Source organism: Bombina bombina, chromosome 3 (assembly GCF_027579735.1).
Source record: "Bombina bombina isolate aBomBom1 chromosome 3, aBomBom1.pri, whole genome shotgun sequence".
NCBI lineage: Eukaryota > Metazoa > Chordata > Amphibia > Anura > Bombinatoridae > Bombina > Bombina bombina.
The window spans coordinates 252,674,267-252,818,445 of record NC_069501.1 but is presented as its reverse complement, the minus strand read 5'-3'; the positions used below and the strand labels follow the sequence as shown (position 1 = coordinate 252,818,445).

The following is a 144,179-nucleotide window of genomic DNA, read 5'->3' as shown; positions in this document are numbered from 1 at the left end:
GAATAGGGTAGGGAATTTTTTATTTTGGGGGGCTTTGTTATTTTATTAGGGGGCTTAGAGTAGGTGTAATTAGTTTAAAATTGTTGTAATATTTTTCTTATGTTTGTAAATATTTTTTTATTTTCTGTAACTTAGTTCTTTTTTATTTTTTGTACTTTAGCTAGTTTATTTAATTGTATTTATTTGTAGGAATTGTGTTTAATTAATTTATTGATAGTGTAGTGTTAGGTTAATTGTAGGTAATTGTAGGTAGTTTATTTAATTATTTTATTGATAGGGTAGTGTTAGGTTTAATTATAACTTAGGTTAGGATTTATTTTACAGGTAAATTTGTTATTATTTTAACTAGGTAACTATTAAATAGTTCTTAACTATTTAATAGCTATTGTACCTGGTTAAAATAATTACAAAGTTGCCTGTAAAATAAATATTAATCCTAAAATAGCTATAATATAATTATAATTTATATTGTAGCTATATTAGGATTAATATTTATTTTACAGGTAAGTATTTAGCTTTAAATAGGAATAAGTTATTTAATAAGAGTTAATTTATTTCGTTAGATAAATATTATATTTAACTTAGGGGGGTGTTAGTGTTAGGGTTAGACTTAGCTTTAGGGGTTAATCCATTTATTAGAATAGCGGTGAGCTCCGATCGGAAGATTAGGGGTTAATAATTGAAGTTAGGTGTCGGCGATGTTAGGGAGGGCAGATTAGGGGTTAATACTATTTATGATAGGGTTAGTGAGGCGGATTAGGGGTTAATAACTTTATTATAGTAGCGCTCAGGTCCGCTCGGCAGATTAGGGGTTAATAAGTGTAGGCAGGTGTCGGCGACGTTGTGGGGGGCAGGTTAGGGGTTAATAAATATAATATAGGGGTCGGCGGTGTTAGGGGTAGCAGATTAGGGGTACATAGGGATAACGTAGGTTGCGGCGGTTTACGGAGCGGCAGATTAGGGGTTAAAAAAAATATGCAGGGGTCAGCGATAGCGGGGGCGGCAGATTAGGGGTTTATAAGTGTAAGGTTAGGGGTGTTTAGACTCGGGGTACATGTTAGAGTGTTAGGTGCAGACGTAGGAAGTGTTTCCCCATAGGAAACAATGGGGCTGCGTTAGGAGCTGAACGCTGCTTTTTTGCAGGTGTTAGGTTTTTTTACAGCTCAAACAGCCCCATTGTTTCCTATGGGAGAATCGTGCACGAGCACGTTTTTGAGGCCGGCCGCGTCCGTAAGCAACTCTGGTATCGAGAGTTGCATTTGCGGTAAAAATGCTCTACGCTCCTTTTTTGGAGCCTAACGCAGCATTTGTTTGAACTCTCGATACCAGAGTTAATTTTATGGTGCGGCCAGAAAAAAGCCCGCGGAGCGTTAACAGACCTTTTACCGCCGAACTCCAAATCTAGGCCTAAGAATATTGTGCACGCAACATCCTAGTCCCCTATACACCCTACTCGCGTGCAAAGTCGATCAAATTTTCTCAAGTGTACAAACCTGACATGAAAATATTCCAATGTTCTGCACATTCAAGAATTTGTTTGATTTATTCATAAATACACATTTCTTCATATATCTGATGTTTTATTTTTGGTAAAATATATATTTATACTTATATATACATGATTATATATAGGTACATGCAGATATATATAGTAATATCTATTTAGAAATACATAGAACATATTCTGCTATGTGCAGAACAATGGAATGTGAAATATATACAGTAAATACACAATATAACACTTTCTTAAATATGAATATTGCATTAAAATGTTTTTATGCGTGTTTTCATCTACTTGAAATGCAAAGGGGTCAAATGAACTTATAGATATGTCTATATATGTGTACATAAGTAATTACGTGTTTATATGTGTACATATGTCTGCAAATACATATATATATATATATATATATATATATATATATATATATATATACAGTATATACACATATAAATGCATACATACATATGTACACACACACACATATATATATATATATATATATATATATATATATATACTGTACATGCATACATACATCTTTAGACATGTATATGTATGTACAGGTAGCCTTCAGTTTACGCCGGGGTTAGGTTCCAGAAGGAATGGTTGTAAATTGAAACCGTTGTAAATTGAAACCCAGTTTATAATGTAAGTCAATGGGAAGTGAGGGAGTTAGGTTCCAGGCCCCTCTCAAAATTGTCATAAGTAACACCTAATACATTATTTTTAAAGCTTTGAAATGAAGACTTTAAATGCTAAACAGCATTATAAACCTAATAAAATAACCACACAACACAGAATATATAATTAAACTAAGTTAAATGAACAAAAACATTTGCTAAACACCATTATAAACCTAATAAAATAATCACACAACACAACAACAACTTGCATTTTTCTGAAAACAGTTCTTTCTATGCATTCCAATCTGGACTGATTTATAGACAGGAAGATCTTGTTCCTTGGAAATCTGCTTGATAGCTCAGGTCTGGTTAAACTGATTAATTTCAGCTTGCTTGGCTTTGCTGCAACACAAGTGGAGAGCTCCACCTACTGGCTATTATAATAAATGCACTGCTTCTCAATGCTTTTCAATAGCAGTCACATGACTGGAAAAAAAGGTTGTTATTCTGAAACGGTGTAAATTGAACCATTGTAAAACGAGGGCCACCTGTATTTCAATTTTAAAGCCCTTTGCCTGCCTTTTTTTAACACCTGAGATCTCATATCTTTAAACCTTTTAACTTTTATTGGGCAATATTTTTTTTATTTTTTTATAATTCTTTTCATTGAGAAACACAGGTTACAATAAAGTACATAATGTGACAAAGAAAATAGTACATGGTGAATCCATCGTTCTCAGAATAAACCTTTATAGTCAAGATACAGCTACACTCATCACACATAATTAGACTAAAATAGCAGTCACAATCTAGACATTCAACAGTTTCTAATGTACCTGCGGTAGTAATAAATAAGCATGAATACACAAATATAAAATGAAAAGGTTGGCGATCCATAATCCGGTCCAGAAGAGGCTCCAAAGTCTTCCTCCTATCCGGCAAGAAGAGGACATCCGGACCGGCAAACATCTTCTCCAAGCGGCATCTTCGATCTTCTTCCATCCGGAGCGAAGCGGCAGGATCCTGAAGACCTCCAGCGCGGAACATCCATCCGGACCGACGACTGAACGACGAATGACTGTTCCTTTAAGGGACGTCATCCAAGATGGCGTCCCTCGAATTCCGATTGGCTGATAGGATTCTATCAGCCAATCGGAATTAAGGTAGGAATTTTCTGATTGGCTGATGGAATCAGCCAATCAGAATCTAGTTCAATCCGATTGGCCGATCCAATCAGCCAATCAGATTGAGCTCGCATTCTATTGGCTGATCGGAACAGCCAATAGAATGCGAGCTCAATCTGATTGGCTGATTGGATCAGCCAATCGGATTGAACTTGATTCTGATTGGCTGATTCCATCAGCCAATCAGAAAATTCCTACCTTAATTCCGATTGGCTGATAGAATCCTATCAGCCAATCGGAATTCGAGGGACGCCATCTTGGATGACGTCCCTTAAAGGAACAGTCATTCGTCGTTCAGTCGTCGGTCCGGATGGATGTTCCGCGCTGGAGGTCTTCAGGATCCTGCCGCTTCGCTCCGGATGGAAGAAGATCGAAGATGCCGCTTGGAGAAGATGTTTGCCGGTCCGGATGTCCTCTTCTTGCCGGATAGGAGGAAGACTTTGGAGCCTCTTCTGGACCGGATTATGGATCGCCAACCCCCGCTTGGGTTGGATGAAGATCTTGGAGCCAGGACGGATCGGTGATACCTGGATGGTGAAGACAAGGTAGGAAGATCTTCAGGGGATTAGTGTTAGGTTTATTTAAGGGGGGTTTGGGTTAGATTAGGGGTATGTGGGTGGTGGGTTGTAATGTTGGGGGGGGGGGGTATTGTATGTTTTTTTTTACAGGCAAAAGAGCTGAAATTCTTGGGGCATGCCCCGCAAAGGGCCCTGTTCAGGGCTGGTAAGGTAAAAGAGCTTGTAACTTTTTTAATTTAGAATAGGGTAGGGAATTTTTTATTTTGGGGGGCTTTGTTATTTTATTAGGGGGCTTAGAGTAGGTGTAATTAGTTTAAAATTGTTGTAATATTTTTCTTATGTTTGTAAATATTTTTTTATTTTCTGTAACTTAGTTCTTTTTTATTTTTTGTACTTTAGCTAGTTTATTTAATTGTATTTATTTGTAGGAATTGTGTTTAATTAATTTATTGATAGTGTAGTGTTAGGTTAATTGTAGGTAATTGTAGGTAGTTTATTTAATTATTTTATTGATAGGGTAGTGTTAGGTTTAATTATAACTTAGGTTAGGATTTATTTTACAGGTAAATTTGTTATTATTTTAACTAGGTAACTATTAAATAGTTCTTAACTATTTAATAGCTATTGTACCTGGTTAAAATAATTACAAAGTTGCCTGTAAAATAAATATTAATCCTAAAATAGCTATAATATAATTATAATTTATATTGTAGCTATTTTAGGATTAATATTTATTTTACAGGTAAGTATTTAGCTTTAAATAGGAATAAGTTATTTAATAAGAGTTAATTTATTTCGTTAGATAAATATTATATTTAACTTAGGGGGGTGTTAGTGTTAGGGTTAGACTTAGCTTTAGGGGTTAATCCATTTATTAGAATAGCGGTGAGCTCCGATCGGAAGATTAGGGGTTAATAATTGAAGTTAGGTGTCGGCGATGTTAGGGAGGGCAGATTAGGGGTTAATACTATTTATGATAGGGTTAGTGAGGCGGATTAGGGGTTAATAACTTTATTATAGTAGCGCTCAGGTCCGCTCGGCAGATTAGGGGTTAATAAGTGTAGGCAGGTGTCGGCGACGTTGTGGGGGGCAGGTTAGGGGTTAATAAATATAATATAGGGGTCGGCGGTGTTAGGGGTAGCAGATTAGGGGTACATAGGGATAACGTAGGTTGCGGCGGTTTACGGAGCGGCAGATTAGGGGTTAAAAAAAATATGCAGGGGTCAGCGATAGCGGGGGCGGCAGATTAGGGGTTTATAAGTGTAAGGTTAGGGGTGTTTAGACTCGGGGTACATGTTAGAGTGTTAGGTGCAGACGTAGGAAGTGTTTCCCCATAGGAAACAATGGGGCTGCGTTAGGAGCTGAACGCTGCTTTTTTGCAGGTGTTAGGTTTTTTTACAGCTCAAACAGCCCCATTGTTTCCTATGGGAGAATCGTGCACAAGCACGTTTTTGAGGCCGGCCGCGTCCGTAAGCAACTCTGGTATCGAGAGTTGCATTTGCGGTAAAAATGCTCTACGCTCCTTTTTTGGAGCCTAACGCAGCATTTGTTTGAACTCTCGATACCAGAGTTAATTTTATGGTGCGGCCAGAAAAAAGCCCGCGGAGCGTTAACAGACCTTTTACCGCCGAACTCCAAATCTAGGCCTAAGAATATTGTGCACGCAACATCCTAGTCCCCTATACACCCTACTCGCGTGCAAAGTCGATCAAATTTTCTCAAGTGTACAAACCTGACATGAAAATATTCCAATGTTCTGCACATTCAAGAATTTGTTTGATTTATTCATAAATACACATTTCTTCATATATCTGATGTTTTATTTTTGGTAAAATATATATTTATACTTATATATACATGATTATATATAGGTACATGCAGATATATATAGTAATATCTATTTAGAAATACATAGAACATATTCTGCTATGTGCAGAACAATGGAATGTGAAATATATACAGTAAATACACAATATAACACTTTCTTAAATATGAATATTGCATTAAAATGTTTTTATGCGTGTTTTCATCTACTTGAAATGCAAAGGGGTCAAATGAACTTATAGATATGTCTATATATGTGTACATAAGTAATTACGTGTTTATATGTGTACATATGTCTGCAAATACATATATATATATATATATATATATATATATATATATATATATATATATATATACAGTATATACACATATAAATGCATACATACATATGTACACACACACACATATATATATATATATATATATATATATATATATATATATATATATATACTGTACATGCATACATACATCTTTAGACATGTATATGTATGTACAGGTAGCCTTCAGTTTACGCCGGGTTTAGGTTCCAGAAGGAATGGTTGTAAATTGAAACCGTTGTAAATTGAAACCCAGTTTATAATGTAAGTCAATGGGAAGTGAGGGAGTTAGGTTCCAGGCCCCTCTCAAAATTGTCATAAGTAACACCTAATACATTATTTTTAAAGCTTTGAAATGAAGACTTTAAATGCTAAACAGCATTATAAACCTAATAAAATAACCACACAACACAGAATATATAATTAAACTAAGTTAAATGAACAAAAACATTTGCTAAACACCATTATAAACCTAATAAAATAATCACACAACACAACAACAACTTGCATTTTTCTGAAAACAGTTCTTTCTATGCATTCCAATCTGGACTGATTTATAGACAGGAAGATCTTGTTCCTTGGAAATCTGCTTGATAGCTCAGGTCTGGTTAAACTGATTAATTTCAGCTTGCTTGGCTTTGCTGCAACACAAGTGGAGAGCTCCACCTACTGGCTATTATAATAAATGCACTGCTTCTCAATGCTTTTCAATAGCAGTCACATGACTGGAAAAAAAGGTTGTTATTCTGAAACGGTGTAAATTGAACCATTGTAAAACGAGGGCCACCTGTATTTCAATTTTAAAGCCCTTTGCCTGCCTTTTTTTAACACCTGAGATCTCATATCTTTAAACCTTTTAACTTTTATTGGGCAATATTTTTTTTATTTTTTTATAATTCTTTTCATTGAGAAACACAGGTTACAATACAGTACATAATGTGACAAAGAAAATAGTACATGGTGAATCCATCGTTCTCAGAATAAACCTTTATAGTCTAGATACAGCTACACTCATCACACATAATTAGACTAAAATAGCAGTCACAATCTAGACATTCAACAGTTTCTAATGTACCTGCGGTAGTAATAAATAAGCATGAATACACAAATATAAAATGAAAAGGTATAGAATTCTACTGTATACTACCACGTTCGGTATAGAGAAAGCTGTAGTAAGAGAAGAGAAATCAGGAAGGATTCAAATATATATATATATATATATATATATATATATATATATATATACAGTATCCCACAAAAGTGAGTACACCCTCACATTTTTGTAAATATTTTATTATATCTTTTCATGTGACAACACTGAAGAAATGACACTTTGCTACAATGTAAAGTAGTGAGTGTACAGCCTGTATAACAGTGTAAATTGGCTGTCCCCTCAAAATAACTCAACACACAGCCATTAATGTCTAAACCATTGGCAACAAAAGTGAGTACACCCCTAATTAGAAATGTCCAAATTGGGCCCAAAGTGTCAATATTTTGTGTGGCCACCATTATTTACCAGCACTGCCTTAACCCTCTTGGACATGGAGTTCATCAAAGCTTCACAGTTTTCCAGTAGAGTCCTCTTCCACTCCTCCATGACGACATCATGGAGCTGGTGGATGTTAGAGACCTTGCGCTCCCCCACCATCCATTTGAGGATGCCTCACTGGTGCTCAATAGTGTTTAGGTATGGAGACATGCTTAGCCAGTCCATCACCTTTACCCTCAGCTTCTTTAGCAAGGCAGTAGTCATCTTGGAGGTGTGTTTGGGGTCGTTATCATGTTGGAATACTGCCCTGCAGCCCAGTCTCTGAAGGGAAGGGATCATGCTCTGCTTCAGTATGTCATAGTACATGTTGGCATTCATGGTTCCCTCAATGAACTGCAGCTCCCCAATGCCGGCAGCATTCATGCAGGCCCATACCATGACACTCCCACCACCACTATGCTTGACTGTAGGCAAGACACACTTGTCTTTGTACTCATCATCACCTGGTTGCTGCCACACACGCTTGACAACATCTGAACCAAATAAGTTTATCTTGGTCTCATCAGACCACAAGACATGGTTCCCGTAATCCATGTCTTTAGTCTGCTTGTATTAAGCAAACTATTTGCAGGCTTTCTTTTGCATCATCTTTAGAAGAGGCTTCCTTCTGGGACAACAGCTATGCAGACCAATTGCATGCAGTGTGCGGAGTATGGTCTGAGCACTGACAGACTGACCCCCCCACCCCTTCAACCTCTGCAACAATGCTGGCAGCACTCATACGTATATTTTCCAAAGACAACCTCTGGATATTATGCTGAGCATGTGCACTCAACTTCTTTGGTCGACCATGGCGAGGCCTGTTCTGAGTGGAACCTGTCCTGTAAAACCGTAGTATGGACTTGCCCACCGTGCTGCAGCTCAGTTTCAGGGTCTTGGCAATATTTTTATAGCCTATGCCATCTTTATGTAGAGCAACAATTCTTTTTATCAGATCCTCAGAGAGTTCTTTGCCATGAGGTGCCATGTTGAACTTCCAGTGACCAGAATGAGAGAGTGTGAGAGCGAAAACACCAAATTTAACACACCTGCTCCCCATTCACACCTGACTAATGAGTCACATGACACTGTGGAGGGAAAATAGCTAATTGGGCCCAATTTAGACATTTCCACTTAGGGGTGTACTCATTTTTGTTGCCAATGGTTTAGACATTAATGGCTGTGTGTTGAGTTATTTTGAGGGGACAGCAAATTTACAATGTTATACAGGCTGTACACTCACTAGTTTAAATTGTAGCAAAGTGTAATTTCTTCAGTGTTGTCACATAAAAAGATATAATAAAATATTTACAAAAATGTGAGGGGTGTACTCACTTTGTGGGATACTGTATATGGGAAATGCGTTATACGTTGCATTATAAGTTTTTGCTGGAGTAAATGTAAGGAAGACACCCCATTGCGGTATTGTTAGCACTAGTTTGCGCAATGGTAAATTAGCCATGTTTCTCATTCTTTCTTTTAAAACAAATGAACAAGTAAACTGCATCTCCATACGTATTATCACAGCCAGTAGCGCCTGAGACCTTGCTGCTAGTACCTTAGCAGAATACGTTAGACAGAGTACCTTCTTTGGTGGCTCCATGCCAAGATCCAAACTGCCTGGTGCTAGTGAAGCCTCATATGTGTTCTGCCGTGACAGTAAGTTCTCATGAGGCATTGACAGATCGATAGGGAGGATTCCAAAGTGCTCTGCTGTATGAAGCGCTTGTGTTTCTAGGAGAAGTTCCCCCATAGCTGCTGTTAGGGAATTGAAAAGGGGTGTGAAAACTTCAGTAAGGCAAGAAATAACAAGCTCCATCTTGTTTAGTTGAGTGTGTGATTCTGCTAAAAAAGCCAATGGCTTGACAATAGCTCAATGACTTCTCGGTAGCCAAGAGTTGGAGATTCTTGATCCTGGAGGTTTCCTGGGCACACCTATTTCCAAGGGAGATCTGGATGGCTTAAGATTCTACCACAATTTATCTTGCAATTAGTAAACAAACATGGAGCAGTGAAATTCAGTGGCCATCTTGGTGAGCCGCCCACCGGAAGTCCCTGGGCAATATTTTTTTAATATAATTTTTCTTAGATGGTTTTATTATCAGTGTAACTGTACTTTTGTAATGTATTTTTAATGTGTTTTGTGACACTTTTTTGTTAAACACAGCTCTACCCGACCCGCTTTAACTTGAATTGCGTTCATGTGATCGCGTTTACTTTCAACTTGTAATATGAGTGGAAAACCAGACGTGCGTACGATAAACCCCTTATCACTCGCGCATAACTGTTAATGCATCACTCGTAATCTGTGCAAACTGTTTTATGTGGTTTCCACACGCAAATGTCTAAATCATGGTTATTAACCTCTTAATGCCCCTGGTATTTGTAAGCTATTTGTATATTATTAATTGGTGTGGCACTGTGTTGTTTGTATAGTACAAGCTCTTGAGAAATCTTTGTGCTACCACCCTCCTTAAATACATTGTACTTAAAGGGATATGAAACCCAAACATTTTCTTTGGTGATTCAGACAGAGCATACCATTTAAAAAAAAGTTTACACTTGACTTTTATATTATCAAATTTTCTTTGTTCCCATGATATTCCTAGTCCTAGCAGGGAATAGTGCTGCCATCTATTGCTCTTGCAAATGGATAATATTCTTGCAAAACTGCTGCCATTTAGTGCTCCAGAAATGGGCCGTCTCCTAAGCATACATCCTTGTTTTTGAACAACAGATACCAAGAGAACGCAGAAAAATTGATAATAGAAGTAAATTAGAAAGTTGTTTACAATTGCATGCTCTAGCTGAATCATGAAAGAAAAATATTAGGTTTCATATCCCTTTAAGGCCAGAAAGAAAAAAAGAGGAAGGTTTAAAGTGAACTGCTCTTTTTGAACAAATAAAAATAAAAAGTAATTTTAATTTTAATTTTATCTATTAAAATGGCTATATCACTGTAAAAAATACACTGGTGCAGTGTTGGAGAGGTGCCCCCAACTGAGGCCGAGGTATCCGGTTATTGGCCAGGGGTACGGGGGCATTCATAATAGGGGTTCATCTCTCCAGCATTGGGATGGTGAATTATCTTTACAGTGATATAACCATTTAATTGATAAAATAAAGATAGCTTTAACATTTTTTATTTGTTCAAAAAGATCTGTAGTGCACTTTTTTTCTCTCTGGTCTTTATAAGTATATATAAGCTATTAATATGAATCTTAATAAATGAAAAATGGAAAAGAGCACCCTTGATTAAAAGTAGTAAAAACAACTTTAATTATATATACACGCTGGTTATAAATAACTGATGCCTCCTGAGATTTGACTTCTGATGCCTGACTTCCTGACGCTTGGTGCCTGACATCTGAAACCTGATGCCTGACTTCTGACATCTAATGCCTGACACCTGATGGCTAATGTCTGACTCCTGACATCTGTGTCTTGATGCCTGATTCCTGCTTCTAGATACCTGATGTATAACACAAGAGGTAGGGTGGAGAGAACATAGAGAAATGGATGACTGATGGAGTTTGAGAGGAGGGAAGATGAAAGTGTTTTGGAGGACAGAGGAAGGAGGTCCTGAATTGAAGACTGTACAAATGTAAAATAAAAAGAGCCACATGCAATATTGAAAACAAAAAGCCAACAGGTGCACCATAATATACCAAGTATGAAATAAAGCTAACTTGAATATAGCAACTGTATATTGTAGTGAAATAATTCCCAAAAAGTATACAACATTTAAAGGGACATTATACACCTCTTGCTTTCATGTCAAAATTGTGCTTAGTCCGATGCTCCCTAGCAAAGCCAAAAAGCTAAATCTAAGTTTTCAAAATGCTGCAAAATTACCTAAACCAGCTATCTGATTTTCAGCATTTGCCGCAGGTAAAGAATTTGGGGTAGATTTATTATGCTGCAGATGTAGCTGTTTCCGCGTGAGCCTTTAATGCTTGCCAGAAACAAAAGTTAAGAAGCATCGGTCGTAAGAGGTGGCGGAAAGCAATTACCCCGATCGGATACGATCAGGATGATTGACAACCCTTGCTAGCAACTGATTGGCCGTGAATGTGCAGAGGGCTGCATTGCACAAGCATTTCACCAGAAATGCTTGTGCAATGTTAAATGCTGATAGCGTATGCTGTCGGCATTTAGCGATATCGGATGGACATGATCAGCTATAGCGGATGATGTCCGCCCGACACTTGATAAATATACCCCTTTGACTTCAATAAGGATAATAGGACGAAGCACAATTTTTACTCAAAAGCAAAAGCGACAAGTCTTTGTAAAGATCCATTTTATTTGACCTGCTTTTCTTGATGAGCAAAGCATTTGAACTATAAAGACTGTATCATAGAACATTGAACTTAAATGTATACTGAAATTATGTTATAAACTCCAACATCATAAAACACTACTGTTAGATTGAGGTTAAAGTACAGACTACAATATAAATAGAACAAGGAAGCAAGAAAGCTCATTTCTCCTCCTTTTGCAAACATTTCCATTTGTTTCAAAAGTCTGGTAAGTCTTATTAATGTTCATTGTGATATGTTTTTATTAATCACACTGTTTCATTATATGTATTTTTGTAAAATTTCAACATATCTCTTTAGGAAAAACAATAAGAAGCAAAAGAAAAAAAAAACGGTTGGCCAGAAGATTTACTTTTTTATACTTAATTTCTGTTTTAAAGTTTATTTGTGCTTAAGTAAGAGAACATAAATAACAAAACTGTTTAATAGGAGTGCTTAAAAAAAACGGTGTAATTTCATTTTAAACAGCACATGCACGTTTATTGCTTTCATTTGCTAAATATTTACTTTTGCAGTCACAAGGTATAGAATTAAGTTCAAAACTATATAATTCTATATGGTCAGACAAAATTGTCAAAAATAGAACCTGAAGATTCCGCTGGACCGCTGTACTATGACCTACAAAATCTACACATAATTACATTTTCAGAAGAGTTTAGATATTATATTAAGTCCCACAATTTGCTGCTTTACAAAATAAAGTTGATCTGTTTTGCTTTATGGGTGCATTGGTAGGTCAAATGTTTTACCACATGCTGGAGAAAAAAATAGCTACTTGTGGTAAAGATAATTGTGTAATCTAAATATATTGCTGTTGCTTTAAAATGACCATGTTACTCAAACAAAAGCAAAATAATCTAATGTATTTTATTATTGCACTATTGTTTGCATATTACTGTGTGTTCTATAACATATGATAGTTGTGTACAGTCTTAAAACTTAAGCACAATCATTTGAATTGTAGACTTATAAATCTGAGATATTAAAGTTACATAAGATACCTTTTCAGATACATTAAAATATTGTTGTTGCAATTGTTTTTCAATGGCCAAATGTCCCCGCTACCACTTGCCTTGTTTCTACAGTGTGTACTTCTAATTCTTTGGTTTGGAAAACCCATACTTTTTACAGTTGACTTACAGAAAAGAGGGGTAGATGAATACTAAAAGCATAACACAGAGTTTTTTAGTACACATAATGAAACATTTTATATAACAATCTTTCAGTGTTTCGTGTCTCTTTAAGGGAACATTAATATGAAACCCTAAATTTCTTCTTTCATGATTCAGATAGAGCATGCAATTTTAAATAACTTTCTAATTTACTTTTATTATCAATTGTTCTTTGTTCTCTTGGAATCTTTTGTTGAAAAGCAGGGAAATATGCTTAGGAGCCGGCCCATTTCTAAAACACTATATGGCAGCAGTTTTGCAAGAATGTTATCCATTTGAAAGAGCACTAGATGGCAGTACTATGTCCTGCCATGCAGTGCTCCAGATGCCTACCTAAGTATCTCTTCAACACAGAATATCATGGGAATGAAGCAAATTTGATAAAAGAAGTAAATTGGAAAGTTTTTGAAAATAATATTCTCTGTCTGAATCACAAAAGAAAATGTTTGGGTTTCATATCCCTTTAACCCCTTCACCCATTTGGACGTACATATGTTGTGGGGTACACTGGCTATCATACCGCATGACGTATATATATGTCTGAGCTTCAGGAAGTTCCAGCAGTCTTGGCTGTTAAGTAATAGTGATGTCGCAAATTGTTCACCGGCGAATAGTTCCCGGCGAACATAGCATGTTCGCATTCGCCGCGACAGGCAAACATATGCGATGTTCGATCCGCCCCCTATTCGTCATCATTGAGTAAACTTTGACCCTGTATCTCACAGTCTGCAGACACATTCCAGCCAATCAGCAGCAGACACTCCCTCCCAGACCCTCCCAGCCCCTGGACAGCAGCCATTTTAGATTCATTCGGAAGCTGCATTGCTAGTGAGAGGAGGGACAGTGTAGCTGCTGGTGATTTTATAGGGAAATTGATAGCTAGGCTAGTGTATTCAGTGTCCACTACAGTCCTGAAGGACTCATCTGATCTCTGCTATAAGGACAGCATCCCAAAAAGCCCTTTTTAGGGCTAGAACATCATTTTTTTTTCCTGTGTAATCTAATTGCAGTTGCTTGCCTGCCAAGCCACTTGCCCAGTGCCACCACTCATATCTGGTGTAACAGTAGTGTAAATTTAAAAAAAAAAAACTTTTTTGACTGTGAAACATCAGTCTGCTAGTGTAATCTAATTGCAGTTGCCTGCCTGCCAGCGTGTGTGCCAGGCCCACTTGCCCAGTGCCACCACTCATATCTGGTGTAACAGTAGTGTAAATTTAAAAAAACAAAAGCTTTTTTGACTGTGAAATATCAGTCTGCTAGTGTAATCTAATTGCAGTTGTCTGCCTGCCAGCGTGTGTGCCAGGCTCACAGCGTATACTGTGCCCACTTGCCCAGTGCCACCACTCATATCTGTTGTAACAGTAGTGTAAATTTAAAAAAAAAAAAATTTGACTGTGAAACATCAGTCTGCTTGTGTAATCTAATTGCAGTTGCCTGCCTGCCAGCGTGTGTGCCAGGCCCACTTGCCCAGTGCCACCACTCATATCTGGTGTAACAGTAGTATAAATTTAAAAAAACAAAACTTTATTGACTGTGAAACATCAGTCTGCTAGTGTAATCTAATTGCAGTTGCCTGCCTGCCAGTGTGTGTGCCAGGCCCACTTGCCCAGTGCCACCACTCATATCTGGTGTAACAGTAGTGTAAATTTAAAAAAAAAAAATTTTTTGACTGTGAAACATCAGTCTGCTTGTGTAATCTAATTGCAGTTGCCTGCCTGCCTGCCAGCGTGTGTGCCAGGCCCACTTGCCAAGTGCCACCACTCACATCTGTTGTAACAGTAGTGTAAATTTAAAAAAAAAACTTTTTTGACTGTGAAACATCAGTCTGCTTGTGTAATCTAATTGCAGTTGCCTGCCTGCCAGCGTGTGTGCCAGGCTCACAGCATATACTGTGCCCACTTGCCCAGTGCCACCACTCATATCTATTGTAACAGTAGTGTAAATTTAAAAAAAAAAACTTTTTGGACTGTGAAACATCAGTCTGCTTGTGTAATCTAATTGCAGTTGCCTGTCTGCCAGCGTGTGTGCCAGGCCCACTTGCCCAGTGCCACCACTAATATCTGTTGTAACAGTAGTGTAAATTTAAAAAAAAAAACTTTTTTGACTGTGAAACATCAGTCTGCTAGTGTAATCTAATTGCAGTTGCCTGCCTGCCAGCATGTGTGCCAGGCCCACTTGCCCAGTGCCACCACTCATATCTGTTGTAACAGTAGTGTAAATTTAAAAATAAAAACTTTTTTGACTGTGAAACATCAGTCTGCTTGTGTAATCTAATTGCAGTTGCCTGCCTGCCAGCGTGTGTGCCAGTCCCACTTGCCTAGTGCCACCACTCATATCTGGTGTAACAGTAGTGTAAATTTAAAAAAACAAACTTTTTTGACTGTGAAACATCAGTCTGCTAGTGTAATCTAATTGCAGTTGCCTGCCTGCCAGCGTGTGTGCCAGGCCCACTTGCCCAGTGCCACCACTCATATCTGGTGTAACAGTAGTGTAAATTTAAAAAAAATAAACTTTTTTGACTGTGAAACATCAGTCTGCTAGTGTAATCTAATTGCAGTTGCCTGCCAGCGTGTGTGCCAGGCTCACATCGTATACTGTGCCCACTTGCCCAGTGCCACCACTCATATCTGGTGTAACAGTAGTGTACATTTAAAAAAAAAAAACTTTTTTGACTGTGAAACATTAGTCTGCTTTTTGTGTCAGGCTCACAGCTTATACTGGGCCCACTTGCCCAGTGGCACCACTTATATCTTGTTTAATAGAAGTGTAAGTGTACATTTAAAAAACTAAAAACTTTTTGGACTGTGAAACATCAGTCTGCTTTTTTGTGCCAGGCTCACAGCGTATACTGTGCCCACTTGCCCAGTGCCACCACTCATATCTTGTTTAATAGTAGTGTAAGTGTACATTTAAAAACAAAAAAAACTTTTTGGACTGTGAAACATCAGTCTGCTTTTTTGTGTCAGGCTCACAGCTTATACTGGGCTTACTTGCCCAGTGGCACCACTCATATCTTGTTTAATAGTAGTGTAAGTGTACATTTAAAAAAATAAAAACTTTTTGGACTGTGAAAAATCAGTCTGCTTTTTTGTGTCAGGCTCACAGCGTATACTGTGCCCACTTGCCCAGTGCCACCACTCATATCTTGTTTAATAGTAGTGTAAGTGTACATTTAAAAACCAAAACAACTTTTTGGACTGTGAAACATCAGTCTGCTTTTTTGTGTCAGGCTCACAGCTTATACTGGGCCCACTTGCCCAGTGGCACCACTCATATCTTGTTTAATAGTAGTGTAAGTGTACATTTAAAAAAATAAAAACTTTTTGGACTGTGAAACATCAGTCTGCTTTTTTGTGTCAGGCTCACAGCGTATACTGTGCCCACTTGCCCAGTGTCACCACTCATATCTTGTTTAATAGTAGTGTAAGTGTACATTTAAAAAACAAAAAAACTTTTTGGACTGTGAAACATCAGTCTGCTTTTTTGTGTCAGGCTCAAAGCTTATACTGGGCCCACTTGCCCAGTGGCACCACTCATATCTTGTTTAATAGTAGTGTAAGTGTACATTTAAAAAAAATGACAGGCAGAGGCAGGCCACCCCGCAGGTGCCGTCATGGTCATGGTGCTGTGATTCCCTTTGGCCATAGAATAATGCCCAGTGTACCATGAACTTGAAAAGTTCTGAGGAGGACATAGTTGACTTTTTTTTTTTTTTTTTTTTTTTTATATTTTTATTTGAGGTTCATTTAAAGGTATACAACATTGCATAAATAAATTCTTATGACACATGAGATAAGATATCAGTGTTACAAGGGGTTCTGACAATGAAAATTAGGTGATGGAAAAACATAGAGCTAATAATATATAAACCATGTGAACATTATATTACTGGAGTGTCTGTCACCTAGGGATCTTCTAAATAGTACAGTAGGGCCCTCTTGAACCCTCTAGCATACACAACATTCTGACCTAGGAGACCTCCTCTGAATCTCATATGATAAACCTCATTTTTATAGCACTTTATATCTTGCATATCAAATAAACTTAAACTTAAAATATTTTTCTTGTAACTTAATAGGCCGCTATTAGACCTAACTAAAATATCAACTCAGGGTGGGAGAGAAAACACGGTGATGGTTGCAGCATAGGCGAGAGAAGCCGCGTGTTTAGTTCTCCTTAACAAGGAGACACATTGTGGGTTAGGGGGGAGGAGGTAGATGTGTATGTATATAGTAGGTTATATGGTGTGAGAAGCATGGAACTGAAAAAACGTTTTATGTTATAATTCAAGATAAGCACGCTGTAATGAAACAAGGCATCACAGTACTGTGAAGAATCATCTAAGGACCTGGTTTGCTAATATGTGAATAAAGAGGGCTGCTTGCGCATTAGATTGATGCAGAACCTAACCCACCAGAATTTTTTTTTTTTTTTAAATCTTGGCGAAGAAAATTATCAAAGGTTTCGTGGTTCAGTTTTGGCACTAACAGGGTGTGGACTATAAAGAATGCAGGACCAGCCTGCATAAGTATACATGTAAAATGCATAGAGGAAAGGCTACATATGGCAGTGTATAGGTTCTAATGAGAGGCAAAAGTTTGGAGCTATCTGTAGGGGTTGGTGAGTATGTATAATGAAGAGTATTAGTATTTCCTATCTAACTATTCAGTCTTTTTTCCCCACATATGATGACTATGTCATCTATAGGGGTGCAGATGAGAAGGCTCAGGGGTCTCGGCCGCAGACACCTAAGCCTTAGGGGCAGTCAAAATGTCAGGGGACAGCATGACACATTTTAAGGGAGTATAAATGTGAACACCTTTAACCCATCAAGCTAGAATATTGTAAAATTGTACAGGACTGTAATCTTCCTATATTTATATATGAATACATATGTCCCTCTAGTGCAAAATCAGTTTGGAAGAGAAGAAACACATTTAATCAGCAGCATGCTGCTGTCAGCTATTATGCAAAGGGATAGGGTAGTTATAGCTATGGTAGTGCAATATAATCATATTTAGTATAGCGCAACTCATTTGGCAATAGCATAACACACAGAGTATCCACCCAAATAATATCATGCAGAGCTAGAGTTACATCGTTTACACGGGTGTACACAGTCAACCTTGCAATATTATAGAACATTTAACTAGATTGATATCTATCTATGATATAAACAGTTTTTGAACATGGTATAAAACCTAGATTAATAAACAGTCATATGAGCTATATTAAGCACCCAGAATAGGCAAAATGGGCAACACAAATACAAGAGACCACATTGCAGTAAGGGCATGGACAACCAACAATAAGAGGAAAAAATAATGGAGGGGGGTCTCGGTATAACATTTAGCTCAGTAAAGCAGTCAACAGAGTTGCTATTATATATCGTTAGACAATCAATATCTTTTGCATAACCTATAAGCTCAATTCCTTCTGAACTGAAAGGGGTCCTCCGAAATACAAACATTGTAATGATTAACTCTCATTATCTGCACAAGAAATGGCCCATGGTAGCTGAGCATAGAACACTGAAAACTTAAAAGTAATATAACATCTACAGTAGCTGTCAGCAAGAAAGTGTTTAATCAGCAGAGCTGTGGAGTGATATGTCTCTCATTCCAAATATTATGCGAGTGGGAAAGCAAGTCTAAGAACTCAGCACTCAGACCAGGAGTCCAGACATAGGAGCGTGGTATAGGCATAGGAAAAAGCTGGATACCTCAAAACAGTACGAGTCCGTATACAGAGTCTCAGACTCACAAGTGTGACTCCCATCATAGGCACATGAGCAATGTCTAAACTATCCGATCCCCTTTCTGAGGCCATAAGGGATCGCCACCTCCGTGTTATCAAGTAGAGTCACAGGGACCTGATCCTCCTCGCCTAAGGGTTGCATACAGCTATGACGGATGTAGAATAGCTCCGTTATCGATTTATGACATGACCTCCTCAAGGGCATTGCGGCCATTTGGTATCTCATTGCAGTAGCATGGGCCGCGGTATCTGATATCCCAGGCGCAGCGTCTGCGATACTGAAGGGGCCCGAGCGCTCAGCAGCAGTCTCGGCATCAGCGGTGTCCATCCTTGTTGTGCACGCTGGCTCTATCATAGGAGCAGCTGTAAGGGAAAACTTGAAGTCAGTGTGTTCCATCTGCCTTGCTGTCGGCACAGCTGAGTATACAAACACCTTGCGGCAGCTATCCAAAAAGTTGCGTATCTCTTCAATGATGTGCTCCGGTCCTTCCATGATTGAGCAATCACTCAGAGGGTATTACAATAAGCTTAGATCGATCCCACTTCGATCAACTCCAGCACAGATATTGCGCAGGCCGCAAGATGGCTGCTCCAGCTCTTAGTGTCTGTTATCGGCCATAGGCGTATATACCCGGGTCCTGAGATCCCTGTAACTCTTAATGGCTCTCTTTAAAATTGATCATGTAGGTCCCCTGGGCATTCTGATCTAGAATGATGTCCATATATTTGGGCTAAACGGTCATTTAATTGAATTTTAGTGCAGTATGTGCAGAGCTATGAGAATGTGCTGCCGTTCAGTTGCAGAGTTGGCTCCTCCCCCCCCATAGTTGACTTTTTAACACAGGACACTCAATCTTCTATAACTTCCTCTCCGAACCTTGACGCACCATCCTCCTCCAGCTTATCTTCGGGAACCTCTCAAGTTACCACTCGCCCGCCTGCCACCACCACCAACACTAGCACCACAGCCGCTTCACTTGATCTGTCAGAGGAGTTATTTACACAGCAGTTGGAAGAAATGAGTGATGCGCAACCATCATTGACAGAGGATGTAGATAACAGTGATATGTCTCAGTCAGGCAGCATTACAGACATGGACGTACGGTGTGATGATAATGATGTTGTACCCGCTGCTGCTTCCTTTGTTGATTTGTCAGATACAAGTGAAGCGGTTGATGATGACGATGCGTCCGTGGATGTCACGTGGGTGCCCGTTAGAAGAGAAGAAGAACAGGGGGAAAGTTCAGATGGGGAGACAGAGAGGAGGAGGAGGAGACGAGTTGGAAGCAGGGGGAGGTCGTCGCAAGGAGCTAGTGGCACAGTCAGACAGCATGCATCAGCACCCGGGGTCAGCCAGACAGCACGCCAATCAACGCATGCTGTTGCCACCACCAGAATGCCGTCATCGCATAGCTCAGCAGTGTGGCATTTTTTTTGTGTGTCTGCCTCTGACAACAGCGATGCCATTTGCAACCTGTGCCAAAAGAAACTGAGTCGTGGGAAGTCCAACACCCACCTAGGTACAACTGCTTTGCGAAGGCACATGATCGCACATCATAAACGCCTATGGGATCAACACATGAGTAGAAGCAGCACACAAACTCAAAGCCGTCATCCTCCTCCTGGTCCAGCATCTTCAGCCACGTCAACCACTGCTGTCCTCCTTGCCCCCTCTCAACCATCCGCCACTCCGTCTCTTCCGGAGCAGTTCCTGCTCATCTGCCCACAGTCAGGTGTCTGTCAAGGACATGTTTGAGCATAAGAAGCCAATGTCACAAAGTTACGCCCTTGCCCAGCGTCTGACAGCTGGCTTGTCTGAACTCTTAGCCCACCAGCTTTTACCATACAAGCTGGTGGAGTCTGAGGCTTTCAAAAAAATTGTAGCTATTGGGACACCGCAGTGGAAGGTACCTGGTCGAAATTTCTTTGCACAAAAGTCAATCCCCAACCTGTACTCGATTGTGCGAAAGGAAGTAATGGCATGTCTGGCACACAGTGTTGGGGCAAGGGTCCATATGACCACTGATAGCTGGTCTGCAAAGCTTGGTCAGGGCAGGTATATCACCTACACTGCGCATTGGGTAAACCTGCTGATGGCTGCCAAGCATGGAATGCATGACTCTGCAGAGGAGTTGGTGACACCGCCATGACTTGCAGGCAGGCCTGCTGTCACCTGCTCTACTCCTCCTACTCCATCCTCTTCCATAACCTCCTCGGCTGAGTCCTCTTCTGCTGCTGCATCTTGCTCCACATTAACAGCACCCCCCCAGCTCCCCAGGTACTATTCCACATCTCGGATACGGCAGTGTCACGCCGTCTTGGGGTTGACTTGCCTGAAAGCAGAGAGTCACACCGGATCAGCACTCCTGTCCGCCCTGAACGCACCGGTGGATCAGTGGCTGACTCCGCACCAACTGGAGATCGGCAAAGTGGTTTCTGACAATGGAAGTAATTTGGTGGCGGCATTGAAATTGGGCAAGTTGACACATGTGCCGTGCATGGCACATGTGTGTAATCTGATCGTACAATGCTTTGTGCATAAGTACCCAGGCTTACAGGACGTCCTGAAGCAGGCCAGGAAGGTGTGTGGCCATTTGAGGCGTTCCTACACGGCCATGGTGCACTTTTCAGATATCCAGAGGTGAAACAACATGTCAGTGAGGCGCTTGATTTGCGACAGCCTGACACGTTGGAATTCAACACTCCTAATGTTCGACCGCCTGCTCCAACAAGAAAAAGCCATTAACGAGTATTTGTATGACCGGGGTGCTAGGACAGCCTCTGTGGAGCTGGGAATTTTTTTGCCATGTTACTGGGCGCTCATGCGCAATGCTTGTAGGCTCATGCGTCCTTTTGAGGAGGTGACAAACCTAGTCAGTCGCACCGAAGGCACCATCAGCGACATCATACCATTTGTTTTCTTCCTGGAGCGTGCCCTGCGAAGAGTGCTGGATCAGGCCGTAGATGAGCGTGAAGAGGAAGAGTTGTGGTCACCATCACCACCAGAAACAGCCTTATCAGCATCGCTTGCTGGACCTGCGGCAACGCTGGAAGAGGATTGTGAGGAAGAGGAGTCAGAGGAGGAATGTGGCTTTGAGGAGGAGGAGGAAGACCAACCACAACAGGCATCCCAGGGTGCTCGTTGTCACCTATCTGGTACCCGTGGTGTTGTACGTGGCTGGGGGGAAGAAGATACCTTCAGTGACATCACTGAGGACGAGGAACGGGACATGAGTAGCTCGGCATCCAACCTTGTGCAAATGGGGTCTTTCATGCTGTCGTGCCTGTTGAGGGACCCTCGTATAAAAAAGCTGAAGGAAAACGATCTGTACTGGGTGTCCACGCTACTAGACCCCCGGTATAAGCATAAAGTGCCTGAAATGTTACCGAATTACCGCAAGTCGGAAAGGATGCAGCAGTTCCAAAATAAATTAAAAAGTATGCTTTACACAGCGTAAGGGTGATGTCACAGCACAATGGGAATCTAACAGGGGAAGAGGTGAAAGTAATCCTCCTCCTCCCACGACCACGCCGGCAAGGACAGGACGCTTTACAGACGTGTTGTTGATGGAGGACATGCAGAGCTTTTTAACTCCTATGCATCGACACAGCCTTTCGGGGTCCACCCTCAGAGAACGACTCGACCGACAGGTAGCAGACTACCTCGCCTTAACTGCAGATCTCGACACTCTGAGGAGCGATGAACCCCTTGACTACTGGGTGTGCAGGCTTGACCTGTGGCCTGAGCTATCCCAATTTGCGATAGAACTTCTGGCCTGCCCCGCTTCAAGTGTCCTGTCAGAAAGGACCTTCAGTGCAGCTGGAGGTATTGTCACTGAGAAGAGAAGTCGCCTAGGTCAAAAAAGTCTAGATTACCTCACCTTTATTAAGATAAATGAGGGATGGATCCCGAAGGGACTGACATTGGGCGATACATTCAAGTAAAAAAGGCCTGATGAGATGAGCTGCCTTGGCCTAAAAATAGTCCACACGCTGCTGTATTTTATCTTCGAATGCCAGATGACTTGCGTGACTTATCCGCCACCAACTAGGGTTCAAGCCGCAATGTTTTAGGGCACTTTCTGCCTGGGAAACAAACATCAATTTTTCTGGCCGCTGCTACAGCAGCGGCTGCAAAAATACCTAATTTTGTCAGGCATGTGTACATGCCAAATTTTTCTGGCCTCTGGTGCTGCACTGTGGCTTCAAAAACCAAACCAAAAAAAGGCACATAACAGGGATTAAACTGATAGGAATAGTACTACTTAACACACCACTCCTATCTGGTGGCACATTAGATTGCACGCGCAGTGCCCCAAATTCGAAGTAGGAGGACCGAGCATCTTTTTCCATCTCCCGGTTCCTAAAATCCATGCCATATACACGTCCCCTGGCACCGCAACTGCCTCTGGGAACCTTACCATGGGTCCCAGACCGCACGTCTTGTAATTCTCTGTCTGGGAAATTATCTATCTATCAAATCTATCTATTTATCTATCAAATCTATCTATTGTATCTATCAAATGTATATTGCATCTATTGATCTATCTATCTAATCTATGTATCTATCTATCAAATCTATCTATCTCGTGGCCGGACTGTTTTCTGACAGCCACTTGTGTTTCGGCCAAATGTCCATCGGCCAAATGTCCGCCTGCCAAATGTCCGTCGGCTAAAAGTCCAGCCACGATTGCACGCGCAGTGCCCAAAATTTGAAGTAGGAGGACCGACCAAGCATCTTTTTCCATCTCCCGGTTCCGAAAATCCATGCCATATACACGTCCCCTGGCGCCGCAACTGCCTCTGGGAACCTTACCATGGGTCTCAGACCGCACATCTTGTAATTCTCTGTCTGGGAAATTATCTATCTATCAAATCTATCTATCTATTTATCTATCAAATCTATCTATCGTATCTATCAAATGTATATTGCATCTATTGATCTATCTATCTAATCTATGTATCTATCTATCAAATCTATCTATCTCGTGGCCGGACTGTTTTGTGACAGCCACTTGTGTTTCAGCCAAATGTCCGTTGGACAAATGTCCATCTGCCAAATGTCCGTCGGCTAAAAGTCCGGCTACGATTGCACGCGCAGTGCCCTAAATTTGAAGTAGGAGGACCGACCAAGCATCTTTTTCCATCTCCCGGTTCCTAAAATCCATGCCATATACACGTCCCCTGATAGGGGGCGTAACAGGTATGAAAATGTTCAGAATAGTACTACTTAACACACCACTCATATCTGGTGGCACAGTAGATTGCACGCGCAGTGCCCCACATTTGAAGTAGGAGGACCGACCAAGCATCTTTTTCCATATCCCGGTTCCTAAAATCCATGCCATAAACACATCCCCTGGCGCCGCAACTGCCTCTGGGAACCTTACCATGGGTCCCAGACCGCACGTCTTGTAATTATCTGTCTGGGAAATCATCTATCTATCTATCAAATCTATCTATTTAACTATCAAATCTATCTATCTATCGTATCTATCAAATGTATATTGCATCTATTGATCTATCTATCTAATCTATGTATCTATCTATCTATCTATCTATCAAATCTATCTATCTCGTGGCCGGACTGTTTTGTGACAGCCACTTGTGTTTCGGCCAAATGTCCGTCGGCCAAATGTCTGTCGGCTAAAAGTCCGGCCACGATTGCACGCGCAGTGCCCCAAATTTGAAGTAGGAGGACCGACCAAGCATCTTTTTCCATCTCCCGGTTCCTAAAATCCATGCCATATACACGTCCCCTGATAGAGGGCGTAACAGGTATTAAACTGATCAGAATAGTACTACTTAACACACCACTCATATCTGGTGGCACAGTAGATTGCACACTCAGTGCCCCAAATTTGAAGTAGGAAGACCGACCAAGCATCTTTTTCCATCTCCCGGTTCCTAAAATCCATGCCATATACACATCCCCTGGCGCCACAACTGCCTCTGGGAACCTTACCATGGGTCCCAGACCGCACGTCTTGTAATTCTATGTCTGGGAAATTATCTATCTATCAAATCTATCTATTTATCTATCAAATCTATCTATCTATCGTATCTATCAAATGTATATTGCATCTATTGATCTATCTTTCTAATCTATGTATCTATCTATCAAATCTATCTATCTCGTGGTTGTGCAAATAGACTGTTTGCGGTTGTTTGCGGTGTGTTAAACGGGGAGTTTGGTCTGTCACTGTGAAGCGGGTGTAACCCTTACACTACCTGATTGATACAACATCATACCTGATGTTTTAAAGCACGTTATTCCAAACAATTTAGGAATGTTAGGTGATTTATGCCCTTTATGGATTAAAACCAGACTCTGCATCAACTATGTAATTTTCCGTGGGAGTTTTGCCATGGATCCCCCTCCGGCATGCCACAGTCCAGGTGTTAGTACCCTTGAAACAACTTTTCCATCACTATTGTGGCCAGAAAGAGTCCCTGTGGGTTTTAAAATTCGCCTGCCTTTTGAAGTCAATGGCGGTTTGCCCGGTTTGCCCGTTCGCGAACAGTTGCGGACGTTCGCGTTCGCCATTCGCAAACGGAAAATTTTAAGTTCGCGACATCACTATTAAGTAACAGCTGAGAGCTGTAGTTCCATATCTCTAGGCATCACCCTGCATATGGAACCGAAGTGCAATCCGTGCTCTAATTCCATATGAGAGCAGATGCCAGATCCAGGCCCGGACTGGCCATCGGGCATTGCGGGCAAATGCCCGGTAGACCACTGGTCCACTTGGCCCCACCCACCTCTTTATTATAATCCACACTCTACTTTGCTGCACACACTGACTGCTGTGAGCCTGTGGCTCATTCCCAAAAAAATAGCAGTCAGTGTCACATTGTGAGTTGCTCTTTCTTAGGTAGACCAGCCTGCCCCTCATATACCACCATGGTGTCTGACCTCAGGTCAGTGATTTCACACATGACAAACACAGCCTTGTTTAGTTACAGCTGCAGACAGTGGCGGGCGATTTAAATGAAACATGTGGAACTGTCAGGTGTGACTGAGGGCTAAGCCTATTCTCTGCCTCCTTCCTTTCCGGTACCGGCACAGATAAAACCTAGCTCATCACCACTGTTACAGCTTTCCTAGGGACATTGTAACTGCATATCCTGCAGAAGCTCTTCTTCTACATACAACAATGATCTCCTATTGATCTGGAGAGCAACAAGGCACATCAATAAGATGGGGCTCAGCTTCACCCAGCACATAACTATGCTAAAAGGGAACCAGCTACAGCCAGACTGTTGACTGCTGCATGTTACAAAACTGTGAAAACCCAGATTCCTGGAACTTGCCCTGGCAGAGAGAGTTTGATAGTTGAGTGAGCCAGGTAAGAACTGGTTTTGTGCATATGTCTCAGCTGCTCCCTCCCTCTTTTCCATGTATGGGCTTACTTGAATGACCTTTAACCTAGTTTTAACTGTTGATCACATCAGTAGGACTAAGGAAGCACATCTGTAGCAGTCTTGTTCTCCCAGAACCTTAGCACTCACTCTTACAGATCAGTGACACTGGGCTCAGATACCTTATATTCCCCATCTAAATTAAAACTGTGAGCTGCTATTTTGTTTTCCCTTGTGTGTTATATAAATGTGTATGCTATGCCTAGTACTTGAATGTGCATGTTTTGTGTGTATGTTGTGTGCCTGCATGTATGTGAATGCTGTGTAGTGTGTGTGTTGTGTACCTGCATGTATGTGAATGCTGTGTAGTGTGTGTGTGTGTTGTGTGCCTGCATGTATGTGAATGCTGTGTAGTGTGTGTGTGTTGTGTGCCTGCATGTATGTGAATGCTGTGTAGTGTGTGTGTGTTGTGTGTCTGCATGTATGTGAATGCTGTGTGTATTACCATCTCTAACAAGCATCTGCTGGTGCCGGTGGGAGGTGTGGGAGGGAATCCGGGAGGCGGGTAGGCAGTCCAGAAGCAGAGTGGGTAGGGAAGAAGACGGAGTGGGATGGTCCTACACTGCAAAAAATTAAAAATAAAGGGAGAGGGAGGGAAGGGGTGCTTATGCTAAAGAAAAAAAAAGTGGTGTAGGGGTGTGGGGGTCCCTAACTAATGAACGCGGGAAGGGGACCAATACACTACAGAATTTAATAATTTTTTATATATATATATATATATATATATATATATATATATATATATATAGTTGTTTATAGGTACTGGCAGACAGCTGCCTGTACCTAAGATAGTGGCACTAGTTAGAGGGGGATAGTTAAAGAGCTGTTTGGGAGGGATCAGGGAGGTTGGAGGGTAAGGGGGGATCCTACACTGCAGAAAACAGAAAAAATTAAATAAATAAAAAAAAGCCTTAAATTGTCACATTGGCAGACTGTCTGTCAGTACCTAAGATGGGAATGACCAGTTGGGGTGGGAGAGGGAAGAGAGCTGTTTGGGAGGGAAGCTAAAATTAACCTTACAAGCTAGCTAACTTACCCCTTCACTGCCAGGAATAATGTGTGGTGCACAGCTGCAATTAGCAGGCTTCTAATTACCAAAAAGCAATGGCAAATCCATATATGTCTGCTATTTCTGAATAAAGGGGATACCAGAAAAGCTTTTACAACCATTTGTGCCATTAATGCACAAGCGGTATGTAAATAATTTCAGTGAGAAACCCAAAGTTTGTAAAAAATGTAACAATTTTTTTTTCTATTTGATCGCATTTGACGGTGAAATGGTGGCATGAATTATACCAAAATGGGCATAGATCAATACCTTGGGTTGTCTAATTAAAAATATATATATAATTTTGAGAGGTAAATAAAAAAATTAAAAAAACAAGGCTCTATTTCTGTTTAAATGGAGTGATAGCAAAAATGGGCAATTTTTTCTCTCAAAGTCCTGGTAGTGAAGGGGTTAAAAAAAAATTCTGCTAGAGAACAAAATATAGCAGAAAAATGGTTTTGTTACAAAACCACTGCTGGCAGAGACAGTGACAGACTTTCTAAAATCATTACCCTTGGGCATTGTACCAAAATACTTTTTGTATAAATATGCAGTAGAAAAAAACAAAACACTGATCTACTGGAGCACATTGTGGTGATCATTATTAGCTGCTGACTGTTAATGAACTGACAACTGTTTCTGAACTTTCTTCCTCTACCTGATGATCAGTCAATGATGTCTTAGCAAATTCCTCTACTTCAGTTTAAAGCGGAGCTATGAATATTGAGAAATGAAGACATAGTTTTGCTCAATTTACCTCAGAGGTCTTAAAAAATATATTTACTACTTGAATGTGCAGATGATATATTTTTGTTCGTTTTTCATAGATTGGAGAGGATTGCATCAGTGTTTGCAATTATGGCTAAGGATATGGTGTACCTGGTCACAGGAGGATGCGGATACATAGGGGAACATATTGTGAAAATATTGGCCAAAGAGGATTATATTAAGGAGGTCAGAATTTTTGATGTTGTGGAAGTGGACAGCATCAAAAGCTTCAGTACAGGTAATTACCATTATATCAAAATAATAATATAGTGTGCAGCATAATATGAGAAAAGAAAGTTTCCCATATACTAGTGTAGAATACTAGTGTAGAATACACATTACCAATACACAGACTGTGTTATAAAATGTATTGTATCCAATCTTAAAACTAAGCAATATTAAAAACATTTTTAAGAAAGAGTCACATCACTCTCCATACGTTTTATGTTTGATTCATATTTGTGAAAGCTTAAATAAACTTACAACAGATGCTCAGTTATTTTAACCCCTTATTAGACTATGTAAAAATATTTACCAGTATAGAAATACATTTTCTTAAAGGAATGTTAAATGATATGAGATTATAATATATAGGGCTAGATTACAAGTGAAGCTCTAATTTATCTGGTCATCGGCAAACGGCAAATTCGCCTGTTTACGGGCGCACAATAAATAACCAGCCATTACAAGTGGCTGGTTAATGCTACCGTAGCAATTAGGGCTCCGAAATTTTTAAAAATGTCCCCCAATTGCCCCCAAAATAAACTGTAAGGTTCCTGTAATAAAAACAAACAAAAATGAGCATCTTTAATTTTTTTTAAAACTCAGTAAACATCTCCTTGTTTACTGAGTAGTATGCACTATATTGGTGTTCATGAAAAAGGCTGAGGGAACAGCCGAAACATCGACATGTAAACTTACTTGAACTGGAAGAATAAAGGAGTATTTGAACTTTTTTGACACTAAAATCCTGTGAGTGTGTTTCTATGGATTTGAAGATGGATATGAGTTAAATATATATCTTCCAATTCATGCACTCCTTCCTCTAGGAGTTTCCAATGTAGCCCGGGTGTCTCCTCAATAATTATTCATATGTAGCAATGTGGAATAGAAGGCACTCACAGGTCTTGATTAGATATCAACGATTAGTTTATTAGCAATAAAAATTCACATGAGTTGAGTCGACATTTCGGCTCTACAAGTGAGCCTTTTTCAAGACAATCTTATTTTTCTATTATGGCGCATTTAGGCCGCCATTCCCAAATATCGTGAGATATTTGGGAATGGCGGCCTAAACACACCATAACAGAAAAATAAGACATGAATTTTTATTGCTAATAAAATAATTGTTGATATCTAATCAAGACCCTGTGAGTGCCCTCTGTTCCACATTGCTATATATATATATATATATATATATATATATATATAGTACACCCTATGCTGAGGAGGGGGTAATGTACTCTGAAAATGGGGGTAAAGTATGTAATATTTATATATAATGTCTAAGAGATACAAACTTTATATTTTATCATCACATTATTTAAGGTACTTATGATGTTTATGATTGATTGATAATTATCCCACAACAGTGTTGGGAATAGTAAGCACATATGATGCGAGGTTGATATAAATAAGTAAGAGCTAGTTATGTATGTATCTAGGATAAAGGTGATATAGATAAGAAAGATTACATACTAATTGTGTTTTACTATATCGTATTATTACTATTAACAATATTATGGATGTATATAGCCTTAACACAACACGTCTAATGTGTGAAAACCATTCTTTGGCGTTTTATTTTTGCAGTGGGTGGGGTTACCTGCTTGTTACCTAAATGTTTAACTGTTATCACTACACAAGTTGGTCTGATGAAGGGTTGAATGCCCCGAAACATCACGAGAATGCAATAAACAAGAAGTTTCATCTTAATGCAAATCCAGAGAGTGCAGTTTTGTTTTTATTTATATAATTATATATGTTATTTGCAAAATCTATGACCCATATTGGTTTTATATATATATTTATACTGTATATATAGCTCTTAGAATTTTGACCCAGCTCCTACCCTATCTGAGTGCATATTGCCTTAATGCAACCTGATAATTTCTGTCGCCTACAAAAAAACTTAAAGGGACAGTCCTCATCAAAATTGTTTTTGTTTAAAAAGAGAGATAATGCCTTTACTAACCATTCCACAGCTTTGCACAACCAACATTGTTATATTAATATACTTTATAACATTTAAACTTCTAATATGTCTGCCTGTTTCTAAGCCACTACAGACAGCCTCTTATCACATGCTTTTTTATTTGCTTTTCACAACAAGGCACTACAGGTTCATGTATGCCATATAGATTTCATTGTGCTCTCTCCCATGGATTTGTGCATTACACTGCACTAACTGGCTAAAACGCAAGTCAATAGATAATAAATAAATAGCCATGTGATCAAGGGGCTCTCATAAAATGCTTAGATACAAGGTAATCACAGAGGTAAAAAGTGTATTAATCTAACGTGTTGGTTATGCAAAACTGGGGAATGGGTAATAACGGGATTATCTATCTAAGCCATTTCCCACCTGGGTGCTAAGCTGGATTTAAGCTTTTTTTTTTAACTATTTTTAAATATTATTTTTTTTTACTTTTTTATTTTTTAAAGGTTAGACGATTACCTTTCCAACGGTGGTTCTTGGGGGTCTGTAGCTGCTTAGATGCCCAAGATACAGGCTTCTAAGCAGCATGCCCCCTTTCCCTATATTGTGCATTGTAAAATTTAAATAAAAGTGACGTCATCACATCATTGCACGTGACGTTATCATGCAAAACGAGAAGGCCTGGCGATGCCTGTCACTATACAGGCCCGATCGCCGGGGTGGGAGTCGATGGGAGCCCCCAGATTGCCCTCAAAGTGGGTGAGTGCTAGCAACGGCTCGTTAGCACTCAAGGGGTTAAACAATAGCAATTTTGAAGTTCACTGTCCCTTTAAGTATGTTCTATTTCAAGAGGGAAAACTTTGGGTTGGGATTGATATTAGCGTGGCGCGGCCATGACTCTGTGAAGAAGAGGAGCGGGTTTGTGCGGCTCTCCAGCAAGCTAAAGGTAAGTATAAGCTACAGGTGAACTTTATCACCTGTAGCCTTGGAACATTTACATTCATTTAACAAAAATTTATGTAAATGTTCTATGAATATTCAGTAATTGTTTAGTTTAAAAAAAAAAATACAGAAAAGTGCAGCCATCAAATATTCAGGGAACTAAATTCCCTGAATATTTGATCCAAAAAAATTTGGCCATACAGGATTTTTAGCAGCTGAACATGTCTACTGTAAAGTAATGGGTGCTGTTTTCTGTTTGTCTCGCTCCTTCTGTGGACATTTGGGGATACATATAAAAAGACAACAAATGAACAAGGCTAGATTACAAGTGGAGCGCTATCATTAGCGCTAGGAGCTTAAATGCGATTGAGAAGTATCAGTTTTCTTTACGCTCAAATTTATATTACAAGTGGAGCACTATCAAAATGACTGAAAATTTGTTTGTGGAACTTGCCGTAATTTTCTATGGGGAGCGTAAAGCTCTAATTAGCACTTGTATTACAAGTTGAAAGTAAATGTGATCGTGCAAGCACAATTGCATTTACCAATCAAACTTTTTAGCGTTTGTCCAAATAAAAGTTACACTAAACTACACTAATCCCCACTAAACAGCCATCCCCCACATTGCAAACTACCTAAATATATTATTAACCCCTAAACAGTAATCCCCCCACATTGCAAAATAGTTAAATAAACTATTTAACCTTAAACCACCATCCCCCCACATCGCTAGGTAAGTAGATGTTTATTACTTAGCGATATGGTGGGATGGTGGTTTAGGGGTTAACAGTTTATTTAGGTACTTTGCGATGTGGGGGATGTCGGTTTAGGGGTTAATAGTTTATTTAGATACTTTGGGATGTGGGGGGATTGCGGTTTAGGGGTTAATAGTGTAGTGGGGACTTTGTGGTAGGCTATATGGCAGTTTAGGGGTGATTAGACTAGGGGCTTACATGCTTTGGGTTAGCGTGCAAGTAGGGTGTTTTTCACTTTTGTTGCTCCATTGACTTCCATGGAGCAGTAGGTGATTGCACAAGCTGTAAACCATTTTCACGAGTCAGGTTAGTGCTAGAGCAATAATTTTTAACTTTTAATATCAGTGCAACCCAACTAGCGCAAAAGGTTTACAGCTAGCGCAATTAAAACTCTATCGAAATAACTAGTTAGCGCTCCACTTGTAATCTAGCCGAAAATTGTTAAAGTAATTTTCTAACAGGGTTTCCACAAAGCCTTTAATGTCTTGCATTGCCTGTTTTATATCTGTCCCAAATTGTCCTCAGAAAAGAGAGAGAAATACATAGTACTCTCTCTACTACCAGTGGGTCAACTTCTTAGACTCATCCAGCAAGTTGAATCAGTGTGTTATTAATCAATAGGAGAAATAGACAAAATAGAAGTGCGCTGGGGATCATTATCTCTAGCCAATCCCCAAAACTATATTCTCCAATAAAAACTTAAACCAATGCATAGTACAACCCTAGGGGGGAGGTGCTAAAACAAGCCAAATTACTTCTTTAACATAAAACATAAAACATAAAAAGTGTAAATGCTTTATTGTATTTTAAAAAATACTAATAATACATCAGCTTAATAATATCTTATTATTTCTTACCATAACCAAGAACCAAAAATAAATAAATTGGTAAGTCTCCCTTACATAATTGAAAACACATCTGTGAAATAACCTTAAAGGTATATGAACCCAAATCTAAACAGTCTTTAAATACCACCTTGAAAATAGTCCGCAATATTAACTATCTCTAATCAGCCGCCTTAAAAAGTGAACCACAGTCATATATTATCACATCCATACCATTCACACTTCCCTTTTGTTGTCTCGGTCAAACTAAAAGTGATTTGTAGTTCGCACCTTAATTTACAAAAGTATTTTACTTGGTTATCCTGGTCCTGCTGCTACCGTACCTCCACAGAGTACCAATACGCTCAAATAAACCGATTTCACAGCCGATTGAGCATCGTTCCTCAAGTGGTATTCTTTGTGCCTACCGCACCTGGTGTTCCCAGGCAGTCTCCCATCCAGGTACCCACCAGGCCTGGCCCTGGTTATTTTCCGATATCAGATGCATTCAGTGCAGTGTGGAAATAGGCCTACAAAACCCAGGGTCCCCATGTGGTCTTCCATCCAGGTACTGATCAGGCCTGGCCCTGCTTAACTCGGCTGTGGAAACAGTAGAATTGAGCATATTGGGACTCTATGGAGGTAGGGTTGCAGCAGGACCGGATAGCCAAGTAAGGAAGGTACTTTTGTGAACTTTTGTGAATTAAGGTGCGGACTACACATCACTTTTACTTTGATTGAGACAACAAAAAGGAAGAGTGAATGGTACGGATGTCTAATTTGAAATAAGCACATACGGATAACACTTAAAAGGACAGCCTGTGATAATAACAACTGTCCCACTGCCGTTATCCATCCCCTCCCCATGTCCTGTCCATAATAATTTACCCTAAGTGCAATCCTCCTACTACAGATAACATTAATTGCATCCTGGTCTTCATCGCAGTTAACTCTACATAAAATTTCACCATCGAATGCATCCTGTAACACCCAAGCAACCGACAATTCAACCTGTGATCATAAGCATTCCCTCTTAATTGTAAATACAAATGCCCTCATCAGAAAATACCACCCACTATTGATAGGGTAATTTAAGGAGAGTTGTGAGTTAAAGGGACAGTGTACACCAATTTTCATATAACTGCGTGTAATAGAGTGTAATAAACACTAGAGAAGAATATGCACAGGCACTGATATAAAAATCCAGTATGAAACCTTTTAAAAACCTACTTATAAGCTCCCAGTTTAGAACTATTGATGAGGTTAGGCTGGGACACCCAGTGAAAGGGGCTGGGAAAGCAGGAAGAGCCCCCCCGTTTCGGGGCTTGGTTAGGAGTCTAAAAATCAGCACAATGTTATTAAAAAATAAGCAAGATTATACACTGTTACAAAAACACTCCCAGATGGACTATATAAATGGATGATCTACAAAACATTTATGCAAATAAAAATCTAGTGTAGAGGGTGTTTTTGGTGAGGGACCACACTTAAGATTTATTAAAGTGGGGTCTGGGTTGCACAGAGGTTTAATTGTGGTTAGACTTCAATTGCTTTTGGGCATTGCTACAAAAAAGGGTTTACAAAAGATTTTCAGGCTGCAACAGTCATATGATACTGTGTCTGATATATATATTGATTGAGCAACTGAAGTTTTGTGCAGCTTGAGTGTAATATATGACCCTCCTCCATTTATAGTGACATAGCTTATCTATGCTTCCACTGTCATTATCAATTGGCATCTAGGCCTATATGTGGTATAACAAAATTGATATAAAAACACACACACACATTTGTTTCTTAATTCTAGGTGGCACATTTTTACAAATTTGGTTATTTTGTTAAACCAATGCTTTTTTATGAATGTAGGATCTGATAAAAAAAAAAAAAAAAACAACGCATGGTTTATGTGGGTAAATCAGAAAATACAATACAACTAAAATTGACATTTAAATAGAAAGAGTTTAAAAAGTCTAAAAAGTGCTTTAACACTTGGTTGAGCACTGAAAAGATACTAAATATAATGTATTTGAAGATGTAAATTGGGTATCAATACTACCTAAGATTATAAATCAGAAAATTTAAAATAAAAATAAAAAGTTTCATTTTTATATCATCAATCAGCCATATTATATTATATTTTATAAATCTACACATTTTATCTCTAGATTCAACCACTGTGAGACTTATCAAAGGAGATATTACAGATTATAATCAGCTCCAGAAAGCTATGGAAGGAGTCGATGTTGTTATTCATACAGCTGCCCTGGTGGACTATTTAGACACATTGCCTTTTCACAAAATGGAAGCTATTAATGTTGGAGGTGAGTTTTTCCCATTAGTTGAACACATTCAGATAAAAAATAAAAAGCAATACAATAGCAAATGATATTAGATTTCATATGATTATATTAAAGTTCAAGTCAGTAAATATTCATGTAGCTATTAGGTTTCTAATTCATTGACCAAGTCATCTATTCATAGTTTTTTAAGCTGAAGGAATAAATGTACTAATAATGTGAGTTTAAAAACACCAATGATTATTTGATTATTTTTACAGGTACAAAGAATGTGCTGAAAGCTTGTATAAGCATGGATGTACGTTATATTGTGTACACTAGCTCTGTAGCTGCCGTAGGACCAAATTCAAACTATGAACCAATGTTGAGGTGAGCAAAATAGTTTTTTATACAACAAATTTTGCAAATTTGCTTATTTATTTATAAGCAACCTGTATCTTTTATTTTTGGAATCATGAAAATTACTGCTGCTCACTTCCGCAAATAATTTGGCAATCCTTAAGGGGAGCTTGATCTACATGGAAATACTAAGCTATATTTTCAAATAATGCAATAATTAATTTGAGTAACCTTTAACAATGTATCAGAGATTGTTATTTACTAAAAAATAGTCGTTTGAAGAAATTAACATGTTGCGGCATTCTTTAGTGGAAAAAAATATATAAATATGTTATACCTCATTTGGTGCTAACAGATTAAGTGATTACAAACAGTGATAACCTACTCCACTGGCCACCATTGTCTTTTTTCAATTATGGGTGCGAGGCTATTACTTACCCTTTTAATCTATCCTATCTACCCTATCTGATTTTATGGGGAATGAGAACCCTTATTTGAAAGAGGGTGGATGCCTGTTAAACACTTATCCCAGCTTGGCACCAAGGTGATATATAATAAGGTATGGCTCTTTAGGAAAAGGATATAAGACTTAAAGGGACAGTCAACACCAGAATTGTTGTTGTTTGAAAAGATAGATAATCCCTTTATTACCCATTCCCCAGTTTTACAAAACCAACACTGTTATATTAATACACTTTTTACTTCTGTGACTAACTTGTATCTAAGCATCTTCTGACCGCCCATAATCACATGACTTTTAGTTATTATCTATTGACTTGCATTTTAGTCAATTAGTGCAGTGTCTGCCACTAGCCACGGGCGTGATCACAATGCTATCTATATGGCCTACATAAGCTTGCTCTCCCCTGCTGTGAAAAGTAAATAAAATAGAGGCGGCTTTCAAGGGCTTAGAAATTATCATATGTGCCTTCCTAGGTTTGCTTTCAACTAGAATACCAAGAGAACAAAGCAAAATTGTTGATAAAAGTAAATTGGAAAGTTGTTTAAAATTGCATGCCCTATTTGACTTGAATGTCCCTTTAATGTTGCAAAGATGGTAGCCCCATTGCATGAGTGGTCTCAGACCCCTACCAATAAAATATCTGTAATTTCTATTTTAAAAAAAATGCTATCACCGGCTCACTAGGTGAATTTTTTTGTTCTATATTCTAAAACAGGGTTCTTCAAACTTTTTTCTCAAAGACTGCAATCATACCACATGCCTTTACAACCCTATTTTTATACTTGATCTGAAAATTTCTGAAATATTATACTACAAGTTGGCTGCAATTTTTGGTAAAGTGCGTTACTCCCTCCCCAAAGTCAAGGGCCTCTTGATTTACATCTGCGCTAGGATGATGACCAGCCTAAAGACATAGCAGAGTCCTGAAGCCCTATACGCATGTGCAGATTACTAACAAGAGAAATTGTCATGTGGGCCGCCAAGATCGTTGTACCAGGTAGAAAACCATTATAGGCCTTACATACTGAGGATACCAAGTGGTTTGGCAGCAATAAGATTTATATTCAGAAAATACAGGAAAACAAAAATTAATTAATAAATGTTATTTGCACATTGTAAATGTTTTGTGCAATATTTTTAAATGTAGAAAACATTTTTGGCGTTTCCTATCCCTTTAAACAACATAGATAGAGAGTCCTTAAATTTGGTGGTTTCGGGTTTCCTTAAAATGTTTTTATTTTTTTTGCATTTCATATGATGAGTTTTGCATTTTGGCTCCCAAAAGCAGCACAAAATTATTACCTGCCTCCTTAGTTTCATAATCCAAAAACCAAACTGTTGACATCACAGGTTGAAGGTCCTGTATGTTGATTGATCCCTTTTAATAGTGTGTAGTGATGCTAATAGGTGACGTGTGTGCAGTTAACCTGTTGTGCTCTAAAACTAAAAAATTTGTATGTCTTTTTAAGGGCTTCGAACATGGGCATTATCTGTGAAGTGGGCATGTTTGTTTGTTGTGTTATTGAGTTTGCTAACTTCTATATGTAAAAGTGTTGAGTATTCTTTTTTTAATATTCATTGATTGAGTGGGTTGCATTTGTATTGGTTTGACAGTGTGTTTTGCTTATGTGCCAAACCAAAGTTAAATTTAAAATCTGTATGGAGTAATTATTAATAAGTTAAAAGTTTTTACCTGGAGTTTATCAAGTCCACCTAGCTGTGGTATTCAATCAGTAAAAAATGGCCTTGTAAATGTATTGCTAAGTAGCAGAATATGGAATGTGATCAGAAAAACAGGACTGGCACTCGTTACAAGGACAAAGTACTCAAAAAACAATATGGACTATTAAAAAAAAGCTTTAGATGCAGATACATTTTGCAATATACATGTATTTGTTATTTTGATGCTAAAGCGGGTAAAAATGAGAAAAACCTTGCAGTGATTTCACTGCGTATGCATTTGAACATAATACACACTAATTTGAGAGCTAGGGTTTTTCCCTCACTCCCTAACTTGCCTTCTCTCAGCCAAGGAGATACTAGCTGACATCCCTGGCTCCTTCATGCTGGAGCTAACCGTGTAATGGGGCTGTGTTGTGTATAAATCAGAAGATCTGTAACAACACTGTGGTAAAAGTGAGAAGAGGAGGGCAGTAAGATCCCAGCACAGTGTTACCAGATCAGAGAAGGGAAGAACAGCTGAGATTTTATAGAGACATAAACCCATTACACAGTTAGCTCCCGCATGAAGGAGCAGGGATGTCAGCTAGTGACTCCCTGGCTGTAGTCACACTAGTTAGGGAGTGAGGGAAAACACTACAGCTCTAATTAGTGTGTATTATGTTCCTATAAATTGTTTTCTCATTTTAAGCAGCTTTAGCTTGAGAAAAACAAGCTATGATTTGTGTGGTTACCTGAAATAAAAATTGAAATGCAAATGCAATGAGTGTGAAGGACTAAAACATCTTTAGTGTAATGTGTAATGGCTTAGCAGTGTAATGGTGGTTAATATTGGGGTATGTTTGGTGGTTTTGTTAATCTGGATTCAGTCTTTTTTTTCCTTGTATTTTCATTTAATTTCATTACAATCACAAAATTATTACGGGTTTGCACTGATTTTCTGGGTTATATTACATGAGGAAACATTGGATGAATATAAAGGAGCATGTTTTAATGTTTAGTTTACGTTAGCTATTGCTATAAAAAATGTTTAAATATGTATAAACTAGAATATCCAGTGTTCTGGAAACAAATCCCAGTCTCACTGAACATTACTCAATGTTTCCCAGTTTGCTTTGCAGAGACGTTTCTAATGCTTTTATTGAATCCAATGTCAACCCAATCCATTTCCCATTTACAAGGTCATCATGACTCTTAATTTAGTAATCCTTGTTATTCATTAATGATTTCCTGATGTCAATATAATTACTCCAAACAGGCTGAATATCAGAGAATATATTGTTATGCTTTAATAACAACATGTATAAAATATTTGTAATAATTGAATTTGACGTGTCAGAATTAATCTGTCTAAAAATGATAGATTTGCTTTATTTTATGAGCAATAGTTTATTTATTTATCTATTTACTGTATTTATTTATTTATTATAAATATATGATAATATTTTGGAAGATTCCATTTTAGTTATACTGTTTAAAATGTCTAACTATGAAACAAAGTAAAGTCGAAAACTTAAAACTGAGCATGAGAAATTAAAAAAAAAACATCAGTATAACTGTTTTATATACAAATAAAATGTAACATTAATATTTATATATGAAATACAAGCATTTTATCACCTATCACCACCAATGGCTTTTTATGTTTTTATTTTTAATATCTTTATCCTATTACAAATGAAAGAAAAAAGCAAACATTTTAATAGATGCTATACAAGATATTTACTTTAAACTACAAATGACCTAGGGTTGCCAGATAGGGTTGCCAACTGTACAAAAATACAGGAAAATCTGTCATATGGTAAGTGAGGGTCACACAATGCCCATGCAAAAGTGCAACATATATTTTTCACAACCGAGCAATAATTGTACCCCTTGGCTGCCAGTAACATTCAAATAAGCCTCCTCAAGTAAACCATATTATAAAAAATATTCAACAATCTACATCTCTGTTCATACCATGCTGCACCACTAACACATTTTGTATTATTTCCAGTTCATCCCAAAAGTGTTCCAAGGATGTTGAGTTCATTGCTCTGTGCTGGCCACTTAACGTCCTCTACACCAAACTTGTCAAACCATGTCTTTATCTACCTTCCATTCTACACAGTGGCACAGTCATGCTGGAATAGGAAAGAGCCTACCCCAAACTGTTGCAACAAAGTTGTAAGCACCCAACTGTCTAAAATGTATTTGTATCCTGTAGCATTAAGATGACCCTTTACTGGAATTAAAGGGCCTAACCCAAACCCTGAAAAACAGCCCAGAACATTTTCCTTCCTCCACCAAACTTTAGAGTAGGCACTATGCATTCTGGTAGGTAGTGTTCTCCTAGTGTCCACAGCACCCAGATTCTTCCATTAGACTGCTATACAGGGAAGTGTGAATTATCACTCTAGAGAACAGAACATGTTTCCACTGCTCCAGAGTCCAGTGGCAGTGTGCTTTACACTACAGCTGACATACAGTTGATAAGGGCAGATCTAGTAGGGCAGATATTTCATGAACTGAATGGTGGCAAAGGTGGCAAAATATGATTGTGTCACGTTTAAAGAAACTGAGCTCTTCCGTGAAGCAAATTTTACTCTAAATCTTTGTCTATGGATATGTCATGGCTATGTGCTGGATTTTATGCATGTGTTAATAATGGATGTGTTTGAAAAACCTGAACTCAATAATTAGTAGGGATGTCCACATCATTTTGGCCATATTGTGTATTCTAATACCCAGCCACCCTTAAAATTCTAGTACAAGAATATTGCCCTTTACAATCTAAACCATCTAAATGACAGTTGAGTATCAGCATTGTGGTATTTAGGGACTGGGGTAACACCATGGATGGCAGAGTGGGCTACAAAGGAAAATAGTGTTGCTGCATTCTGTGGAAACATAGACATTTATGGGAGTTTGCACACCCGGCAGTAATGTTGACTATGATGCAAAAGTCACAATGCTGATATTTTTTAAATGTCTAACCCCTTTCATCAGAAATGTTCATTTTGATGTTCAGCTTCAACTTGTGTTTTATAGTTTAAAATATATTAGATATATTTCTGTAAAAACTGTGTTATGTACACAACAAAAATAAAAAATGTCACAAGAACAGACTAGATATGCTGCCAAAATGGCTTTATATGGTTAAGGCTGCTGAATTTAATAAATCCAAAACTCATATGAAAACGTAGAAGTTATCCATGCTGATGGAATAGAAAACTGTTAGCAAGGGGTCTCAGTGCAAATAATCTAATCTCTCTTTTGGTGACAACTCCATGCACAGCCAGGGCTGGGCTGTGAATAAAAAGCAGCCCTGGAAAAATAATAGACTTGCCCTATCTTCTGTAAATTCCTTAAAATATACAATGTAAACGTGTATCTATCATCTGTCTGTCTGTCTATATGTGTGTGTGAGTGTGAGTATGCAAAGAGTGGCCTAAAGCAACGGGGCAAACACTGTGACACCCCCCCCCTCTTGGATTAGTTCCCAGTTAATATCCCAGTGTCCTGGAAGGTCAGTCCAGCCCTGTGCATAGCTATTCTAAATGATTGGAATTTTTAATTTATTCCCAGAGGGGTCTATAAAAATAAAAATGAGGGCGGTAAATGTTTACTTAACTTGCACAATAATTTGACCAGGAGACAGGGACTGAGTTAGGGAGGTCTGTGGCTGAAGTTATGTTTTTGTGTGCAGTTTTAAGATGGATGTGGTAATGACATGCGTGCGAGTTCATGTTTTCCCCCATAGAAGTTAATGGATTAAAAAAAAAATTCAAAAATCCAAACACCCCACTCTTTTGCAAACCCAAATGCATATTCTCATTTGCGCTAACCTGACATGAAAATATGAATATTTCACATTCCAATGTTCTGCACATAGAAGAATATGTTGTATTTATTCATAAATACCTATTTCTAGCTATATCTGATGGTATTTTAGTACAATATATATCTATACCTATCTCTCTTTCTCTCTCTCACTCTCTCTCTCTATCTGTCTCTCTCTCTCTCTCTCTCTCTCTCTCTATATATATATATATATATATATATATATATATATATATATATATGTATAAATGTATACATATATATATAGGAATATCTATTTATAAATACGTAGAACATATTCTTCTTTGTGCAGAACATTGGAATGTAAGATATTTACAGTAAATACACACTAACACTTTATTAAAAATGAATATTACATAAATATGTTTCTTCATCTACCTAACTGTAAAGGGCTCCAATGCACTTCTACCTACATATGTCTATATGTGTACATATGTATTGATGCGTTTATTTGTGTATATATGTCTGTAATTACATATATACACATATAAATATATATGAATATGTACAGTATATATATATATATATATATATATATATATATATATATATATATATATATATATATATATGAGCACTATTTGAGGATCAGGTTCCGGTATACATCCTATGTAATCTTCAATGATAAGCAGACACCATAAGATACTTCAAACAACCTTTGATGTGTTACACAGATACCATAACTTTTCAGCCCCACACAGAGGCTTTGGTCACATGGAAGCACACAACACGTATTGAATCCAACTAGTGAGCCTTTTGTGATTGGATGCCATATGCAGACCAGATCATGATGTCATCAGTGGGCTTGGCAGCCATTTCAAGCTGGCCAGAAACAATATGTGTTGTGTGCTTCCATTTGACCAAGGCCTCTGTGTGGGGCCGAAACGTTATGGTATCTGTGTAACACATCAAAGGTGTTTGAAGTATCTTGTGGTGTCTGCTTATTATTTAAGATTACGTAGGATGTACACCGGATCCTGATCCTCATATAGTGCTCGTTTGAATGTCCATAGTAGTACACAGAGTGGTTGATAGTGTTGGTGAGTGATGATCTTTTTGTACATATATATATTTATCAAATCAATTTAATATTACTCCGGGTACCCTTGTTTCTTGGGTAATGAATGAATTGCATATGCTTATCAACTTTATGACCAATTAATGTGTGATTTTTTTCTTGTTGTACATAATCTTTTTTGCACATCAATTAAATAAATATATATTATTTACCAGTATCCTCAGTAGTGTCTATTTTTGGAAGTTGACGGTTCCAAAAATGTGGGCACAAGGTTTACTTGTGGATCTTGTTGTATTTTTATATTATTCTCTAAACCTCAGTGCACCTTGGAGCCCACATTTATATTAAAATATTGTGGGCCCTTGTCCATAGCCTTAATATCCATTATCAGCTGGTACAAACATTGTATAATGTTTTTCCTGGGCATTAACTCCCTTTCTAGTACCTTGCGGCTGTTTAGTGTTCATTTTAGGAATCTTCAATTTCCCTTAATATTCACTAAATCAGTGACTTAACTATGGCATCAGTTGATGAAACTGAATGGGAATATGATTTAGCTGAAACTTTTGCTTTAGAAGGTCCTAAGGATATTACTACTATAGCTCAGCATGCTAAGGCACTGTCGCTGAGCTCTGTAGCAGCCCAAGGGTTGCAGGGTCAATCCCTGGTGAGGTCCACTCAGCCTTTCATCCTTCCGAGGTCGATAAAATGAGCAGAGTCTTGAGACACTTACGGGTGATTAGCCGCGCTTTACAAGTACCCAATACAATAAAATACTGTGGTAGGGAAAAGCATTTTTCAGGATTATAAAACACATAAAAATAATCTCATTAAACAACTAAAAATTAAATGGGAGATTAGTAGTCTGAAAAGATATATTGATAATGATATGAAGCCTAGAGGATTTAGACTAAGAAAGAAACCAGGGATTAACCTTAATCAACCAACTATTACAGATTTTCAGGAGGAATGGAAAAAATGTCTTACTGAATGCTCATTAAAATTTATGCATTTAATTATTAAGGAAACTGAAAATAAAGAGGACATTATCAATAATGAAGTAGAAGTATCTAAGGAGAATTTTCATAAGTGGCAGGCCAATATAACAATATAAAAATGAAAAATAAAAAAATAAAGATGAAATTAAATCAAGAAAGAGAATTAATTTTTTGAGGGATTTGTTGGACTGTAAGGAAGGGGTAGTATATGACTATGCTGGTCAAAAACCAGGAACCATGGATTTAGAGAGATCTGGCTCAGAGACAGATATGAGTAGATCGCCAAGGAGAAATAGAGGTAGAAGAAGGGGAAATTTTTTAGGCAACAGGAGGATACAAGACAAAAAAAAGAGAAGAAGGGGAGGGAGAAAACATAGGAAAAATTGGTCAAAAACAAACAAGTTATGCTCTGAGAAGTCAACAGAGGAACAAAACACCCAAATAGATAAAGGTGAAAAACACGACTTGGAGGTGGTGAATTTGTCCAAAAGGGTGTTAAATAAACTACACATTGAAGTGTTAAGTAAAGGATTGACCTTCTGTCCATATAAGAATTTGGACAAATTCACTTCTTCCAAAGATCTTCATTTTTTTTTCAAGAAAGGTAGTTCTGAGAAAATTAAATATATGTAAAATCACTGAAACCAAGTTGGATATGCATGACAGAATTTCTTTAGAAAATTTGGAAATCTTATCTGAGGAGAAATCAGAAATTGAGAATACAGGTACAATTGGTTTCAGCGATCTTAAACCTAAATCTTCATATATACCATCATTATCGATGGTACCAAGTGTTATGACCTTTGTCAAACTGGTTGAAAAAGACCTGAAAGGTTTAGCAATAAAAACTAATAAAAAGGATAATTTAACTAAAGATCAATGAATGGCACTAAATGATTTAATCAATTATGAAACCATTGTGGTGAAACCCTCGGACAAGGGCGGAAATGTTGTGATCCTTGATGTTCAGGATTATAAAACAGAGTGCCTTAGACAACTCAACAACATTACACAACATGAAAAAATAAAATTCAATCCAACCCTACAATATAAGGAGGAATTGGATTGTATTTGGAATAAAGCTTTGTCTGATGGTTTGATCAATAAAAAAGAACTTTCCTTTATGCAAGTTAAATATCCAGTCATCCCAACGTTCTACACAACACCTAAGATACATAAACAAAAGATTTCCCCACCAGGACGACCAATAGTGTTGGGGATTGAGGGACTCACTGAGGGTGTTACCAAATATTTGGACTTGTGCTTAAGACCATACCTCACTTCTCTACCTTCCTACGTCAAGGACACTACTGAGGTTCTGAGAAAATTTGATGATATAGTATTGACTCCAGAGACAATACTAGTGTCCATTGACAGAGAAGCCTTATACTCATCCATCCCTCATAAAAAAGGCATTGATACTATTAAGACTATTCTGAATCAGAGAGGCCCTACATTTGATGATCATAATGATTTTGTTCTTGATCTACTACATGTTGTCCTTAATAGGAACTATTTCAAATTTGATTAGAAATATTATAGACAAATAATGGGCACAGCAATGGGTGCATGTTGTGCACCCACTTATGCATGTCTTTATCTTGGTAGATGGGAAAATGATAACATTTTGGATGCTGCATGTGAATTTGATAAAGCAATAACATTATGGATTTGTTATATCGATGATGTCCTCCTGTTATGGGAGGGCACATCAGATGACTTAATCAAATGTATGCAACAACTAAACTGTAATGATTGGAACCTGAAAATCACTTTTGATTGGAGCTACGAATCACTTTCTTTTCTGGATCTGAAAATATCAAGACAACAAGATAAGTTATTGACAGAGACAGCAGTGTCTGTATCAGCTGTTTGCCGACTTCCATGCTTTCTGGAATTATAGCTTTCTTACTTTAATCTGCACCCAGGAAACCTCTGTGAGTCTCCCTATGTAAGCCATGGACAGTTCTATCATGTACCTATGAAGGGTAAGCGGAGCTTTATGGCCTAGGGGGTGAATATAGTCATCTCAACAGAACAGGTAATACGAAGCAGACGCTGCATGGGATAAGGTCTCTGTAACTTCTCTCCTGTTGTTACGGATTTTTCTGTGTGTCTGTCCCTTTTTGGCATTGGTCAACTTACTCTATACTAACGAGTAAGGGTACGGGACGAAGATTTGGATGAGATATGAATGATCTTATAGCCCCCCATAATGTTTAATTGCTAGTCCACTGGGACATATTTTACCTGGCCGATAGGGAGTGAAGGAGCAAATTTGGGGATATCTAGTTGCTGTATACTTGTATGCAGTTACCATGTATTTGCAAGTGGCAGCCTAATTTACAAGGATGGTTTATGTAAAGATTTGCTTCTGTGAACTTATTATATGTGGAGATCTAATTGTCTACTTGTCTAATTAATGTAATATTACTTTGGGTACCCCTGTTTCTTGGGTAATGAATTAATTGCATTTGCTTAGCAACTTTATGACCAATTAATGTGTGTTTTTTTCTTGTTGTAGATAATCTTTTTTGCACATCAATTAAATAAATATATATTATTTACCAGTATCCTCAGTAGGGTCTATTTTTGGAAGTTGATGGTTCCTATATTCATTTAATTTATAGGCTTGATTTTGAGGCAAATCTTTAGAAATGTACATGTATGTATCTATTTTAAAGCCCTTTGGCTGCCTGAGACCTCATATCTTTGAGGCTTTATAACTTTTGTGTGCAATATTTTTTAATAAAACTTTTTTTAGATAGTGTTATTGAGAGTGTAAGTGTACTTTGTAATGTATTTTTCATGTGTTTTGTGCAACTTTTATGTTTCACAAAACAGTTACCAAAGCTCTGAATTTGCTGTAATCATTCTAACCTAAATCGCAAATGCACTTTACTTTCAACTCATAATACCAGCAGTAAGACCAACAAGCACAAACCCTCGCAATAAACCCCTTATTGCTTGGGTGAAAACGTTTGGGCACCACTCGTAATCTTGCCCAAAATGTTTTCATGATTCAGATAGAACATACAATTTTAAACAACATTCCAATTTACTTCTATTATCATTTTTTTCCCTTTTTATAAGAAGGTAGGTAAGCTCAGGAGGGTGCACGTGTCTTCAGCACTATATGGCAGCATTTTTGCAACAATGTTATACATTAGCAAGAGCACTAGATGGAAGCAAAATTTCCTGTCATGTAGTGGTCCAGACATGTGCATGATACATATCTGGATATCTCTTGAACAAAGAATAACATGAGAACCAAGCAAAGCTATTTTAAAATTGCATCCTCTGTCTGAATCATGGAAGAAATAAAATTGTGTTTGTTGTCCCTTTAAGGAGCTAAAAAGAATCTTTCAATCTTACTGTCAGTTCAGCTATACAGTACTTTGCATATTTACCCAAGGTTATTGAACTTTGTGTCACATTCTGACGCAGTTCACAGGGGTTGAGAAAACATACTATAATTCAATGTATTATTTATTATTAATCAAATTTTTTTAAATTTGCTGGAGTATTGCATGTTAGTTAGTGCAAATCAAAATGAAACAATTATATTTGTCTAAAATTGTCTAAATTATGTTTTTAACTGTTAGAAGTAATCTTTAAAAACAAAAAAAGCAACAGGAGAAAATCAACATATGGCATCAATTTGCATAATAAAGCTTTGAATACCCCCCCCCCCATGTAATGTTATGCTTATCCTGCATATTTCTGTTGCACAGATGTACTTGGTCTGTTTCAACATATAATGGGCAAAATGTAATTGTTTTGCTGTGTATATTCATTGTTAGCATTTATTTAATTAGTCTGTGCATTAGGAAAAAAATACATCCAATATTCTAATAAGTATATGGAATTTGGCAAAGGGTAAAATGTTTGATTTAGTTAGCAAAACAATATTTACATAATCAAATGGCAAATGTAGCACTAATAGAATCAGATGATTTTTATTCCACTTGAGGGAAAACAGACAGGTTATTTATTTTATTAAAAAGCTATTTTATTAAACAAATTAGCAGCAAAATAACGTAGTACAGTTAAATGTATTTTGCCATTTTCTTCATTAGCTGTAGACTGATGTTTATCCAGTCAGATCAGCCCCAGTTCTCAGGCTGTGTTCAGGCATAGGGGCCTATTTAGGATTCTGCGAGTGGACATGATCCAATATAGCGGATCATGTCCGCTGCACATCAATAAATGCCGACAGCATGCGCTCTCGGCATTTATCATTGCACCAGCAGTTCTTGTGAACTGGTGGTGCAATGCCACCCCCTGCAGATTTGTGGCCAATCGGCCGCTAGCAGGGTGTGTCAATCAATCCGATCGCATTCGATCAGGTTGATTTCTGGTGATTTCTGTCCTCCGCCTCAGAGCAGGTGGACAGGTTATGGAGCTTGATAAATATGCCCCTAAATCTAACCTTCCCAGTATCTATGCAGGTGCCCATCTCATAGCAGACTCAGAACAGAGGTCATTGCCCTTTTCCCTCTTCAATAAATGACACATGGATAGACATGAAAGATAAAGGGAAGAGTATTGTTAAAAAGAAAGAGGAAACAGAGTGAAAGAACAACCCTTTTTAACATTATGCTCATAGTCATTTGGCCTATAAGATATGAATGTTAAATTATGTCTCAGAGATCTTTCAAAAGTTGTCATGTTGTTGCTAGAAAGACACAGATCTTTACGACACCTCTGGAATGTTTTCTGTGCTTAACAAATCACCTTAAAGTGATACGAAAAGTCAAATTCAAATTGTCCTGGTTAAGATAGAGCACTAATTTTAAGAGTATTTTTTATTTACTTCTGTAATAAATGTATGTAATTGTCTTGGTATCCTTTGGTACTGGGGGGGGGGCGAATGTTTTGCAACATTCGAAAAATGAAACAAATTTTAACACATTTATTTGTTTAGAATTTTTAATGAATAGAAATATTCTAATTGATATATTTGTATCTATTATGTATCAATTTACTTAATTCCCTACAACATGAACAACTAAACTTCAGAATAGTATTTGTTCAATCGAATGTTGCATTCGAAATTTCATTAAAGAAAATGTAAACTTTAATGGATTTTCTTATCAACATTCGATTGTCCAAAACGAATGTCCACAGGACTATTTTTTCTACCAAATGAGTTACACTTTCAACACATTTGCCCATCCCTACTGAAACCTAGCTGGTTATTGGTGGTTTCCTACAAGTGCCTTTTGTCATTGGTTCACCAGATACGTTTAGCTAGGCCCCAAAAAAGCAATGCTATTCTAAAGCTGACTTTAAATATGTGTTTAACCCCTTTGCAAAGCTAAAAACAATTAGGGAGATGAAACTTGTAATATCTGTTAAACCTCTTAATAGTAATTAACTCTAAGGTGCACCAGATAAAGTACTAATAGGCATTTAATACCATCTATCATAAAATCATGGATCCACGTTGATCTTTGATAAAAAATATTGTGCATTAATAATACACAGTAATAATACACAATTATAATATACAGTTAAAAACAAACTGATGGATTTGACAACATATCGCAATATTGTATTGATAACAAGTATATAATAAGCACTGTCCCCTTATGTTATATCCTCGTTTTGTATTCCAAGTCTCTTCGGAGAATTACTTACGTCTTTGAGATGAAGGATTACTCTTTAAATATTAGTGAATTGGAGTTTTACTGTACTAAAAATGGCCCAAATGGAAGGATTTTTATCAATATACGTTTAAGTTCCAATGACCAATGGAATTCTACTCACCGAAATCCGAAAGCTTTTGTTATAGTGTGCTTTCTCTGACTTGACCCTTATACACGTACCTCTCTTGTTAGTCCCGGGGTCCGCACTGCCACTTCCCCTCGGTAGCCAAATTGTTTCACTCAGAGCGCTCATGAGACTTGTACTTTACCAGGCGTGGGTGAAGTATGAACAAAATGACCCATGCCTGGTAAAGTACAAGTCTCATGAGCTCTCTGAGTGAAACATTGTAAAGGTTTTGTCAAAGAAAGTATTGTAATTGGATACAGCTGCGCTGTCACACAGATAGCTAAATGTGTACAGTAACTAGGATAGTGTGTGAACTTCAATTGAGGATAGTCTAATTAAATAGAATAAAATAAAATGAATACAATAGAATCACCCAAATATAAAAACAATTTGATCATAAAAATAAAAACATCATAGATAAAAATATAACAATTATAACAAATAATCATAAATAGTAATTCATAACATTTCATAACATTACAATGAATAACAGCAAACCTACAATATATAGCTCAAAATAGGCTGAAAGTCTTTTTCAGACACAAACAAAAGCGTCTTAATGTCAGCAGGAAAGTCTTTTAAGCAGAAAAGTCTTTTAGGCAGATAAAAAGAGCGTGTTTGCTTTCAAAGCGTGTTTCTTCAAGCAAGCTGATGTCTTGTTTAGTTGTTAAGCTAGTTGCAGAGTTGCACAGAGCTGTACAGTTAGGACGAGAAGAAGGATAGAGAAATCCTTTTGAACAGTGTTAAAGTACAAATGGCAAGGTGTACACTTTTACTTACACCGAGTGCCAATAGTTGGTCTCCAGGGGTTTCTCTCCGAATGCCGCTTGTTTCTCGGGCACCTCCTAGTCAATCAGGGAGGAATAACAATGAATATAATCGAGCTCCAGGAACTCTCACGCCGTCAGACTTGTAGGACTATGGAAGCCCAAAGAGGTCACAATACAGAGCAACACGTTTCAGCTTAGCACAGCCTTTCTCAAGCTCAATACTGATGTGGTGTAGACTTAGCATATTTATACGCTTTTCTTAAAGGAATATTTCAAATTAATGCGATTCTATTGACTATAAAAAATCAGAAGACTGCAATTTGATATATGTATAAAAAGAATAAAACGAGAATATTACGGTTTGATACAAATGAGATGAACATAGAAATTAAGAATTAATGAATGTAAGCAATATGTATCAATATACCCTAAAGGATCAAACAGTTAATCTATAAAATAAGAAATAAATCTATACAATGACTAAACTAATTAATTTATTTATTTGTATTAGCGATCTACTTAGTGGAAATTAATAAATATGTTATGGTAATGGATATTGAGGTTAATGAAGGGCAAACCATTGCAAGTTGTGAATCAATATTTAATTCTAAAGATCAATCCTATAATTCTATCTAATTTTAAGATGGTTATCTAAGGATCTTTAACAATATGATAACTCTAATATGGATGATTTTTTATAGAGGACCTTAATTCATAATTTTAGGATGTTTTAAAATTCTGAAACTTAGGGCTGGGTAATGTAAATAGTCATAGATGGACTAAGACTCTTATGTGATTTTCATAGATGTGAATAGAGGACATTATAGTAAAATCATAAAGTTAGGGAAGATGGAGATTTACTCGTGACCTGTGATGTCACCTCCCTCTATACTTGCATAGAACATATAGATGGGATTGAAGCTATTAAATATTTTCTGAATCAAGATGATGGGATACCTGAAGAAAAATAGGGATTTATTCTAGATTGTATAGATTTTATTCTAAGACACAATTATTTTTCTTTTATGGATGTTTTCTATAATCAAGAGCAAGGTACCGCTATGGGGACCAGGTTTGCCCCCCAGTTATGCTAATTTATTTATGGGTCTGTGGGAAAAGTGTTTCCTAGACCTGGGGTCAAACCTGGTCACCTATAGACGGTACATAGATGACATAATTATGATCTGGCTTGGGAGTGAAAAATGTATTTCATCCATGAATGTGAATGAAAAAAATCTGTTCACATGGGAAAAAAGTAAAACCACTATACACTTTTTAGACCTAGAGATTTTTGTAAGGGATAACAAGTTACATTCAAAAACCCATTTTAAACAGGTAGATGCGAATAACTATATACATCAGTTAAGTTGTCATCACACTCAGTGGAAAAACAACATCCCAAAAGGGCAGTTTTTAAGAATAAGAGGAAACACTGCAGTACCCTACCTGAATATGACACTCAGTCGATAGTTCTAAAAGAAAAATTTATAGATAGGGGTTACCCCACAGATGTCTTAAAAAAAGCAATACAAAATCTGCAAAACCTAGATCGAGACAAAATTCTGAGTAACAATAGAAATGACAAAAAAAGAGAATAATGGATTCATAGTCCTACCATTTATTACCACATACAGTGGAAATAAAAATATAATAGAAAAAATATTAAAGAAACATTGGAACATCCTCAAATTAGATGAGAAGTTAGGCCCTCTTTTACCTAATCGACCCCACATTGTATACAGAAAGGCCAGAAATCTAAAAACGAAACTTGCCCCCTTGGATTTAAAAAGAAAACAAGATAAAAGGAATAAAGATTTATGGGGGAAAGATCTAAAAGGTTTTTTTCAATGTCATAAATGTAAATCCTGCCAACATGGAATGAAGAAAAAATAAATAAAATCAAATTCCACAGGGAAAACATTTAAAATTTCACAAATGATAAGATGTATAGATAGAGATGTCATTTATATGATAGAGTGTAAATGTGGAGCTCAATACGTGGGGGAATCAGAAAGACCCCCTACAAGATAAATAGAATAAGAGAGCATATCCTGTTGATTGAGCACCACAATAAAGAACGTTATAAACACCTTCCAGTTCCTAAACATTTTGCTGCATGTAACTAACAATGTGAGCCTTAAACACTTCAAATTTATGGGTATTGATAAAATCTCAAACCACTGGAGGGGAGGGGGCCTCCATAATGACATTTTTAAAAGGGAAGGAAAATGGATATTCCAATTGGGCTCCCTATCTCCTTGGGGTCTTAATCTAGAATTAGACCTAAACTGCCATCTAAAATAATCAAACAAATTAAAAATATCCCAAAATATGAAAATATCAATTATATATTCAGCTTTTTATATTTAATATAAAATTTAAAAAAATATATATGTATTTTTTAAACAAAAAAACAACATCTAATAACATCAAATCAAATTATAGAACTTCATTCCATGATCAATTAGAGTATAGAAATATGAACAACTTCCCTAACTTTATGATTTTACTATAATGTCCTCTATTCACATCTATGAAAATCACATAAGAGTCTTAGTCCATCTATGACCAATTACAATACCCAGCCCTAAGTTTCAGAATTTTAAAACATCCTAAAATTATGAATTCAGGTCCTCTATAAAAATTCATCCATATTAGAGTTATCATATTGTTAAAGATCCTTAGATAACCATCTTAAAATTAGATAGAATTATAGGATTTATCTTTAGAATTAAACATTGATTCACAACTTGCAATGGATCCGGTTTGCCCTTCATTAACCTCAATATCCATTACCACTAAGTAGATCGCTAATACAAATAAATTAATTAATAAAATCTAGTTTAGTCATTGTATAGATTTATTTCTTATTTTATAGATTAACTGTTTGATCCTTTAGGGTATATTGATACATATTGCTTACATTCATTAATTCTTAATTTCTATGTTCATCTCATTTGTATCAAACCGTAATATTCTCGTTTTATTCTTTTTATACATATATCAAATAGCAGTCTTCTGATTTTGTATAGTCAATAGAATCACATTCATTTGAAATATTCCTTTAAGAAAAGCGTATAAATATGCTAAGTCTACACCACATCAGTATTGAGCTTGAGAAAGGCTGTTCTAAGCCGAAACGCGTTGCTCTGTATTGTGACCTCTTTGGGCTTCAGTAGTCCTACAAGTCTGATGGCGTGAGCGCTCCTAGAGCTCGATTATATTCATTGCTATTCCTCCCTGATTGACTAGGAGGTGCCCGAGAGACAAGCGGCATTCGGAGAGAAACCGCTGGAGACCAACTATCGGCACTCGGTGTAAGTAAAAGTGTACACATTGCCATTTGTACTTTACCACTGTTCAAAAAGATTTCTCTATCCTTCTTCTCGTCCTAACTGTACAGCTCTGTGCAACTCTGCAACTAGCTTAACAACTAACCAAGACACCAGCTTGCTTGAAAAAACACGCTTTGAAAGCAAACACGCTCTTTTTATCTGCCTAAAAGACTTTTCTGCTTAAAAGACTTTTCTGCTTAAAAGACTTTCCTGCTGACATTAAGACGCTTTTGTTTGTGTCTGAAAAAGAATTTCAGCCTATTTTGAGCTATATATTGTAGGTTTGCTGTTATTCATTGTAATGTTATAAAATTTTATGAATTACTATTTATGATTATTTGTTATAATTGTTATATTTTTATCTATGATGTTTTTATTTTTATGACCAAGTTGTTTTTATATTTGGGTGATTCTATTGTATTTATTTTATTTTATTCTATTTAATTAGACTATCCTCAATTGAAGTTCACACACTATTCTAATTACTGCACACATTTAGCTATCTGTGTGACAGTGCAGCTGTATCCAATTACATGCCTGCAGTTGATACTGCAGTCAGTGTAGTTATTTTTTTCCTATATTTTTTTCTAATAAGGAGAAAGGGATTCCTTGTTTATATACAGCTGTTTTGTGTGTTTAATCTTAGCGCTGTGGTTTATACATTTTCTGTCCAAAGAAAGTATTGTACCAATTTGGCTACCGAGGATTCTGCTACATATGCCGTTAATCTGACCACCTAATTGGACTGGAACAAAACACGTGACCACTACGTCAGTGAAACCCGGAAGTGGTAGTGCGGACGCCGGGAATGATAAGACAGGTACGTGTATAAGGGTCAAGTCAGAGAGAGCACACTATAACAAAAGCTTTCGGATATAACATAAGGGGGCAGTGCTTATTAAATACTTGTTATCAATGCAATATTGCGATATGTTGTCAAATCCATCAGTTTGTTTTTAACTGTATATTACAATTGTGTATTATTACTGCACAATATTTTTATCAAAGATCAACGTGAATCCACAATTTTATGATAGATGGTATTAAATGCCTATTAGTATTTTATCTGGTGCACCTTAGAGTTACTATTAAGAGGTTTAAGAGGTATTACAAGTTTAATCTCTCTATGATGTTTATATGAAATCCCATTGTGAGATAAATAGATATTATTTTTATACACAATAAATTTACTTTTATTATTCACTATTTGTGAGGTTGTGTATATAATGATATAACACAATTACCCCCAGACCAACAAGTTATATACTATCACATTTTAGGTGTAGTTAGCTTTTTAGCGCACTCTTTCAACCCGATATTTGTATTTATTTTTGGGATAATTCTCATTTCAGAAGTTGCTATACTACTTTTATGTATAAAAACAATTAGGTATATGCAAGCAATAAAACAGAGCACTTTCTTTTTGCACTTTCATGCCCCTTTAAAGTTAACAATAAGGTTTGGTTTAAAGCCTGAAGTTAGAGTTAAGTATTAGGAGTTGGTGTTAGTTGTTAGCGTTAGGATTAATAGCAGGGATATAGATGCTGCTGACATTTCTAAGTTTCTGAGATGACATGTTCAAGAATTGACAATCACTTCCAAGGACATTAGACAAATGTTGCTTTTGTGTAAAAAATGTGCTTGTCCTACACTCCCTAAAGTGGCCAAAAAGCAGATTTTATAAACTGCAGATGTTGTAAATCAAATACACCTAGATTACGAGTTTTGTGTTATGGTTTTAACCCTGAAAAAATGGCCATTTCAGCATAAAAAACGTAACGCAGCCATTAGGAGTCTTGTCGGTATAGCTATACTGCAAGCATTTTAGCCTGTAACGCAACGTCAATCCCGCACTCAAAAAAATGAAGTTTTTGTGTGTGATTTCCATAGCGCCAGTATTACAGGTTGTGCAGTTAGGCTAAAATGCTTGCGTTCCAGCCTATACTGACATGATCCGTTCCACCATCTGAGAGCAGTAGTTATGAGTTTTGCGCAACAAAACTGTTACACAAAACTCATAACCAAAATGTTACAAAGTACACTAAGACCCATAAACTACCTATTAACCCCTTATTCAGTGGCTTCTTCCTCATCGCAAACACTATAATAAAGTTACGATCAAAAAGATGGTAGTCACAGCACAACTATAAAGATCAAATAATATAATTATAATTGAAAGTATATATCAGAGGGTGCAAGAGTCTAGTACCGCCACAAATACTAGAATAAATATATTAATATATGACTCAGCACACCTATTTAGAAAACAAGGCTCAATTTTATTTATTATGCCTAAATAAACAAGTATATCAAAACCCAAAATTCATGTCCACCCAAACATTCATCAGTCATACAAACATATAAAACAAATTGGATTCTACCCCAGGCGTCCCTAGAGGAATCAAACATATGCTGTCATCTTATTAGAAAGAATTTCTTTGTATGATGTAGAAAGGTTCAACTAGATGTAATAAAAATATTATATCCACATCCAATAATCACATCTATTAAATTTCATGTGTCAAGAACCACTTCAGATACACTTTTAAAGACTTGGCTGAAATGCTGTCAGTATAGTTTAACTGTAAACCACGCCCCTTCTCAGTTGATTTGTCACTTTGTATTCTGTTTGTTAATCGATAAAGTTATACTGTAACAAATTCTCAAAGACATACATATGGCTCCTTGGATATAAACAGCATTAAATTCTTTTGTTGTATGTGGCTGATAGTATAATTTATTAGTATGCCAATATGTTAGCAAGGTAAAGTGGTTAATTTCTCAGCAGCATGCACTTTGTGTCTTTTCCAAACTCTATGCATATATTGCTCCCACTTTTAATCCACTTTTGTGGCAGGGTAGAGTTTAACAGGAATATAGCAGTTTAGAAAAAGCAGCGTTCATGCAAAGCCAAGCATATGTATTAACATTTGTAGAAAGTTTCCAAAATAAACATACGGCAATGTACATTTAAACAGCAATAGGAGTGTCCTGCTGTATATAAAAGTGAGTGTTACTTGTTTAGGATGCCAGTATGTTGGTGCAATGTAGCCACTTGTTAACATACATGTTAATGTATAATGTAATACTTGCGATTCCGTTTCCCTTATCGGTCAAATACGTCACTCCCAGCTTTAATCCACTTTCGCGGAAGGGAGATTCCGTGCCCAGGATACCGTCCGTTGTTGAAGTGTGGTAACTGCAAGATTTCAGTTAGTGCAGTAACTCCAAGTGCCCATGTATCGAAAGTGTTATAAGTCAAAGGATGAACAGCATAGCAAACAAACTCCGACGCACGTTTCGGGACTCCGCCCTTTTTCAAGGAGTATATGTCATCAAGAAAACAACCTCTTCAAATAGGCTATAGTATAATTCTATTGGTTAAGTCAAACACACCTCTCATACACGTCACCCTCATTCATGCTCTCTATTAATTAAAGGTGTACTATGAATTAAATCTATTTAAAAAAATCTTGAAAGTGCATCTATGACTAACTTACACTAAAGCAATTGCAGCAGGATCTAGACTAAATCTAAACACTCATAAATCTAAAGTTTACTTATAATTTCATTTGATTCTCACAATTTACGAATTATGTATATGCTACATTGAGGGGGAAAAAATCTTTTTTTTTTTTTTTTCTAAAGAAAAGAAACAATTTTCTGTTCCTCTGGTGACACATTATGGTTTCCACAGTAGGAAATTTAAAACTGTAATTAACAAACATTGGTACCTGCTAAAAGAGGAACCACAATTGGCAGATATATTTAGAGATCTTCCTCTTCTATCATATAAAAGGAATAGGAACCTGAAGGATGAACTTGTTAGAGCGGATTTAGGAACTATTAATCCAGCTCTCCCTTTACAAAAGAAAAGTTGCTTTCCATGTTACAATTGTGCACAATGTAACTCCCTAATAAAGGGGGAAAACGTGACACACCCCCATACTGGATTTAAAATTGGGATTAGAAACACATATACATGTAATTCCAGTTATGTCATATATGTCTTCAAATGTCCCTGTGGACTGGCCTATGTAGGTGAGACGACACAGTGTGTCCGCGACAGAATTAGACAACATAAGGCAGCCATAGGTAAACTGGACTTAGATGCACCAGTAGCATATCATTTCACTGTGGCAGCACATAATAAGAGCCAGATAAGATTTCAAATAGTGGATGATGTTCCACCCTTAAGGAGAGGAGGAGATAGACAAAGGACCCTATTTAAAAAAGGAAGCCCAATGGATCAGAAAATTGGACACCTTATTCCCTAGAGGTCTCAATAGGGACATTCCATGGGGCCATTTTGTATAATTTAAATCAGAATGTACAAATATTGGATATAATCTTGAAGATTTGGTACTAGACAGTGATAAAATAGAATAAAATATGTAAATACCCATTTTTCAGAAAAATGAAAAAAAAAGAAAAAAAAAAAAGTTTTTTTCCCCCTCAATGTAGCATATACATAATTTGCAAATTGTGAGAATCAAATGAAATTATAAGTAAACTTTAGATTTATGAGTGTTTAGATTTAGTCTAGATCCTGCTGCAATTGCGTTAGTGTAAGTTAGTCATAGATGCACTTTAGAGATTTTAATTTTTTTAAATAGATTTAATTCATAGTACATCTTTAATTAATAGCGAGAGCATGAATGAGGGTGACGTGTCTGAGAGGTGTGTTTGACTTAACCAATAGAATTATACTATAGCCTATTTGAAGAGGTTGTTTTCTTGATGATGTATACTCCTTGAAAAAGGGCGGAGTCCCGAAACGCACGTCGGAGTTTGTTTGCTATGCTGTTCATCCTTTGACTTATAACACTTCTGATACATGGGCACTTGGAGTTACTGCACTAACTGAAAGCTTGCAGTTACCACACTTCAACAGCGGACGGTATCCTGGGCACGGAATCTCCCTTCCGTGAAAGTGGATTAAAGCTGGGAGTGACGTATTTGACCGGATAAGGGAAACGGAATCGCAAGTATTACATTATACATTAACATGCATACATGTTATATACAGCGGGACACTCCTATTGCTGTTTAAATGTACATTGCCGTATGTTTATTTTGGAAACTTTCTACAAATGTTAATACATATGCTTGGCTTTGCATGAATGCGGCTTTTTCTAAACTGCTATATTCCTGTTAAACTCTACCCTGCCGCAAAAGTGGATTAAAAGTGGGAGCAATATATGCATAGAGTTTGGAAAAGACACAAAGTGTTTTATTACTAACATGCATGCTGAGAAATTAACCGCTTTACCTTGCTAACATATTGGCATACTAATAAATGATAAATAAATTATACTGTCATGATTTCTCCGTTCATCGCCGTGTCACCGCGGCTCCCGGAGCTTCTCAGTGTGGATGACGTCACGTCGCTTAGCAACGTGACGCATCCTCTGACACACCCCTCTGTATTCGTCACCGCTCCTGCCTTTAAACTCCGGCGGGAGATCGTACTCGGGGCCTGTTTGTTTGATTCCCCGGCGTCTGTGAGTACTTGAATATATTGCTTCTCTTGTGTACCGACTTCTGCCTGCCTGACCTAGCTCTTGTCTAATCCCTTCTACTGTTGTTTGAATACCGACTCCTGCCTGCCTGACCAAGCTTTTGCCTTACCCTATTACTGTTATTTGGATATCGACTACTGCCTGCCTGACCTAGCTTTTGCCTGATCTCTGCTTCTGATTTTTGGATACCGACTTCTGCCTGCCTGACCTTGCTTATGCCTTATCTTTAAACCTTCTCTTGGATATATATCTTCTTGTTTGTTACAAGCCTGCTTAAAGGGACATTTACTTTTACAAGCTGCAAAAGAGAACTTTGTCTTTTTGTTTGTTACAAGCCTGCTTAAAGGGACATTTACTTTTACAAGCTGCAAAAGAGAACTTTGTCTTTTTGTTTGTTACAAGCCTGCTTAAAGGGACATTTACTTTTACAAGCTGCAAAAGAGAACTTTGTCTTTTTGTTTGTTACAAGCCTGCTTAAAGGGACATTTACTTTTACAAGCTGCAAAAGAGAACTTTGTCTTTTTGTTAGTTACAAGCCTGCTTAAAGGAACAATTATTATTTCTTGAAACCTATCTTGTCTGTTTCCTGAGTGGGTCACGTCCTGGTTATTTCTCAGTGTGCTAGCGTGTGTTTTTCTATTCACACTAGCAGTTGGGTTACACCCCGGACTGATTCCTATACGGCTGACATTACAAACAGGCCAAAATGGACCCCACTGAATTATCCATGGCCGTGGCCCACCAGGGACAGTTACTAGGATCTCATGCCACTCACTTACAATCCCTGGACACTAAACTTGATCAAATAACTGCTTTATTACAAAATTTGGTTGCTACTACACCTCCCAATCCTAATCCCAATCCTAATCCTAATGAGGCATTACCCCCTTCGATTTCAAACAACCAGTCTCAGGTACAACTGAGTCCCAGGATACCCCTTCCAGATAAATATGATGGGAATCCTGAAGAATGTAGGGGCTTTCTCAATCAGTGTCGTCTCCATTTCCGAAATAGCCCTACTCTGTTTGCTACTCCCTCTTCTAGAATAACATTTCTTATATCCTTAATGAAAGGAAAAGCTTTGGCTTGGGTATCACCTTTGCTTGAAAAGAATGACCCTATACTTCTGGATGTTGATACTTTTCTCTCTGTATTTTCAAATGTATTTGATAAACCTGGAAGGTCATCCGCTGCTGAAGCTACTCTCTTGGATTTACGTCAAGGTAGTCAACCAGTTTCTCAATATGCAATTGAGTTCCGCACCCTGGCCTCTGAAACTACCTGGAATCAGGGAGCTCTTAGAGCCGCTTTTCGTAAAGGACTTTCGGAGCGTCTCAAGGATGAATTGGTGTATCGGGAGCTTCCAGAATCCTTGGAAGCCTTAATAAATCTTTGTATCAGTCTCGACGCCAGATTTCGTGAACGCCAACAAGAAAAGGATAGAACACAGAGGTCATCATCTCGAACTCCTTTTCGTTTGGCTCCTCGTTTTTCTAATCCAGTCACTCCTGCCTCTCCTACTCCAGATCAGGCTGAACCCATGGAAGTGGGAAGTATAAAATTAACAGAGACTGAACGCTTGAGAAGACGTTCTCTTGGCTTGTGTTTGTACTGTGGCCTTAAAGGGCATTTATTAAGGGATTGTCCTACCAGGCCAGTAAAAGCCAGGGCTTAACTCTAGTCCAGGGAACTGGGTTAAGCCAAAACAGTAGTCATTCCCTATACAAGAAACTTTTTGTTCCAGTAACCCTTCAAACCGGACATAGTAAGATTCATACCCAAGATCTTATCGACTCTGGTGCTGGAGGAGTGTTCATTGATTCCACATTCGTCTCTACTCACTCTATACCTTTACTAAAGAAAGAGTATTCAATTTCAGTTTCTACGGTCAGTGGAGATCCATTGGGTTCCGGATACATTCAGTTTGCTACTCAACCTTTACTTCTCACTGTAGGAATACTTCATTCCGAGACAATCTGTTTCGATGTCATTCCCACTCCTCAATTTCCCATTATCTTGGGACTACCCTGGCTCCAAGTGCATAATCCTACTTTTTCTTGGACTTGTGGCGAACTCACCTCCTGGGGATCTACATGCCTGACTAAATGTCTTCAAAAGATCACCAAGTTACCACTCACTATTGCTCTCACAATCGAAACTCCCGATTCTCTACCTATGCCTTATCATGACTTTGTGGATGTTTTCTCCAAAAAGGAAGCTGAACGTCTTCCTCCTCACCGCCCTTTTGATTGCCCCATTGATCTCCTTCCTGGGGCTACCTATCCTCGAGGCAAGACATATCCACTTTCTAAACCTGAAAACGTGGCTTTGGAAGAATATATTAAGGACAATCTGGCTAGAGGATTTATTCGACCCTCCTCTTCCCCTGTAGGGGCTGGTTTCTTTTTTGTAGGAAAGAAGGATGGTGGATTACGACCCTGTATTGATTACAGAGGATTAAATCAGATTACCATCAAGAACAGTTATCCTCTACCCCTTATTCCTGAACTTTTTACTTATCTTCAGGGAGCTACTATATTTACTAAACTTGATCTACGTGGTGCATACAATCTTATCCGTATACGACAAGGAGATGAATGGAAGACTGCTTTTAACACTCGATTTGGGCATTACGAGTATTTGGTCATGCCTTTTGGGCTATGCAATGCTCCGGCGGTTTTTCAACATTTTGTGAACGAGATCTTTCGTGATTTTTTGAATATTTTTGTCATCATATACCTTGACGATATCTTGATTTTTTCTCAAAGTCACCAAGATCATGTGCACCACGTCAGGAAAGTACTTCAACGTTTAAGAGATTACCATCTGTTTGCTAAACTGGAGAAATGTTCTTTCCATCAAAAATCCATACCCTTTCTGGGTTATGTAATATCGGCATCTGGATTTGAAATGGATCCTACTAAACTTTCTGCCATCTTGGAGTGGCCTAGACCTGATTCTCTGAAGGCTTTGCAACGTTTTCTGGGCTTCGCCAACTATTACAGGAAGTTCATCAAGAATTTTGCTACTATTACTTCTCCCCTTACTTCTCTCACTAGAAAGGGGCAAAATTGCAAAAAGTGGCCTCCTGAGGCTATAGAGGCTTTTGAGTCTCTCAAAGAAGCTTTTTCTTCTGCACCTATTCTCCGTCACCCAAATCCAGATTTTCAGTTTATCCTGGAAGTTGATGCTTCTTCTGTTGCTGCTGGAGCTGTTCTCTCTCAACGAATACCAGAGACTGGAATGATTCATCCTGTTGGATTTTTCTCTAAAAAATTCACTCCTTCTGAATTTAACTATGACGTAGGCAATAAAGAGTTGCTTGCCATTAAAATGGCCTTGGACGAATGGAGGCATTGGCTGGAGGGTACTTCTTTGCCGTTTACCATACTCACTGATCATAAAAACCTTCTTTATCTCCAAACGGCCAAACGATTGAATTCCAGGCAAGCACGCTGGTCGTTATTTTTCTCCCGGTTTCACTATAATTTGTCTTACATACCTGGTTCAAAAAATATTAAGGCAGACGCCCTTTCCAGACAATTTCAAGATACCCCAATTCCTGAATCTGGTACCATTCTCCAACCTCATGAAGTCATAGCCCAGCTAACAACTTCTTGGTTACAAGAATTACAGTCCGCTCAAAGGAATCTTCCTTTGTCCTGTAAACCTCCTGATGGTTTACTCTTTGTTCCTGAACCCCTTCGTTCCAAGCTTCTATTTTGGGCTCATGATAGTCCCCTTTCTGGACATCCTGGTATCAGTATCACCATTCGAAATCTCAAACAGCATGTCTGGTGGCCTACTCTCTCTCAAGATGTTAAAGATTACGTCTCAGTATGCACACAATGTGCCATAAATAAGACTCCTCACCAACTTCCTTCTGGGTTGCTCCAACCGTTGCCCATACCTCATCAGCCTTGGACGCATATATCCATGGACTTCATTACCGACCTTCCTTTGTCATCTGGAAACAACACTATTTGGGTAGTGGTCAACAGGTTCACTAAGACTGCTCATTTTGTTCCCTTACCAGGATTACCGTCTGCTAAAAGACTTTCTGAACTTTTTATTTTGCATATTGTAAGAATCCATGGATTTCCTTTGGATATTGTTTCAGATAGAGGGGTACAGTTCGTTTCCCGATTTTGGAGGTCACTTTGTAAACATTTTGGAACTTCAATTTCCCTGTCTACTTCTCATCATCCACAATCTAACGGCCAGACTGAAAGGGTAAATCAGTGTCTTGAAACATATCTCAGACATTATGTGGATCATTTTCACTCTAACTGGACTTCTTACCTTCCTTTGGCTGAATTGGCTCATAACGCCCTGTATAATTCCTCCCTTCAGACATCTCCTTTTCAGGCGGCTTACGGATTTCAGCCCAGAACATTTCCTTTGCATACTTCTTCCACAGAAAATCCTGCTTCTGATCTTTCTGCCCGAAGATTAACCCGACATTGGCGAAGAATACATCGTATCCTCTCTGTAACTTCTAAACGTTACAAGTTCTTTTCAGATCTTCGACGGAAGAAGGCTCCCAAGTATCGTCCTGGCGATAAAGTTTGGATTTCCTCTCGTTTTCTTCGCCTGAAACAACCTTCTACCAAACTGGGACCACGATACGTGGGTCCTTTCCGAATACTGGGTCAAGTGTGTTCCACTGCTTACCGAGTGGCTTTACCTAAGACTCTCAAAGTCCATCCGGTATTCCACGTTTCTCTTCTAAAACCCATGATGTCCAACAGGTATTCTAAACCCCTTTCTAAACCTCCACCTCTGTTTGTCCATGGACATCCTGAGTTTGAGATCAGTCATATTCTGGATTCCAAACTCCGTGGCAAGAAATTGTATTATCTCATTCATTGGAAAGGTTATCCAGTCACGGAACATTCCTGGGAGCCAGCTCATCAAGTAAATGCTCCTGCTTTAATAAAGGCCTTCCACAAATCTCATCCTGCTAAACCTGGTCCTATTCCCCGGAGGGGTTCTTGAGGAGGGGGGTGCTGTCATGATTTCTCCGTTCATCGCCGTGTCACCGCGGCTCCCGGAGCTTCTCAGTGTGGATGACGTCACGTCGCTTAGCAACGTGACGCATCCTCTGACACACCCCTCTGTATTCGTCACCGCTCCTGCCTTTAAACTCCGGCGGGAGATCGTACTCGGGGCCTGTTTGTTTGATTCCCCGGCGTCTGTGAGTACTTGAATATATTGCTTCTCTTGTGTACCGACTTCTGCCTGCCTGACCTAGCTCTTGTCTAATCCCTTCTACTGTTGTTTGAATACCGACTCCTGCCTGCCTGACCAAGCTTTTGCCTTACCCTATTACTGTTATTTGGATATCGACTACTGCCTGCCTGACCTAGCTTTTGCCTGATCTCTGCTTCTGATTTTTGGATACCGACTTCTGCCTGCCTGACCTTGCTTATGCCTTATCCTTAAACCTTCTCTTGGATATATATCTTCTTGTTTGTTACAAGCCTGCTTAAAGGGACATTTACTTTTACAAGCTGCAAAAGAGAACTTTGTCTTTTTGTTTGTTACAAGCCTGCTTAAAGGGACATTTACTTTTACAAGCTGCAAAAGAGAACTTTGTCTTTTTGTTTGTTACAAGCCTGCTTAAAGGGACATTTACTTTAACAAGCTGCAAAAGAGAACTTTGTCTTTTTGTTTGTTACAAGCCTGCTTAAAGGGACATTTACTTTTACAAGCTGCAAAAGAGAACTTTGTCTTTTTGTTTGTTACAAGCCTGCTTAAAGGGACATTTACTTTTACAAGCTGCAAAAGAGAACTTTGTCTTTTTGTTAGTTACAAGCCTGCTTAAAGGAACAATTATTATTTCTTGAAACCTATCTTGTCTGTTTCCTGAGTGGGTCACGTCCTGGTTATTTCTCAGTGTGCTAGCGTGTGTTTTTCTATTCACACTAGCAGTTGGGTTACACCCCGGACTGATTCCTATACGGCTGACATATACTGTCAGCCGCATACAACAAAATAATTTAATGCTGTTTATATCCAATGAGCCATATGTATGTCTTTGAGAATTTGTTACAGTATAACTTCATCGATTAACAAACAGAATACAAAGTGACAAATCAACTGAGAAGGGGAGTGGTTTACAGTTAAACTATACTGACAGCATTTCAGCCAAGTCTTTAAAAGTGTATCTGAAGTGGTTCTTGACACGTTAAATTCAATAGATTTGATTATTGGACGTGGACTCTATCTGTTCATATCCCTTGTTGGGGGACTATTTTTATTACATCTAGTTGAACCTTTCTACGTCCTACAAAGAAATTCTTTCTAATAAGATGACAACATATGTTTGATTCCCCTAGGGACGCCTGTGGTAGAATTAAATTTGTTTTATATGTATGTATGACTGATGAATGTTTGTGTGGACATGAATTTTGGATTTTGATATACTTGTTTATTTAGGCATAGTAAATAAAATTGAGCCTTGTTTTCTAAATAGGTGTGATGCTGAGTCATAATTTAATACTATAATAAAGTTATTAACCCCCTAATCTGCCGCTCCTGACATCGCCACCACTAATAAAAGTTATTAACCCCTATTCCGCCGCTCCCCGACATCGCCACCACTAAGTAAAGTTATTGACCCCTAAACCTCTGGCCTCCCACATCACTGCTACTAAATAAACCTATTAACCCCTAAATCACCAGCCCCCTAAACTAATTGTTAGTTTATACTAACAATTAACCTAACAACTATTATACTAAAATTAAAAAACTACCAATTAAATAAACTAAATTACTCATTAAAAAAAACCTAACACTACTAAAAACATTTAAATCTAAAATGACAAAAAAAAAAAATACTAAATTACAAAAAATAACGATATTATCCAAAATAAAAAAACAATTACACCTAATCTAATAGCCATAAAAAAATAAAATTGCAATGTGGGGAGCTGGCGGTTTAGGGTTTAATAATTTTATTTAGTGGCGGTGATGTGGGAGGCCAGAGTTTTAGGGGTTAATAACTTTATTTAGTGTCGGCGGTGTCAAGGATCGGCAGAATAGGGGTTAATAACTATATTTGTATGTGGTGTGTTTGAAGCGCCTAAATAGCAAGGTGATGTGTTAACTAGTATTATAATTCAACTTCTCTTATGTAGCAACAATCTTCACAGTAAATGAGTTATATTTTATACAATAAATAAAAAAATACAATAAAATTGCTGTGGCAAAAAAGCTTAAAATATTTAAAAACGTTATAGAGTACAATTTCTGGAAAATGAACCTTCTCAATCAGCTTGCATATAATGAAATCTAAATGGCAGAAATATCACTGAGTGTTGTGAAATGCACGTGCAAAAAGGTGAAAAAGGGATATGTGTACCATAAAAAAGTGTCAATTGTGAAATTGGACAAAAATGGTAAAAAAAAGAAAAAGAAAAATCAAAAAAACTAAAAATCAAAAATAGGTGCCAAATTATGGTGCAAAATAGTGATAAATAGTAAGTAGATTAAGTCACAATCCAAGTGATACAATTGTAAAAAAGAAAGTCAAACTTGTTTCCTGATGGTGAGAATTCAGTGATGGGAATCCTATTGGATCATGGTGGTCTCTCTGTTGTCCATTCTAAATCCTGATAGAGTGTCTTGTAAAAAATAATGATATAGTGTAGAACGTCCAAACTTCAATTAGGGACTTGGAATTTAGCTTACCAGCTGATAGTCAACATGTTTCGGCCACTTTGTAGGCCTTTATCAAGACTCATAATAATAATTATAATATTAGTTAACACATCACCTTGCCTTTTAGGCGCTTCAAACACATCACATACATATACTCACCCACGGGCTTGCTAGGTAACCTTTGTTTGAAGCTATAGGTGATAAGGTATAGGCGCTATATCTACATCCCCATCTTTCACTTTAATAACTTTATTTAGTGGCGGCGATGTTGGGGTGCGAGGGAATAGGAGTTAATAAATTTATTATAGTGGCAAAGATATTGGGGAGCGGCAGAATAGGGGTTAAAAACTTTTATTAGTGGCGGCGATGTCAGGAGCGGCAGATTAGGAGGTTAATACCTTTATTATAGTGGCGGCGATGTCGGGGGCGGCAGATTAGGGGTGTTTAGACTAAGGGTTTATGTTAGGGTGTTAGGTTTAAACTTAACTTTTTTTTCCCCAATAGACATCAATGGGGTTGCATTACGGCGATCGCCATTCCACGCTTCAGGTGTTAGTTTCTTTTCATATCCATGGGGGAAGCGTGCATGAGCATATCAAAGCAGCCCTTGGATTTTGTGCGGTATGGAGCTCATCACCTCCATATCGCACGCACAAGGTTGCTTTTTAGAAACTTGTAATGGCAGCGCTATGGAGGGTCAAATAACGCAAATTTAGTGCAAAACTTTTAATCTAGATGATAGCTAATTAAAGAAACCTATTTTACAGATTTTGCTGTTTGGCCTATATAGGGAATGTGGGACAGGGTTCAATTTTTACACAAAAGCAAGAGGTGTTTAATGTCCCTTTAAAGGCCGCACTCCATTTTAGTGGTAGAATTCATAAAGTAAGGGGTTTCAGATTATGAAATCAGAATGTAACACTACAAACTATATTAATATAGGTAATTAATAGATGGAGATTAAGGAAAATATCTTGAAATCTAATTGTTTACTTTTTACCCATAAACAGAGATTATTAAGTTACTGTGCATTTGTTATGTTGTAAATGTGTTCAGTAGTTTGGAATTTGTAAAAATGTGTCTGTTTTAATACTTGTACATTTGTCTGAAAATGAAAAACAGTCATCATATAAAGCATGGTTATTATCTGTTATATTAATTTGACTTTAGTGCATCAATCCCCATTCTATTAAGGATTTTTTAGGATTTTATATTTTGCATGTGTGTTGAATCACATTTACCTCAACCAAAATATCAAATATAGCATGTACAACATCTAATTAAATACAAATTCAACCTCTCAACTTACCCTGTATGTCATTTTTAAACTAAAGGGTTAATTAGCATGGGTCTCGCCGCACTGCCAGCGGCAAGACTGCACAATAGCTGAATGTCTGTAATAGTGAGGCATGTTGTAATAGAGCTTTACGCCACTGGCGAGACGCACACTATTACTGGGATAAAAAAGCCAAAAAACCATAATAACATGCAATGTAGGGTAAGAGGTTAATGATTTATTGTTTAGCAGGTTAGACAAAAGCTCTTTCTACTAACAAGAGGCCTCATTTTACATAGTTTTATAACTAACTATCAACCTATCCCTTCTACCGGTTCATTCCCATCTTCCTTTAAACATGCAAAGGTCACCCCCATGCTCAAAAAACCCTCCCTAAACACTAAATCTCTTGCAAACTACCGCCTCATATCACTGCTTCCGCTAGCTTCAAAAGTCCTTGAAAAACTAGTTTTCAATCACCTAACTCACTTCCTGTCTTCCAACACTCAACTGAGACTGCCCTCACCAAGGCTACTAACAATCTCCTTTCTGCAAAAAACAATGGCTACTACTTGATCTCATCTTACTTGACCTCTCGGCTACCTTTGACACTGTTGACCATCCCCTCCTCCTACAGTCTCTCAGCTCTCTTGACTCTGTGACACTGCCTTCTCCTGGATTAAATATTATCTCTCTAACAGATCCTTATCTGTCTCTTTTGTTGGTGATTCCTCCTCTCCATTGCCTCTGTCTGTATGAGTACCTCAAGGCTCTGTTCTGGGTCCTCTACTTTTCTCTATTTACACTTCTTCACTTGGTAAGCTTATCAACAGCTATATCTTCAACTATCACCTCTATGCTGATGATACACAGATCTACCTATCCACTCCTGCACTCTCTCCTTCTGTCAATTCTCACATCAGCGACTGCTTATATGGCATTTCCTCCTGGATGTCCTCTCACCACTGAAAAATAAACATGTCCAAGACCGAACAACTTCTAATCCCCTTTATAATTCTACTCCAGTTTCTAATGTTTCTATCACTGTTGGCGGCACCACTATCTCCCCATCACCCCAAGTCCGCTGCCTTGGAGTCACACTTGACTCAAATCCATCCTTCATTCCCCACATCCAATTGCTCTTTTCATCCTGCCGCAAACCACCTATACAATATCTCCAAAATTTGTCCATTTCTGAGTGCTGAAACTACTAAACAGCTAATCCACTCCCTGGTAATTTTCCGACTTGACTACTGTAATAATTTACTAACTGGCCTCCCTCTCTCCTGCCTCTCCCCTCTTAAATCCATCCTAAATGCTTCTGCCAGGCTAATCCACCTCTCCTGACACTCTGTATCTGCTGCACCTCTCCCCATTCACAGCAGAATTAAATTAAAAATTTCACCCTGACCTACAAAGCCCTCAGCAATGCTGCCCCACTTTACCACCCTACCTGTCCTCCCTCATCAACAAATATACTTCAGCCCGCCCCCTAAGATCCAACAATGATCTGCTCCTTAACATCCCTATCATCACCTCCTCCCATGCTAAAGTACAGGACTTCTATAGTACGGCACCAACCCTCTGGAACACACTTCCTTGAGTTATCAGACTTCCCCTAACCTGTCCTCCTTTAAACGCTCCCTTAAGACCTTTTTGTTCAGGGAAGTTTATCACCCAACTCATTAACAAATTAATTTTACTTAACCAACAGTTGCCCTCATCTAACTCCTCACTAACACAATTCTCACCTTTGCAGTCCCCACCCCCTGTTTCCCATCCTCCTACCCATCTAGATTGTCCCCCTGTATTTGTCTGTAAAATTTTGTCTTGTATTGTTTCACTGTTGTACTTATATCTTCGTACCCATGAACAGCGCTGCAGAATCTGTTGGCACTTTATAAATATGGAATAATAATAATAATTATAATTTTATGGAGAGTTTTGGCTCAGATTTTATTTAAAGGGACAGTGAACACCTTGTAATTACAAAAATCTTAATAGGTGAAAATGAATATTTTTTCAATGCATTGGTTAAACTTCACCAAACACTTATCTTATCTGGAGGATCCAATTAAAATTGGAGTAGACACTACTTGTTAATGTCATTTTGTCAGTAAAGTTTCCATTGTTTTGCAGTTATTTATCTTATTATCTCTTCTGAGGCTTTTGAAGTCTGCAGCGTTCACGTCAAAATTTCAGAAGTATGAAACTCAAAATGTTAAGACACATTACAGGAAAAGAGGGCAAAATAAATAAAGTATATAATTCAATTACAACACATAGTTAAATATTTCATATTACAATTTCATCGGATTTCCTGTCACATTACATCTTGAGGCTCAGATTTCTAAAGATTTCTCCCCAGGACCTTTTAAATGGGCACCCGGCTACAATTTAAGCTAATATTAAGCTAAAATGAGATGATATTATTTATATTTTTAAAATTGTTTGTTGCATAAATTATCATTAAATCCTTAAATCAAATTGTGCAATTAGTTTGTGTTTTGGATAACTTAAGCAACACATATATAATAGAACATTTATAATACAAAGTATTACACTGCCTCCACCCGGCTACTTCATAATGCAACCTGTCTGGCAACATTTTCTGTAGAAAATACTGTAAAGAGCAGCATAGGAATCACAGATAGTGATCCAGGAAATTATCTATTGGATTAATTGTCAGACAAAGCTTAGGGACAATAAAATGATAGGCGTAATTATTACAAAGGACTAATATGAATTTGGTAGGTTAATAAAATGAGTGTTTGTTGAATGAAACAAATTAACTGACGAAACGACCATAGTGGAATCAGAATATTTCATACAACGAGACTTATGGAGAATTTCTAAAAATTCAATGAAAATTCTAATTATATGAAGGTGTATACATGATTGTATTATTATTATTATTATTATTATTAATAACTGTAATAATAATAACTTTTAAATATTCATAAAATGTCAGTTATATATTATACTACATTTAAGGCAAAACAATTATAGGTAATAAAACAGTTCCTAATAAGACGATATTTTTATAATTTAACTTGTGCCACAACCTTTAAAAAGTTAACATGAAATGCATTTTTTTTTTAAATAAAATATTTTAATATAATGTTTTTAATATCTATAATCAACTTACCAAATGCTATAATAAAAACTTTTTTTTAAGCAAAATACATAGCACCAGCCATCTTGTGAGATTGTCATGGTTTGTGAGGTTTGCCCACTGTCTCTTCCCCTTCAAAAGTCCTGGAATTTTACATTTGATTATGGGGGTTGCTTTTTCAAACATATATCATGTATACATAAAATAATTAAGGGGTTGAGTGCAATCTATTGACTATTTGCTCCCAAAACTGAATTTTTGCTTTTTTTTTTAGTGTCTCTAGCGATCATAATGCAAAATGGTTTGTTTTTTTTAAAAAGGCCTTTTAGTGTTTAATTACCTGTTCTTGAAATAGAAGTACAGTGCAATGCGATTGCAAGAAATCTTTGTGCTCTTCCATAGTCTCCAATGCAACGGCTAAGATCCCAGCGCAGCTACGGGCAGCAAAGGTTAAATATATTAACACATAAATATATATCTATATAAGCATATACATATATACTTCAAGTAACAGCACAGTCCAATTAGACCGCAAGGCACTTTCCAGTGGTGTTTTTTTCTAACACGCTACATCCGCACACTTTAACCCCTTAAAACTGCTTCTTGCGGTTATTTATTACAAAAATACAGAAGCTACATTTTTAATTTTTTATAATGGAACCTTAAACCTAATTTTGAGGGCAATTGGGGTAGATTCTGGTTAATGAACTTGAGTGCAAAGTGCTACCGCAAGCTTGCAGTAGCATTAACCAGTCACTTGTAATGGCTCATTATTTATTGCATGATAAATTAGCGCTTTAGTTGTAATCTAGCCCAATATGTGTGACATTATTGTAATACTCATCACAGATTAACCAATGAATGCCGTATGTATACTTAAATAGTCACATCACAACATCTACAAATGACATGATTTAATATTTTTATTAAATACTTGCACTGTTGTGTTTATCACTAACAATACAGATGTCTTCATAGCTGGGTTTACAATATGTTTTCACTTCTAAACCACCTGAATGCCAACTGTGTGTTGGCATGACGGACATACTGGCATTTTGTAATCGCTATATATTCACTTTTAAACATTCTCAAGTATTGTTTTTAAAACAAGAAGGCGACTATATGTAGCTATTGAATGGTTAATGTTGAAACAGAGCAGATTCATATTTTATAGTTTCAGTTCTTTTAAAATCCATTGTAAAGCGATATCATAAGTCCTTTCCATTAACAAACATTAAAGGGACACAAAACCCAGTATTTTGTTTTTCATGATTCAGATAGAACATACAAATTTACAAATACAACATACAAATTTACAAATACAACATACAAATTTACAAATACAACATACAAATTTTAACAATTTACTGCTATTATCAAATTTTCTTTTGTTTTCTTGTTATCCTTTGTTGAATAGCAGGAAGGTAAGTTCAGGAGCGTGTGCGGTTCTCCAGTACTATATGGCAGCAGTGTTGCAAAAATGATATACATAGCAAGAGCACTAGATGGCAGCACTATTTCCTGTCATGTAGTGCTCTAGACATGTGCACGCTACCTACCTAGGGCCTAGATTTGGAGTTCGGCGGTAAAAGGGCTGTTAACGCTCCGCTGGCTTTTTTCTGGCCGCACCATAAATTTAACTCTGGTATCGAGAGTTTAATCAAATGCTGCGTTAGGCTCCAAAAAAGGAGCGTAGAGCATTTTTACCGCAAATGCAACTCTCGATACCAGAGTTGCTTACGGACGCGGCCGGCCTCAAAAACGTGCTCGTGCACGATTCTCCCATAGGAAACAATGGGGCTGTTTGAGCTGAAAAAAAACCTAACACCTGCAAAAAAGCAGCGTTCAGCTCCTAACGCAGCCCCATTGTTTCCTATGGGGAAACACTTCCTACGTCTGCACCTAACACCCTAACATGTACCCCGAGTCTAAACACCCCTAACCTTACACTTATTAACCCCTAATCTGCCGCCCCCGCTATCGCTGACCCCTGCATATTTTTTTTAACCCCTAATCTGCCGCTCCGTAAACCGCCGCAACCTACGTTATCCCTATGTACCCCTAATCTGCTGCCCTAACATCGCCGACCCCTATATTATATTTATTAACCCCTAATCTGCCCCCCTCAACGTCGCCGACACCTGCCTACACTTATTAACTCCTAATCTGCCGAGCGGACCTCACCGCTACTATAATAAATGTATTAACCCCTAAAGCTAAGTCTAACCCTAATACTAACACCCCCCTAAGTTAAATATAATTTACATCTAACGAAATAAATTAACTCTTATTAAATAACTTATTCCTATTTAAAGCTAAATACTTACCTGTAAAATAAATCCTAATATAGCTACAATATAAATTATAATTATATTATAGCTATTTTAGGATTAATATTTATTTTACAGGCAACTTTGTAATTATTTTAACCAGGTACAATAGCTATTAAATAGTTAAGAACTATTTAATAGTTACCTAGTTAAAATAATAACAAATTTACCTGTAAAATAAATCCTAACCTAAGATATAATTAAACCTAACACTACCCTATCAATAAATTAATTAAATAAACTACCTACAATTACCTACAATTAACCTAACACTACACTATCAATAAATTAATTAAACACAATTGCTACAAATAAATACAATTAAATAAACTAGCTAAAGTACAAAAAATAAAAAAGAACTAAGTTACAAAAAATAATAAAATATTTACAAACATAAGAAAAATATTACAACAATTTTAAACTAATTACACCTACTCTAAGCCCCCTAATAAAATAACAAAGCCCCCCAAAATAAAAAATTCCCTACCCTATTCTAAATTAAAAAAGTTACAAGCTCTTTTACCTTACCAGCCCTGAACAGGGCCCTTTGCGGGGCATGCCCCAAGGATTTCAGCTCTTTTGCCTGTAAAAAAAAACATACCATACCCCCCCCCAACATTACAACCCACCACCCACATACCCCTAATCTAACCCAAACCCCCCTTAAATAAACCTAACACTAAGCCCCTGAAGATCTTCCTACCTTGTCTTCACCATACCAGGTTCACCGATCCGTCCTGGCTCCAACATCTTCATCCAACCCAAGCGGGGGTTGGCGATCCATCATCCGGTGCTGAAGAGGTCCAGAAGAGGCTCCAAAGTCTTCCTCCTATCCGGCAAGAAGAGGACATCCGGACCGGCAAACATCTTCTCCAAGCGGCATCTTCAATCTTCTTCCATCCGGTGCGGAGCGGGTCCATCTTGAAGCAGGCGACGCGGATCCATCCTCTTCTTCCGTTGTCTCCCGACGAATGACGGTTCCTTTAAGGGACGTTATCCAAGATGGCGTCCCTCGAATTCCGATTGGCTGATAGGATTCTATCAGCCAATCGGAATTAAGGTAGGAATTTTCTGATTGGCTGATGGAATCAGCCAATCAGAATCAAGTTCAATCCGATTGGCTGATCCAATCAGCCAATCAGATTGAGCTCGCATTCTATTGGCTGTTCCGATCAGCCAATAGAATGCGAGCTCAATCTGATTGGCTGATTGGATCAGCCAATCGGATTGAACTTGATTCTGATTGGCTGATTCCATCAGCCAATCAGAAAATTCCTACCTTAATTCCGATTGGCTGATAGAATCCTATCAGCCAATCGGAATTCGAGGGACGCCATCTTGGATGACGTCCCTTAAAGGAACCGTCATTCGTCGGGAGACAACGGAAGAAGAGGATGGATCCGCGTCGCCTGCTTCAAGATGGACCCGCTCCGCACCGGATGGAAGAAGATTGAAGATGCCGCTTGGAGAAGATGTTTGCCGGTCCGGATGTCCTCTTCTTGCCGGATAGGAGGAAGACTTTGGAGCCTCTTCTGGACCTCTTCAGCACCGGATGATGGATCGCCAACCCCCGCTTGGGTTGGATGAAGATGTTGGAGCCAGGACGGATCGGTGAACCTGGTATGGTGAAGACAAGGTAGGAAGATCTTCAGGGGCTTAGTGTTAGGTTTATTTAAGGGGGGTTTGGGTTAGATTAGGGGTATGTGGGTGGTGGGTTGTAATGTTGGGGGGGGGTATGGTATGTTTTTTTTTACAGGCAAAAGAGCTGAAATCCTTGGGGCATGCCCCGCAAAGGGCCCTGTTCAGGGCTGGTAAGGTAAAAGAGCTTGTAACTTTTTTAATTTAGAATAGGGTAGGGAATTTTTTATTTTGGGGGGCTTTGTTATTTTATTAGGGGGCTTAGAGTAGGTGTAATTAGTTTAAAATTGTTGTAATATTTTTCTTATGTTTGTAAATATTTTATTATTTTTTGTAACTTAGTTCTTTTTTATTTTTTGTACTTTAGCTAGTTTATTTCATTGTATTTATTTGTAGCAATTGTGTTTAATTAATTTATTGATAGTGTAGTGTTAGGTTAATTGTAGGTAATTGTAGGTAGTTTATTTAATTCATTTATTGATAGGGTAGTGTTAGGTTTAATTATATCTTAGGTTAGGATTTATTTTACAGGTAAATTTGTTATTATTTTAACTATTTTAGCTATTAAATAGTTCTTAACTATTTAATAGCTATTGTACCTGGTTAAAATAATTACAAAGTTGCCTGTAAAATAAATATTAATCCTAAAATAGCTATAATATAATTATAATTTATATTGTAGCTATATTAGGATTTATTTTACAGGTAAGTATTTAGCTTTAAATAGGAATAAGTTATTTAATAAGAGTTAATTTATTTCGTTAGATTTAAATTATATTTAACTTAGGGGGGTGTTAGTGTTAGGGTTAGACTTAGCTTTAGGGGTTAATCAATTTATTAGAATAGCGATGAGCTCCGGTCGTCAGATTAGGGGTTAATAATTGAAGTTAGGTGTTGGCGATGTTAGGGAGGGCAGATTAGGGGTTAATACTATTTATGATAGGGTTAGTGAGGCGGGTTAGGGGTTAATAACTTTATTATAGTAGCGCTCAGGTCCGCTCGGCAGATTAGGGGTTAATAAGTGTAGGCAGGTGTCGGCGACGTTGAGGGGGGCAGATTAGGGGTTAATAAATATAATATAGGGGTCGGCGGTGTTAGGGGTAGCAGATTAGGGGTACATAGGGATAACGTAGGTGGCGGCGCTTTGCGGTCGGAAGATTAGGGGTTAATTATTTTAAGTAGCTGGCGGCGACGTTGTGGGGGGCAGGTTAGGGGTTAATAAATGTAATACAGGGGTCGGCGGGGTTAGGGGCAGCAGATTAGGGGTACATAAGTATAACGTAGGTGGCGGTCGGCAGATTAGGGGTTAAAAATTTTAATCGAGTGGCGGCGGTGTGGGGGGACCTCGGTTTAGGGGTACATAGGTAGTTTATGGGTGTTAGTGTACTTTAGGGTACAGTAGTTAAGAGCTTTATGAACCGGCGTTAGCCAGAAAGCTCTTAACTCCTGCTATTTTCAGGCGGCTGGAATCTTGTCGTTAGAGCTCTAACGCTCACTTCAGAAACGACTCTAAATACCAGCGTTAGAAAGATCCCATTGAAAAGATAGGCTACGCAAATGGCGTAGGGGGATCTGCGGTATGGAAAAGTCGCGGCTGAAAAGTGAGCGTTAGACCCTTTAATCACTGACTCCAAATACCAGCGGGCGGCCAAAACCAGCGTTAGGAGCCTCTAACGCTGGTTTTGACGGCTACCGCCGAACTCCAAATCTAGGCCTAGGTATCCCTTCAACAAAGAATAACATAGAACAATGCAAATTTGATCATATAAATAATTTGGAATCATTTTTTAAATTCTATTCTCTATCTGAATCAGGAAAGAAAATGTTTGGGTTTCATTTCCATTTAACAATATAAATTGTAATATAGAACACATTTGTTACTGGGCGGCATAACACGTTCAGAACAGTAAGAACTTATATCGGTAATAAATAAAGCTAGAAAGTCACGGCTACTGACTTCTATGAAACACAAAATGTTCTTCCTAAAAAAAAAAAATTCAGGATCTTTATAAATTACAACAGAACTTAAAATACATATTATAGCATTATACAATAAAATACATATAAATAAAATATTGTGTATACGTGTATAATATGCCCACATCCCCATACCTCCTATAGGTTTAATGTTAAGGTGTTTTTTTTAGTAACAATGGAGATTGCAGACATAACAAATAGATAGGCATTTTGTTGGAATTTCATGGGCGCTCCATGGGAGAAACCATAAGTTTCTAATTTATAAAATAGTGTCCTCTAGGTTAGATGCACCTTTTCAGCCATATCAGGCTCGCCAACTTTTCAGTGGTGAGAATTGCTGTTGTGAGAAATCTACTGAATGTACAGTGACATTTAATTTACATGTGTATTATCTTAAGTGTTACCACACAGAAGTTTTAGCGAATGCACAGTCTATGTTGTGTAAACATAATTTAAATACAGCCCCCCCTCGGAGATGAATGACAATGTTGGCCAACTTTTGCAGAAAACTAAAGTCCCTATTATTTCCTATGGAAGGCACATCGCCACTTGTCGGAACAAAGACAATCAGCCCCGCTTTCTTTTAAAATATCACCAGACCCACGGATTGCGAGACTGGTGAGGCCAAAAAGGCAATTTCTCATAGATCTGATGATCCTTTTTATCATCAGGGCCTTGGAATCAAATAATTAATTAAAAATATTACACCGATTGTAAATGTTAGTGTCCGGATGTAACTTTTCCTGCTGATCCCCTTAGCTGTACAGAATATCACATACTCAACACACAAACATGTGTATGAATGTGAATTTGTGGCCTGTCCGCACCACTGCTAACCTATCTAAATGCATCATAAAGGGTGTCAAAATGGGCAGATTGTGCACTCTTTTTTTATTGCTATATGGTCACTTTTTTTTTAATCAAAAATGTATTTCTATTGCTTGTTAAACAACTATTTCCATTCAATATGAACTGAAAACAAAATGGTGACTCTGATGATATTTTTTTTTCAGTTTTTTTAACATTCTTTAAACATAAATTGTGACCCTGTTGCTTTGCTACTTTGTATCTTCCTAAGTGACCCTTAAACGAGATTGTGCCTTTGTAAATGTGTTTTTAAAATGGACGCACCATCCAATCCAATAAAGGGAACCAGAGTACCTTTCAAAGGACTTGCACCTATATAGCTGAACTTACTGTCATGAACCTTGTTGCAGATCACTATAATGTAATCGCATGCACTTTAAAATGCACTCTAGTAAACGAGTTTGGACTTAGATATGAACGTTGCGACTAACCAATCTAATTGAAAAACTTGATTTTAATAATTCTAGTACTGTTAGTGACAATCACAACAGTACGAGTGGGAATATTAAAAATAAAAACAGGTCATTTGTAGTTGCTGTTGTCCTGAAGTGACTATATACAGTAGGTATGTCCATCATGCCAGGATACGCATGGAATTCATATGGTTAATGAGAGTTGCAGATGTATTCTGATGTGAATAGGTTAATGTCACACATACAAATGAGCATTTTGCTTGCAGAGTGAACAAAGGGGTTCCATTAATAGAGCATTCCTGTAACCTTAAAGGGACAGTAAGCTTAAAATTAAACTTTCATGATTCAAATAGAGCAAGTAATTTCTTACTTCTTACTTCTATTTGCTTTTTTTAAATTTAAATCTTTTTTTAAAGCGTAAATCTATGTAGGCCCATATGTGCTCAGGAGCGTGCACAGGTCTTTTGCAACATTGTATGTAACAGTGTTATAATCACTGCTTCTATAGAGTACTAAAGACATATTCACACTCTTTAGCCCATATGATCCATCATAGATGTATTCTTTAAAAACGGACACCAAGAGTATAAAGCAAATTTCATAATGGAAGTAAATTGGAAAGTTGTTTAAAATCACATATTCTGTCTAAATGATAAAATGTTAACTTTGTCTTTACTACCCCATTTAAAGAGGTTTGCATGGGTTATTGTATGTGACAGTTCAGTAAACCTCCAGGTTTCTATTTCAAAAACAGGTACTTTACACACGAAAAGTCCCTCTCGGGAGCTTTCTGGTTAAAAAATATTTCGCTATATTAGCATTGTAATCACTCAAGAAACTCGACTCCCAGTTCGGTCGGAAAGCATAAATCATTTTTAGAAGCAAATAGCTGGTAGATTGTGATAAACCCTTTAATCACTTATTTTTTTTGTAGGGAAAAAAAGTTTGTTATCATTTTTAGAAGATTCCTCTTTTAAATATATGGTATACATTTACATGTGTATCTTTATGATTATTTATTTAATCTAATGTGTTCTGTTTTCCAGAGGTACTGAAGATACAATGTACAACGGAAAGACTGAACTATCCTATGGGAAAACCAAGGCCTGTGCTGAAAATATAATTCGTCAGGCTAAAGGCACACAGGTAATGATAAAACACATTTGGCGACACATTTTCAGCATACTTATTGGGTTTATTACGTTTGCTTTTTTTTTAATACTGAACATTCAGACCAACATGATAAATATATTTAATTTTGCTAGCCTTAGCTTTAACACAGTAATATCCCTGTATTTGTGCACACACCACAAATGCAAAACACATATGTAAAAAAAAGGAATTTCATAAAGGAAGCTCTAGTGTTGCCAGGTGACCAGTAATCAACAGAACAGTCCAGTATTTTTGCATACTGTCCAGTAAAATCTTCACAAAAATACTGGGCACTTAAATGTCTAATTTATTTAAAGTCCCCTGATTCTCAGTTAAATTTAAAAGCCCCCCCTATAAATCTATGCAATACAAATATAGTCCTAAAAGAAGACACACAGTGCATGCACTTCTATATATATTGCTGGCAGCTAACAATGGTAAATGCACCACTTTGTTTGTGTGTTACTGGTAGTCTTGTTAAATACCTGCTCTGTGTGTACTACTTGCAATCAAATCACTACCATGTAAGTTTGTTACTGTGCTTTGTCTCCTTGCACTCACATACATACACTACTCTACATCACAGGTATATCTCTAGCACCGTCACTGTGCACTTAAAGGGACAGTCTAGGCCAAAATAAACTTTCATGATTCAGATAGAGCATGTCATTTTAAACAATTTTCCAATTTACTTTTATCACCAATTTTGCTTTGTTCTCTTGGTATTCTTAGTTGAAAGCTTAAAGGGACATGAAACCCAATTTTTTTCTTTCGTGATTTAGAAAGAGCATGTCATTTTAAACAACTTTCTAATTTACTTCTATTATCTAATTTGCTTCATTCTCTTGATATCACTTGCTGAAAAGCATATCTAGATATGCTCAGTAGCTGCTGATTGGTTGCTGCACATAAAGGCCTTGTGTGATTGGCTCACACATGTGCATTGCTATTTCTTCAACAAAGGATATCTAAAGAATTGAGCAAATTAGATAATAGAAGTAAATTGGAAAGTTGTTTAAAATTGCATGCCCTATCTGAATCATGAAAGTTTAATTTTGACTAGACTGTCCCTTTAACCTAGGAGGTTCATATGCTAATTTCTTAGACCTTGAAGCCCACCTCTTTCAGATTGCATTTTAACAATTTTTCACCACTAGAGGGTGTTAGTTCATGTATTTCATATAGATAACACTGTGCTCGTGCACGAGAAGTTATCTGGGAGCAGGCACTGATTGGCTAGACTGCAAGGCTGTCAAAAGAACTGAAAAAAGGGGCAGTTTGCAGAGGCTTAGATACAAGATAATCACAGAGGTTAAAAGTATATTATTATAAATGTGTTAGTTATGCAAAACTGGGAAATGGGTAATAAAGGGATTATCTATCTTTTAAAACAATAAAAATTCTGGTGTAGACTGTCCCTTTAAAGTCACTTGGAATGAAAGCTCAGCAAGAGTTTGGTTGAAAGACTCTAACTATATTAACCCAAGACTTTGCAGCGTAGGGAAACTCAAAATGTTGCCACCGTGGACTCTGCAGAGGAATTAGCTGTTGGTTTATTCACAATAAGTACCATAACGCCAGAAACGGAACACAATAATGAAAATAGAGAAGAAGAGGTACGATCACTATTTGTCAGTGGCCTCTCAATAGACATCAAACCAAGAGAACGTTACTTGCTTTTCCTACCATTTAAGAGGTATAAAGGATCACTGATCAAGCTAACATCAAAACAGCCTGTTGGCTTTGTCAACTTTGACAATAGGGCTGGGGCTGAAGCTGCAAAGAATGCACTAAGTGGCATTAGTTTTGACCCAGAAAACCCAAAGACTTTACCGCTAGTGTTTGCAAAGACAATACAAAGATGGCAAAGAAGAAGCTAATGGCACTGGCTACACCCAACCCCACAAACCACCACCCTGCACTTGGAGCACACTTCATTGAACAAGATCCATAAGACGTGACTGGTGCTGCACTTATCCCAGCGTCACCAGAAGGCTGGGCTCCCTATCCACTATAAACCACAGGGCTGACATCAGCTATCACCCCCCCCCCCCGCCCCCCAAAAAAACAAAAGTGTTGCAGCCGGTCAAATAGGAAAATGCAATGATTTGTATGTTACTGGCAATCAAGGTGATACAATGGCTATTCAGTTGGGAATATATGCACGGTGGGGTCATGCATGCAGTTTAAAGAAGAACTTTGTAGGGGCTATCGTGGGCCCCAACTACAACCTGTGTCCAGTGACCCATAGGTTGTCTAGTATACATGTTGGAAGCAGCTCTCACTCAAATACTATATTGCATTGTTATATTATAATATTCAATTCTTTAGGGTGGGGTTTTCATGCTTTTTATTGTTTGATTGGGAAACTCTGTTATTAATGGAAATGTAATGTGTATTTCCTAGGTGTATATGGGTGTGCATGTAATATGTGTGTAGTTATGTGCAGTGTTTGTTGTATGCACTTTTTCAGTAGTAAACTACAAAAATACTCAATCAGTTTCTTAAAATGGTCACTGACAATAGACGCAAAGCTCCCAAGTTGCAAATATATTTATAGTGTGTGTGTGTAATATAATTTAACACATGTATATATATATATGTTCATTATACTGTTGTCACATATGCACTTTTTGCAGACAGTTATAGGCAATGCTACTTGAATATGAACAACGAGGGTTTGATGGCAAACTTCAAAATAAATGCAGCACTGACAAAATGGTCAGAATAATGTGCATTTTACATGTTGGAATGTATCAGTTTGACATTTCTAGCAGCTTAAGTAACGTAAGTTTATAAAAGAGTGGCAATCGAGGGTGGGGGGGGGGGGAGGCGGCCAAGATGGTCGCAACACATTGAGGTTCCTTTGGCAAGCTGACCTAAATGCACAAAACACCATCTTTATGAAGCTCCATATAAGATACAGAAGCACGGGCTAATATCTGAAGACAGCACCTTTCTGGAAGTGTGACTTTTATCGGCACCGCTATCCAGAGACAGGGAGAAGGGTCTAGGGCCTACACAATCTCTGGTGGTAAGCAGACATATCACACGGACACGCACTTCAGCATAAAGCAGTAGTAGCACTAAGCTACAACTGAAAGCAAATACCTTTTAATTCTACTATCCCACATATAGTGGATTGCCCCTAACTAAGGATCGCTACACATGCAGCATCGTCAGATTCAACCAAACCACGCGAGTAAGCCCACATAAAAAATAAGCTGCGCCATGCTAACCTTTCTATAGGGAACAGTTTATCACTCCAAGCAACATACATCGAGGTAATATACTCTTAACAATACAATATAAGAGTCATAGGACATTCTCCTATAAAGAACTGTATATTTGGATGAAGATCGCCATAAAACTGAATAAATGATGGCGCTTCATAAATAAAGTATAATAATAATAATAATAATAATAATAATAATAATAGTAAAGGACAGCTTACAAGAAGAGACTGGTAGCACGACTGATAACAGGGCTGGATTACACACTACTCTGTTTAAATAATACAGGCCATAAACAACTCCTAAGAGGTAACTCAGACTATTATATATAGTCAAAAAAAATTGAGATCCTACACAATGTCTCAGAGGAAACCCACTAAAGGAGGAAAATCCCAAAAGCAGACACAGAGTTGACAAAGACACAAAGCACAATAATTAAACAGTGCTAGCTGCCAGGGGTGATTCAAAATTGCTATGATATAACAAAATAAACACCAAAAGGATAAATAACAATAAGAATAAGAATAAAGATCAATACTTAATAAAAGCAATACATAAATATATAAAAAAAAATTAGTTTAACTTGTGTTGATTAGGAATCACTAATTATTATTAAACAAATTCCTAAAGATAAGACAAGGAGCAAAGAAACACACAAAAAAAGGTGCAAATAAGTACAATAATGTTCATTTGCAAAGATTTATGTTTTAATTGCCGTGGAGATCAGATGTTATTTTAACAAACCGCCTGAATAAATTACAATTTTGTAAGTACAATTCAGAGAGTGGGGTGTGTTTGTTGTAATCTACCTACACTTGAGTCTGTTTGCGCGTATCTGTTTCAGAGATTTGAGAGTTGACAAAGAGCAGTTAACAACTTTTTTAAACACTCTGACAAAGGCAAAAATAAAAAAGATCTAAATACTTCTTGCCAACCGACAGAATAATCTTTATATGATCAAAAAGATTCCTCTAGCAAATCATCAGCAGCCTCTCCAGACCACACAACAGATCCTCCTATTACATATAAGGCAATGGAAATGCTGATAGAACAGGTCAAGACATGTATAAAAGAGGAATGTGCAGAATTAAAAAAGACATCTCTGATCTGGGAAATAGAGTCAATTCCCTAGAGGAGCATGAAGTAGTTATGTCCCAAAATATTGCAGACCTCTCCATTAAAATGAAAATCCAGAACAAACATATCACTGATTTGGAGGACAAGATAGACAACCTTAAAAACATGTCTTGTCGTAGTAACTTGAGATTTAGAGGCATCCCGGAATCTATTCAACCTCCGGAACTGCAGAAATATCTACAGAACCTAATCAATGACTTCACTAAAGGCAATAGTACCACTATTCCAGAAATTTCTATGGACAGGGCGCACGGGGTACTTCACCCTAAGCCTTTAGATAACCAACCACCTAGAGATGTCATCATCCGATTTCAACAATTCCAATAAAAGGAACTAATATACAATCTTGCCAGACAAAAACATGTTCTTCTGTTTCGGGATGCCCAGATTCAGATCTTTCGGGACTTATCCATACGAACTCTCCAAAAGAGACGTGAATTTGCGGATCTGACCGGCCATTTAAAGAAACTGAAGGTACCATACAGATGGGGATTTCCAACTTCTATTATAGTAATGAAGAACATTAATCATGACACCCCAAACCATAAAGACGAGAATAGTCAGATACAAAAGGAAGCAATATTTTTCGACTGATCAGCCAAAAGATCCGGCATGAGGTTTGATTATAAAAATGTACTCACATTTCTTAATTGTTTTTATAGTTCTATACTGAACTAAACACAGCAGGAACCACCTTGAGTCAGTAGTTCCTTAATAGCCTCATACAGATTTGAACTCTGCTTGAAGTTGTTGATATTGATTTAAAGGTATTTAATCTTGCTTAGGTGTTAAACTGACTATATTCATAACTTGGTTAACGTATTAATTACTGTTTACGGTTACTTTTACATGTTTATATGTTAGCAGAGGCCTATTGTTGCAGAACTCAGACTACAAGTGAAACCTCGCCAGATTAATGTGTAACAAAATTTGTAGGCATATGTCTATACTTCTATTTTATTTTATTAGGCACTGTTGTTTAATCAAATTACAATGTTTAGCTTAAATATGTTTTACTGTATTAGAAATATCTTAATGTTTGTGCTGTTGATTGTATTCATACATATGGTATAGACGGTTATATTGTACTATTATAACATTTTCACCTAATTGTGCATTCGGAAACAGCTTATTAAATAGCTCCTCACAACACACTAACCGAAAAAGAGACAGCTGTAGTTGTTTTCTATATAGCGTCTCCATACATTATCTACCCTATTCCCCTATCCTTATATACCTCTGAATTCACCCCTTTCCTACTTATCTTCCCTATACGTGAAAATACCCTGCACTCAAGGTACTTACATTAGACCCAACTTTGATACATAAATATTCACAATGACAGCAACCTCCTATCCTATAGTGGGACAGATAAATATAACCACCCAAAATGTCAAAGGGTTTCTATCAGCTGAAAAAAGATCTATAGCCTTTTTTATGATTTCTACAAAAGAGAAATTTACATTGTTATGCTACAAGAAACCAACTTTAAGAAAACTAAGGAACCTAGACTTCCTACAAAACACTACGATCTACACTATTTTAGCTCAGGCCCTTATAGGAAAAATGGTGTATCCGTATCTTTCAAGCGGAATACCCCCTTTGAATTACTTCATAAATACTGTGATAAAGAAGGGAGAATACTAATATTAGCGGGGCTCTACTATGGACGACCCATAACACTAGCTAATTTTTATGCCCCAAACAAACCTACCTTCTCATTTTTCCAACTAGTTACAAATGCAATTTTAGATATATCCAAAGGCCCAATTGTTATGGAGGACGATTTTAATTTCCCAATGGATCCGGCACTAGACACTTCCACCGGAAAATCATACATATGGAACAATCAAATAAACAACAATAAACTATTTTTACAATCCCTAACTCTGACTGACACTTGGAGAATGGTCCATACCTTACAAAGAGACTATACCTTCTTCTCCCACCCACAATGCACGTATACCAGACTAGATTATATATTTGTGACTAAGCGACACTAACAAACCTTATATACTCTAAAATTTCCCATACATCATGGTCCGACCATAGTTTGGTCATAACTTCTTTTCAATGGTCATCCAAACCAAGAATTAAAATGAATTGGAGATTAAACGATTATATTCTCACGGACCAAGACACACTAGAAAAAATCACAAAGAGCACGGAAGAATATTTCCAAATGAACAATCCAATTGAACTATAACTAATAATTGGGAGGCATTCAAGTGCTATATAAGAGGTCTGTTGATACAACACATGGCCAAATTACGTAAACTCAGATCTTTCCAACTTTCTTTACTCACTAAAAATGTATCACTTTTAGACAACCTGCATAAAAAAGATCTAACCTCCTACAAAAAAATTAGATGATTGAATTCAAGCTAGGGATGACCTAAATAAATTTCTAACTCAAAATGCCCACATGTGAGCACTTACCACCAGAACCAAATACTATGTAGATAGCAATAAAGAGGGCCGACTCCTAGCGAGATCCCTTAAAAACAAAGATATTTCGCATACATTCAAAAAATCACCCATAAAACTGGCAATATTCTCACTAAATCAGAAGACATAGCAAATAACTTTGATTCCTTTTACTATTCACTATATAATTTATCACCTAATCATGATGATAATAAAGGTAAACTTATTGATGCCTATTTGGCATCATTGGATGTACCCACCCTCATGAAGAAGATATACGCATTCTTTACTCACCAATAACCCTACAAGAAATATTTTCAACTATTAAATCATTTCCAATAAGTAAATCCCCAGGTCCAGATGGACTTACAACTAAATTCTACCAAATACTTCAACCTCAACTAGGCCCACACTTACTTACCTTATTTCAATCAATTGACCAGGGAAATCAGTTCTCACAACCCCTGCTTGAATTCCTGATTAGTGTAATCCCAAAACCAGACAAAACTAAAGATCTAGTTGGAAATTATAGACCAATATCTCTCATTAATATAGATATTAAAATATGTGCCAAAATATTAGCTTTCTGCCTCAACATGGTTCTCCCAAAACTGATATACCAAGATCAAGTGGGATTTGTCAAGGGCCGAGAGGCTAAAGACAATACCATAAGAGTATTACACTCCCTCCATACAGCCACAAAACTAAACAGGCCATTGGTTCTTCTATCTACCGATGCTGAAAAGGCCTTCAACAGAGTCGACTGGCGATTTATGTGGTTGGTCTTGTCGAAATTCGGATTTTCCAATTCTTTCATAACTAGAACACAGGCCCTTTAAACAAACCCCAGCGCAAAAATCAAAATAAATGACACTATCTCCACATCTTTCCCAATATCAAACGGCACTTGCCAAGGATGTCCACTGTCCCCTTTACTCTTTGCTATTACTGTTGAAATTTTAGCTGTCCAGATAAGAAACAGTGTAGATGTTAAGGGTTTTGAATTTCATAACTTAACTCAAAAATGTCTGCTCTTTGCAGATTACATCATTTTAACTCTTCAATCCCCTACATCTTCCATACCCGCATTAATAAGAATTTTAGAAGAGTATAAACAGGTTTCCAACTTCTCAATAAACATGGGTACATCAGGGATAATACCTATCAATATAGAAACAAACGAGTTAGAATACATCACCCGGACCACGCCCTTTCCAATCGTCAAAATGACTAAATACTTAGGTGTAAATCAGGGCCGGCCCAACCATGGGACCAAGTGGGTCAAACGGACCCAGGCGGCACTTGGCAGGGGGCGGCATTTCAGTGCATGAGTTAGTTATTTTGGGAACTAGGCAGACCGCTCCTGTCCACTCCTGACTTCAACCATTATAAGAAGGAGCGGAGGCAGCAGCTCTGCAGAAAGCTTTATAAAGTTTTATTATAGCAGATACGGCACCACAATTGTTTAGCTCCACACTTAGCCCCTCCCCTCTCTGTGAAAGACTCAGACTTGTCCCTTGCAGCAGTAGCAAAAAGAAGGTAGGATGGCAGGCTCTCAAGCAAATATTTAGTGTGCAATATTCAATTTATGCCTAAATTCTGAAATTCGCAATCAGTGACACCTTTATATAAGATCATTTTTATCTGGCAAACAAATATAATTAAATATATAGACAGTGCAATTTTTTTTTTTTTATAAACATGGGATTAGTGGAAATTTCCACCATGACTATAACTTGAAAGTCCCTACTACACCCTATTCTTGTCAGCTGGATCAATTGAATGGCATAAAGTATGCAGTAGCCATGTCTTTTGATTAGGATTTCTGGTGTGGCAAGGTGCATGCAATGAGCATGTCTAGGGTGGCCATGGTTTTTGTTTGGAGTCTTTGGGCTAATAGGAAATGTAATTTTAGACTGCCCTGTCTTTTTATTTCCTATACATTTTGCTTTCTGTGTGTTTTTTCTTTCAAGGTGGGACATAACTCTAACTTGGTGTAAATATACCTGAAAGACTTATTTTAATATACCCACAAGACTTATTTTACTCTAACTAGATAAAACTCCAAACAGATTCATTCAAATTGTAAGAAATATGGCACAAACAAGGCCACCTATCTTAGATGGGCTGTATCAATACCATTAAAATGATGATTTTCCGAAATATCTATATTTGTTTGAAACTCTACTGATACCCCTTCCACGAAATGTTCTCCTACATCAACAAAAAAACATAGAATCATTTAGCTGGTCGTACAAAAGACCTAGGCCTATATTTAGTTAGGTCCACCAGACCTCGCTGAATATGGAGAGCAATACGCTCTCCGTATTCAGCATTGCACCAGCAGCTCACAAGAGCTGCTGGTGCAACGCCGCCCCCTGCAGGCTCGCGGCCAATGGGCCGCCAGCAGGGGGGTGTCAATCAACCCGATCGTACTCGATCGGGTTGAATTCCGGCGATGTCTGTCCGCCTGCTCAGAGCAGGTGGACAGGTTATGGAGCAGCAGTCTTTGTGACCGCTGCTTCATAACTGCTGTTTCTGGCGAGCCTGCAGGCTCGCCAGAAACACAGGGCATCAAGCTCCATTCGGAGCTTGATAGATAGGCCCCCTAGAATCAATAGACAGACACTATACTTAAGTAAAAAAGACGGTGGTCTTAATATGCCTAACTTACAAAATTATTATATAGCCAACCAACCGACTCGCATTATAGCATGGAATCACGCATCTCCCTCCAAACTCTGGGTGCAAGTTGAAACTAACATCTCCAATGTACACAGCTTACAAGATCTATGCTGGCTCCCCAAGACAACCAGACCAGACAATATCACTGATAACATGTATGTTATGGCCACGTTGGAAATTTTGGATAACATTCTTTCAAAGCCAAATGCGCTTTGGACACCTATCTCACCCCTTACCCCACTGTTAAACAATAAACTCTTCTTTAAACAAAGTCCTTACAAATGGGTTAGCACTAACCCTGCATATAAAAATCTCCCTATATTCTTATTAACAGATACGTCACAAATTAAGGAAAAAACTGTACTAAATGATATACTAGGCCCCCCTTTTCACAAGTGGTATGTATACCTCAAAATCCACCATGCCATTAATTCAAGCCCTTATAAGAAAGACATCATCAGATCCCTAACCCCATTCGAACATATCTGTCTAAACCCTAACATAAAGAAATCTCATCTCTCAATTACATATAAAATTATTAATGGCTCCTTCCTGAATGCAAGACCAAGACCAAAATATCTCTTAAACTGGGAATCTGAGCTTCAATGTCAAATCACTGATGAGGAATGGAAACGAAGCTTTAAGGTGACACACCACTCATCTATTTCACCAGCCATAACTGAAGATTACAGCTAGGTGGTATCTCACACCCCAGAGAATAAGATCCATCTTCCCAGGGGCCACCTCAAGCTGCTGGAGGAGATGTGGGGACATAGGCACTCATTCCCACATTTGGTGGCTCTGCCCAAAACTCTGTACATATTATATTCCCAGATAGAAAAATGTATTAATTTAACACTAATACTAATATCCATCTTAACCCTGCCATCATCCTGCTCAACCAAACTCCACAGCTACTAGCTAGGATGTATATATTGAAGAAAACGTACGCACATGATGTTAACTATAGCTAATAGACTGATCCCAAGGAAACAGCAACCCCCCCCCCACACACACACACACATATACACAGTGGATTTCAGAAATGAACCATACCCTGTCATTAGAGTAAATGCATTATTGCCTTTGAAGCTTGATTTGCTGTATGTACTTGCTCAACTTTAATAAAAATGACATAAATAAAAAAAAATTAAAAGAGAGTGGCAATCATATAATGTTTTGACAACTTAAGCCTTGACTGTAAACAATTTTAAAGCTACATGAAAACCTTTTGCTCAGTTTATTGAAATGCAGCTGCAGGGGGGGGTGGATAATAAGAAATATGATGTGAACACGTGCAATTGATATTGTATTATTATATGGGCCAAAGAAATATGAGGATTAGTATTCTATTATATACTCATTTTAATCTTCACATATATTGTTTATCTTTCATTACTTTTTTAGACACGCAATGGGAAACTATTAGTCACATGCGCCATTCGACCAAGTAACATTTATGGAGAAAAATCAGTGACTGTATTGGAAAGTTACCTGTCTGCAAAATCTAAAAACGGTTTAATAACCTGTATTGAACCTAAAAATGTTGACCATAACTACACATATGTTGGTAAGAATTGATAACATAAAGCAATATTACAAATTACACGGATGATCTACATTTAACGTGGCTGCTAAATTTACTAGGAAACATGGACATAGTTAGAAAGTGAGAAAGTGGTGAGCTCTCTGTCATTTATCATAAAAAGTCCATCAATATAAAATCACCTATTTATTAAAGGATAGGAAACCATGAAAAATGTATTTTGTAATTTAGACAGAGGGGCCTATCTATCAAGCTCTGAATGGAGCTTGATGCCCCGTGTTTCTGGCGAGCCGTCAGGCTCGCCAGAAACAGCAGTTATGAAGCAGCAGTCACAAAGACCGCTGCTCCATAACCTGTCCACCTGCTCTGAGCAGGCGGACAGACATCGCCAGAAATCAACCCGATCGAGTACGATCGGGTTGATTGACACCCCCCTGCTGGCGGCCCATTGGCCGCGAGTCTGCAGGGGGCGGTGTTGCACCAGCAGCTCTTGTGAGCTGCTGGTGCAATGCTGAATACGGAGAACGTATTGCTCTCCGTATTCAGCAAGGTCTGGCGGACCTGATCCGCACTGTCGGATCAGGTCCACCAGACTTTGTTTAATAGGGGCCATTGTATACAATTTATTTTAAAAATTTGCCAATTTACTTTTATTATCAAATTTGAAGAGATACATATGGCTAGATTACGAGTTTTGCGTTATGAGCTGTGCGGTGCTAACGTGCAGTTTTTTCTCACCACTCACTTACCTGCAGCGCTGGTATTACGTTTTTTTACAAACCCGGCGTTAACAGGCAAGAAGTGAGCGTAGAGCAAAATTGAGCTCCACACTACACTCCAATACCAGCGCTGCTTAAGTCAGCGGTGAGCTGGTCGTATGTGCTCGTGCACGATTTCCCCATAGACATTAATGGGGAGAGCCATCTGAGAAAAAGTCCAACACCTGCAATAAAGCAGCGTAAAGCTCAGTAACACAGCCCCATTGATTCCTATGGGGAAACTAAAGTTATGTTTACACCTAACACCCTAACATGAACCCGAGTCTAAACACCCATAATCTTACACTTATTAACCCCTAATCTGCCGCCCCGACATTGCCGCCACCTACAAAATACTTATTAACTCATAATCTGCAGCTCCGGACATCGCCGCCACCTACATTATATTTATTAACCCCTAATCTGCTGCACCAACATCACCTACATTATATTTATTAACACCTAATCTGCCGCCCACAATGTCGCCGCAACCTACCTACACTTATTAACCCCTAATCTGCCGCCCCCAACGTTGCAGCCACTATTCTAAATGTATTAACCCCTAAACCTAAGTCTAACCCTAACACCCCCTAACTTAAATATTATTAAAATAAATCTAAATAAAACCTACAATTATTACCTAAATAATTCCTATTTAAAACTAAATACTTACCTATAACATAAACCCTAAACTAGCTACAATATAACTAATAGTTACATTGTATCTAGCTTAGGGTTTATTTTTTATTTTACAGGAAAGTTTGTATTTATTTTAACTAGGTAGATTAGTTATTAAATAGTTATTACCTATTTAATATCTACCTAGCTAAAATAAATACAAATTTACCTGTAAAATAAAACCTAAGTTACACTAACACCTAACACTACACTACAATTAAATAAATTCCCTACATTAAATACAATTAAATAAATAAAATAAAATTAGCTAAATCCCAAAACCCCCCACTAAATTACAGAAAATAAAAAACAAATTACAAGACATTTAAACTAATTACACCTAATCTAATAGCCCTATTAAATAAAAAAAAGCCCCCCAAAAATAAAAAAAAGCCTAACCTAAACTAAACTATCAAAAGCTCTTAAAATGGCCTTTTGAGGGGCATTGCCCCAAAGAAATCAGCTCTTTTACCTCTAAAACAAAATACAAACAACCCCCCCAACAGTAAAACCCACCACCCACACAACCAACCCCCCAAATAAAAGCCTAACTAAAAAAAACTAAGCTCCCTATTGCCCTGAAAAGGGCATTTGGATTGGCATTGCCCTTAAAAGGGCATTTAGATCTATTGCTGCCCAAAGCCTTAACCTAAAAATAAAACCCACCCAATACACCATTAAAAAAATCCTAACACTAACCCCCGAAGATTCACTTACCGGGAGAAGTCTTCATCCAAGCGGCAAGATGTCCTCAACAAAGCCGGCAGAAGTGGTCCTCCAGATGGGCAGAAGTGGTCCTCCAGATGGGCAGAAGTCTTCATCCAAACGGCATCTTCTATCTTCATCCTTCCGGCGCGGAGCGGGTCCATCTTCAAGACATCCGACGCGGAGCATCCTCTTCTTCCAACGGACTAACGACGAATGAAGGTACCTTTAAATGACGTCATCCAAGATGGCATCCCTTAGATTCCGATTGGTGATAGAATTCTATCAGCCAATTGGAATTAAGGTAGAAAAATCTTATTGGCTGATTGGATCAGCCAATAGGATGTTGGGGGAATCAGATTAGGGGGTTAATATATATAATGTAGATGGCGGCAACGTTACGGGCGGCAGATTAGGGGTTAATAAGTATAATGTAGGTGGCATTTAGATCTATTGCTGCCCAAAGCCTTAACCTAAAAATAAAACCCACCCAATACACCCTTAAAAAAATCCTAACACTAACCCCCGAAGATTCACTTACCGGGAGAAGTCTTCATCCAAGCGGCAAGATGTCCTCAACAAAGCCGGCAGAAGTGGTCCTCCAGAGGGGCAGAAGTGGTCCTCCAGATGGGCAGAAGTCTTCATCCAAACGGCATCTTCTAGCTTCATCCTTCCGGCGCGGAGCGGGTCCATCTTCAAGACATCCGACGCGGAGCATCCTCTTCTTCCAACGGACTAACGACGAATGAAGGTACCTTTAAATGACGTCATCCAAGATGGCGTCCCTTAGATTCCGATTGGCTGATAGAATTCTATCAGCAAATTGGAACTAAGGTAGAAAAAATCCTATTGGCTGATTGGATTAGCCAATAGGATGTTGGGGGCATCAGATTAGGGGTTAATAAATATAATGTAGGTTGCGACAATGTTACGGGCGGCAGATTAGGGGTTAATAAGTATAATGTAGGTGGTGGCGATGTTAGGGGCGGCAGATTAGGGGTTAATAATATTTAACTAGTGTTTGCGAGGCAGGAGTGCAGCGGTTTAGGGGTTAATATGTTTATTTTAGTGGCGGCGATGTCCAGAGCGGCAGATTAGGGGTTAAAATTTTTATAATAGTGTTTGCGATGCGGGAGGACCTCGGTTTAGGGGTTATAGGTAGTTTATGGGTGTTGGAGTATTTTTTAGCACTTTAGTTATGAGTTTTATGCTACGGCGTTGTAGTGTAAAACTGATAACTACTGACTTTAGAATGCGTTAGGAGTCTTGGCGGTAGAGGGTGTACCGCTCACTTTTTGGCCTCCCAGGACAAACTCGTAATACCAGCGCTATGGAAGTCCCATAGAAAAAAGGGTTTACGAACTTTACATAAGTCAGTTTGCGGTAAGGCCAAAAAAGTGTGCGGTGCCCCTAAACCTGCAAGACTCGTAATACCAGCGGTAGTGAAAAAGCAGCGTTAGGACCTGTTAACGCTGCTTTTTCAGCTTACCGAAAAACTCATAATCTAGCCGATAGGTAGGTGTAAGGAACACTAAATGTCAGGATATAGTGCTGCCATCTAGTACTCTTGCAAATGGATAACATTCTTGCAAAACTGCTGGCATAGAGGGGGGTAGTTATCATCGTGTCAACTTTCCTGCCTTCGCCGGCCCAATACGCCTGCCTAAGCTCGCCTACCTTCGCCACCGCGGACCTGAAAAAATACGCCTAAGTTATCAATAAATCTGTCAAAAAGCCACGCACCAAGTACGGGGTGATGAGCAGCGGACTGTGATAGTTATCACTCATCCGATCTCGCTGCTCTTCGGCTTTTTGACAGCTTTATTGCTAGCCTGTCACTAAGCACTCACAGTAAACTACACTGTTCTACCCCCTATACCGGCGCCCCCGGAGCCCCCCGCAACTAAATAAAGTTACTAACCCGTAACCCGCTGCTCCTAGACCCCGCCGCAACTATTATAAATGTATTAACCCCTAAACCGCCGCTCCTAGACCCCGCCGCAACACTTATAAATTTATTAACCCCTAAACCGCCGCTCCCGGACACTGCCGCAACCTACATTATACCTAGTAACCCCTATCCTGCCCCCCCTATACCGTCGCCCTCTATAATAAAGTTATTAACCCCTATCCTGCTGATCCCGCACCTCGTCGCAACTAAATAAATAGTTTAACCCCTAAACCGCTGCTCCCGGACCCTGCCGCATCCTATATTAAATTTATTAACCCCTAATCTGCCCCCCCTACACCGTCGCCACCTATAATATATTTATTAACCCCTATCCTGCCCCCCACTACACCGCCGCCACTGTAATAAATTTATTAACCCCTAAACCTAAGTCTAACACTAACCCTAACACCCCCCCTAACTTAAATATTAATTAAATAAATCTAAATAATATTTCTATTATTAACTAAATGAATCCTATTTAAAACTAAATACTTACCTATAAAATAAACCCTAATATAGCTACAATATAAATAATAATTATATTGTAGCTTTCTTAGGATTTATTTTTATTTTATAGGTAACTTTCAATTTATTTTAACTAGGTACAATAGCTATTAAATAGTTATTAACTTAGCTTTTTTTATTTACTTTAGTTAGTTTATGTAATTGTATTTAATTGTAGTTATTTGTAGTTAATTTATTTAATTAATTAATTTAATGATAGTGTAGTGTTAGGTTTAATTGTAACTTAGGTTAGGATTTATTTTACAGGTAATTTTGTATTTCTTTTAGCTAGGTAGTTATTAAATAGTTAATAACTATTTAATAACTATTCTAACTAGCTAAAATAAATACAAAGTTACCTGTAAAATAAATATAAATCCTAAAATAGCTACAATGTAATTATTAATTACATTGTAGCTATCTTAGGGTTTATTTTACAGGTAAGTATTTAGTTTTAAATAGGAAAAATGTATTAAACTATAGTGTAGTGTTAGGTGTAATTGTAACTTAGGTTAGTTTTTATTTTACAGGTAAATTTCTCTTTATTTTAGCTAGGTAAGCTATTAAATAGTTAATAACTATTTAATTGCTATTGTACCTAGTTAAAATAAATTGAAATTTGCCTGTAAAATAAAAATAAATCCTAAGATAGCTACAATATAATTATTATTTATATTGTAGCTATATTAGGGTTTATTTTAAAGGTAAGTATTTAGTTTTAAATAGGATTAATTTAGTTAATAATAGAAATATTATTTATATTTATTTAATTAATATTTAAGTTAGGGGGGTGTTAGGGTTAGTGTTACACTTAGGTTTAGGGGTTAATAATTTTATTACAGTGGCGGCGGTGTAGGGGGACACAGGATAGGGGTTAATAAATGTATTATAGGTGGCGACGGTGTAGGGGGCAGATTAGGGGTTAATAACTTTATTATAGAGGGCGGTGGTATAGGGGGGTCAGGATAGGGGTTACTAGGTATAATGTAGGTTGCGGCGGTGTCCGGGAGTGGCGGTTTAGGGGTTAATATGTATAGAGTAGCTTGCGGTGGGCTCCAGGAGCGGCGGTTTAGGGGTTAATATGTATAGAGTAGCTTGCGGTGGGCTCCGGGAGCGGCGGTTTAAGGGTTAATATGCATAAAGCTTGCGGTGGGCTCCGGGAGCGGCGGTTTAGGGTTAACATATTTATTAGAGTGGCGGTGGGCTCCGGGAGCGGCAGTTTAGGGGATAATATATTTATTTAGTTGCGGCGGTGTAGGGGGGGGCAGATTATGGGTGTTTAGACTCGGGGTACATGTTAGGGTGTTAGGTGCAGACATTTCCCATAGGAATCAATGGGATGTCTGGCAGCAGCGAACTTGTACTTTCGCTATGGTCAGACTCCCATTGATTCCTATGGGATCCGCCGCCTCCAGGGCGGCGGATTGAAAACCAGGTATGCTGGGCCGGAAAAGTGACGAGCGTACCTGCTAGTTTTTTGATAACTAGCAAAAGTAGTCAGATTGTGCCGCACTTGTGTGGGGAACATCTGGAGTGACGTAAGAATCGATCTGTGTCGGACTGAGTCCGGTGGATCGAAGTTTACGTCACAAAATTCTACTTTTGCCGGTCTCTAGCCTTTGATAACTAAGGCGAATCAGCCTCTCCACAAATACGCTGCGGAATTCCAGCGTATTTGAGGTTGACGGCTTGATAATTACCCCCCAGAGTGTTCCAGACACATGCATGCTCCTGAGCTTATGTCCCTGCTTTTCAAAAAAAGATACCAAGATAACAAAGAAAATTTGATAATAGTAGAAAATTAAGATGTTTTTTAAAATGACATGCTCTATTTGAATCAAGAAAAAAAGGTTACTTGCAGTTTCTTAATGTTTTTGAGTTATTTTCAGGGTCTCATAATGTTAAATGGACACTAAACCCAATTTTTTTCTTTTGTGATTCAGATAGAACATGCAATTTTAAGCAAACTTTCTTCGTTCTCTTGTTATCTCTATTTGAAAAAGCAGGAATGTAAACTTAAGAGCCATCCCATTTTTGGTTCAGCACCTGGGTAGTGCTTGCTGATTGGTTTGCTACATTTATACAACAATCAGCAAGAGCTACCCAGGTGCTGAACCAAAAATTGGCTGACTCTTAAGTGTACATTCCTGCCTTTTCCAATAAAGATAGCAAGAGAACAAAGACAAATTGATAATAGGAGTAAATTAGAAAGTTGCTTAAAATAGCATGCTCTATCTGAATCATGAAAGAAAACATTTGGGTTTAGTATCCCTTTAACAACAAATGTGTTTGGCTCTTTTATCGCTTATTTGTTGGGAACATTAACACATAGGGGTCAATTTATCAAAGCGTCAATCTAAGTGCATTTGCCGGCGTTAATACACTAACCAGACATCGCTGACGTGGATCAAAAACACACGCATCAAGTACGTTGTGAAGAGCATCAGACTGTTGTTAACTAAGTCATCGATGTCACGGTTATTCGGGTTTTCCCCAACATTATTTTTACCATTTCATTACTGTCCATGAACAAGGACATTTCTCTAAAGCTAATCTTTTATTTAGAAAAAAAGAAAACACAGAGGCGCCAAACATGGCCTAGTATAGCCAGATACCAGATATAACAGTTCACAGGGTAGCAATTGGATACTCACAAAGGAGACGCACCCAATGGTGCTATTGAAGCAGACTGGAGCCTCTCAGTGGTCCAGCTCACTGATGTATCTCACGTATCAGTTGTGGTCCTTGGTGATGGTGATTAACAGGTTCCTAAGTGAACACAAAATATGCAAACCATAGCCCAGTAACGTTTGTACAAGTGAATGGCAATCTGAGCAATCCTACTTACAAGATCCAAAGCACCTGAAGGTGCATACACTGCAAACTGGAACCAAACAGTCGCCCAGTAGACTGATCCCTCCAGGTGAAAGCAGATTAACTCTCAGGTGCCAATCGAAGTTTGAGCAGCATGTAAATAATATAAAGGATGTCCAAAAAGCAAGTGTATTTCTGTAAAAATCTTTATTAAAATGCGACGCGTTTCTCAGCTATAACAAGCTGTTTCATCAGGCTAAAAAAATATAAAAACACATTCAGAATACACTTGCTTTATACAAAACTAAACCTACTAATTAGCCAGTCAAATTTCTCCAACCTTGATGGTCATTAAGTGTTAGCACCTGTCTGCTAGAAGGTTGGTATGGCAACCAACAGCCCAAACATAATTTAGTACAGATACCAAACTTCAGCAGACCATACTAGTGACCAAATCATCGTTTGTGTGCATCAAAATAAATCATCATTGTGTATTGATGATAATAAAAAACATAAACATAACACTGTTAAGAACAGGAACACATTTCCTATAAAATTGTACTTCATGAAATATAAATAAACAAACTAATACATAATGATATGTTTCCCATACCTATTCAGTCTACATAAATCGTGCTTTTGTAATTTCAGCCTTAACTTCCTCTTAAAAAATGTTAAATTAAATATGCGACTTAATAACAAGTTAAGGGCAGGCAAAGCAATGCTGTCAAACTTATTGTCAAACTAATGTTGCAAACCCAAGTGTTCGTTAATACGACTCCTGCTTTCTGATGTCAAATAGCACAATAGCTGATACAAGGATCACACATATAATAGCCTTATACCCAGTGGCTGTTAATATACACCTGTCATCAAGGTCTCACAAGATTTTCGTCAAACAAATTCCACCCATTTATTTTTGAAGAATCAGCTATTGTGCTATTTGACATCAGGAAGCAGGAGTCGTATTAACGAACACTTGGGTTTGCAACATTAGTTTGACAATAAGTTTGACAGCATTGCTTTGCCTGCCCTTAACTTGTTATTAAGTCGCATATTTAATTTAACATTTTTTAAGAGGAAGTTAAGGCTGAAATTACAAAAGCACGATTTATGTAGACTGAATAGGTATGGGAAACATATCATTATGTATTAGTTTGTTTATTTATATTTCATGAAGTACAATTTTATAGGAAATGTGTTCCTGTTCTTAACAGTGTTATGTTTATGTTTTTTATTATCATCAATACACAATGATGATTTATTTTGATGCACACAAACGATGATTTGGTCACTAGTATGGTCTGCTGAAGTTTGGTATCTGTACTAAATTATGTTTGGGCTGTTGGTTGCCATACCAACCTTCTAGCAGACAGGTGCTAACACTTAATGACCATCAAGGTTGGAGCAATTTGACTGGCTAATTAGTAGGTTTAGTTTTGTATAAAGCAAGTGTATTCTGAATGTGTTTTTATAATTTTTTAGCCTGATGAAACAGCTTGTTATAGCTGAGAAACGCGTCGCATTTTAATAAAGATTTTTACAGAAATACACTTGCTTTTTGGACATCCTTTATATTATTTACATGCTGCTCAAACTTCGATTGGCACCTGAGAGTTAATCTGCTTTCACCTGGAGGGATCAGTCTACTGGGCGACTGTTTGGTTCCAGTTTGCAGTGTATGCACCTTCAGGTGCTTTGGATCTTGTAAGTAGGATTGCTCAGATTGCCATTCACTTGTACAAACGTTACTGGGCTATGGTTTGCATATTTTGTGTTCACTTAGGAACCTGTTAATCACCATCACCAAGGACCACAACTGATACGTGAGATACATCAGTGAGCTGGACCACTGAGAGGCTCCAGTCTGCTTCAATAGCACCATTGGGTGCGTCTCCTTTGTGAGTATCCAATTGCTACCCTGTGAACTGTTATATCTGGTATCTGGCTATACTAGGCCATGTTTGGCGCCTCTGTGTTTTCTTTTTTTCTAGTTACCCATCTTTCAGGAAGACCATCCTAAGACCGAGAGCTGCCTACTACTGTTTTTTTGGACTTACCACTGATTGGGACTATATTTATATCACTTACTGGACTTTATGTTGGTACACTTTTATATATATGTATGTTTCTGTATATATATATATCTTATAAGTATTAATTTAGTTAACTAAGTTTGAACATATGTTTAGTTGTTAGGCTATAGGAGGCGCCCCCTAAGGGCAGTAATACACATTGGTGTGTATTACACCCTCATTTCATCCTCTAATCTTTTATTTGTCAACTGTTAATGTACAAGAAATAGCTACATTTATACCTCAACAAACAATATCTCATAGGAAGTTAGTTTTATTTTTTTTGTTATATGATACTTTCACATAAATTAATGAGTATTTGTATTTCTAGAACTCATGATTAGTGATGTCGCGAATAGTTCGCCGGCGAATAGTTCCCAGCGAACATAGCATGTTCGCGTTCGCCACGGCGGGCGAACATATGCGATGTTCGATCCGCCCCGTATTCTTTATCATTGAGTAAACTTTGACCTTCTACCTCACAGTCAGAAAACACATTACAGCCAATCAGCAGCAGACCCTCCCTCCCAGACCCTCCCACCTCCTGGACAGCATCCATTTTAGATTCATTCGGAAGCTGCATTCTTAGTGAGAGGAGGGACAGTGTAGCTGTTGCTGATTTAATAGGGAAATCGATACCTAGGCTAGTGTATTCAGTGTCCACTACAGTCCTGAAGGACTCATCTGATCTCTGCTGTAAGGACAGCACCCCAAAAAGCCCTTTTTAGGGCTAGAACATCAGTCTGCTTTTTTTTTTTTTCCTGTGTAATCTAATTGCAGTTGCCTGCCTGCCTGCCAGCGTGTGTGTCAGGCTCACAGCGTATACTGTGCCCCCTTGCCCAGTGCCACCAGTCATATCTGGTGTAACAGTAGTGTACATTTAAAAAAAACAACACTTTTTTGACTGTGAAATAATAGCAGACAGCTGCCAGTACCCAAGATGGCCGCCAATAAGGCAGATGGGGAGGGTTAGAAAGCTGTTTTGGGGGGGATCAGGGAGTTTGGGGGCTAAGGGGGATGCTACACCACAGCATATGTAAATATGCTAAAAAAATAAAAAAAAAAATTAAAAAACCTTTTATTTTAGTACTGGCAGACTTTCTGCCAGTACTTAAGATGGCGGGGACAATTGTGGGGTGGGGGAGGGAAGGGAGCTGTTTGGTAGGGATCAGGGGGTCTGATGTGTCAGGTGGGAGGCTGATCTCTACACTAAAGCTAAAATTAACCCTGCAAGCTCCCTACAAACTACCTAATTAACTCCTTCACTGCTAGCCATAATACACGTGTGATGCACAGCAGCATTTAGCAGCCTTCTAATTACCAGAAAGCAACGCCAAAGTCATATATGTCTGCTATTTCTGAACAAAGGGGATCTCAGAGAAGCATTTACAACCATTTGTGCCATAATTACACAAGCTGTTTGTAAATAATTTCAGTGAGAAACCTAAAATTGCGAAAAAAAAAATTTTTTTTAAATTTGATCGCATTTGGCGGTGAAATGGTGGCATGAAATATACCAAAATGGTTCTAGATCAATACTTTGGGTTGTCTACTACACTACACTTAAGCTAAAATTAACTCTACAAGCTGCCTACATGCTCCCTAATTAACCCATTTAGCAGCCTTCTAATTACCAAAAGGCAACGCCAAAGCCATATAAGTCTGCTATAATGGCATGTTTGGCACACAGTGTTGGGGCAAGGGTCCATCTGACCACTGATACCTGGTCTGCAAAGCATGGTCAGGGCAGGTATATCACCTACACTGCGCACTGTGAAGCGGGCGTAACCCTTACACTACCTGATCGATACAACATCATACCTGATGTTTTAAAGCACGTTATTCCAAACAATTTAGGAATGTTAGGTGATTTATGCCCTTTATGGATTAAAACCAGACTCTGCATCAACTATGTAATTTTCCATGGGAGTTTTGCCATGGATCCCCCTCCGGCATGCCACAGTCCAGGTGTTAGTCCCCTTGAAACAACTTTTCCATCACTATTGTGGCCAGAAAGAGTCCCTGTGGGTTTTAAAATTCGCCTGCCTATTGAAGTCTATGGCAGTTCGCCCGGTTCGCCGGTTCGCGAACAGTTGTGGAAGTTCGAGTTCGAAGTTCGCGAACCCAAATTTTTAGGTTCGCTACATCACTACTCATGATATACTTTTATCTCATTTTTTTTTATAAATGATTATTAATGCTAGAATTTGTACATATATCTTTGCACACACACATATATATATATATATATATATATATATATATATATATATATATATATATATATATATATATATTTGTGTGTGTGTGTGTTATGTCAGAAATATTTTGCAAACATATTTACATGTCCCTAAATTCCTTTTTTTGTTCTAAACAATGTTGTCTTTCATATCTTTGTGTTTAGTTATACCACTATATGTATATAGTGTAAATTTTTTATTAATCTGAGGACGAATAATTGCAAATATAACATGTAATCAGAGTATCATATGTTTTTATTTGCAATATTTTAAGAGCTGGGACAGTTTTCTCTCTGTACCTGTGTAACCCCTCCTGATTGCAATCTAGTTTTAAAAACAACCCCTTCACAAGTGTTATAAAATGGGCTGGCATATAAGATGACTTTAATTTCTGCTGTGTCTGAATCATGACAGTTTAATGTTAGGTGGGCTATCCCTTTGAGCTATCAGTTTAAGATTATATTGAATCAAACATCAATTCAAATTTTAAAATCCTTGTCTAAAATATTACACTGTGTGTCCTAATGTCAGCATCAATGTTTATCTTTAATTCTAAATTCACATATACATATTTTCAAAGTATAAAACACAATGTAACAAATGGCACTTACAAGTTCTGACGAGTGATCAATGACACAAGTATGGAGCATTTTCATTTGTTAGTGATAGTTTAAAATGTATATTTGAAACAGATTGGCTCATGTCATAAATCATGTGATTATGCATATTTCAACAAAAGTACTAGTGTGTGGGTTGTTTAGGGGTTTGCGTCATAATTGGTGCGAAAAGTGTTGAGTCAAAATTGGTGCGAAGTGGAGAGTGGGACTTATATTACATGGCTTAAACATGGTGCACATAGATTTTTCACAAAAAATAAAAATGAAGTTAGCTATAATATGTTGTGTATTTCATTTTTATCTCTATATCTATTAGTGCGACAATTTTGGGGCAAAATTTTTCAACAAATTTGTAGAAATAATATTGTCCCCTTTGAAATGAGAGACAAATTTGTAGCATAATCCGTAAGTAGTAATGTATTTTTCATTTTTATCCCTATATCTACTAGTGCACCAAATGTGGAGCAATAATATTGTTTGATTTAGAAAGGGTATACAATTTTAATAGAGTTTCTAATTTACTTTTATTATGTAATATACTTCATTCTCTTGCATCATCGAATATAAGCCTTCTGTGTTTTCAGACTCCCATTCAGTTCTATGGCATCCGCGACCTCAAGGGGGGCGGATTGAAAACTAGGTACGCTGCGTCGTAAATTGACGCGAGCGTACCTGTTAAATGTTTGATACATTTTGAAAAGGTTCAAATAGAGTCGAATCTGAATTTGAAACATCTGTAATGACGCAAGCATCAATCTTCATCGGATTGAGATCGCGGGATCGTATATTACATCACAAATTTCAACATTTGCCGATCTTGACACTTTGATAATTCCGGTGGATCAATCTCGTGACAAATACGACGCAGAATTCAAGCATATTTTCAGTTGACGGTTTGATAAGTATGCCCCATATAATTAATCAGGGATCAGCAAACTTCAGAACTAGTGGCTTTTGGTGTTATACTTGTCATATTTTAACCTGGCTACTAGGAACTGTGGCAGCCATGCTCACCAGTATTCTCCTTTTCAGGTGTGACCTATGGGTTATTAAAAGGACATTGAACTCTAAAATAATCTACCTTTTAAAGTAATGGTAAATTTCAGACTATAAGAATGTTGCAATGAAAAATATATTTGTTTGCAAGTAGAACCAAGTAATATATTTTTTTAAGTGTATATACTGCATATTTAATAATAAAAGGTTTATAATCCTAATTGGTATTGTCTGTTCCTCCCTCCCCCTTCATTTCGTCTTTTTGCTGGGTTGTGATGTATAGAGCAGTCCCACCCAATCTCTACATAGGCTTTCTAAGGGCTTTAAAGGGTCAGGACTTCAAGATTATCATATGATACACATGTTAATTGGATGTTAACTGTAATTGTCATGAAAAAAAAGAGTTAATCCAAATGGGCCGGCATAACATTGCAACAGAAGCATTACTATATGAACTAATTTAACCCTTTCACAGATGGATTAAAAAGAAAAAAGGTACACATATACTTGTTTAATGGCCAATATTACATATATGGCATTTGATTTGCTAAAGTTTACCATCACCTTAAAGGGACATGAAACCCACATTTTTTCTTTCATGGTTCAGAAAGAGCATGTGATATTAAACAACTTTCCAATTTACTTCTATTATTTAATTTGCTTCCTTCTCTTGTTATCCTTTGCTGAAAGGTAAGCTCAGGAGCAGCATAGAACCTAGGTTCTTGCTGTTAATTGGTGGCTGCATATATATACCGATTGTCATTGGCTCACCCATGTGTTCAGTTAGAAACCAGTAGTGCATTGCTGCTCCTTCAACAAATGATACCAAGAGAATAAAGCAAATTTGATAATAGAAGTAAACTGGAAAGTTGTTTAAAATTGTATGTTCTACCTAAATCATGAAATAATTTTCTTGGGTTTCATGTCCCTTTAAGGTGTTCCCAATGAACTATTTTACCTGCTGGAGTAAACTAAAGGAACATTAAATACAGTAGAATTGTATAATCAACAAAGACATAATAAAAAGACAATGCAATAGCACTTACGGCCGCGATCAAAAACTCACCGACATGGAGAGAAATCTCAAAAACTATGCAATTTTTTTTATATTGTAATGTAGGAGTCTCTCCTTTACACCTAGAATTCTGCATAGAGAGAAACAATTTTCAAGCTAGAATTTACATTTAAAAAATGATTGAATGGATGTTGCCATAATGATGAGACTTGTTAGATCATATTGCTGGAGCGGAAGACTTTAGATCATCGGGACCTTAGACTGAATTTAAAATGAGCAGGAAATTATTTTTTTGGACAAATTTCAAAGTTAGTTTAATTTTTCTTCCACCCTGCATCATGTGACAGCTATCAGCCAATCACAAAATGCATATATGTATATTCTGTAAATTCCTGCACATGCTCAGTAGGGGGTGGTGCCTCAGAAAGTGTCAATATAACAAGATTGTGCATTTTTTGATAATGGAAGTGATTTGGAAAGTTGTTTCCATTTGTTTTCTCTATCTAAATCATGAAAGTTTAATTTTGACTTTAGTGTCCCTTTAAAGGGCATTAGACTGCTGGTACAACTGCAGCAGCATGGTTATTACTCATCATGCTAATGTTTTTCCACCTGTACCCGCAGCTTTCTTCAAAGCCATTCTCTTATTTTAACCCTTTACAATTTCTGGTTAGAGAAATTCTTGCATCTTGGTACAGGAGCTGTGCACATTCACAGATGAGTGCAATGGCTGCATTTCTCTATTTCTTAGTGTTTTATTATTCATTATTGGTTATGTACCTTTTAAATTGTGCAAAAAAACTGCAAAAATATAGCTATTCTTTCTTAGTGCAGTTGGCAAATAAATCAGCAATATCACTGATCTGTGAAAGTGCACTGCTTCTGTCCCAGGATGCAACAATATGTGTGTACCAAGATGGCAGCATCCAGTGTAAATATGTAGAGCTTTACAAACTGGCTTCTGTAATAGGTTAAAATAAGATTACGACTTTAAAGAGAACTGCCGGTGTTTGAGGACAAACAATATCATGATGAGTAGTAACCTATTGCAGTTGTTTACCAGAATACAAGAATCCTGGCAGATAGAAAGACCAGGTTTTATTTTTAGAAGATGGTAATCATGTGATGAGCAAATTCTAAATGATAGATTTTGTTATGAGGACTGGCATTTCTTTTTCAGTTTAGAATACAAAGTCCAGACTCTGTGACCTCTTTTATGTGTACCAAAGTAAATGATCTGTTTAAGGCCCAATATATCTTTTTACAGAGAAAAGTAATTAGTGTTTCAAGATTAAACCTGACTAAATGTGTAGTTATTTGTAAGATTGTCTTTCTGTCTCCAGGTGGTATAGTAACCAGCAACAATGTACTCCATAGACTGGGGGAGGCCAAAAGAGAGTTGTCAAAAGTTTATGGTTATTTTAATGAAAATAGCGACACCTAATCTCCAGACCCAGACTGGTCATAGGGCAGACAGGGAAAATGCCTAGTGGGCCGGGATCTTTTGTGGGCCTTGTTGCTGTATAGAAGCCCAACCCTCTGTTAATATCGGTAACAATAGAAACCTGTCTGCTTATTTTCTAAAGCAGAAAGTACATTTTTCTCAGTATTTCTCCACCCTTGCAGCCTCTGGAAATGCTGTAGAAAATTCTAAGGGCTAGTTAACCTACCAGTTACAAACTTTATAAACTGGTAGTAACAATGCATACATATATCTCCATTAATGTCTCTCAAAAGTCTTGATATTACAACCAGATCCCAATATTTACAACTGGAATGTAAAATATTCCCAAGTATTTTAAAGAGGGATACTTCATGAGAGCATGAAATGAGTGCAGGAAACACAATACATTTATATAGCAGGGAAAGAGTTAAATACTTTTAATGTTGTGAAGGAGGTCTGAGATTCAGTGTCTTGAAGATTATTTAACTTTGAGGGCAAGAGACAGATTGCAGTGGGTCTTATAGCAATGTGAATCTCTAACTTGAGGTGTAACCGTTCACATTTACATATAAGAGGCAACATGTCTTGCTGGTTTCTCCCTCTCAAAAAAGTGATATTTATTATCTGATTTCAATTAAATTTTGTATAAACCTATAATATAAATGAAAAACTTTGCAAGTGATTACATATGGTTAAGGGAACATCTGGGTGTTGTTCAGACAGTTGTTTGAGCAGAAATCCTAACTTTTTTTATGTTCTCCGCATAACTACTACTTCAGTAGTTTTTTACTGACTATGATGTATATTCTGTGAGGATAAAATGGTAATGTTTTTGCCAAATGTCCAGTTTTTCCCGGGACAGCCCCATTTTTGCTTCCTCTTCCTGCCTTTTAGTCTGTCCCTTGTTTTATTTAGTCTATATTTAGTTTAATATTACTGTGTGTGCAGTGCAGTACTCCAACCACAGAGGTCACTGTGGCTTATGATTTTTTTTCTCTAGCCTCTAGTTATTGTAGTGTGTAGACAAGTGTCAGGTAAGAGGAGGTGATAGGGTGGGTAAGAGGCAAGAGATGAGAAAACAAGGCATCTCATTAACTTTGAACAATTTGGATCGTGTTTCATTACCCCATTTATATACTGAGACTTTGCTTAAAGACATCATGTTCTTGATATGCAGGGACTGGAATTCACAGAACACAAAAAAATACAGTTTTACTGGGGCATTTCTGGGTCTATTAACCTACTTCCCACAAGCTCTGCAGCAGCACCACATTTGAAACTTTCAATAGTGGTTTAGCAAACATAAAACAAAAAACAAATCTAAAATATATGTGCATATAATTTTCTCCATTCAAGCACTCCAAGATAGGTTAAACATATTAAGGCAATATAAAGATGCTTTGTGGTGTCTTGCTATACAGATACTGAAGGGTTAATAGTTTAATAGTTTAACCTTTGCTTGCTTATTTTGATATTTGCTGTAAAGGTATTCATCCTGTGCCAGTTATATGATTGAGAGTAAGGGACGTGATGAGGAGCTTGATGATTTAAAGGGAAAGTCAAGTAAAAAATAAACTTGCATGATCAGATAGGGGATGCAATGGTAAACAACTTTCCAATTTACTTTTATCATGTAATTTGCTTTGTTCTTTTTGTATTTTTCATTGAATGCTAAACCTAGGTAGGTTCATATGCTAATTTCTAAGCACTTGAAGGCCGCCTATTATCCCAGTGCATTTTGATAGTTTTTAACTATTAGACACTACTACTTCATATGTGCCATATAGGTAAAATTGTTCTCACTCCCGTGGAGTTATTTGAGGCATCACTAATTGGCAAAAAAGTTTGTCAAAATAACTGAGATAAAGGGGCAGTCTGCAGAGACTTAGATTCAAGGTAAAAAGTGTATTAATATAATAGTTTTGGTTATGCAAACCTGGGAAATGGGCAATAAAGGTATTTTTCTTTTTAAAATTTTGGAGTAGACTGTCCCTTTAACCTGCATTAAATGATTTAACAGTGCAAAATGTAAATGCTCTAATATATTATATTAGAGAAAACATTTTTTAATAACTTTCGGCCAGATTATGAGTTTTGCGTTATGAGCGGCTCGGTAATAATTTGCAAGTTATTTCCACCGCTCACCTTTAATAGCGCTGCTATTACAGGTTTGCAAAAACCTGGCGTTAGCAGGCAATAGGGCAGCATTGAGCTCCATACCACACACAAATACCAGCGCTGCTTTGAGCTGGTTTTATGTGCTTGTGCACGATTTCCCCATAGGCATCAATGGGGAGAGCCGGCTAAAAAAAGCCTAACTCCTGCTACAAAGGAGCGTAAAGCTCCGTAACGCAGCCCCATTGATTCCTATGGGGAAAGAAAAGTTATGTTAACACCTAACACCCTAACATAAACCCTGAGTCTAAACACCCCTAATCTGCTGCCCCCGACATCGCCAACACCTACATTACACTTATTAACCCCTAATCTGCCGCCCTGACATTGCTGCCACTTACCTACACTTATGAACCCCTAATCTGCTGCCTCCAATGTCATTGCTACCTACATTATACTTATAAACCCATAATCTGCCGCCCCCAATGTCGTCGCTACCTACCTGCACTTATTAACCCCTAATCTGCCGCCCCCAATGTCGCCACAACTATACTAAAGTTATTAACCCCTAAATCTAACCCTAAGTCTAACCCTAACATAACCCTAACCCTAACACCTGCTAACTTTAACATAATTAAAATAAATCTAAATAAAAATTACAATTATTACCTAAATAATTCCTATTTAAAACTAAATACTTACCTATAAAATAAAACCTAAGCTAGCTACAATATAACTAATAGTTATATTGTAGCTATCTTAGGTTTTATTTTAATTTCACAGCTAAGTTTGTATTTATTTTAACTAGGTAGACTAGTTAGTACATAGTTATTAACTATTTACTAACTACCTAGTTATAATAAATACAAATTTACCTGTAAAATAAAACCTAACCTGTCTTACACTAACACCTAACATTACACTACAATTAAATCAATTACATTAATTAAATACAATTAACTAAATTACAAAAAAAATAAACACTAAATTACACAAAATAAAAAAGAAATTATCAAATATTTAAACTAATTACACCTAATCTAATAGCCCTATCAAAATAAAAAAGCCACCCAAAATAAAAAACCCTAGCCTAAACAAAACTGCCAATAGCCCTTAAAACAGCCTTTTGCGGGGCATTGCCCCAAAGAAATCATCTCTTTTACCTGTAAAAAAAATACAAACAACCCCCAACAATAAAAAACCCACCACCCACACAACCAAACCCCCCAAATAAAATCCTATCTAAAAAACCTAAGCTCCCCATTCCCCTGAAAAGGGCAATTGGATTAGCATTGCCCTTAAAAGGGCATTTAACTCTTTTCCATTGCCCAAACCCTAAGCTAATAATAAAACCCACCCAATAAACCCTTAAGAAAACCTAACACTAACCCCTGAAGATCCACTTACAGTTTTTGAAGACCGGACATCCATCCTCATCAAGCCGGGAGAAGTCTTCATCCAAGCGGCAAGAAGTGGTCCTCCAGACGGGCAGAAGTCTTCATCCAGACGGCATCTTCTATCTTCATCCTTCCGACGCGAAGCGGCTCCATCTTCAAGACATCCGGCGCGGAGCATCCTCTTCTGTGGATGGCTACTGAAGAATGAACGTTCCTTTAAGGGACGTCATCCAAGATGGCGTCCCTTGAATTCCGATTGGCTGATAGAATTCTATCAGCCAATCGGAATTAAAGTTGAAATTTTTTTATTGGCTGATGCAATCAGCCAATAGGATTGAGCTCACATTCTATTGGCTGTTCCAATCAGCCAATAGAATGCAAGCTCAATGCCTCTGTAGTGTATCCCGGTAGGAATTGTAAGTTGCCTTGAATTGTATTTTTAGTTGCTGATTTCCGCCCATAATCTACACAACTTGGCCCAAGCCCTCAAAGGGTCTTTATATAGTATATTATTTTGTATGTATGTTGGTAGAGAGGTAATATCTGCATGGGGAAGGAAAGCTAAGTGTATATGTGCAATAAGGCTAGCCTCTACCTTTGGAACAGTGAAGCGGTCACCTCCAATTAGCCAGCCCAGTGTAAGTTTTGTTAGAGTAGCCCAATTGTACCACAAGATGTTTGGGAGGCGAAGATCTCCTTTATTTAATGGCATTGCTAAATAGGTTCTCCCTATCCTGTGTTTTTTTCCCTCTCCATATGAATTGACCTAGAAATGATTGTAAGAAATTAGTGTCTTGTTGAGTGAGAAGAAGTGGCAACATCTGCAGAGGGTAAGGAAGCTTAGGCAGCGCAACCATCTTAAAAAGATGAACCCTGCCCGAAAGAGAAAGAGGAAGCTTAACCAAACCCAAAAGTAAGAGTTTTATGTTTTGAAAAGTACCTCTAAAATTAAGATGGTAAAGTTTGTTGGGGTTTACGTGTATGTGAATACCTAAGTACTTGAATGAGCCATCAGAAATTTTAAGTCCCATATCCGTCAGTGTAGTGTTTTGTAGATTTTGTAGCCAAGTAATTTCAGATTTGTCGATATTGATTTTATAACCCGAAAAGGTGCCAAAACTATTAATTACGTTGAGCAGTTTATTTAAATTGGTATTGGGATCGCCTATGAATAATATCAGATCGTCTGCATACAATGACAGATGCTGTGAATTGTCGAACCAATCTAATCCCTCACAATTCTGTCTAATGTAACATGCCAAAGGCTCTATAACCAGGTAGAACAGTAAAGGGGAAAGGGGGCAGCCCTGTCTCGTATATTAGAGAATTGTAATGCTTTACTAATGCTTGCATATAATTATATTTTTAACCTCTGCAAAGGGATTAAAAACATAATTGACGTCAGTTTCAGAGCAGCAATGCCCTATTGAAAGCTAGCTAATCACATCTGGTGAGACAATGACAAGAGACACTGTGTGTAGCTGCCAATCAATAGCTAGCTCCTAGTAGTGCATTAATACTGCTGAGCATATGTACATATTCTTTTCAAGATACATAAGAGAACAAATTAAATTTGATAATACAAGTGAATTTAAAAATGACATGCCCTATCGAATCATTAAAGTATTTTGTCCTTAAAACTCATTTAAAAAATCAGTATAGCTAAATTATATTATTAGTATTTTAAGTGATTATTTTAAGGTGGATTGGAGGGGGTTGAGCTATGCAATCCATAAATGGGCGTGGCCAAAGTGTCCCTGGAGTTTGTTTGTTTTTCAAATTTTGGCAACTATAAGCAATCCATTGATTTTGGAATTAAATTTCCTGTAATATTTTTATGTTCATAGAAGTCTATAGGATGAAATTAGAATGTTTATGTATTAGGAAGTTCAGAATCAAACGAAAGTTATGGCCCCAATCGTGGGTTTGCTCAAAGTTTAAAGGGACAGTCTACACGAAAAAATGTATTGTTTAAAAGATAGATAATGCCTTTATTACCCATTCCCCAGCCTTGCACAACCAACATTGTTATATTAATATACTTTATAACATTTAAACCTCTAAATGTCTGCCTGTTTCAAATGCTTTTTTGACATTCTCTTAATCACATGCTTTTGTATTTGCTTTTCACAACAGGAGATTGTTAGTTCATATGGGCCATATAGATAACAATGTGTTCACGCCCAAGAAGTAATTTAAGAGTTAGCACAACACAGTACTAAATGCAAGTCAATAGATAATAAATACAAAGTCATGTGATCAGGGGGCTGTCAGAAGAGGCTTAGATACAAGGTAATCACAGAGGTAAAAAGTATATTAATATAACTGTGTGTGTTATGCAAAACTAGGGAATGGCTAATAAAGGGATTATCTATCTTTTAAAACAATAAAAATTATATTGTAGACTGACCCTTTAAGTTTTACATTTAACAATTGCTTTATTAAGGAATTTCCCTTCTTTTTTGGCTTTAGTAAGAAATTAAATGCTCATAAGAGCATAATTATTTTGTCCTTGATTTCCCATAAACTAAGTGACAATAAAACATTTATTTTTCAGTTTTATAATGTTGTAAATGAGAAGATTAAATTATGCACACAGATTATCTATCTATCTTTCTATCTATCTATCTATCTATCTATCTATCTTTCTGTCTGTCTAAATATAAATGTATGACTGTGTGTATATTTGTATATCTATTAGAGATGTGCATTCATTTAATCCGATATGGATGAGAAGATTAAATTATGTACACAGATGATCTATCATCTATCTATTATCTATATGTCTGTTTATCTATCTGTCTGTCTAATTATAAATGTATGCATGTGTGTATATTTGTATATCTATTAGAGATGTGCATTCGTTTAATCGGATATGGATGAGAATATTAAATTATGTACACAGATTATCTATCTATCTATCTATCTATCTATCTATCTATCATCGATTTAACTATCTATCTATCTATCTATCTATCTGTCTGTCTGTCTGTCTGTCTGTCTGTCATCTATATATTATCTATCTATCTATTATCTATGTGTCTATCTATCTATCTATCTATCTATCTATCTATCTATCTATTATCTGTCTGTCTGTCTATCATCTATCAATCTGTCTTTCTATCTATCTAAATATAAATGTATGCATGTGTGTATATTTGTATATCTATACAGATGTGCATTTGTTTCATCGGATATGGATGCACCAAAGAAAATGAAAGAAAAGAAAAAAAAACGAATGAAAATCGTCCGTATTCGTTCGTTTTCCTTTAAAAAAAAAAAATGTAAGGGGTTAAGGTAAGTATTGTAGATGCAGGTGAACTTTTCACCTGTAGCTTTGAAGATTTACATTCGTTTTAATGAAAACGAATGTAAATGGTTAACTAAAATACAGTATTTGTTTTGTTAAATTGAAACAAATACTGAATAGTGAAGCCACCAAATATTCAGTACAGAAATTTCAGACGCAACAAAAATTTCATGGCTACACAAGTCTAATGTATCTCCAAGTTTATAGCAAAACTTTTGTGACCCTGAGGTGTAAGAAACAATTCCCTTTAAGGGGTCTATTTATATACAAATATTAAAGGGACAGTGAGCAATAATTTAATAATCTGCAAAATTTGAAATATTTCAGTACATAGCAGCTGCCAGTCTTGGCCTTTCTTTGCAGTTTAATGATATGTTTAGTAGTTTTTTATGAGGCAACTCATGGAGTTATTTTTTTAATCTTTAGTATTGTTGGGCAGTGCAGCAAGTCAAATGGTAAACAGCCATTCCCATTTATTTTTGTTCTGTTTTTAAGATAAACATAATTGTAGGAGTAAGGTTACCCAAGGTCCACTTATTTATTTATTTTTACATTTTTTACTGGCTTTTTAAATAGTAGGCATTGGCTTCTGAGAAGAGCAAATCATTGTATAAAATACAAGGAACTATCCAGGTTAAAACTAGATTACCTTTTACATTTTCTGGAATAAATAAATAAGATTTCTGAGTAAACAGAACACAATAAAAAGAAATGCTGTACCCAACATATGAATAAGCATTTTCCATACATATTCTGCCATCTACTGGTCACATTAGAAACTGTTCACTGCAGATTTGTAGTTAAAGTGATAGGAAAGTCAAAATTAAACTTGCATGATTCAGATAAAGCATATAAAGAGACTTTTGAATTCAGTTCTATTTCCAAATGTGCTTTGTTCTCTTTGTATCACTTGTTGAAAAAGAATATGCACATATCCTACACTAGTGGGAGCTAGCTGCTGATTGGTGCCTGCACACAGTTTTCTCTTGTGATTGGTTAACTAGATGCGTTCAGCTAGCTGCCAGTAATGCAATGTTGTTACTTCAGCAAATGATTACAAGATAATGGGGCCGATTTATGAAAGTGCGAGCAGACATCGATAAATGCTGACAAGTGTTCATTAAAATTATTCATTAATAAAGAAACATTTGTAACTAAAGGGAACCCTCAAATTTTATTTTAGTATTTGGAAAGAACAATTTTAAACAACTTTCCAATTTACTTCTATTATCAAATTTGCTTCATTGGGGCCGAATTATCAAGCTCCGAATCTAAAGACCGCTGCTCTATAACTTGTCTGCCTGCTCTGAGGCTGCGGACATCAATCCTGCTCTGAGGCTGCGGACATCAATCTGCCCTATACTATACGATTGGCTGATTGACACCCGCTGCTAGTGGCCAATTGGCCGCAAATCTGCAGGGGGTGGCATTGCACAAGCAGTTCACAAGCCAAAAGAATTTCAGAAGCTCTCATCCTATTAGCTGTTTTGAACAGCCAATAGGATTTCAGGAGCTCTCATCCTATTGGCTGATTTGAATCGCGTCCCTTGCATTGAAGATTCAGTATACGGCAGCGACCATATGAAGAGAATGCTCCGTGCCGGATGTCTTCATCGCTCCCCGCCACCCGGATGAATATAGAAGACGCTGGCGGGATGAAGATAGAAGATGCCGTCTGGATGAAGATGGAGTCGTCTGGATTAAGATTGAGCCGCTGGGATGAAGTTGGAGCCGAAGGGATGAAGATAGTTCAAGCGGGACTGCAGCGACTGTGAGTACCTAAAGAGTGGTTAGTGGGTGTGTATTTTTTAGATTAGGGGTTGGGCATTTCTTAAAATAGCTAAATGCCCTTTTCAGGGCAATGCAAAAGAGCTAAATGCCCTTTTAAGGGCAATTCCGATACAAATGCCCTTTTCAGAGCAATGGGTAGATTAGGTTTTTTAGATAGTTTTTTTATTTTGTGGGTTTGGGGGTGTGGGGGTTTGTACTGTTAGGGGGGGTCTTTGTATTTTTTTCAGGTAAAAGAGCTGTTTAACTTAGGGCAATGCCCTACAAAAGGCCCTTTTAAGGGCTATTGGTAGTTTATTCTAGATTAGGTTTTTTATTTTGAGGTGGGGTTTTTTTTTTACTGGGTATTAGAATAGGAATAATTGTTAATATTTTGGTAATTTGTTTGTTATTTTGTGTAATGTTTTTTTTTTTTTGTTTTGGGATGGGTTTTTATTTTTAGTTTAGGGGTTGGGCATTTCTTAAAAAGAGCTGAATGCCCTTTTAAGGGCAGGAAAAAGAGCTGAATGCCATTTAAGGGCAATGCCCATACAAATGCCCTTTTCAGGGCAATATGTAGATTAGGTTATACTTTATTTTTTATTTTGTGGGTTTGGGTGGTGGGGGTTTGCATACTTTTAGGGGGTGTTTGTTTTTCTTTTGTAGCAAAAGAGCTGTTAGGGCAATAGTTTATAATAGATTAGGGTTTTTATTTTGGGGGTTTTTTTTGTTTTTTTAAAGGATATTATAATAGAAATATTTTTTATTGTTTTGGATAATTTCGTTTGTTATTTTTTGTAATGGTAGGTTTTTTATTTTTGTAATGTTAGGTTTTAGTTTATGGTAGCTTAGGTTTTGTTTTACAGGTAAGTTTGTATTTATTTTAACTAGGCAGTTATTAAATAGTTAATAACTATTTACTAACTAGTCTACCTAGTTAAAATAAATACAAATGTGCCTGTGAAATAAAAATAAAACCTAAGCTAGCTACAATATAACTATTAGTTATATTGTAGCTAGCTTAGGTTTTATTTCACAGGTAAGTATGTATTTAGTTTAAAACAGGTATTATTTAGTTAATAATTGTAACTTTAATTTAGCTCTATTTTAATTATGTTAAAGGTAAGGGGTGTTAGGGTTAGGTTTAGAGGTTAATAGTTTAATTTAGGTTGTTGCGATGTGGAGACCTGACGGTTTAGGGGTTAATAGGTTTATTTAGTGGTAGTGATGTGGGAGACCAGAGGTTTAAGGGTTAATAACTTTATTTAGTGGCGGTGATGTCGGGGAGTGGCGGAATAGGGGTTAATAGATTTATTATAGTGTGGGCGATGTTGGGGTGCGAGGGAATAGGTGTTATTAACTTAAGTATAGTGGTGGCGATATCGGGAGCAGAAGATTAGGGGTTAATAGAATTATTTAAGTGGCAGCGATATCGGGAGCGGCAGATTAGGGGTCAATAACCTTATGAAGGTGCTGGCGATGTCGGGGCATTAGATTAGGGGTGTTTAAACGTGGGGTTTATGTTAGGGTGTTAGGTTTAAACGTAACTTTTTTTTTCCCCATAGACATCAATGGTGCTGGGTTACGGAGCTTTTCTTTCGCGATCGCAGGTGTTTTTTCTAACCCGCTCTCCCCATTGATGTCTATGGGGGAAGCAAGCAAGAGCACGTCAAAACAGCGCTTGTATTTTGTGCGGTATGGAGCTCAATGCAACCATATCGCACGCACAAGCCGGCTGTTTCAAAACTTGTAATGGCTGCACTATAGAGGGTGAATAAATTCCCTATAGCATGCATAACTCATAATCTAGGTGATAGTAAAGAAAGTAATTTGTTTACACGTAAGTAAAAACATTTATTTTTACTCTAGACCACCTTTTACCTTGTTGATACTTGTGAGCACTGTTCATGGGAAATTCCCCTAGGTGGTGCTGTTCTACTCTGTATATGTGTTAAGAGTCCATGTTTCTTCATGTATTTTATTTGTGGAAATATTTAAATTCAGAGAATATATTTGCAAGTAAGTGTATGTTTATTACAGGCTATTATAAGTTTTGACAAACCGACGTGAGATTTTTGTGAGTGGATAAACACCTTCTAGTCTTCTTTATACTCTTATTCAGAGGATATAAAGTGTTGTGAGGTTCCAAAGGCTGTAATCAGCTTAGGTTAGGAAGATCACTCTTGCGGATCAATTGAGAGCTATTTTAGTGGAACATAACCTACAAATAGTGCTCTTTAATACAGATAATGGGCTGCTTATAAAAATGCAAACAATACAGGCATACTTGTCATGTTGGTCTTTTTGTTGTTCTTTATTTTATGACTACAGTGAAATTAAACTTTAAAGTTCATTAAGAATGTAAGTGTGTTTTAGAGAGCTAATGATGTAGAGCAGGAGGTCATTTATAATTGAAGCATTGCTTTCTGGTTTAATATTAACCTAAGGAGTTAATGCAGGAAGGAGCATATTGCCGCTCTATATTACACTTATATGCTTAAACACACAGACAGGATTATTATAGACTATAAATAAGGAATAATAATTTGTAGAAACATTCATTTTGAAGGCAGGTAAGAACTAAATAGCCCATAGAGCCATAGAGGGCTAGATTACAAGTAAAGTGCTAATTTAACGTGCGCCCGTTTATGGGGCAAAATAAATAACCAGCCATTACGAGTGGCTGGTTAATGCTACCGCAAGCTCGCAGTAGCACTTTGCGATAAGTGGAATTAACCAGACCTCTAGTTAATTTAAAAAATGTCCCCCTATTGCCCCCAAAATAAAGAGTTTAGTTTCTTTGTATAAATAAAATATATGAGCATCTTTTTTTTTTAATATAAAACTTGCATGATTCAGATAAAGCATGCCATTTTAAGACACTTTTAAATTCACTTCTATTTTCAAATATGCTTCGTTCAAAAAGAACATTTTGGGGTAATCAAAAAGTTACTGTTTTATGTATAAACAAAAAGAAAAAAGAAAAATGCCTTCCTAGGCAGAAGGAATCTTATACAGTATGTAGTGATGATAATAAAATAATAAAACCTAAAATACACAATTCACAAGATGTGATAGTATCACAGACAAGGATACATTATATAGATCAGTTCTGAAACTTATGTTTTATCTAAATCCATAAATCAAATGTTTTGTCCCAAACAAACTGTCTATTTGAATTTCGCTTACAAATTCCTTTATATATCACTGTTGCTGGTGATCGTGTAAAACAAATGCAGATCTACAAAAGAACACAGAGGGTATCTCAGATTCGAGACAGTAAATAATTTATTATTTAAGGGATAGTCTACACTAAAATTGATATTGTTTAAAAAGATAGATAAAGCGTTTACTACCCATTCCCCAGCTTTGTATATTAATATACTTTATAACATTTAAACCTCAAAATTTCTGCCTGTTTCTAAGCCACTATAGACAGCCTCTTATTACATGTTTTTTTATTTGCTTTTCACAACAAGAGACAGCTAATTCATGTGGGCCATATAGATAACATTGTGTTCACGCCCAAAGAGTTATTTAAGATTTAGCACAACACAGTACTAAACGCAAGTCAATAGATAATAAACAGTCACAGTCATGTGATCAGGGGCTGTCAGAAGATGCTTAGATACAAGATAATCACAGAGGTAAAAAGTGTATTAATATAACTGTGTTGGTTGTGCAAAACTGGGGAATGGGTAATACAGGAATTATCTATCTTTTAAAACAACGACAATTCTATTGTAGACTGTCCATTTAAATAGGGCAAGGGTGAAAACACACTTACTAGATGAAAGATAAAGCACGCTCCTCACTGTCTGTAGCCGATGACACATGCACAGTAGTCTGGGAGTACATATAGCTGTAGATGTGACACACTGCCATGTTAGATATCCTCCACCATTCACCCCTGGTCTCCGGCTAACAGTTAGCGAATCTACCCTTGGCCTTCTACCCCTTCCTTGTCTATGTGTTTAGTCTTTTATGTTCAGTGAAAAATAAAATAAAAAATAAAAAAAAGAAAAAAAAATATATGCAGCATTAGGTGTAGTAATGAGTGTAATCACAATGCTAAATAATATATATTTGATTTATTAATACTATTGCATACATTAATTACAAGAACATCCACTAGCAATGGACTATAGATGAGTGATAAAGAGAGCTTCAATGAATCTAGGCCCTGGGTTAATAAGCTCAGACAATATGGTGTCAACTAGACATATGCATCTAAATCTTTCCGAATAAGTATTATATTCATCTGCTGCACTATTCGGTATTCGTTTTGTTTTAAACTAAATGAATATTGAATATTCTTCAAACATTTACATTCTTTTTTATTAAACAAATGTTAATATTCCTTTGCTTTACCTCTAGTGCGCTGGAGAGTCACGTTAATCCCGATCCTTCTTCGCAAAGTCCTGGCCCGCACTAATAGGAGGACCTTCTCATTTAACGCAGGCTCTAGAATCCGCCACGCTAAGCCTCCTATTAGCAGGGACCCAGGGCTCTGAGAAGGAGATAATTTAAAGAAAATTATTAAAAACTGACAAATTTTGTGAGTATTTTTTTGTTTTCTTTAAATTTGGTTGGTGCATTCATTCAGATATTCGTCTCCTGAAAACAAAACAAATATCTGTTTTTCGTTACGAATTTAAATCTGTAACAAAACAAATGCACATCTCTAGTGTCAACGGCTAAGTTCCATTTGAAATTGTCTTGGGATACTCAGTAAAAAGTGGAAAAAAACTGTCAGTTTATCAAATCCTTTTAGCTGTTGAATTCGATAAGCGAAAAATTGCAAAATAAACGTGAAAATGTCCTCATTTTGGATTGTGACTGCTTTAAACAGACTATCCAATTTTAAGTATGGTGCCATTTTTTTCACTAAGATAATTATCAAGCAATAGAATGTTAACAACCCCATAGTTAGACTTGGCGCTTGTAAAATGTGATAATCGCATATACTTATATTTATTTCAGGTAACGTAGCCTGGATGCATGTACTTGCAGCACGAAACCTGCAGCTGAAACCTGCGATCCTCGGAGGACAAGTGTATTATGCCTACGATGACACTCCTATGAGACACAGAAGCGATTTGTATACGGCTTTATATAGTGAAATAGATCCTCGCATGACAGAGACAAAACACGTCCCTTACTGGAAGATGTGGTTAATTGTTCACATTTACAGTATAATCAAATTTCTTGTAAGTCCCTTTTGTAGTTTAAAGCCTTTTGTGACGCCTCCAGTTTTAAAACTGATTTTTACTACATTTTCTTATGAGACTGACAAGGCATTCAGACACTTTGAATACAGGCCTCTCTTCAGCTGGCTAGAAAGTAAACGTAAAACCTGTGAGTGGTTAAAACAAGCAACTGAGAATTTGCAAAACAACCACAAAAACCACAAGCAAAAATAAATTGTTTAGCCATGTTATTCAGAAAACGGAACTACAAAAACTATTTTTTCCCTGCATAATTTGTTTATGAGAGCATGGCTTGTTTTTCAACTTTGATCTTAAAAGCGCATCAAGGGTTTTTGCAAGCGTATGGGTGTGCACATTGGCAGGCAGTAGTCAATTAGCATTTGGATTTGAAAAAAAAACCAGCTAAAGTTTTGTTATTCATTGCACTCCTCTGAAAACTATAAACAAGAGGTCCCTTTAATAAAACAAATGAGTGCAACTAAACAAATTAGCTGACTCAATCATACATTTAAAACTTAATCTAATTTACCCAATTCTTTAGCAATCACTATCAAAAAATCAATGTCCTTGCCAGTTGGCTGATTCCATTGTCAGACAATAAGTATATAAACTTTGCTTTTGCTTTTGGACATTCTTGACTCCATTAAAAAAGGGGAAATAAAAGTGTTAGACATAAAATGATCTAAACGGTTTATGATTGCTGTGATGTACTACTGGCAGCTAGCTAAACACATCTGGAAAGCCAATGACAAAAGCCATATGTGAGTAGCCACCAATCACCAGCATTGCTGCTTTTGGGTCTACCTAGGTATGCTGTTAACAAAGAATACCACAGGAACAAAGTCAATATGACAGTAGAAGTAGAAAAGTCTATTCAAATTGCAAGCTTCTGAAGGTTTAACTTTGCCATTCATGTATCTTTAAGTTATCCTGAAGATGTTCCCAATTTGAAATAGCAGGTGAACATTTTTTGCTAACAAGTAAATTCTGACAATATCAGACACAGCAAAAATAAAGTATGGCTACACTTGTAATCTAGCGTTTAATAAATTAATTTAATAATATATTTTTTTCATTATCAGTGATTTTTCCGAAACAATGTTTTTGCCTGTGCCCATGTCTAGCAAGTAGTACTGCATGAACCGAGAATACCTGATCCATATTATTTATCATTCCTATATGTATGACACATGTAACATATCAAAGGGTCTGTTTAGTGATGTTGTAGGATCCTGGCCTAGATTCACTAACAATGAGAACCATCACAAGTGAGGCAAATTCCTTCATTTCATTTATTACCCTTCTTTATCATATTTACTGTGATGTGAAGAGTTCTCTAGTCATTTAGTGAATTAACTAAACAACATATGGTTTGCCTTAAGACAGCATATGGCTTGCGATGCATTTACTTTCTTAATGAATCTAGAAATGAGAGCTGTAAAATGTTGATTAATAATCTTTTACCATCTACAAAATAATCTATTTCATGCTACTACTAAATCATATCAATGCAATGAATTCCATATTTAAAATTGTGCTACTCACACGCATACCTATCTATCTTTCTATCTATCTATCTTTCTATCTATCATATACAGTATCTATCTATCTATCATATATCTATCTAACTATCTTTCTTATTATCTATCTATCTATCTATCTATATATCATCTATCTATCTATCTATCTATCTATCTATATCATCTATCTATCTATCTATCTATCTATCATATACAGTATCTATCTATCATATATCTATCTATCTTTCTTATTATCTATCTATCATCTATCTATCTATCTATCTATCTATCTATCTATCTATCAATCATCCGATCGAAGCAGGATATTTAAAACGCATGGCTTTATTTACCCAACTTCCTGATAAAGAGATGTGTTCTCATAAAGCATATAGGATTTTTTGCACCCTATTCACAGATTTTCAGTGCACTTATTTTGTTTTCTTTACATGTATTTTTTTTTTCTTGTTTGGTTTTTAGCAAATTAAGTTTATTTGTAAATTATATGTCATAGAATTATCCTGTATGTAAACAATGTGTTAAAATGGATTAATATAGAACACTGTGTTTTTTCATACTGACACATAAAGCCAGTTATTTACAGAGATGTTTTCTTAATATAGACTGTGTTTTTGTTAATTTTCTCTATTTTAGATATCAATGATTAACCAACCAGTAGAAGAGAAAATAATGATTAACTCATTCATATAAGTTAAAGTGGTGGTAAATCATACAGGCTTAAAAATTAAAACTGGATGTTTTAACAAATAAAAATGAATATCATTATATTACATTTTGTAATTGTGACATTATACATTTTAAAAGTATATTTTTTAAGTTAATTGAGTGTTGTTCTTTCTTCCGCTCCTTCATTGTTTTTCCCTGTAGTGCAGGTCCCCCCCCCCACTCTCTATGTTATAGAAAATGCGCATTCCTCATCAACATCATTAATGCGCATGAGCAGACCTTCTATGTAGCTACTGCAATGTAAACAATAAATCACAAGGTTCATTGTTTACTTGGAGAACTGCAAGGAGGTCTGCTGTGTCTACAGAGATGGCGGCTGGTGAATTTTTAGGATGGGGGTGCACAAGACCCCGTCCCTATTAGAAAGCCATGCCCCTTTGAAAAAACACGCCCCTTCGAAAAAACTACGCCCCTTTTAAAAAACCACACCCATTTTAAAAAGCCACACCCCTTTGTGAAAGTCACGCCTCTCAAATGGCCACACACATTTGAACCAGCAGTGTTTTTGGTCATCGTCTTCTTGAAATATCCAGCCCCTGGGGTAACTTCAACTGAAGTTTGTGACTGATTCCTCAACATTATTCTCAAGTATCTGCTGATATTGAGTGGAATCCATGAGACCCTCAACAAGATTCATAGTACAGGTCTTTGGAGGTGGTCTGTGGGCTGTTTTTGACCGTTCTCACCATCCTTTGCCTTTACCTCTGGGACCTAGTTAGTCCTATCAGCCAATCGGAATTCGAGGGACGCCATCTTGGATGACGTCCCTTAAAGGAACCTTCATTCTGTGTTAGGACGTCGGAAGAAGAGGATGGATCCGCGCCGGAGGTCTTGAAGATGGAGCCGCTCGTCGTCGGATGGAAGAAGATAGAAGATGCCGCTTGGATGAAGATGTCTACCGGTCCGGATCTCCTCTTCTGCCCGGATAGGATGAAGACTTCTGCCCGATGATGGACCTCTTCAGCCGCCGCTTGGGCCAAGACTTCAGCCGGATCATGGACATCTTCAGCCCCCGCTTGGGCTTGGATGAAGACTTCGGAGCCTGGACCGATCGGTGATACCCGGCGGGGTGAAGATAAGGTAGGAAGATCTACAGGTCTTAGTGTTAGGTTTATTTAAGGGGGATTTGGGTTAGATTAGGGGTATGTGGGTGGTGGGTTGTAATGTTGTGGGGGGGGTATTGTATGTTTTTTTTACAGGCAAAAGAGCTGTTTTCTTTGGGACATGCCCCGCAAAAGGCCCTTTTAAGGGCTGGTAAGGTAAAAGAGATTTTCTATTTGTATTTTAGAATAGGGTAGGGTATTTTTATATTTTTGGGGGCTTTGTTATTTTATTAGGGGGCTTAGAGTAGGTGTAATTAGCTTAAAATTGTTGAAATATTTTTATAATGTTTGTAAATATTTTTTTATTTTTTGTAACTTAGTTCTTTTTTTATTTTTTGTACTTTAGTTAGTTTATGTAATTGTATTTATTTGTAGGTATTTGTATGTAATTAATTTATTGATAGTGTAGTGTTAGGTTTAATTGTAACTTAGGTTAGGATTTATTTTACAGGTAATTTTGTAATTATTTTAACTAGGTAACTATTAAATAGTTATTAACTATTTAATAGCTATTGTACCTGGTTAAAATAAATACAAAGTTACCTGTAAAATAAATATTAATCCTAAAATAGCTACAATATAATTATAATTTATATTGTAGCTATATTAGGGTATATTTTACAGGTAAGTATTTAGCTTTAAATAGGAATAATTTATTTAATAAGAGTTAATTTATTTCGTTAGATTTAAATTATATTTAACTTAGGGGGGTGTTAGTGTTAGGGTTAGACTTAGCTTTAGGGGTTAATACATTTATTATAGTGTTGGCGAGGTCCGGTCGGCAGATTAGGGGTTAATAATTGAAGTTAGGTGTCGGTGATGTTAGGGTGGGCAGATTAGGGGTTAATACTATTTATTATAGGGTTTTTGAGGCGGGAGTGAGGCAGATTAGGAGTTAATAACTTTATTATAGTAGCGGTGAGGTCCAGTCGGCAGATTAGGGGTTAATAATTGTAGGTAGGTAGCGGCGACGTTGGGGGGGGCAGATTAGGGGTTAATAAATATTATGTAGGTGTCGGCGGTGTTAGGGGCAGCAGATTAGGGGTACATAGGGATAATGTAGGTGGCGGCGGTGTGCGGTCGGCAGATTAGGGGTTAAAAAATTTTAATAGAGTGGCGGCGATTTGGGGGGACCTCGGTTTAGGGGTACATAGGTAGTTTATGGGTGTTAGTGTACTTTAGAGCACAGTAGATAAGAGCTTCATAAACCGGCGTTAGCCCAGAAAGCTCTTAACTACTGACTTTTTTCTGCGGCTGGAGTTTTGTCGTTAGATTTCTAACGCCCACTTCAGCCACGACTCTAAATACCGGTGTTAGAATGTTCCCATTGAAAAGATAGGATACGCAATTGACGTAAGGGGATCTGTGGTATGGAAAAGTCGCGGCTGCAAAGTGAGCGTTAGACCCATTTTTTGATTGACTCTAAATACCAGCGGTAGCCAAAAACTAGCGTTAGGAGCACCTAACGCTGGTTTTGACGGCTAACGCCAAACTCTAAATCTAGCCGTAAGTATTAAATTACAATCCCTTGAAGTCTCCCAATATTTAATGAATCATCACATTCATCAGGTCCTCGAAGTGGAAGCTCAAATGCGCCGGAAAATAGAATACAATTCATAATTTTGGAAAGAACATAACGATTTGTGGTTACTTGATCATTGTGTTTTTTAACATATATATATATATATATATATATATATATATATATATATATATTTATAATATTTAATATTATGACCAGGTCTAATATTTAAATTAATATACAAGAATCCATACTCTTCAGTATACCCATGTTCACGTGCGACAGTGCACCAATGGAGGAGCCTACACTGCCCATGTCTAGTCTTAAAATATACATGCTCAGTTAAATTATATAATAACATATATATTAACCAAATGATTAATTAAAGCTGCGAAATAATAAGTATATTGAATGTACATTTATGAAAATATATATATTCCTGGATTTAAAGAACCTTCCACTTTATAGAGAAATAAAACCACATTTCAATTACTGTTGCCCCAGCCCCCAGTGTTAGATATTAGGCAATGCAGCCAAAGGCCAGCGCAACATGAAGATAAATACACCAACATTTTACTTTCTAGTACAAAGAAGATTATTTCTATTACACTAGTGCTTAATAATTTACTTCAAAGGTAAACATTAAAACAATGTTGATAACTCAAGTACAAGTTTTGTAAATCAAGTCAATCCGCCTGTCTTTTTTTGAGGCAAATAAATCAATAACATTTTCGTTGAATTTAGGAATGTCATTTATCAATAGTTTTTCAATTGTGAGCATGGCTAGAGGGTCAGTCTTTCCTCAGTCATGGTGCTCCTTAGAAATGTCTTAACTCGTTTTAAAGTTGAGAAACATCTCTCAGCCTCAGCAGTTGTCACGGGAATAGTTGAAATAATTTGCAACAGTTTGTAGGTCTCCGAGAAAGTACTGTCCAAGTTATTTTCTATTGCAAACTGTAGAAGACTAATGGCACCATTCATATTTCTGAAATCTGGTCTTCTGTAAATTACTCCTAGTTCAGTTTTCAGGCGATCTTTCTGTAATGTGTGATAAACAGCTGATGTTTGGTCAAGAAGCTGATTTGGAAAAAGTTTCTCGTAATCCGCAAATTTTTCCGCTTGGAGGAGAGAAACAGCCGAGTAGTGAGTTATAAAAGAAAATCTTTCTTTTACTTGATTCGTGATAACGTCGCATATCTCTTTAGCTGCCACAGTCTGAGTAATGTGAATATTTTCTCTCTTCCTTTTCCTAGATGTTTCCTTTGTTTCTGATATCGTCATGATCACTGTGTCCATTCTATTCTTTTCGTTTTCCATAGTCTGCTGGAAAGTGTTAATATGTTTTCGAATAAGTGCCGCATCTGTTAGTGTTTTCTGAAGTTGGTTGTATAACACATCTACATGTGGCATAATATTGTGAAAAACTGTAAGCCAAAACACGAATACTGAGTCTTGTAACATACGCCGAATAGCCCCTGCTTTATTTATAGCTATTTCTTTTTTCGATGTTGACTCGATGTTGATTTTTTCCATGCATTCAAATAACTGTTCCCTGTTTTCAAAAACTGTATTGATGGTTCGATTCTTGAAATTCCACCTGGTGGCTGAACCATGAGGTATCCTTCTTCTAATAGTTTCATCTAGAATAGATATCCTTTGTGGCGAGTTACTAAAAAAGTTAGTAATGTCACTTGGGTTTGAAAAAAATACTCGAACTTGTTGATTCTGACTGCTTGCTTGGCTGACAATTAAATTGAGCTGATGTGCGTAGCAATGCACAAAATGTGCATTCTTGTAGGTACGTTTAATTATAGCCTGAACACCTGCATGCTGACCACTCATCACGCTTGCACCGTCGTAACTCTGGGATATCAGTTTCTCTGGGTTGTCTAGAACTTTTTACAAAGTAGCTTGAATACACGTAGCTATAGATTCTGCATCATGTCCAGCTGGATTAGTGAATTCCCAGTATCTCTCAACCGGTTGTCCGTTACCTATAATGTATCTAAAAACAACAACCAATTGGAAGGCAGATGAAACATCAGTAGTTTCATCTGCTATCACTGCTACAAAACTTGCATTTGAGATTTCCTTCTTTATTTGGTTCTGGCAAACAGTAAGCATACAGTCTAATAAATTGTTTTGAATTTCTTTTGAAGTTCCTTTAAAAACAGTGGCACTAGCGAGATAATCTTTTAGAGATGCATCAAGCTCTGCTGAGAAGTTTAAAAAGACCTCTGAAAATGCCTGGATTTAATGAATCATCGCGTTCGTCATGTCCTCGAAGTGCAAGCTCAAATGCACCGCAAAATAAAATACAATTAATTATTTTGGAAAGAACATAACGATTTTTCGCTACTTGCTTATTATCGCCTAGATTTAGAGTTTTGCGTTATCTGGCAAAACCAGCGTTAAGGGGTCCTAACGCTACTTTTTACTGCCCGCTGGTATTTAGAGTCAGTCAGGAAAGGGTCTAATGCTCACTTTCCATCCGCGACTTTTCCATACCGCAGATCCCCTTACGCCAATTGTGTATCCTATCTTTTCAATGGGATCTTCCTAACGCCAGTATTTAGAGTCTTGGCTGAAGTGAGCATTAGAACTCTAACGACAAAACTCCAGCCGCAGAAAAAAGTCAGGAGTTAAGAGCTTTATGGGCTAACGCCGGTTTATAAAGCTCTTAACTACTGTGCTCTAACGTACACTAACACCCATAAACTACCTATGTACTCTAAACCAAGGCCCCCCCACATCGCCGCCACTCTAATAAAAAAATGTAACCCCTAATCCGCCGACCGCACACCGCCGCCACATACGTTATCCCTATGTACCCCTAATATGCTGCCCCTAATGTCGCCGACACCTACATAATATTTATTAACCCCTAATCTGACCCCCCCCAACATCGCTGCTACCTTACCTATACTTATTAACCCCTAATCTGCCGACCGGACCTCACCGCCACTATAATAAATGTATTAACCCCTAAACCGCCTCACTCCCGCCTCAAAAACCCTATAATAAATAGTATTAACCCCTAATCTGCCCTCCCTGACATCACTGACAACTAACTTCAAGTATTAACCCCTAATCTGGCGACCGGACCTCGCCGCTACTCTAATAAATGTATTAACCCCTAAAGCTAAGTCTAACCCTAACACTAACACCCCCCTAAATTAAATATAATTTTAATCTAACGAAATAAATTATTTCTTATTAAATAAATTAATCCTATTTAAAGCTAAATACTTACCTTTAAAATAAACCCTAATATAGCTAAAATATAAATAATAATTATATTGTAGCTATTTTAGGATTAATATTTATTTTACAGGCAACTTTGTATTTATTTTAACTAGGTACAATAGCTATTAAATAGTTATTAACAATTTAATAGCTACCTAGTTAAAATAATTACAAAATAACCTGTAAAATAAATCCTAACATAAGTTACAATTAAACCTAACACTACACTAGCAATAAATAAATTAAATAAATTAACTACAATTACCTACAATTAAATCAAATAAACTAAATTACAAAAAACAAACACTAAATTAAAAAAAAACCAAGATTAAAAGAATTTTAAACTAATTACACCTACTCTAATCCCCCTTAAAAAATAACAAAGTTCTAAAATAAAAAGTTAACAGCTCTATTACCTTACTAGCCCTTAAAAGGGCCTTTTGCGGGGCATGCCCCAAAGAAATCAGCTCTTTTGCCTGAAAAAAAAACATACAATACCCCCCCCAACATTACAACCCACCACCCACATACCCCTAATCTAACCCAAACCCCCCTTTAAAAAACCTAACACTAAGCCCCTGAAGATCTCCCTACCTTGTATTCACCCAGCCAGGTATCACCGATCCATCCAGAAGAGGTCCTCCAGAGGGTCCGAAGTCTTCATCCGATCTGTCCAGAAGCGGTCCTCCAGAGGCTCTGAAGTCTTCATCCAGGCAGCATCTTCTATCTTCTTCCATCCGGAGTGGAGGGGGTCCATCTTGAAGCAGCTGGCACGGATCCATCCTCTTCTAACGACGTCCTAAGTCCGAATGAAGGTTCCTTTAAATGACGTCATCCAAGATGGCATCCCTCGAATTTTGATTGGCTGATAGGATTCTATCAGCCAATCGGAATTAAGGTAGGAAAAATCTGATTGGCTGATTGAATCAGCCAATCAGATTCAAGTTCAATCGGATTGGCTGATCCAATCAGCCAATCAGATTGAGCTCGCATTCTATTGGCTGATCGGTACAGCCAATAGAATGCAAGCTCAATCTGATTGGCTGATTGGATCAGTCAATCCGATTGAACTTGAATCATATTTTTCCAACCTTAATTCCGATTGGCTGATAGAATCCTATCAGCAAATCAAAATTCGAGGGACGCCATCTTGGATGACGTCATTTAAAGGAACCTTCATTCGGACTTAGGACGTCGTTAGAAGAGGATGGATCCGTGCCAGCTGCTTCAAGATGGACCCGCTCCACTCCGGATGGAAGAAGATAGAAGATGCTGCCTGGATGAAGACTTCAGAGCCTCTGGAGGACCGCTTCTGGACAGATCGGTGATACCCGGCTGACTGAATACAAGGTAGGGAGATCTTCAGGGGCTTAGTGTTAGGTTTTTTAAAGGGGGTTTGGGTTAGATTAGGGGTATGTGGGTGGTGGGTTGTAATGTTGGGGGGGTATTGTATATTTTTTTAGGCAAAAGAGCTGATTTCTTTGGGGCATGCCCCGCAAAAGGCCCTTTTAAGGACTGGTAAGGTAATAGAGCTGTTAACTTTTTATTTTAGAATAGGGTAGGGCATTTTTTTATTTTGGGGGGCTTTGTTATTTTTTTAGGGGGCTTAGAGTAGGTGTAATTAGTTTAAAATTCTTGTAATCTTTTTTTTTTTTTAATTTAGTGTTTGTTTGTTTTTTGTAATTTAGTTTATTTGATTTAATTGTAGGTAATTGTAGTTAATTTATTTAATTTATTTATTGCTAGTGTAGTGTTAGGTTTAATTGTAACTTATGTTAGGATTTATTTTACAGGTAATTTTGTAATTATTTTAACTAGGTAGCTATTAAATTGTTAATAACTATTTAATAGCTATTGTACCTAGTTAAAATAAATACAAAGTTGCCTGTAAAATAAATATAAATCCTAAAATAGCTACAATATAATTATTATTTGTATTGTAGCTATATTAGGGTTTATTTTACAGGTAAGTATTTAGCATTAAATAGGATTAATTTATTTAATAAGAAATAATTTATTTCGTTAGATTAACCCCTTAATGACAACTGACGTACCAGGTACGTCATGCATTAACTAACAGTTAATGACAATGGACGTACCTGGTACGTCAGTTGTCTAAGAGAGTGCTGGAAGCGATCGCAATCGCTTCCAGCAGCTCTCAGGGTATTGCAGTGATGCCTCCATATGGAGGCATCCTGCAATACCATTTAGAAGACTCCGATGCAGAGAGAGCCACTCTGTGGCCCTCTCTGCACCGGTAGCGATGGTGCCGGTTCGTTGGTGGGTGGGAGCGTAACAGGGAGGCGGGTGGGCGGCCCATCGCTACCCGGCATCCGGTTCCTAGAAGTGCAATGTGCACGCCGGGTGCCGGGAGCGTGCGGGGGGGCGCGCGTGCGCGTGCATGTGCGCGCGTGCGCGCGTGCGCGATCGCGCATTAGCTGGCACTGACACAGACACCAATGAGGAGGGAAGAGGGGGGGGGAAATATTTTTTTTTTAAATAATATAAAAGGATCTGGGAGGGGGATAGGGGTATTGTGGGGGGCTGCTACACTACAGAAAATATAAAAAAAAAGCAAAAGAACAAAAAACACTTGTTTTGGGGGCAAATTGGGTACTGGCAGACAGCTGCCAGTACCCAAGATGGCCGCAATTAGATAGGGGAGAGGGTTAGAGAGCTGGGGGGGGGATCATGGAGGTTGGGGCTAAGGCAGGAGTCCATCACAGCTAAAATATTTTATTTTTTTTTATAAAAAAAAAAAAAAACTCCTTTTATTTAGTACTGGCAGACTTTCTGCCAGTACTTAAGATGGCGGGGACATTTGTGGGGTGGGGGAGGGAAGAGAGCTGTTTGGGAGGGATCAGGGGGTGGGATGTGTCAGGTGGGAGGCTGATCTCTACCCTAAAGCTAAAATTAACCCTGCAAGCTCCCTACAACCTACCTAATTAACCCCTTCACTGCTGGGCATAATTTACGTGTGGTGCGCAGCAGCATTTAGCGGCCTTCTAATTACCAAAAATCAGTGCCAAAGCCATATAAGTCTGCTATTTCTGAACAAAGGGGATCCCAAAGAAGCTTTTACAACAATTTGTGCCATAATAGCACAAGCTGTTTGTAAATAATTTCAGTGAGAAACCTAAAATTGTGAAAAATGTAAAGTTTTTTTTTTATTTGCTCGCATTTGGCGGTGAAATGGTGGCATAAAATATACCAAAATGTGCCTAGATCAATACTTTGGGTTGTCTTCTAACAAAAAATATATACATGTCAAGGGATATTCAGGTATTCCTGACAGATATCAGGGTTCCAATGTAACTAGCGCTAATTTTGAAAAAAAGTGGTTTGGAAATAGCGAAGTGCTACTTGTATTTATGGCCCTATAACTTGCAAAAAAAGCTAAGAACATGTAAACATTGGGTATTTCTAAACTCAGGACAAAATTTAGAAACTATTTAGCATGGGTGTTTTTTGGTGATTGTAGATGTGTAACAGATTTTGGGGGTCAAAGTTAGAAAAAGTGTGTTTTTTCCATTTTTTCCTCATATTTTATTATTTTTTTTGTAGTAAATTATAAGACATGATGAAAATAATGGTATCTTTAGAAAGTCCATTTAATGGCGAGAAAAACGGTATATAATATGTGTGGGTACAGTAAATGAGTAAGAAGAAAATTACAGCTAAACACAAACACAGCAGAAATGTAAAAATAGCCATTGTCATTAAGGGTAAGAAAATTGAAAAATGGTCCGGTCATTAAGGGGTTAAAATTATATTTAATTTAGGGGGGTGTTAGTGTTAGGGTGAGACTTAGCTTTAGGGGTTAATACATTTATTAGAGTAGCGGTGAGGTCCGGTCGGCAGATTAGGGGTTAATACTTGAAGTTAGGTGTCGGCAATGTTAGGGAGGGCAGATTAGGGGTTAATACTATTTATTATAGGGTTTTTGAGGCGGGAGTGAGGCGGTTTAGAGTTTAATACATTTATTATAGTGGCGGCGAGGTCCAGTTGGCAGATTAGGGGTTAATAGGTGTAGGTAAGGTAGCGGCGACGTTGGGGGGGCAGATTAGGGGTTAATAAATATAATATAGGGGTCGGCGATGTTAGGGGCAGCAGATTAGGGGTACATAGGGATAATGTAGGTTGCGGCGGTGTCCGGAGCAGCAGATTAGGAGTTAATAATAATATGCAGGTGTCAGCGATAGCTGGGGCGGCAGATTCGGGGTTAATAAGTGTAAGTTTAGGGGTGTTTAGACTCGGGGTTCATGTTAGGGTGTTAGGTGTAGACTTAGAAAGTGTTTCCCCATAGGAAACAATGGGGCTGCGTTAGGAGCTGAACGCTGATTTTTTGCAGGTGTTAGGTTTTGTTGCAGCTCAAAATGCCCCATTGTTTTCTATGAGGGAATCGTGAACGAGCACGTTTTTCAAGCTGGCTGCTACCGTAAGCAATGCTGGTATTTAGAGTTGAAGTGGCGATAAATTATGCTCTACGCTCCCTTTTTGGAGCCTAACGTAGCCCTTTAGAGAACTCTAAATACCAGCGTTATTTAAAAGGTGCGGGGGGGGAAAAACACGAGTAGCTAACGCACCCCTTTGGCCGCAAAACTCTAAATCTAGCCGTATGTTTTTTAATATTCAAACGATATGCACTGTCAAGTTGTTGCCGAATATCAACCCTTCCTAGCAAATTAAACTCTAATGTGGAGTTTAAATGTGATTGGGAGCAATTATGTTTATTTGTTTTTTGACTTAAATGTGATAAATCGGCGACACCATAACTCACCCAGCTTGAATCCCCACTTTGTTTTGCAAACAGGAGAAAATAAAAACAAAAGAGCCTGTTAGATAATTCACAGCCACAAATCCATGGATATTTATCATATACCTCGGGTTTGAATTCTCTTTTGTAATCTCTAGTTTTACATTTTGTCACCTGGGTAAGGTTAAGCATAGGTGTTGGCCTGAGCATTTTAATTTCAATTTTTCTTTCAATGGCAACGTTGAAAAATTTAATTGCTTTAGCTCAGACACACTAATTTTACTAAGTGCCATCTTAACTGTTAGTTTACACACAAAGAACAGCCCTTTGCTCTTATAAAATATATAACTTGTAGGCAATTAGCTCTGCAGCTGTTATAAAATATACAACTACTAATAGGTAAGTAGCTGTGCGGTTGTTATTTAATATATAACTTGTATGTAAGTAGCTCTACAGCTGTTAGAAAATATACAACTAGAAGTAATAGTTAAATAGTGTTGCGCCGCGGTTGTTATCTAATATATAACTTGTAGGTAGGTAGCTCTGCAGCTGTTAGAAAATATACAACTTAATAGTTTAATAGTTTAGCGGTTGTTATCTAATATATAACTTGTAGGTAGGTAGCTCTGCTGCTCTGTAGCTGTTAGAAAATATACAACTCAACTTGAAGTAATAGTTTAATAGTTTGGCGGTTGTTATCTAATATATAAATTGTAGGTAGGTACCTCTGCAGCTGTTAGAAAATATACAACTTGAAGTAATAGTTTAATAGTTTTGCGGTTGTTATCTAATATATAACTTGTAGGTAGGTAGCTCTGCTGCTCTGCAGCTGTTAGAAAATATACAACTAAACTTGAAGTAATAGTTTAATAGTTTGGCGGTTGTTATCTAATATATAACTTGCAGGTAGGTAGCTCTGCAACTGTTAGAAAATATACAACTTAATAGTTTAATAGTTTAGCGGTTGTTAGGTAGCTCTGCAGCTGTTAGAAAATATACAACTTAATAGTTCAATAGTTTTGCGGTTGTTATCTAATATATAACTTGTAGGTAGGTAGCTCTGCTGCTCTGCAGCTGTTAGAAAATATACAACTCAACTTGAAGTAATAGTTTAATAGTTTGGCGGTTGTTATCTAATATATAACGTGTAGGTAGGTAGCTCTGCAGCTGTTAGAAAATATACAACTTAATAGTTTAATAGTTTTGCGGTGTTATCTAATATATAACTTGTAGGTAGGTAGCTCTGCAGCTGTTAGAAAATATACAACTTAATAGTTTAATAGTTTTGCGGTTGTTATGTAATATATAACTTGTAGGTAGGTAGCTCTGCTGCTCTGCAGCTGTTAGAAAATATACAACTCAACTTGAAGTAATAGTTTAATAGTTTTGCGGTTGTTATCTAATATGTAACTTGTAGGTAGGTAGCTCTGCAGCTGTTAGAAAATATACAACTGAACTTGAAGTAATAGGTTAATAGTTTTGTGGTTGTTGTCTAATATATAACTTGTAGGTAGGTAGCTCTGCAGCTGTTAGAAAATATACAACTGAACTAGTAGGCAATTCGTTTTGCGGTGCCGGTTGTTATAAAATAGATTGCAGCTATTAGAAAATATCAACTAGAACTAATAATATCTTACTTAACTGCTTTTTGAAAAAGAAAAAAAAATTACCTTTCTTTGCAAAACTTCTAATTGCAATGAATCTGCTAATTAATTTATCTGCTAAAATACTTACATTTTTTAATATTAAGCAGCCGTGACAGCCGTCAACGGTCAAGGTTAACTACTACTAGTATCAGCAGCAGCACTGCCGTTATCTGCTTTTTTTTTTTTTTAAAAAAACTTGTAACTTTTTTTGCAAAACTTGTAATTGCAATCTGCAAATTAATTAATCTGCTAAAATACTTAAATTTTTAAATAGTACGCAAGCAGGCGTGACAGCCTTCAACGGTCAACTTCGTATTCACTGCTTTTTTAAAAAAAATTAATAAACTTTTTTTGCAAAACGTCTAATTGCAATCTGCAAAAAATTGATTAATCTGCTAAAATACTTAAATGTTTAAATAGTATGCAGCCGTGACAGGCGTCAACGGACTACTGGCCCAGGCCTGCTGTTCAGGCAGCCTCTCTCAGTCAGAAAGAATCAGAAATTAATAAAGCAAATTGTTTTAAAATAAAAAAATATTTTTTTATTATTCCCAAATTACTCCACTACTAACTTAAAAAGCAAATTGTTAAAGAACTCCCTAAATGTCCAGTATACTCCTAAGATAATCTCAGACTCAGGCTGTATCTGTTGTTTAAATTACAAGTAGAAAAATAAAAATGATTTTTTTTTTAAACACTAGTAGTTCAAGTTCAAGACTCAACTCAAGTTACTCTATATAAAAAGCAATCTCAGACTCAGACTGTATCTGTTGTTTAAATTACAAGTAGAAAAATAAAAAAGATTTTTTTTTAAACACTAGTAGTTCAAGTTCAAGACTCAAGTTACTCTACATAAAAAGCTGCAGGCCTGCAGCAAAAATAATTAAAATATCTGCCCAAAAACTGTCAAACAACTGAACTAATATAATATACTATCTTCTATAGATAAGATAATAGAATATTACTAGTACTAATCTAAAGTTCTAAACTATATTGCTAATAATGCAATTTGCACACTGCAGTCTGCAGCAGCAAATATTGAGACTGTTGATGTTGTCTCTCTCTGATATATTCGATTTCGAATAAAGCAGGCAAACAAAGTAGTTTAAGATGTTATAAACAATTTTTTCACAGAGCTCTCTGCAAAAGGCTCCTCTCAGCTCAATGGCTATCTCCACAAAGATTTTTGCACCGTTGAGCCGGGAGGAGCCTCGTGGGGGCCATCACGTCACACGTGTGCAGCAGGGAGCGTATCACTGAAAGGATCAAGAGGCTGGGGGAGGAGACAGAGCACAGGCTGAAATGACTTGTAAAGTTCAGCCTGTGCGATTATGCCTCTATAGGGATGAGGCTGGGGAGGAGCTACGCCTGCACAGTGAATACATTGAGATCACTGTGCAGGCATATATGGCTCTTTACCGCACGTGCGAGTGGGGGGTGGACACTGGAGTCACTAGACAGACTCAGCCTCAGGCAGCAGCAGGCAGTGTGATGAGCACCATGGTGGTGGTGTGGTGTGATGTCACGTCAGCACACTGAGTCGTCCACCTGGTTCTAGCTCCTGCCTCCTGCCTGTTATTAATGTAACACAGTAAGTAATTGTAAATACATACACAGCTCAGGCTCACCATGCCAGCAGCAGCTAGCTATAGTGACAGGGCAGGGAGGGTACAGTCCACACACACACACACACACTTGGGGGAAATATAAATACAATTATAATAAAATATAAATACAATTTTTAATAATTTCTTTTTTTTTTCTTTTTTTTTTTTTGGGCTCATTTTTTTTCTTCCTCTGCCCCCTGGGGGTTCACGTGCGAAAGTGCACAAATGGAGGAGCCTCCACTGAAATAATACATCTTTCACATATCATTCTACACCAATGTGAATTGCACCACCTGCCAGACATATAGATATTATTTATAAGCACTTTCCTGCCAGGCTTGGAGAACATGATTTTTAGGGAGCAGTCATTAGTTCCTTGTTAGACAAGAGAACAATCTTTAACACCTTTCTGTCAAACACATACAATAGTCCCATCCAGCTAGATGCTAGGAGGGGGAAACTGTTCCTGCTAGGAATGGAAATCAATGATTAAGCCCTTTCTGCCAAAACATGATTATAAGGATTAACCCATGGCTTTGATGCCTTAATTATTTTTGTGGATCCTATGCTACTCTCCCCACAAGTTTACTGAAATCCTCATTGCCTTTTTATTGCTTGCAATATCTAGAAAAACAGGATGGCCTACTTGGTAACTTTCTGATAGACATAGAACATAAGGATGATGAGGCAAAGATTAATAATAAAACCCTGGCAAGTAACCAATCATGATCCTCATTTATGCACCATGTGTAAATCAATGCACATGACAACTACAAATGCCTTTATATATTTTATTTTGAAATATTTGTAACAAAAATTGCAAAACAATGGTATCATGTTATTGTGCTATAATCATCTTTATAAACAAAATAAATATGCTGTATTATGTTGCTTAAATTATAGCCATACAGTAGTTATCTTAAATAATGATTTATGAAGTTACTCATGATTAAGGGCCAGATAACGAGTGGAGCACAAACGTTTATGTGCGAGTGCTATTAGGTTTTCACGTTAGTTTGCGTATAAGTTAAATAGCGCTCATATTACAAGTTGAAATTAATTGAGCTGAATTGAAGTATCAAGGTAGCGCATCCTCAGAGCTCTGGTTAACGGTTTAGTGAAACATCAAAAATACATTACTGTACTGTCTAAATATGTCTATGTATGTGTGTATATATATATATATATATATATATATATATATATATATATAGTTTTGGGATCCAAGCACTCACTGTAAGTGTGTATGGTAGATAGGTAGAAACTTCAAGGAAAGAAGAGGCACTCACAGGACTTAGTTAGCACAAATTTTATTAATTGTTCATCAATTCAGTCAGTCAACGTTTCGGTCTTCACAGGGACCTTTGTCAAGACAAGGTACATAATTTAAAGGGACACTGAACCCCAATTTTTTATTTCGTGATTCAGATAGAGCATGCAATTTTAAGCAACTTTCTAAGTTACTCCTACTATCAAATTTTCTTCATTCTCTTGGTATCTTCATTTGAAAAGCAAGAATGTAAGTTTAGATGCCAGCCCATTTTTGGTGAACAACCTGGGTTGTCCTTGCTGATTGGACAGCACCAATAAACATGTGCTCTCCAGGGTTCTGAAACAGCAATTGGCTGGCTCCTTAGCTTAGATGCCTTCTTTTTAAAATAAAGATAGCAAGAGAACGAAGAAAAATTGATAATAGGAGTAAATTAGAAAGTTGCTTAAAATTGCATGCTCTATATGAATCAAGAAAGAAAAAAATTGGGTTCAGTGTCCCTTTAATGCTAGAAATATGATTGTGAAATATGAATTTTAAATTATAAATTACCCCTTTAAATACAGCTTCAATTAAACTATGGCTATAAAGAATATCTTTACTATAAACTTTTAAAAGTATTAGATCGCGGTACTATACCAGATACCAATAAGAGAGCTTCAGCTTTTCCAATCAGAGATTTTCCAAAGTCATACATGAAGGTATTTTTGCAAACAGGGTATCACAAACACAGAGGTATTTCTCTATTTTCAACAGAGAGTTATTCCAAGTCAGGCCCCAAATCAAAGTGTGTTTTGTGTTTTTTCTTCGCTTCTTTGCATAGTCTTTTTGTCTGAGACCAATCTTACCTTCGTTTCTAAATCACCCAATGGAATTCTCTGGGTACACACTTTTACTCTGAGCTTATCTCTCAATGGCTCTTGGAAATGCTTATGGTAATATTAAATTTAAAATACCCTTTGGTTGCAATTCTTGTATTGAACCCCCGGGGGCAACGGAATGTAGTTTCATTAGCAAATACTACTACAGAAAAGTATATTTTCTTAAATGTATATTCAATATATTTATTATTTCCTAGTATTAATAAACTATCTGTTCAGTATATGGCCCATCTAAAATAACAGCGCATATTTTTGAGGCTAAACATGGGTACACTTCGTATATATATACAGTCTCTGGTGAACTCTGCACTCACTTTATGTTTCAGCCGCCCAGGGTGCATCCAAACAACATTCAGTATTTTCAGCAAAAAAGAGCACTCACTGGGACTACCACTAATACAGCATTATAAACTTTTTATTTATACAGGTGACGTTTCGGGGATTCCAACCCCGTCCTCAGACCTTACATAACATACAATAAGTCTTACCTTAAATACCCTCCACCGACTGAACATGTCGCTGTACCGGAAGTCGACCGGCGTTCTGCCCGCACCACTGCGCATGCCCAGAGCGTCGGCATGACAACTGGACCCAGCGTCATGCTAAAAAAAATTACATATATCACCGTGGTTAAAAACATAAACATGGAGTAAGTGGATAACAATACAGCCTCACATTTAATCTACAATAAGAACAAAAATGACCTGCTAACCTTTTGCATTCACATCGATACCAAAACACATATTAACCTATGATGTCTGTACCTGTGGCAACCATGAGCTGAATAGTTGTATCATTTATTACATTTACTTGCCTATAAACTGATACTAACTATCAACTTAAACACATTTCAATTAATGGCTACACATACTAATAGATCCTAGATCCTAGGAAGCATTGTGTATTTTTTAGAAAGGCAATACGGTGATATATCAACCTATAGTATCTGAATATCTGAAAACACTACTTGTCTAATGTCTAATCTGCAATAACCTTGCTAATAAACTCAGGGACCAAATCAATTGATCAAATTATAGGGTACTACAGAAAGCAGTGCCAGTCTAGGTGGGTATTAAGCCCACCAGGTACAATAGTACCTAAATTAAAAATCCATCTGGATTCGCACTGGAGCAAAATCCTATCTCTATCTCCACCCCTCGTAAGTGGTGGTATGTGATCTATGATCACGTATCTCAAGTCCGCCACCGTATGGCCCTTCAGTGCAAAATGTCGTGCAACAGGTTGTTCCGAATCCTGATTTTTAATTGCCAATCGAATTGCCGTGCGATGATTAGCCATACGGGTGCAGAGATCATCAATTGTTTTTCTGACATAGAATAACCCGCACGGACAATGTAGCAAATACACAATATGTGTGGTCGTGCAGGTTACTCTATGTCGGATGGTATATCTCTGGTTGGTTGTAGGATGGGTTAAAAATTTGGCATTAGATATACCATTGCACGTAGTGCAACCCATGCACTTGTAACAACCAGGCTTGGAAGTCTGTAGCCAGTTCTTTTTTGTGTAATTGTGGACTGGGTCCACTTTTACCAGGATATCACATAATGATCTTGCTCTTCTGTATCCTACTTGTGGGTGTGAAGTCCCTTTGAAAGGTAACCTTTTGTCGCTCTCTATAATGTTCCAATTCTTTTTCACCAGTTGATGCATGTTGTATTTGTCAGCAGTGTACACAGTAGATAGCGTCATTCTTTGGTTTTGCTTCCAAATACTACTCATCTGTAGAGCCTCATCTTGAGACATAGAAGTGAATCGTCCCAGATGCGTGTCAATCTTCTTTTCTGGATAGCCTCTGTTCAGGAATCTTGATTTCATCTCCTGAAGTTGTTGTTGTGCACATTCTTGATTACTGTTATTTCGAATTACCCTCTTAAATTGTGAGATGGGCAGTGCATTCTTTAGAGATGGTGGGTGGCAACTTGTAGCTTCCAATAAGGAATTTCTGTCAGTGGTCTTCTTGAAGAGTGTGGTACATAAAACCCTTGCTTCCAGATAAATTGTGAATAAGAATTTATCTGGAAGCAGGGGTTTTATGTACCACACTCTTGAAGAAGACCACTGACAGACATTCCTTATTGGAAGCTACAAGTTGCCACCCACCATCTCTAAAGAATGCACTGCCCATCTCACAATTTAAGAGGGTAATTCGAAATAACAGTAATCAAGAATGTGCACAACAACAACTTCAGGAGATGAAATCAAGATTCCTGAACAGAGGCTATCCAGAAAAGAAGATTTACAAGCATCTGGGACGATTCACTTCTATGTCTCAAGATGAGGCTCTACAGACGAGTAGTATTCGGAAGCAAAACCAAAGAATGACGCTATCTACTGTGTACACTGCTGACAAATACAACATGCATCAACTGGGGAAAAAGAATTGGAACATTATAGAGAGTGACAAAAGGTTACCTTTCAACGGGACTTCACACCCACAAGTGGGATACAGAAGAGCAAGATCATTACGTGATATCCTGGTAAAAGGGTGCAGTCCACAATTACACAAAAAAGAACTGGCTACAGACTGTGTTGCACTACGTGCAATGGTCTATCTAATGCCAAATTTTTCACCCATCCTACAACCAACCAGAGATATACCATCCGACATAGAGTAACCTGCACGACCACACATATTGTGTATTTGCTACATTGTCCGTGCGGGTTATTCTATGTCGGAAAAACAATTGATGATCTCCGCACCCGTATGGCTAATCATCGCACCATCGCACGGCAATTTGATTGGCAATTAAAAATCAGGATTCGGAACAACCTGTTGCACGACATTTTGCGCTGAAGGGCCATACGGTGGCGGACTTGAGATACGTGATCATAGATCACATACCACCACTTACGAGGGGTGGAGATAGAGATAGGATTTTGCTCCAGTGCGAATCCAGATGGATTTTTTATTTAGGTACTATTGTACCTGGTGGGCTTAATACCCACCTAGACTGGCACTGCTTTCTGTAGTACCCTATAATTTGATAAATTGATTTGGTCCCTGAGTTTATTAGCAAGGTTATTGCAGATTAGACATTAGACAAGTAGTGTTTTCAGATATTCAGATACTATAGGTTGATATATCACCGTATTGCCTTTCTAAAAAATACACAATGCTTCCTAGGATCTAGGATCTATTAGTATGTGTAGCCATTAATTGAAATGTGTTTAAGTTGATAGTTAGTATCGGTTCATAGGCAAGTAAATAAATAATAATAAATAATAATAATAAATGATACAACTATTCAGCTCATGGTTGCCACAGGTACAGACATCATAGGTTAATATGTGTTTTGGTATCGATGTGAATGCAAAAGGTTAGCAGGTAATTTTTGTGCTTATTGTAGATTAAATGTGAGGCTGTATTGTTTTCCACTTACTCCATGTTTATGTTTTTAACCACGGTGATATATGTAATTTTTTTTAGCATGACGCTGGGTCCGGTTGTCATGCCGACACTCTGGGCATGCGCAGTGGTGCGGGCAGAACGCCGGTCGACTTCCGGTACAGCGACATGTTCAGTCGGTGGAGTGTATTTAAGGTAAGACTTATTGTATGTTATGTAAGATCTGAGGACGGGGTTGGAATCCCCGAAACGTCACCTGTATAAATAAAAAGCTTATAATGCTGTATTAGTGGTAGTCCCGGTGAGTGCTCTTTTTTGCTGAAAATACTATATATATATATATATATATATATATATATATATATATAATAGCCAGAAAAAATGCACTCTCAGGACTTTCACAAACAAGTTACTTTTATTCCTGTAACGTTTTCGGAGGTCTTGCCTCCTTCATCAGCATAGTTAAAATACAATCGAAACAACTTTTAAATAGTGACATACTCACTCAAAACCACTTCAAACAATTACACTCACTGGCGCCAAAACATCGGTGTTGGACCGCATACTGCGTTCCAATAGTGCTATGTGCCGGAACCTGTGCGCCACTGTACTTCCGGTTGTCAAATTTTAGCCTATAATTACTCGGCTTCCAAAAAAACAACAAACTAACAATAAAAGAAAATTATGTGATGTGTTATATGTTATAAGTACAATTAAACTTAATGGTACTGTGCAAAACAAGTGTACATGTATAGTGAATAATCAACATAACGGCCGCCCATCGTCATGGCAACCAAAAAACAATGTACCCCTGTCTTAATGCAGGGACAAAATAGTAAATCTAACGATCTTCAAAAATGTATCACAGAGTATATTTATATAGGTATTGTGACCTGCTAAATCAGATATACATCTATTATCTATAAATGCAAATAGAGGATAAGTTAATCTTGGGATCTGCTTATCAGTGAAGCAAGATAATGCGCTGCAATGTACCAGCCTCACTTTGTTACGTTGTATAGCGAACATAAGGCTAACCTACATCTTATTTTCTTGTTTTCAATATCAAGTGTTAAATTTCATATTGAATTATTTAACTGTGATGTAATGCCCTCAATGTGTGTATAACATTTATGTTCAAACCATATGTTGGTGATTTCCCTATTATCTCAGACTGATCAAATGCATGCCACTCACTCGGTTGGGCAATGAAAAGGAAACATCTCAACATGGTACCCCCCTTTTTTTCCCTTTTGATTTTGTTGTGTTTTTTGGGGGAAATGTGCATCGTTATTACCCCTTTATTCTAAGGGGGCCATACATTATAAGCATACTCTACTTTCATACAGAAGCTAACAACGCTTCCCTTCTATCGCCACTGTGGATATCAATCACACAAAGTGTATGTAAACATACTACTAAGAAGATCCAAAAGAACATATAAAAACAATTGTTATAAAGGTCCTTCTATTCACTGCTGTAGACCCCCTAAGGGAATGATCTAGCTCCAAAAGTCCAAGATTCGCATATATAGATTACCAGGAGCACCAAATTATTTCTTCAGATTTACTTCAGAATCTCTTCAAAAAGGCTTGCTCTTTAATTTCTTCTATGTATTCTTCAATATCTGTGGTCACAATCTCCTCTCATGGATTGACATGGCCTGTAGATCAAATGCCATATATGCACTGTAATCCCATGGATAATTAGCGATCCAACTGCTATTCCTGCTGTGGTATTCCTTATTGGTCCTCGTCGGGTAGTGTCTTCACCTTCTTTAGGTATAATAGGACCAAATCTCCAAACTGTGGATTACTATCCAAACTCAAGTATTGAGTAATGACCTATAGGCTATGTGTGTTAAAGAGCTGGTAACTCCAAGGTACCACTACCTGACTTCCACACAGGTATTAGAAATACCAAAGCCTACTATACCTGGTGCTGTATACCAACATGGTTAGGCGGTCCCCTATGTCAGGGCACACCCACCATATGGCCCACAGAGTCATGGTAGTCTAGGTACCGTACCCTGATATTGTGTCACACCTTGCAGCCACATTACATCAACGCCTTGAAATCAGGAGTGGTGTTGAGCCCACCTGGGTGTATTGTACCCAGTCGATACATCCACTGAGCCTCCCTTTGTAGGAGTATTTTACTTCTATCACTTCCCCTATCCAGTGGGGGTACATGATCAATGAGTGTGTATCTTATTGATGCCACCGAATGTTTGTGTTCTGCACAGTGCCTCGCCACTGGTTGGTCCGAATCCCCAGACTTGAGAGCCAGCCTAATAGCATGGCGGTGATTGGCCATCCTTTCCCTCAAGGTGCCTGTCATCTTGCCAACATAGCCACGAGAACACGGGCACACCAATAAGTAAATAACAAACGTGGTCATGCAGGTGATCGAATGTCGTATACCAAATTGCCTGTTGGTATGTGGGTGGTGAAATGTTTTGGTACTTATAAGCCCATTGCAGGTAGTGCACCCTAGGCATCGATAGGACCCTCTGATGTTTATGTGTGTCCTGGGTTTGTAGCTTGCCTTTGAGTCAGTCCTGACTAATAAGTCTCACAAATTAGTGCCCCTCCTGTAACCAACCATGGGTGTGAGATGTTTACTGAAGTGTAGTTTTGGGTCAGTGGAAATAATAGGCCAATGTGTCCTTAGAAACTGTCCAGCATTTCTGGTACTAGGGGAAAATGTAGTAGCCAGTATCAATTTGTCATCATTGGT

At 37.5% G+C, this 144,179-nt stretch overlaps 1 protein-coding gene and 1 pseudogene across 1 annotated transcript; both read left to right on the top strand.

The window, feature by feature from the left end:
- Positions 1-28,086: 28,086 nt before the first annotated feature.
- Positions 28,087-119,988, top strand: LOC128652299 (3 beta-hydroxysteroid dehydrogenase type 7-like). Its single transcript, XM_053705237.1, has 6 exons — positions 28,087-28,234; positions 34,841-34,996; positions 35,233-35,341; positions 79,046-79,145; positions 90,041-90,203; positions 119,549-119,988. The coding sequence occupies exons 1-6, from the start codon at positions 28,087-28,089 to the stop codon at positions 119,986-119,988; spliced, it is 1,116 nt and encodes a 371-aa protein (XP_053561212.1).
- Positions 79,586-81,168, top strand: LOC128651453 (RNA-binding protein with multiple splicing 2-like; annotated as a pseudogene).
- Positions 119,989-144,179: the final 24,191 nt, after the last annotated feature.

What these genes read in the sequence shown, in the direction of transcription:
- LOC128652299 (XM_053705237.1), top strand. Translation starts at nt 28,087, where the DNA reads ATGGCTAAGGATATGGTGTACCTGGTCACAGGAGGATGCGGATACATA. An exon ending in GGAAGCTATTAATGTTGGAG is followed by an intron (nt 34,997 to 35,232) that starts GTGAGTTTTTCC and finishes TTATTTTTACAG; the next exon opens with GTACAAAGAATGTGCTGAAA. An exon ending in GTCAGGCTAAAGGCACACAG is followed by an intron (nt 79,146 to 90,040) that starts GTAATGATAAAA and finishes TTACTTTTTTAG; the next exon opens with ACACGCAATGGGAAACTATT.